Raw genomic sequence first — 144,179 nt, forward strand, 5'->3', positions numbered from 1 at the left:
CAAGTCACCACCCAATGACGGCCAGTTCTCAAAAGCTTTCTGCCCAAATTGATTTCAATTTGGGCGAAAGCTCGAGAGAATTGGCTGGAAAATCCCCGATGAACTCACTTCCTGTGGCACATATCTACAAGGCCACTGCCTGGGCCTGGCTCAGGGACCCAATTGGTCGTGGCCCGAATCCTGGGAGATTGCTCTTGATGAGTCACACTCGTGCAAGGACAAGGCCTCTTGCTTCTCACCCTCTAGGGTTCCCACACCAGTGCTGGCAGTTGGGCCATGCTATGCCCCTAGGCACTGAAACTAACCCTCGGATATATTTTCATTGTTCCTTCCCCAGGGGCCTGTCCCTCCAGCCATCCAATTGGGGAACCATGAGTCACAACCCATGAGTCCACCTGCCACCGATGAGGAAACGGTGCGTTTTAGAGCTGCGGAAAACCCTCAGAACCTTCATGCCCCCACTGAGTCCTTCCCCAACCTTCGGCACCACACCAGGTCAAAAAGCCAGATTCTGACGCCCAGCCACAACCCCTCCCTCAACTCTGCTCTGGGAAAACTCCACTGTGGAGGGGCCCTTGGGTGGGCAGCATGGTCTCTGTGTGTTTTCCGGATGGCCACAACATGCACCGAGCGAGAAATCACTCTAGGCCATGGGGCAAGGGCGGTCTGAATGGCCGCCCAACGCTGGCCTATTCTCACGAGCTTTCTTCCCAAATTGATATTGATTTGGGCATACATATACATATGTATGTGTATATATATATACACATATATACACACACATATACCACATCTTCTTTATTACATATTCATATAATAAATGTTATATAAATATGTATAATAAATGTATTATATATCATACAATGTTAGATACTATGATAACTATATATTATATGCTATATAATGTATAATATATTAAATATTATATACATATATGTATATACATTTATAACACATCTTTATTATATATTCATATTATATTCATATTATATATTCATTATTAATATATATGATATATATCATATATATCATACATATATATCATATATATATCATATATATGATATATCATATATCATATATATATATCATATATATATACATCTTTATTCATTTATCTTTTGATAGACACCTAGACTCTTTCCATAGTTTGGCTATTGTGGACTTTGCTGCTATAAACATTCGGGTACATGTGTCCCTTTGGATCACTACATTTGTAACTCTAGGGTAAATACCTAGTAGTGCAATTGCTGGGTCATAGGGTAGCACTATTTTCAAAATTTTGAGGAACCTACATACTGTTTTCCAGAGTGGCTGCCCCAGTTTGAATTCCCACCAAGAGTGTCAGAGGGTGCCCCTTTTTCTGCATCCTCCCAAACACCTGTCATTTCCTGACTTGTTAATTTTAGCCATTCTGACGGGTGTGAGATGGTATCTGACTGTGGTTTTGATTTGTGTTTCCCTGAAGTTGAGTGACGTGGAGCACTTTTTAATGTGTCTGTTGGCCATTTGCATGTCTTTGCAGAAATGTCTGCTCATGTCTTCTGCCCATTTCTTTTTTTTTCTATTTTTTATTATTTTTTAATTTTTTTAATAAATATATAATGTATTTTTATCCCCAGGGCTACAGATCTGTGAATCGCCAGGTTTACATTTTTCACCATAGCACATACCTTCCACAATGTCCATATCCCCACCACCCTCTTCCCCATATCCCCACCACCCTCTTCCTCCACCCTCCTCCCACTTCTGCCCATTTCTTGATTGAATTATTTGTTCTTTGGGTGCTGAGTTTGATAAGTTTCTTTTTTATAGATTTTGGATATTAAACCTTTATCTGATATGTCATTTGCAAATATCTTCTCCCATTCTGTCAGTCGTCCTTTGGTTTTGTTGACTGTTTTCTTTGCTGTGCAAAAGTTTTTATCTTGATGAAGTCACAATAGTTCATTTTTTATCTTGCTTCCCTTGCCTTTGGCGATGTTTCTAAGAAGAAGTTGCTGTGACTGAGGTCAAAGAGGTTGTTGCCTGTGTTCTCCTCAAGGATTTTGATGGTTTTCTGTCTCATATTGAAGTCTTTCATCCATTTTGAGTCTATTTTTGTATATGATGTAAGGAAATGGTCTGGTTTCATTCTTCTGCATGAGGTGTTCAATTTTCCCAACACCATTAGTTGAAGAGATTGTCTTTTTTCCATTGGATATTCTTTCCTGTTTTGTGGAAGATGAGTTGACCATAGAGTTGAGGGCCTATTTCAGGGCCCTCTATTCTGTTCCATTGATCTATGTGTCTGTTTCTGTGGCAGTATCATACTGTCTTGATGATTATAGTTTTACAATAGAGCTTGAAGTCTGGAATTGTGACACCACCAACTTTGGCTTTCTTTTTCAACATTCCTCTGGCTATTCAGTGTCTTTTCTGGTTCCATATAATTTTTAGGATTATTTGTTCCATTTCTTTGAAAAAGGTTGGTGGTATTTTGATAGGGATTGCATTAAATGTGTAGATTGCTCTAAGTAGCATAGGCATTTTCACAATATTTGTTCTTCAATCCATGAGCATGGAATGTTTTTCCATTTCTTTGTGTCTTCCTCAATTTCTTTCATGATTGTTCGTGATTGCTTCATAGTTTTCTGAGTACAAATTATTTGCCTTTTTAGTTAGGTTTATTCCTAGGTATCTTACTGTTTTGGGTGCAGTTGTAAATGGGACTGAGTCCTTAATTCCTCTTTCTTCTGTCTTGTTGTTGGTGGATAGAAATGCAACTGATTTCCATGCATTCATTTTACATCCTGATACTTTATTGAATTCCTGTATGAGTTCTAGCAGTTTTGGAGTGGAGTTTTTCAGGTTTCCACATAAATTATCATATCACCTGCAAAGCGTGAGAGTTTGACTTCTTTGCTGTTTAGGATGCCTTTAATTTCATTTTGTTGTCTGAATGATGAGGCTATGACTTCTAGTACTATGTTGAACAGCTGTGGTAATAGTTCACAGTGCTGCCATTTTCCTGATCTTAGGGGGAAAGCTCTGTTTTTCTCCATTGAGAATGATATTTGCTGTGGGTTTTTCATAGATGGCTTGATGATATTGAGGTATGTTCCTTCTATCCCTACACTGTGAAGAGTTGTTTTTTTTTATTATTATTTCTTTTCAGCATAACAGTATTCATTGTTTTTGCACCACACCCAGTGCTCCATGCAATACGTGCCTTCCCTATTACCCACCACCTGGTGAAGAGTTTTGATCAAGACAGGATGCTGTACTTTGTCAAATACTTTTTCAGCATCTATTCAAAGTATAATATTGATCTTATTCTTTTTTTTTATTAATGTATTGTATCTCATTGATTTGTGGATGTTGAACAAAAAAACTGATATCTTGACATTTTCAACAAGATGGGTGGAGCTAGAGGGTATTATGCTAAGCAAAATAACTCAATCAAAGAAAGACAATTATCATATGATCCCACTCATGGGAGGAATTTGGGAGGTAAGATAGGGGGTCATAGGAGAAGGGACGGTAAAATGAAATAAAATGGGACTGGGGAGGGAGACAAACCATAAGAGACTCTTAATCTCAGGAAACAAACTGAGGGTTGCTGGAGGGGAGATGGGTAGGAGGGAAGGGGTGGCTGGGTGATGGACCCTGGGGAGTGTATGTGCTATGGTGAGTGCTGTGAATTGTGTAAGATGGATGATCAACAGACCTGTACTCCTGAAACAAATAATACATTGTATGTTAATATAAAGCCTGAGAGGTACAAAAATATAGAAAATAAAAACAAATTTATTTTAATATGATTCCAAGTTTTTTGGAAGTCTTCAGGAAAATGAAGATCAAACTATTTCTCTTTTTTGGTGATGATTACAAAACTTACTAAATCCATATCCAGTCAAGCCTAAGGTTCTATAAAGATCCTGTAGTAATTCATTAAGTAAAGAACTAAAAGCTCCCCTTACTTGGCTTTAAGGAATCACCTAAAATATCTATCTATGCTTATAGACTTCTGGGACCATCTGTTTCGTAATTGAGTTGAATTTATACTGTCTAAATTACATGTATTTTAGGGGGTTAGCTATATAGAAGTAAACTCTGAGAGCAGGCACCAATGACTACAAGGTTTACTCTTGTATCTTTCCCCAGGGTCTCTGGAGGAAAAAAAAAAAAGGCATTTAGTCCTTTTCCCTAATCTAATATCTTGAATTCTGCCTTTGATTTTATTTTTTTCTTCTTCTTGAAGGGATTCTTCTTCTATAATGATTCCCATTTCATGATGTTTACCACAGAGTACACTTAGCGTGATGGGTGTGGAGGAATGTATAGAATTATTAAATTATTTTATTATACACCTGAAACTAATACGATGCTGTATGTTAACTGTACTGGAATTAAAATAAAAAACATAATTTTTGAAAATATTGCCAATGGTGCATGGGTGGCTCTGTTGGTTAAGCACTTTAATTTGGCTCAGGTCACGATTGCGGGATCCTGGGATTGAGTCCCATATTGGACTCCCTGCTTAGTGGGGAGCCTGCTTCTCACTTTCCCTCTGCCTGCTACTACCCATGTTTGTGCTTTCTCTCTCTGTCAAATAAATACATAAAATCTTTTTTAAAAAATCATTGCCAAGGGGCATTGTGTGGCTCAGTCAGTTAAGCATCCAACTCTTGATTTTGACTCAGGTCATGATCTCAGAGTCTTGAGATCAAGCCCCTCATTGATCCCCTCCTCATCTGGCTCTGCGCCCTGCTGTCAGGCTCTGTGCTCAGTGCAGAGAGTCTGCTTCTTCCTCTCCCTCCCCCCACTTATGCTCTCTCTCAAATATATATATATATAGAGAGAGAGAGTGTATATATGTGTATATATATACACACACACACAAATATATATATGTATATATATACACATGTACATATATGTACATATACATATATAATATATAATATATGATATAATTTTTGAATATATATATATATATCTCCCCAAGACCAATGTCAAGGAAATTACTTCCTGTGTCTTTTTCTTTTTCTTTTCTTTTTTAAAGATTTTTATTTATTTATTCGACAGACTGAGATCACAAGTAGGCAGAGAGATAAGCAGGGACTGGGGGGGGGGAGCAGGGTCCCCACTGAGCAGAGAGCCAGATGTGGGGCTTGACCCAGGACCCTGAGATCATGATCTTAGCCTAAAGCAGAGGCTTAACCCGCTGAGCCACCAAGGCGCCTCTATTTTTTTTTAATAAAATATGCACCTGAATAATTTTAGTTGAGAAGGCTTAATTTTTTTCAAGATTTTATTTACATCTCAGGTAGTTAACATAAAGTGTAATATTGGTTTTAGGTTATAGTGATTAAACGCTTCCATACAAAACCTAGTGTTCATCACAGTAAGTGCACTCGTTAATTTCTATCACCTATTTTATCCATCCTCCCCACCGACCTTTCTTCAGGTAACCATCAGTTCACTATGGAGAAAAAGGGACCCTCTTGCACTGTTTGTGGGAATGAAAAATAATGATGTCACTGTGGAAAACAGTATGGATGTTCTTCAAAAATTTAAATGTAGAACCACCCTATGACCAACAATTGAACTACCATGTTTTCTTCTAGGAATTCTATGGTTCAGATCTTATGTTCAAGTCTTAATTCAATTTTGAAGTTGTTTTTTTTTTCTTTGTTTTTTGTTTTTTGGTATGGTGGAATATAGTTCTCCAATTTTGTTCTTTTGCACATGGCTGTCCAGTTTTCTTAACAATACTTAGTGAAGAGATTGACATTTCCCAATTATATATTCTTGGCTCCTTTGTGATAAATTAATTGACCATATAAGCATAGTCTTTTTTTATTTTTCTGGGTACTATTTTATTTTATTTTTGTTAAAGATTGTATTGATTTATTTGACAGAGAGAGAGAAATCACGTAGGCAGAGAGGAGGCAAAGAGAGAGGGGGAAGCAGGCTCCCTGCTGAGCAGTGAGCCCATTGTGGGGCTTGATCCCAGGACCGTGAGATCATGACCTGAGCTGAAGGCAGAGGCTTAACCCTCTGAGCCATGCAGGCACCCTGGGTACTTTATTTTATTCCCCTGACTTATGTGTCTTTTTTATGCCAATACTATACTGTTTTTATTACTTTGATTACTATAGCTTTGTAATAGAGTTTGAAATCAGGCAGTGTAATGCCTCCAGCTTTTTTCTTAAGATTGCTTTGATTTTTTTTTTTTGTGGTCTCATACAAATTTTAAGATTGTTTTATTTATTTGAAAAATGCCATTGGAGTTTTGATAGATATTATGTTAAATCTATAGATTGCTTTGGGTAGCACGGACATTTTAACAATACTAACTCTTCTGATCCATGAACACAATGTATTTTTTTTTATTTATTTATGTCTTAATTTCTTTCATCAATGTCTTACAGTTTTCTGTATATAGGTCTATCACTTCCTTGGTTAAATTTATTTCTGAGTATTCTATTATTTCATGCAATTAAAAATGGGATTGTTTTCCTAGTTTTTCTCACTGATAGTTTATTATTAGTGTATAGAAACTCAACAGATTTTTGCATATTGATTTCATACCCTGCAAATTTACTGAATTCATTTGTTAGTCCAACATTTTTTTTTTTTTTGGTGGAGTCTTTAGAATTTTCTCTGTATAATATTATGTCACCTACAAATAGTGACAGTTTTGGCTCTTCCTTTCCAATTTGTTTGTCTTATATTTCTTGTCCTTGCCTAGTTGTTCTGGCTAGGACTGCCAATACGATTTTGAATAAAGTGGTGAGAGTGGGCATCCTTTTCTTGTTCCTGATCTTAGAGGACAAGTTTTCAACTTTTACTGTTGATCATGATATTAAAATAGAAAATTTATTTTAATTTCAAAAAGAAAAATGATTTTTTTAAATTTTATTTACTTATTTGACAGACAGAGATCACAAGTAGGCAGAAAGGCAGGCAGAGAGAGAGTGGGAAACAGGTTCCCTGTGGAGCAGAGAGCCCAGTGTGGGGCTCGATTCCAGGACCCCGGGACCATGATCCAAGTCGAAGGCAGAGGCTTAAACCACTGAGCCACCCAGGCGCCCCAAGAAAAATGATTTTTTTAAGATTATTTATTTATTTATTTGACAGAGAGAGAGAGAATTCACAAGTAGGCAGGGAGGCAGGCGGCTGGTGGGGTAGGGGGTGAGCAGGCTCCCTGATGAGCAAACAGCCCAATGCGGGGCTCAATCCCAGGACCCTGAGATCATGACCTGAGCCGAAGGCAGAGGCTTAACCTGCTGAGCCACCCAAGTGCCCCAAGAAAAATGATTTTTAAGAGAAAAATGATGCATGCAAATAAGTTTAAAAAATATCTTCAAATGTTAATAGTCATTCTCTTTGGATGATAGATTGTGGTTTTTTTCCTGTTATTTTTTATGTTTTTCAAATTATCTGGTATAAGTATGTGTTACTAGGTAACAAAAGAAACATAACTAAACCTAATGTAAAAGAAAAAAATCTTTTATTCCAAATACCCCACATATTTAGAATATTCCAAAATAGTCTTTTGGAGAGACCTCTGGAATAAGTCAAATGTGTAGATATCTAGACTCCTGGAAAGTACTGGGAAAGGTTCCAAATCTATTTTACGAAGTGCATTCAGTGTGATTGGAAAGTTATTTCTCTTACCTAACCCAGTATTTTCTTGCTGTTGTTAAATGGCCTCTCTTTCCCATCCTCTCACTGTTTTTTGTTTGTTTTAATTATCATTTCCCCATAGCTGTTCATTGGGGGATAATATTTTCTTGGGAAGACTGGTGTTTTATGTTAAACTGAATGTCCTTATTTCTAACAGGTATTATATTAGGAATGATCATTTTTTTAAAGATTTTATTTTTTATTTATTTGACAGATAGAGATCACAAGTAGGGAGAGAGGCAGGCAGAGAGAGAGAGAGGAGGAAGCAGGCTCCCTGCCAAGCAGAGAGCCCGATGCGGGGCTCGATCCCAGGACCCTGGGATCATGACCTGAGCGAAAGGCAGAGGCTTTAACCCACTGAGCCACCCAGGCGCCCCGGAATGATCATTTTTGTGAGAGGTTTCCAAAAGTATAAGAAATCTCTATGTGTTTGGTTCTTAGTTGAAGCTTTACAAATTTCACTTACTTGTGAAACACAGGAGTTGTATGATGTCCCTTTGGGTGCCTGAGGAATTAAAAGAAAAACAGCATGAGGAATTCAAAGAAAAAAGGCTGGGATTTTTTTTTTTCTTTTCTTTTTTTTGGGGGGGGTGATGGAGGCAAATCTACCAATGTGGTAAGAGTTCATGTTCTTAACTCTGGAAAAGTCAAACATAATAAGCCTAAAATGGGATATAATTGGAGTGCAAACCATGCCATTGGCCTAGAAATGAGAGAGACTGATGATGGTTTCCTGCATTTTAGGTTGAGGTAGTAGAAGAAAGAATTATACAGATGATTGTATTTCCCATGATGATACAGATATTATTTCAACCCTAGATTCAGACTCTAGAAATGTCTTTATGTGGCCAGTAGAGAAACAGGCTGAGTGAAATGGATTTTACTTTGCAGTCATGGCAGTGGGCAGGAGCCAAAGATATGAAGGACCTTGTAGGTCATGTTATGAAGCTATAAAAAATACTAGTGGCTAGACAGCTTTCAGGGAAGGAAGTTATTTTGTCAGAATACTGTCTGTGAGTGTATCTCTTATGGTTCTGTGAACAAAGGATTGGAAGCAGAGAACAATCCAAGCAGGAGATAATAACTTGAATTTTGGCAAACAGAAAGAGATAGATGTACAAGTGTGATTATCAGTGGTTGAATCAATAGATCTTTGGGAGTGTGATGTGTTTGGATGAGTGTAAGTAAAGGAATAAGAAAGTCAAATAAGCTAGTTAAGAAATGGGTAGAAGACATAAATAAAAATTTTTCCAAAGAAGACATCCAGATGGCTAATGGACACATGAAAAGATGTTCAATATCACTCATCATCAAGGAAATACCAATCAAGACCACAATGAGATACCACCACACACCTGTCAGAATGGCTAAAATTAGCAACAAAGGAGACAACAGGCATTGTCAAGGATGCAGGGAAAGAGGAGTCCTTTTACAATGTTGGTGGGAATGCAAACTGGTGCCGTCACACTGTAGAACAGGATGGTAGTTCCTCAAAAAGCTAAAAATAGAACTACCCTCATGATTCAGTAATTGCACTATAACTATATACCTAAATGATACAAAAGTACACATTTGAAGGAGTACATCCTCTCCAATGTTTATAGCAGCATTATCAACAATAGGCAAACTATGGAAAGATCCCAAATGCCCATTGACTGATGAATGAATAAAGAAGATGTGTACATATATATATACCACATATAATGTGCATATGATGGAATACTCTTCAGCCATCAAAAGATGAAATCTTGGGGCGCCTGGGTGGCTCAGTGGATTAAGCCGCTGCCTTCGGCTCAGGTCATGATCTCAGGGTCCTGGGATCGAGCCCCGCATCGGGCTCTCTGCTCCGCAGGGAGCCTGCTTCCTCCTCTCTCTCTGCCTGCCTCTCTACCTACTTGTGATCTCTCTCTATGTCAAATAAATAAATAAAATCTTTAAAAAAAAAAAAAAGATGAAATCTTGCTATTTGCAATGATGTTGAGGAAGCTAGTGTGTATTACATTAAGTGAAAAAAGTCAATCAGAGAAAGACAAATACCATAAGATTTCACTCATATGTGGAATTCAAGAAACAAAATGGATGAACATACAGGAGACAGAATAAAGAGAGAGAAAGGGAAACAAACTGTAATAAACTCTTTTTTTTAAAGATTTTATTTGTTTGAGAAGAAGTGAGAGAGAGAACAGGCAGGGGAAGGTCTGAGGGAGAAGAAGACTCCCCACTGAGCAGGGAGCCTGACACAGGACTTGATCCTGAGACTCCAGGATCATGACCTGAGCTGAAGGCAGTCACTCAACTGACTGAGCCACCGAGGCACCCAACTATAAGAGACTCTTAATGATAGATAACAGACTGAGGGTTGATGGAGGAATGTGGGAATGGGCTTGATGGATAGTGGGTATTAAGGAGGGCACTTGTGATGAGCACTGGGTGTTTTATGTAAGTGATGAATCACTGAATTCTACTCCTGAAACTAATATTGTATTGTATGTTAACTAACTATAATTTAAATAATTAAAAAAACTAATCAGTACTACAAAACCAAAGAGAGAGAGAGAATGTGTTTAAGACAGCTTGGATTTCTCCATTGATTCTCCATTCATGGTTATAAGTGATTAAAAGTAGATCTGGGGAAAGACAAATTATTTGGCTTTACATATCTTGATTTTGAAATCGATAGAAAAGGATATTGCCAATATCCACATAATCGATGTAAAATAATACTATGTGTCCAGGTTAAGCACAGAGATTTTTCAAAGAAAATAAAATATTTGACTAAAGGATACAGTGAATGAATATTAATTTCTTAATTTCTGAAAGTAGACTTACTCAACCTTAGGAAACCTGTGATACCCAGTACATGCAAATCACATATAAGATGGGAAAAATGCAGGGCGCCTGGGTGGCTCAGTGGGCTAAAGCCTCTGCCTTCAGCTCAGGTCATTATCCCCAGGTCCTGGGATCAAGCCCTGCATCGGGCTCTCCGCTCAGGAGGAGCCTGCTTCCTTCTTTCTCTCTGCCTGCCTCTCTGCGTACTTGTGATCTCTCTCTTTGTCAAATTAATTAATTATTTTTTTTTTTGGAAAAAAGATGGGAGAAATGCTTCTAGGAAATGTTTCCACTATACATCTTACTCTACAGGCATTATAAAAGCTTGATTTCAGAGTCCATAGTCTCTTATGGTTCGCTGAGGGTTTTGAAGGGTCAGGGGTGGGAGGTTGGGGCAACCTGAGGGTTTTGAAGGGTCAGGGGTGGGAGGTTGGGGGAACAGGTGGTGGGTAATGGAGAAGGCACGTTTTGCATGGAGCACTGGGTGTTGTGCAAAAAGAATGAATACTGTTACGCTGAAAAAATAAATAAAATGAGAAATAAAAAATGAAAAAAAAAATAAAAAAAATAAAAGCTTGATAATTTCTCACAAAGACAAGTGTTAAATGCAGGTGAAAACTAGCAATTGTGTCTTGTGAAAAGAAACACACTTGAAGGGCTGAAAATAATGAAGTGGCAGAAAATGAATCAAGATCCAGTGGCCAAGTGAACAAAATACAATCAGCAGGGAAAATGATTGAGGTGAAATGAACCTACTTATCAATTCATCTTCTTCTATATTCAGATTTGGCCCTGTCCAATTGTTTATTACCTGCCTACCGCAAATTACAGTACTGAATTTACTCTCACTAATGATCTCAGAAACATAGCCCCAGAACTCTCATCATGATTCCTTCTTGCCATGAAAACCTTAAAAAAACTATTCCCATTCTCCCCATCATTTCATTCGTGTAGCAAATAATTATCAGCCAACTCTTTCTGGGCCCCATCCTTAAACTTAGTTCCTTTATCAATAGAGAATCTTCTTTCTTGAAGTCCTACCTAAAATACTGTCAGTTTTTAGGCATTGAACATTAGTAGACTGGTTTGCTTAATCTACCAAAAATACTCACTAGCCACCCTTTCTCATAAGTTAGCTATGAATTGCACAAATGTTAAACTTTTCATATATCTCAAAAGATTATTCATTTCTTTTCTTGACTTAAGACTTCCAATGATATATCTACCAGTAGGTGAATAAAGTAGTATACAACAGGTGAAAATATTGTGAATGTGCATGCTCGGTTGGTCAGAAATAGATACAAAGACCTTATATGTGTGGTCAGTTTATCTTTAGCAGAAGAGGGTAAAGCCTTGATCCAATATCGCATCTATGTCAGGCTTGAGTGCATCAAGGTGACTGGGAAGGAGTCCAAATGAGAAACAGAAGATATTTGGTCGTGGAGGTCCTGGGTGACTTAGTTGATTAAGTGTCTGCCTTTGGCTCTTGTCATGCTCCCAGAGTCCTGGGATTGAGTGCCACACTAGATTCCCTGCACAGCAGTGAATCTGTTTCTTCCCCTCTCTCTGCCCATCTTCCTGCTTGTGCTCCTTCTCTCTCTCAAATTAATTAATTAAAAAATACTTGGTTGTGAAAGAGAAGTGCAGCATTGGTTGAATTGAGTGAATTTATAGAGTACAAAAAGTTACTGAAAGCCCATGGTGGTTAAATCCCAGCAGGATATTTTCTATTCTGATTTTCTTTCCCCAAGTGAGAAGTTCATATAAAGACCTTAAGTAGCATATTCAGTGTTGGAATCAGTATTCTCCAACTATTTCACCAAATAAATATGCTATCATGGCTTTGCATTTTTAATGATCTGTATTATGTAAAATACACCCAAAGAATTAAAATTATCAAGATACTAGAGGCTTATTATTTGTTATTTCTGTGACTCAAGTCAAATGATATGGCATACTGATAAAAACAAGCCTGCTCATGCTAGGTGTCTACATTTTAATGAAAATGAAAGATGGCTTTGAAAAGGAACTTACAATGTTAAAATGTATTTAATTTTATCTGAATTTGTTTTTTTTAAGATTTATTTATTTATTTGACAGGGAGACACAGTGAGAGAGAGAACACAGGCAGGGGGAGTGGGAGAAGTGGGAGAAGAAGAAGCAGGTTTCCTACCAAGGAGGAACCTGGGATCACACCTGAGTCTAAGGCAGACGCTTAACTACTGAGCCACCCAGGTGCTCAATTTTGTCTGAAATTATTGTTTTGTGTTAATGAGAAGTGTAGTATTAATGTTACAGACAATGCAAGGGAAAAAAAAACAACTTTCATTTGAAAGCTTCATGATGAATCAGATAGAGAGAGAGCATTACTGCAACCATCACCAATTATTAGAAAGAATTTACAATGAGAGTGACTGGGTGATGCAGTTAGTTAAGTGTCAGACTCTGGATTTTGGCTCAGGCCCTGCACTGGGCTCCATGTTCAGTGCAGAATTTTCTTAAGACAGTCTCTCCTTCTGCCCCTCCCCCAGCTCTCCCTCTCTCTCCAACAAATAAATAAATAAATCTTTAAAAAATAATTTACAGTAATCATCCCAGCCCACTTTTCTCATTTAATTCTTCCTCAGATACATGCATGTTTTTGTTTTCATAGGGGTTCAACTAACCAATGTTAATTAACCATTTTTATATTAGTAATATAAAATGAAACCATCTTATTTAGTAATACCAAGGCTCAGAAAATGAAGCTTTAACAGTTATTCAAGTCATTAACAGAAAAATGACTAGAGCAAGTCATTACCAGAAAAAGTTTAATTGATATACTTAAAGTGTAATTTATTTTAAAACAATAATGAGAAGTATATACAATTTTAAAAGGTTAGTGTGACACAGGACAAATATAAAAGTGCTTATTATATAGAAATCTAGGGTTTGGCTTATTGTTACACTAAGTATTTGCCTGACTTTGTCTAAATATTAGAAACAGTCCAGGATCCCATGAATTGATACATACACAGAAGATTCTGTAGAAGAAGGTATATTGAGTACAGGCATTTAATCCTTCTTTCCTGGATTTCTTCCACACAACTTACTTAAATAATCAAATGAAAATAGTCTATTTGTGGGAATTGGTGGAGGAAGAGGGAGTTGAACAGAAGTTAGTACAGAAGGGCCATTTTGGTCAAGGTCTTATATTCACACATGGCATCCTCAAATTTAGATTTCTCATAATGTCTCCACATATTGCTATACATATAGCACATTATGTTTTAAATTAATTAATTTGTTTAATGTAAACATTTTAAAGCACTTTGCAACGCCTGTGAAGATTTGTAAAATAACAAAACTAGAGAGGATCTATCAAGTCAGGAGCTCTTAGACAGGTAATCACAACTAACTAATAATAAGCAACTAACAAGCCACAAACCTGCAAAAATTTTACTATGTGTAGAGCAAAGGAACAATGATGGTTAAAGACATGGAGGAACCATTTCATAATTGCTCTACATGAGATAGCAGAAGCCCCTAAATACCACTGGAGTGAGTAGCTACCACTTGTGTGGCTGCCAAGCATTTAAATATTCTAGTTATTTGGGGGAAATTCCTCACTATATACTATATACTATATGATATATATTATATACTATATTTTATATATTATATAATTATAATTAATTATAATACTATTTATAATAATAATAATAATAACTATAAAATTCCAGTCTCCCGTTGATTAGGTGGATATAACCTGATGTAGAAATCATAATAGGAAAATCCTTCCTTCTCTTAGCCCCTGGTAAACCAAGGAATATCTGGGAACAGGACCTAGGTGCATTTGGATGCACCCACCTGAGACTGAAGATTAAGAGAGTATTACAAAGAATCGGGAAGAATTTATAAACTATTAAAGGAAGAAGTGTTGGCAACAAATGCTTGCAAAAGCCATGTTTTTGGTGGTGGCAGTGATATGGTAACCCAACAAGACTATTCTTCTGGCATTATTTTGACTGCTAAACTTTGACTCCTGTTTATTTTTTAGCTTCTTTCTTCCATCTTTCCATCAGTTCTTTAAGCTATAAGCTACCTATTATTTCAACACGTATTTTTTACCCATAATTTAACCAGTCTTTGTTCTTGTTCATATGACCAGGAACCTGAGTGTTTTATTGAGTGAATGTTCAGCAGTGCAGGTGAGGCAAACTTGAAGGTCAAGAAAGACTTGGTGTCACTCTGCTGAGAATCAGAATCATTGAAAGTCAGCATTAGAACTCAATGGCACTAGAAATCCCAAGGGTAGGGACAACCACATAAACAATGCCTCAAGATAAGAGGGCGTCTCTCAGGAAAGGTGCAGGAAGAGTAGCAATCATAGTCATACCTGGAGTTACATGGATACTATGCCTAAAAGAATGTGGAATATTGGCTTGTGGTGCAACAACACAAAGATGTTTCATTGCAATGCTGTGGCATTGGAAATAATCACAATACCCCCCAAATATTGGGGTCCTTTAAATGCATTCTTAGGATAGGATACTAACCTGCCATTAAAACTCATGTTGAAATTTACCAATTAGGGTACCTGGGTGACTCAGTTGTTAAACATCTGCTTTGGCTCAGGTCATGATCCCAAAGTCCTTGGATCAAGACTCACATTGGGCTCCCTGCTTGGTGAAAGCCTGCTTCTCCCTCTTCTACTCCCCCTGCTTATGTTCCCTCCCTCTGTGTGTGTCTCTCTCTGTCAATTAAATAAATAAAAAATCTTAAAAAAAAAGAAATTTACCAATTAAAGGAAATACTTGTGATATAATTAAAGGGCAAAAACAGTCTATGAAGTAATAATACAGAGTATGATTCCATACAGACAAACTTGGCCAGGCAGACAGTCCTGGGTTGGTATCCATGATTTGCCTTTTACCATATGAATGTTAATAACTAATGTACTGTATGTGAACTTCACTTTTTTATAGACATAAGAATAGTACCTGCTTTTGATCATTAAATATATGAAAGCACTAGGTATGATCTTTATTTTTACTTCTACATATCCAAAAAAGTTAACATTTACCACATTTATTGGTATTTGGGATAACTTTTGCTCTTTTCCTTTTTATTCTTTGTTTTCCTCATTAAAAAGATATGGCTGTGTGATTAGATAAGTTATCAAAAAGATGTTATTATTTAAAAACATAGAAGCAATAAAAAAGAGCTTACAGATTTTAGAGAGACACATTGAAAATGACTAAAATGGTGGAATATGTAACTTGAGGATTTAGAAGGTACTATTTAAAAACAAAAACTGGAAAGTGAAAACAATAGGCATTGTATGGTATTTATTTATTTATTTTATTTTTTTTCATTGTATGGTATTTAGTAGAGAAGTACCTCTTTGTTCTCTATGTTAGTGTGATGAAAAGTGGAAATTGATATAATTATCCCTAACTAAAATGCTTCTTGCTATGGTGGAAGAAATTACAGAATAAAAATGTGTTAAGAATGCAAGCTCTGGAATCAGAACCATTGTGCAAATTTCAGTTTTGCCATTCACTAATAGTATGACCTTAATTAAAGACATCTAATTTCACTAAACCTTGATCTCATCTGTTAATTGCAGATGAGATAATATAAGATCTAACCATAGCTCTGGCACAAAATATGCTATCAATGAATGTTACCTTCAGTCCTGTGCATTGAATGAAAGATTTGAAGTCTGTAGACAAAGGTTTAATCTCAGCTTTGCCATATAAACACAGGACAAGCCACTTTCCTTCTCTGAGCTGAGTTTCATTATTTGCAGTGAAAAAAAATACATATTTTTCCTGTTTCCTTTGAGTGCTTGCATGTGGATCAAATGAGATAAACAATGCAAATATTCTTTGGAAAATGTTAGGCAGTTTAAAAATGTAAGTATTATTTGCACGAATTACTGACTCATATCATATCATTAAAGTACCACAGCTCTTGCTCCTACTCAAAATTGTTATCAAATAATATGGGAGTCTGTTCTTAGTAATGGGACACAGTTTCATTGAGTGGGGTGCTTGAATAATATGGTTCATCTTAAGAGGACTTCTTGGTACCTTGGAACTCTGTCAAATGTAAATGCATTTTCCTTTCATAAAACTCCCTAATGGTGACTCAGTCATCATAGAAATTTGTTCAGCATGGGTTATGAAAAGTGATGCCAGATAGGTGTTTGGTATGTGGAGTGATAAAGTGAAGACATTCACCTTTTTATTGTTTTCCCATTGACAAATGCTAGATTGACTTACGGTCTTTTAGAATCTGGTCTATGGTACTAAAAACTATTAAGCAATTAACTGATGCCCCTAAATAGCACAGACAGATAATTTAAATAATTCAGGTGATTTGGAGACCTTAAGCTATCCAAGCTAGTACTGGTTGTCTCCAATTCATCTAATATATGTTTGGGTCTCTATTTCACTTTGTCAGAAGGAACATTTATTGTAGTAATGAATTATTTCCTCAAATTGCATTTAGAAAATCATTTTTAAGTTATAAGACAACCGGAATAAAAATATTCTCCAGTATAATTTTCTGTTTATTATGAATAAGTAAGCAGGAAAAATCTTATTTTTTTAAAGATTTTGTTTATTTATTTGACAGACAGATCATAAGTATGCAGAGAGGCAGGCAGAGAGAGTTGGGGAAGCAGGCTTCCTGCTGAGCAGAGAGCCCAACGTGGAGCTCCATCCCAGGACTCTGGGATCATGACCTGAGCCAAGGGCACAGACTTTAACCCACTGAGCCACCCAGGCACCCCAGGAAAAATCTTATTATATGATTATCAAAATTTTTAGGAATATGGGTGAACAACAGGAACTGCCAGTTCTCAGTTAGGCCAGAAGCACCATAAGACCACAATAACACTCTTGGCATGAGCTTAGTCTCTAATCATTAAGGATTATACAAAAATGGAAACTTTCTATTATTTCAAGAAAACATCTTTGTCAGTTGAATAATGTAGAAAATAGTTAATAGTGAGCAACTATTGAAGCAAGATTCAATTATCTTATTTAATAAGTAAGAAAAATAAAATATCAAGTTTTTTTTTATTTCTTTTCAGTGTAACAGAATTCATTGTTTATGCACCACACCCAGTGCTCCATACAATACGTGCCCTCCGTAACAGCCACCACCTAGCTCCCCCAACCTCCCATCCCCACCCCTTCAAAACCCTCAGATTGTTTTTCAAAATATTGAGTTTAAGAAATAGATCACAAAAACAAAGTGAACTTTGAAGTATCTAGAATCTAATACAACTGTAAATTCAATTCATTTATGACTGGAATGAATGGTTTCCCACTCTACTGTCAAATCACAGTACATGTATAAATATATGAATCACTGAACACTATATCAAAAACTAATGGTGTACTATATGTGGGCTAATTAAATTTAAATTAAAAAAAAGAAATACCGGGATGGAAAGACTATGGCTTACTTCAGTGAAATTTCTGTCAGTGAGGGTCTCTATTCTCTGGATATTTAAAGATGAATGTTGTTATATTTGAATGTTTAATTATTACTTTTCACATTTTGATAAGCACTATAGAGTTTGGAGAGCAAGTCTATAACCTCAAAAGCTGAGTACTTCTGTTAAACATAGCAAAGATTTTGGGTATGGATTTTCAAAACAATTTTCTTTTCCTGTGTATTCTGTAACTGAATTCTTGCAAATACTTTTAGATTTCAGAATTCAATCCAGGATACCTATTGAATTTGTACTGGAGGTCTCTTCCTTAAACTTGGCTGCCATAGTCAGTTGTCTATGTTCCTCAGAGGAACTAGATGGCTTTTATCTGAATTACAGGCAGGAGATAAAAGCAGTGACTTTAGATACAAGGATTTGGGGGGTGGGGAGTAACTGCGTGGGGATAAACAAATTCAGGATATTTCAACACACACAGTGTTTTTTTTTTCTTTTTTTTTTTTTTTTTTACAGAGAGAGAGAGAGAGAGAGAGAGAGAGATTACAAGTAGGCAGAGCAGCAGCCAGAGAGGGGAGGAAGCAGGCTCCCTGCCAAGCAGAGAGCCCGATACGGGGCTCGATCCCAGGACCCTGAGATCATGACCTGAGCTGAAGGCAGAGGCTTAACCCACTGAGCCACCCAGGCGCCCCAACACACACAGTGTTTTGACAATGGTTCAAATTGCCAAGGCACATTGATTAGGCAACATTGCCAAGATTATATAATCTTTCAATAAATTCATGGTAGGACAGGCTTGTCAAATACTGATTAATAAGGATAGGTAAATTGCTTCAGGGCTTCTTTCTTTCTTTCTTTCTTTTTAAGGAATGGATGCTAATTATCATTTAATATCTCTTCCTCAGATTTTACAGTTTTATAGCCAAGGATAATAAACAGCAACCATTAGCCCATCAATCATGCTCACATGTTCAAAACATTTAGAAGCCACTACATACATCCTGGGGTTTCAGGACATGTAGTGTCACTGGTATTGCTACTACTAGACTACATAATACAAGAATTTATTTCTTGTGATCTGTCTAATAGTTTCTCTTGAATATTTAGCAGTCTGTTCACCTTCCAGGATAGATTGTTATTAATGACATCAATTAGTGTTGTAACTGATTTTCTTTGGTTTACAACAAAAGTTGACTCCATGATGCCTAGTATCCTATTTCCCTGGTTTACTATTTTGACTGGACAGCTAACATTCCAACAATATTGATAAGACTCAAAATGAAGGAGGGAAAATAATTTCAAAACCGGTGTTTGTTGAAGGTGCTCTCTTATCTGCATTTTCTTGAATTGCCACCTTCAACCATTTGAACGATGATTTTTGTTGCAAATAAGCTACCTTTCTTTTATAGAGTTTCTGCACAGTATCCACCAAAGAAGACACATTTAAAGATAGAAATGAGAGGGCACCTGGTGGCTCAGTCAGTTAAGTGTCTGACTTGGCTCAGGTCATGATCTCAGGGTCCTGGGATTGAGCCCTGCTTCAGACTCCATATTCAGCAGGGAGTCTGTTTGTCCCTCTCACTCTCCCTCTGCCCTGCCCCTGCTCATGCTCTCTCTCTCAAATATATAAAAATATTAAAAAAAATAAAGACAAATGAAGCTAAGATGCACTTTATATTACTGAAGCAATTTCAGTTTGAAATTGTGGTTACATCAAACAAAATATTTAGTTGGTGAAGTCTATACACCGATGCTTAGAAAACATACCTTTTTCTTTTCTTCCTTACATGGTGCTACACAACTGTGATCATTTTTATTAGCCATTATTTAAAATATCACTACTAAATTATTTCCCAATATTCCAGGCATGTCTGAATCTTAAACACTCTTTTGACTTTTGTGATTCATCAGAAGTAAATTTAAAGCTCTATTGTAGTTTATTTATGCAATTAATTATTTTTGATGAACTTTTCCCTCAAAACATGTGACCCTTTTGGAACATGTTTTAAGGCTGTTTTATTGCTACTATAGTAGTAATAATGCTATGTACATCCGAGCTAAGATAGTATCATAGTAACAGGCTGAGAAAATGTCTTAGAAACTGTCTACCTGACTGACAATTCAGTTAAACTTTCTTGATATAGTTGAGAAAAGTACCTAGCCTGGGACAAGCTACTCAAAGCAAATGCCGAAACTGAAGTCATCCAAATACCCTCACTATAATTGTCTAAAGTAAAACTGACTAACACATAAGTAAAAAAAGTTACTGTAAAGATCAAATGAAATAACACTTTGGTGGAAATAAAGCTAATAAATTATGTTTGTTTGTCTCCCTCTTTATTTTGTTTATCCTATACACTTCTAGAAAGACTGTCCCTCTTATTTTCTTGGGTTCTAAGGTATTGGGATTATGTGTGGAGAAGGAGACAAAAGAGTATGCATTTTATTTTATTTATTTTTAAAGATTTTATGTATTTATTTGAGAGAAAGAGAGAGATAGAGAGAAAGAGTGCAAGCAGGGGAGCAGCAGAGTGAAAGGGAGAACCTGGGATCATGATCTGAGCCAAATACAGATACTTAACCAACTGAGCTACCCAGCTGCCCCAAGAGTGTGCATTTAAAAAATAAGTTATTTTCTGTAATGTCACATATAGGTTAATACAAAATTGTCTCATGGAGATGCAACAAATTTAAGAAAAACAATAGATTGATGTTAGTTTAGAGCTGGCTAACCACTTTAGATGTATAACCACATTTTATTCTTACACAAACATTCTGAGATAAATATCATTACTATATCCATTGTGCAGAGATGAACATTGAGGCTTAACAATTATGTAATTTACACAGGTTACACAACCAAGAATTTGCACCCCATTATCTCCAATTTCACAGCAAACCTTCATAACCACCCCCCTAAATGGGTTCATTTGGTAAGAAAAATTAGGTTGTAATTCTACTAAAATTAATAGCTCTGATAAAGTAAAATTCCTCAAAGATTGATTTGCAGACCAAAACTGTAGTTATTTTATCCCTGAGAAGAGAAGATTTGTGCCCTTGAACTGATAAATGTCTTTAGATATGTGTTAGTCTGCTACAAACAAAAGAGAGAATTACTTTGGGTGTTTGTATCAGTTAGGTTCTTCCAGACCTACTAGAATCAAAGGATGGGAGTTAATAGTGAGGAAGATATTGGCTAAATGCAGGAGAACAAAGCAAAACATCTTCCAACTAGCAAAGCTGCCAAAGATGTCGAAGCTGAAGGAGAGACAAGGGGAGTGTATTAGAGATGTAAAAAAGCAATGTAGGTCACTTTCTTTTCCAAATAAAGAGACAAGGAAATTCCCTCCAATCTTTGGATTTTGTGGCATTCAGCATTATTGACAAAATATTGAACTTCATGCCATTGATTCCTTAGACAAAAAAAAAAGTCATCAATAAAATAATGTTATTCCTGTCTTTAAATGAAAGCATATTATAACAAGACAAACCTTCAAAATTTGGGAAATTATTTGTATCATTATTTTATAAGAGCTTATAAAAAGTACTGTTTGTGATATATTTTAACCCATGAAGGTGTCTTAAGAGTTTCCTTAGTCAGCAGGGCCTGGGTGGCTCAGTGGGTTAAAGTCTCGGTCTTCAGCTCAGCTCATGATCCCAGGGTCCTGGGATTGAGCCCCGCATCGGGCTTTCTACTCAGCAGGGAGCCTGCTCCCCCCTCTCTCTCTGCCTACTTGCGATCTCTGTCTGTCAGATAAATAAATAAATAAATAAATAAATAAATAAATAAATAAAAGAGTTTCCTTAGTTATAAGTTTCCTCCATAAAGTGGTTGTTATATTGTATATATCAGAGAGATATTTAATTTGAGATGCAACTTTTAGTGGAAAGAGAGATGATGTTTACAAACTTCTGTCTGGTATATTCTTTTTTTTTTTTTCTTTTTCATTCTTCTGTGACATGCGTTTGGTGCAGTAGGATAAATCTGGAGTTGTCTTCTGCCTAGAAGTCCCAACCTGCCACCTATCCTTAGCCTAACAGGATCAGGAATTAAATTTAAGGGAAAATAAGTTGGGAATAGGATCCTTGGGTCAGCTGGGCATATGGCTTAGGACTAGTGTACAATTTCTTATGCATGACTGAAGGGCAAGATATGATGTAAGGTGGGCAGTTCTGGATAGTTAAATAATTAAACATTGTATCTATCCCTTTTCCCTTAGGAGCAAAATTAACACTCAATACACCTTTTCTCTTTGGTTATGAAAAACACATGCACAAGTGTTTGTTCCCTGGGACCAATGTGGTTGAGGCAAAAGGAATAAGGGTGAAGAACAAAGTTTGGGATATACTTATTTTTACCTATACTTCCCAATAATACCAATATGTCCTGAATACTTAATATGATTGTCCTTATGCTGGTTCTGAAATAAATCAGAAATCTTAGAATTCTCTGAAAGCTCAAAGTGTTCATCAGCAACTTATACACTCTAGTTTTAGCTTTCAGTTATACTGGATATCTCAGCTGACTTTGAGCAATTTTGACTAAAAATAAAATAGGACAACTTTAGAAAAGTTACTGGAGTTGTTCATACTCATGTCTATAAAATGAGTTATTCTTATTATCACCATTTATGAATGCTTTTGGCTGTTTTTCTTCAAGTATATCAACATTATGATGAAAACAAAACATTCTGCCATTAGGCTTGTATGAGACTCAAATGCTAAATACTGTGTTGTGTGGTTTGTTTGTTTGTTTGTATGTTTTTTGGAAACAAGTCATCTATTCAGTCTAGAGATGTGTTCCACAAAGGAGGTCAAGAAGATCCCCAGGTTGCCAAAGTATTTTTAGGGATGATAGGCTACCTCTATCTCTCCAGAAAATGTATAACATTTCTCAGTTGTAATGGACTTCCAAACATGTTATTTTTTTCTTTTTTTATATTTACTTATTTAAGAGAAAGAGAGAGAGTGAGCCTGTGCACATGAAAGCAGTTAGGGGGAAGGCAGAGGGAAAGAAAGTCTTAAGCAAACTCACACTTATGGGGAGCTTGACTGGGGTGGGGGAAGGCCTCTATCTCACAACCCTGAGATCATGACCTGAGCTGAAACCATGAGTCAGATGCTTAACCAACTGTGCCACCCAGGTTGCCATGCTCCCAAACATGTTAAATTCAAATTTCGAAAAGAGCTTGAAATAGCTTGACTAAAGTGCAAAGAGAAGGGTCGGGAAGTGGAAGCTACTTTAGTAGCTAAAATCCAAAGGGAGCATTTTTTGTTGGCCAGGAGACAGACTTCAGAAGACTGTGTGATTAGGATATAAGATATATAGGTATATTTTCTTACATGGTTAGGACAGACTCTCAAACAGATGAAAATATTAGAGACTTGGTCTAACAACTATATACATATATATTTGTCTTTATTTTATGGGAAATGCCCTGATAGAATTCAGTTCACATGCGTCCTTAACAGTGTTCCATAACCAACCCTGTTTGTTGAGCATATAGGTAATTTTTTATGCTTCCACTTAAATGATTGATAAATCATTAATTAAATGTTTGTGGAATAAAGGGAGGGTGAACAGACATAGAAGCCACACTGCGCTGATACTGTAGATGGTTTGTATAGATGTAGAAAGAAAATAAAATTGAGAGTGCCAAATTCACCAGTAAAGCAAATGAATTTATAGACATTGTAAGGCTGGTTACAGAAGGGAGGGATGGAAATAGGATGCTCATAAAATTCTTATCTAAGCATATTATAGGATTTGCTAGAAAAGTACTTTACAAATGAAAGAAATAAAATGATTATTTACAAAGCTGGGCATTTGGACCATAGCAGAGACAAATAAGCAAAAAACACTCAACAAATTTTGATCTGGAAAGCAAATGTATCAAGATCTATAATGTAAATCTTTTCAGAGTCCACAGTCTCTCACAATTCGTGTCCCCCTCCAATTTCCCCCAAATCCCTTCTCCTCTCCACCTCTCCATGTCCTCTGTGTTATTCCTTATGTTCTGAAAAGCAATCTATGGGTTTTGGAGGGGCGGAGGTGGGAAGTTGGGTGAGCCTGGTGGTGGGTATTATGGAGGGCATGTATTGCATGGAGCACTGGGTATGGTACATAAACAATGAATTCTGGAACACTGAAAAGAAATTAAAAACTAAATAAAAATGTAAAATAATCTATAATGCAAATCTTATGTAAATTATAAAACCAGTGTTTACTCAGAGATGCTCTACCTGAGCAAATACTTAATCATCAAACCCTTTGACTAGGAAATTCTATTAACAGGTATCCATCCTACAGATATATTTGCACAAACACACACAAAAGATGCATGTGTAAGGATGATCATTGCCACATTGACTGTAAGAGCAAAAATACAGAATGCACTTAAATGTTCATTAACAAAATAAAATGTTTAGATATATTATAGATGCTATGGTCTGGATATTTGTGTTCCCCCATCCCCAAATTCATCTATTGAAATCCTAACCCCCAAGATGATGGTATTAGAAGGTGAAGCCTTTGGGAGATAATTAGATCTGAAATATAATTCTCATGATTAGAATTAGTACCTTTATACAAGACACCCCACTGAGCTAGCTTCGTCCTTCTACCTTGTGAGTATATAGTGAAAATACTGCCATCTATGAACCTGAAGCAGGCTCTCACCAGATAATGAATCTACCAGACATCTTGATCTTGATCTTGGACTTTCCAAACTCTGGAATTGTGAGAAATAAATTTTTGTTATTTATAGGCCATCCAGTTTATGGTATTTGGCAATAGCAGCCCAAATGAATTAAGAGAATAGAAAACTTAGGCCATTCAGGTTGAGAGTGATTATTGAGAGATGCATTTTTATTGACATTGTTAATAGACCTGTGAAGTCTTTGCTTCTATAGATTGTTTCCATAAATTTCTCTTCAATGATATCTTGTTTTTTTCCCCTCTTTTATAGAACCCCCCTTTAATATTTCTTGTTGTGCTGGCTTGGTGGTCACATACTCTTTTAAACCTTGTCCATCTTGGAAGCTCTTTATCTCTCCATCCATTTTGAATGTCAGTCTTGCTGGATAAAATATTCTTGGCTGCACGTTCTTCTCATTTAGTGCCTTGAATACATCTTGTCAGCCCTTTCCAGTTTGCCAGGTTTCTGTGGAAAGGTCTGATGTTATTCTGATGGGCTTTCCTCTGTACATAAGGAATTTCTTCCCTACTTACAGAGGAAAGCCCATCAGAATAACATCAGACATATCTCTCAATAATCATTCTCATCATGAATGGCCTAAATGTGCCCTAATGGCACAGGGTTGAAGATTGGATAAAATGACAGGACCCATCCATATGTTGTCTATAAGAGACCCATTTGGAACCTAAGAATACATCCAAACTGAAAGTGAAGGGATAGAGAAGCATCTTTCATGCCAATGGGCCTCAAAAGAAGGCCAGGGTAGTGATTCTCATATCAGATAAATTAGATTTTAAACTAAAGACTGTAGTCAGAGATACAGAAGGACAGGACACCATTCTTAAATACTCTATCCACCAAGAAGATCTAACAATTATAAATATGTATGCCCCGAATATAAGAGCAGCCAATTACATAAGAAAAGAGTTAAGCAAGATAAAGAGTCTTATTGATATGAATACATTAATAATAGGAGATCTTAACATGCCACTCTCAGTAATAGGCAGGTCATACAAGCAGAAAAACAATAAAGAAACAAGAGCATTGAATGGCACATTGGACCAGATGGACTTCATAGATATATACAGAACATTGCACTCTCAAACAACAGAATACTCATTCTTCTTGAGTGAACATGCAAATTTCTCCAAATTAGACCACATACTGGGTCACAAAGCAGGGCTCAACTGATACCAAAAGATTGAGATGATTCCCTGTATATTCTCAGATCACAATGCTTTGAAACCACAAGCTCAACCACAAGAAAAGGTTTGGAAGGAATTCAAACACCTGGAAGTTAAAGAACATCTTGCTTAAGAATGCTTGGATCAGGGGGCACCTGGGTGGCTCAGCGGTTTAAAGCCTCTGCCTTCAGCTCAGGTCATGATTCCAGGATCCTGGGATCGAGCCCCGCATCAGGCTCTCTGCTTAGCACGGAGCCTGCTTCCTCCTCCTCTCTCTCTCTCTGCCTGCCTCTCTGCCTACTTGTAATCTCTATCCGTCAAATAAATAAATCTTTAAAAAAAAAAAAAAGAATGCTTGGATCAACCAGGAAATCAAAGAAGAACTTAAACAGTTCATGAAAAACAATGAGAATGAAGACACTTAGGTCCAAAACCTAAGGGATACTGCAAAGGTGGTCCTAAGGGGGAAATACATAGCCATTCAAGCTTCCCGCAAAAAAAAAAAAAAAAAAAAAAAAAAAAAAAAAAAAAAAAATCCAGAATACTCCACCTGTCTTTACACCTTAAAGAACTGGAGAATAAACAACGAATTAAGCCAACTCCACACACAAGAAGGGAAATAATCAAGATCAGAGCAGAGATCAATGAGATAGAAACTAGAGATACAGCAGAACACATCAATGAAACTAGAAGCTGGTTTTTTGAAAGAATTAATAAGATCAATTAACCACTGGCCAAGATAATCCAAAAGAAATAAGAGAAGGCCCAAATTAATAAAATTATGAATGAGAAGGGAGAGATCATGACTAACACCAAGGAAATGGGAACAATCATCAGAAATTATTAATATCCTCTGCCCATTTCTTGATTGGATTGTTTGTTCTTTGGGTGTTGAGTTTGCTAAGTTCCTTATAGATTTTGGATACTAGCCCTTTATCTGATAGGTCGTTTGCAAATATCTTCTCCCATTCTGTCAGTTGTCTTTTGGTTTTGTTAACTGTTTCCTTTGCTGTGCAAAAGCTTTTGATCTTGATGAAATCCCAATAGTTCATTTTTGCCCTTGCTTCCCTTGCCTTTGCCGTTGTTCCTAGGAAGATGTTGCTACGGCTGAGGTCGAAGAGGTTGCTGCCTGCATTCTCCTCAAGGATTTTGATGGATTCCTTTCTCACATTGAGGTCCTTCATCCATTTGGAGTCTATTTTCGTGTGTGGTGTAAGGAAGTGGTCCAATTTCATGTTTCTGCATGTGGCTGTCCAATTTTCCCAGCACCATTTATTGAAGAGGCTGTCTTTTTCCATTGGACATTCTTTCCTGCTTTGTCGAAGATTAGTTGACCATAGAGTTGAGGGTCGATTTCTGGGCTCTCTATTCTGTTCCACTGATCTATGTGTCTGTTTTTGTGCCAGTACCATGCTGTCTTGATGATGACAGCTTTGTAATAGAGCTTGAAGTCCGGAATTGTGATGCCACCAACTTTGGCTTTGTTCTTCAATATTCCTTTGGCTATTCGAGGTCTTTTCTGGTTCCATATAAATTTTAGGATTATTTGTTCCATTTCTTTGAAAAAAATGGATGGTATTTTGATAGGGATTGCATTAAATGTGTAGATTGCTTTAGGTAGCATAGACATTTTCACAATATTTATTCTTCCAATACAGGAGCATGGAACATTTTTCCATTTTTTTGTGTCTTCCTCAATTTCTTTCATGAGTACTTTATAATTTTCTGTGTATAGATTCTTAGTCTCTTTGGTTAGGTTTATTCCTAGGTATCTTATAGTTTTGGGTACAATTGTAAATGGGATTGACTCCTTAATTTCTCTTTCTTCAGTCTTGTTGTTGGTGTACAGAAATGCAACTGATTTCTGTGCATTGATTTTATATCCTGACACTTTACTGAATTCCTGTACAAGTTCTAGCAGTTTTGGAGTGGAGTCTTTTGGGTTTTCCACATATAGTATCATATCATCTGCAAAGAGTGATAGTTTGACTTCTTCTTTACCAATTTGGATGCCTTTAATTTCTTTTTGTTGTCTGATTGCTGAGGCTAGGACTTCTAGTACTATGTTGAATAGCAGTGGTGATAATGGACAACCCTGCCGTGTTCCTGACCTTAACGGAAAAGCTTTCAGTTTTTCTCCATTGAGAATGATATTTGCGGTGGGTTTTTCATAGATGGCTTTGATAATATTGAGGTATGTGCCCTCTATCCCTACACTTTGAAGAGTTTTGATCAGGAAGGGATGCTGTACTTTGTCAAATGCTTTTTCAGCATCTATTGAGAGTATCATATGGTTCTTGTTCTTTCTTTTATTAATGTGTTGTATCACATTGATTGATTTGCGGATGTTGAACCAACCCTGCAGCCCTGGAATAAATCCCACTTGATCGTGGTGAATAATCCTTTTAATGTACTGTTGAATCCTATCAAGAAATGGGCAGAGGACATGAACAGACATTTCTGCAAAGAAGACATCCAGATGGCCAACAGACACATGAAAAAGTGCTCCACGTCACTCGGCATCAGGGAAATACAAATCAAAACCACAATGAGATATCACCTCACACCAGTCAGAATGGCTAAAATTAACAAGTCAGGAAATGACAGATGCTGGCGAGGATGTGGAGAAAGGGGAACCCTCCTACACTGTTGGTGGGAATGCAAGCTGGTGCAACCACTCTGGAAGACAGCATGGAGGTTCCTCAAAATGTTGAAAATAGAACTACCCTATGACCCAGCAATTGCACTACTGGGTATTTACCCTAAAGATACAAACATAGTGATCCGAAGGGGCACGTGTACCCGAATGTTTATAGCAGCAATGTCTACAATAGCCAGACTATGGAAAGAACCTAGATGTCCATCAACAGATGAATGGATAAAGAAGATGTGGTATATATACACAATGGAATACTATGCAGCCATCAAAAGAAATGAAATCTTGCCATTTGCGACGACGTGGATGGAACTAGAGCATATCATGCTTAGTGAAATAAGTCAATCGGAGAAAGACAACTATCATATGATCTCCCTGATATGAGGACATGGAGAAGCAACATGGGGGGGTAGGGGGATAGGAGAAGAATAAATGAAACAAGATGGGATTGGGAGGGAGATAAACCATAAATGACTCTTAATCTCACAAAACAAACTGGGGGTTGCTGGGGGGAGGTGGGATTGGGAGAGGGGGAGCGGGCTATGGACATTGGGGAGGCGAGGCGAACCATAAGAGACTATGGACTCTGAAAAACAACCTGAGGGTTTTGAAGGGTCAGGGGTGGGAGGTTGGGGGAACAGGTGGTGGGTAATGGGGAGGGCACGTTTTGCATGGAGCACTGGGTGTTGTGCAAAAAGAATGAATACTGTTACACTGAAAAAATAAATAAAATGGAAAAAAAAGAAATTATTAATAGTTATATGCCAATAAGTTAAGCAACCTAGATGAGATGGATGCATTCCTGGAAAACCATAAACTTCTAAAACTGAATCAGAACGAAGTTGACAACCTTAATAGACCAATATCTAGTAGCGATATTAAAGCAGTGATCAAAAACCTCTGAAAAAACAAGAACCCAGGACCTGACAGATTCCCTGGGGAATTCTACCAAACTTTCAAAGAAGAAATAACCCCTATTCTCCTGAAGCTGTTTCAAAAAATAGAAGCAGAAGGACAACTGCCATACTTTTTTAATGAAGCTAGCATTACCCTGATCCCCAAACAAGGCAAAGACCTCACCAAAAAGGAGAATTTCAGACATATCCCTGATGAATATGGATGCTAAGATTCTCAACAAGATTCTAGCTAATAGGATACAACAGTACATTAAAGAGATTATCCACCATGACTTTGTGGGATTTATCCCTGGGTTGTAAGTGTGGTTTAACATTCACCAATCAATTAACGTGAAAGAACAAATCAATAAGAGGAGAGAAGAACCACATGGTCCTCTCGATTGGTGCAGAAAAAGCATTTGACAAAATCCAGCATCTGTTCCTGATTAAAACCCTTCAAAGTATAAGGATAGAGGGAACATTCCTCAACATCATAAAATCTATCTATGAAAAACGCACAGAGGGGTGCCTGGATGGCTCGGTGGGTTAAATCCTCTGCCTTCGGCTCGGGTCATGATCCCAGGGTCCTGGGATCGAGCCCCTCATTGGGTTCTCTGCTCAGCTGGGAGCCAGCTTCCTCCTCTCTCTCTCTCTCTGCCTGCCTCTATGCCTAATTGAAATCTCTGTCTGTCAAATAAATAAATAAAATCTTAAAAAAAAACACAGAAAATATCATCCTCAGTTGGAAAAAGCTGACAGCCTTCCCTTTGATATCAGGAACACAAGGATACCCACTCTCACCACTCTTTTTCAACATAGTATTAGAAGTCCTAGCAATAGCAATAAAACAACAATGAGAAATAAAATGTATTCTAATTGGCAATGAAGAATTCAAATTCTCTCTCTTCGCAGATGACATCATACCCCACAATCAAACTACTAGAACTCATTCAGCAATTCAGTAATGTGGCAGGATACAAAATCAATGCACAGAAACCAGTTGCTTTCTTTTTTTTTTTTTTTTTTTTTTTTTTTTTTTTTTTTTTTCTCATTTTATTTATTTTTTCAGCGTAACAGTATTCATTCTTTTTGCACAACACCCAGTGCTCCATGCAAAACGTGCCCTCTCCATTACCCACCACCTGTTCCCCCAACCTCCCACCCCTGACCCTTCAAAACCCTCAGGTTGCCCCAACCTCCCACCCCTGACCCTTCAAAACCCTCAGGTTGTTTTTCAGAGTCCATAGTCTCTTATGGTTCGCTTCCCCTCCCCAATGTCCATAGCCCGAGGGGGAGCGGGCTATGGACATTGGCTTTCTTACAAACTAACAATGAAAATACAGAAAGGGAAATTAGAGAATTGATTCCATTTACTACAGCACCAAGAACCATGAGATACCTGGGGATAAACCTAACCAAAGTGGTAAAGGATCTGTACTCGAGGAACTATAGATCACTCATGAAAGAAATTGAAGAAAACACAAAAAGATGGGAGACCATTCCATGTTGATGGATCAGAAAAGTAAACATTGCTAAAATGTCTATACTGCCTAGAGCAGTCTATACTTACAATGATATCCCAATCAAAATTCCACTGACATTTTTCAAAAAGCTGGAGCAAAGAATCCTAAATTTGCATGGAATCAGAAGATAACCCAAATTGCTAAGGAAATGTTGAAAAAGAAAAACAAAACCAGGGACATCACGTTGCCTGATTTCAAGCTTTACTACAAAGCTGTGATCACCAAGACAGCATGGTACTGGCATAAAAACAGACACATAGACCAGTGGAACAGCACAAAAGCTGAGATATGGACCCTCAACTCATGGTCAACTAATCTTTGACAAAGCAGGAAAAAATATACAGTGGGAAAAAGACAGTCTCTTCAGTAAATGGTGCTGGGAAAACTGGACAGCTATATGTAGAAGAATGAAACTTGACAATTCTCTAACACCATTCACAAAGATAAACTCGAAATGGATAAAAGATCTCGACATGAGGCAGGAATCCATCAGAATCCCAGATGAGAACATAGGCAGTAACCTCTTTGACATTGGCCACAGCAACTTCCTTCAAGAAATGTCTCCAAAGGCCAAGGAAACAAAAGCAAAAATGAACTTTTGGGACTTCATCAAGATCAAAAGCTTCTGCAAAGCAAAGGAAACAGTCAACAAAACAAAGAGGCAACCTACGAAATACGAGAAGGTATTCACAAATGACAGTACAGACAAAGGGCTGATATCCAGGATCTATAAAGAACTCCCCAAACTCAACACACACAAAACAGATAATCATGTCAAAAATGGGCAGAAGACATGAACAGATGCTTCTCCAAAGAAGACATACAAATGGCTAATAGACACATGAAAAAAATGTTCATCATCCCTAGCCACCAGGAAGATTCAAATCAAAAGCACATTGAGATACCACCTTACACCAGTTAGAATTGCTAAAATTAACAGGACAGTAAACAACATGTGTTGAAGAGGATGTGGAGAAAGGGGAACCTTCTTACACTGTTGGTGGGAATGCAAGTCGGTGCAGCCACTTTGGAAAATAGTGTGGAGATTCCTGAAGAAATTAAAAATAGAGCTTCCCTATGATCCTGTAATTGCACTATTGGGTATTTACCCCAAAGATACAGATATAGTGAAAAGAAAGGCCATCTGTACTCCAATGTTCATAGCAGCAAGGGCCACGGTTGCCAAACTGTAGAAAGAACCAAGATGCCCCTCAATGGATGAATGGATAAGGAAGATGTGGTCCATATATACTATGGAGTATTATGCTTCCATCAGAAATGATGAATCCCCAACTTTTGTATCAACATGGATGGGACTGGAAGATATTACGCTGAGTGAAATAAGTTAAGCAGAGAGAGTCAATTATCTTATGGTCTTGCTTATTTGTCGAGCATAAGAAATAACATGGAGGACATGGGGAGAGGGAGAGGAGAAGGGAGTTGGGGGAAATTGGGGGAGATGATCCATGAGAGACTATGGACTCTGAAAAACAATCTGAGGGTTTTGGAGGGGCAGAGGTTGGGAAGGTGGGTGAAGCTGCTTGTGGGTATTATGGAGGGCACGTATTGCATGGAGCACTGGATGTGGTACATAAAAAAATGAATTCTGGAACACTGAAAAGAAATTTAAAAATAAATAAAAATTTAAAAAGAGAGAATAGACAATTATGCTATAATATATACCGTAGCTATATTTTTATTTTATTATGTTATGTTAGTCACTATAGAGTACATTATTAGTTTTTGATTTCGTGTTCCAAGACTCGTTGTTTATGTATAATACCCAGTGCTGCATGCAATACGTGTCCTCTTTAATATCCATCACAGGTTAACACATTTCCCCCCAACCCCACCACCCTCTAAAACCCTCAGGTTTTTTCTCAGAGTCCACAGTCTCTCATGGTTCATCTCACCCTCTGATTTCTCCCATTCCTTTTCCCCTTCCTTTTCCTAATGTCTTCCATGTTGTTCCTGAGCTGTTTTTTTTTTTTTTAAATAAGGTACCAACATGGAAAGATTGCTAATATGTTATATAACAATAAAAACAGTTGACAGTACAATATATTTAGTATCTTGTCATTTAAGTAATAAAACACACTGTAGTATGTATTTGTATATGTATGTAATATTGAGTAACATCTAGAATTTTGAGGGCAAGACCATCATATAAAATAATAGTTAAGAATGTAAACCCTGTAGAAGAGTGGTTACCAGGAGCAGAAAAGTGAGCATAATGGGAGACATTAGTCAAAGAGTAAGAATTTGCAGTTATGGGCACCTGGGTGGCTCAGTGAGTTAAGCCTCTCCCTTCAGCTCAGTTCATGATCTCAGGGTCCTGGGATTGAGCCCCACATCAGGCTCTCTGCTCAGTGGGGAGCCTACTTCTCCCTCCCTCTCCGCGTGCCTCTCTGCCTACTTGTGATCTCTTTCTCTCTCTCTGTGTCAAATAAATAAATAAAATATTAAAAGAAGAAATTGCAGTTATATAGGATGAATAAATCTACAGATCTAATGTATTACATTATGATTATAGTTAATAGTATTGTATTGAGTACTGGAATTTACCAAGAGAGTATATTTCAAGTGCTTTCATCACAAAAGAAAAACAAATTATACATAAATATATATATATATATATATGGTGTGTGAGTATTCATATATATATATGCACATATATATGTGAGAGAAGATATGTTAGCTTGACTGTAGTAATCATTTCACTATTGTGTTGTATAATTTAAATATATATATACATTTTCATTAAAAAAGAGAAGGTGAACTTTGAAGCCAGACTGCTTGGGCTTCATAAGCGAATCAGTCCTTCCATTTATTATTGGTGTGACTGTGGACAAGTTACTTAACTTCTTTCTTTACCTTAAATAAAATAAAATAAATAAATAAATAAAAAATAAAAAATGGAGGCAATAATTGTGATGGTTAAATAGATTAATGCATGAAAGTGCTTGACATATAATAAGTGTTAAATAAATATTAGCTTTTGTTGTTTTATGGACTACACACTGTTAGCTGCCTTACATATGCTATTTTTACAGCTACAGCATTAAATAAATACCAGTATTATTTTCATTTTTCAGTGAAGACACTGAAAGAGAAAGATAAACCAAGTTGCTTAAGGCCACAAAGTTGGTAATCCTTGGAGATTATATTTGAATTCAACTGATTCCAACAGTTGTGCTTTTTAGCTGTTACTCTATGTTACTTCTCTTTACACATGCACACAGACACACACACACACACACACACACACACACACACACATCTAGAAAAATATCTGGTAGTTGTTAACAGTGGAGTAGCATTGAAAATATACTATTGCTTTCTACTCAATATACTCCCCTAGTTTTGGGAGAGATTCTCCTGTTTTACATATGTCCTTTAAATAATAAAGCATCAAAACATTAGAGTCAATAAATATAATGTGTTCAATGTAGTTGACAGGATACAAAATTAACAACTTCTGCTAATCAAAAGACACCATCAAAAGGTAAAATGTCAAGGCATAGACGGTGATACCTGCAGTACAAAAAGACTGACAAAGACTAGTATCCAGGAAATATAAAGAATTACAAACCAGTGAGAATGAGATAAAAAAAATAAGAAAATCAACAAAATATTTAAGATGGAGTTTTACAGAGAAGAAATACAAATGACTAATAAGCATATGGAAATGGTTTTGAACTCATTAATATTCATGGTGTAAGTTAAAAATACAATGAGGGGGCGCCTGGGTGGTTCAGTGGGTTAGGGCCTCTACCTTCGGCTCAGGTCATGATCCCAGTGTCCTGGGATCGAGCCCTGCATCGGGCTCTCTGCTCAGTGGGGAGCCTGCTTCCTCCTCTCTCTCTTTGCCTACTGTGATCTCTTTCTCTCAAATAAATAAATAAATAAAATCTTCAAAAAAAAGCACAATGAGATACACATTAAGAACATCAGTGGCTGAAGTTTTTTGTTTATTTTCTAGAACATTTTTATTAACAGGTACAAAAATTAAAGTCTTTCGAAATTGTTTTTCAGAAAGCAAAGTGAGAGTGCTTTAATACTGAGGATGCAAATAGCTGCTCTGTAGGACACTGAGTCTACCCCTTTGATGAGTTTACACCAATAATCTGGGGTATTTAAACCTACTTAACTGAAGAAGGAGTCCATGTGTTGTCCCCAAATTAAGGCAACTGATATTTGTTTATTTAATAAGTTTATTCCATTGCCACAGATTCAGTTAAAACTTTCATTCATGTGCCATAAGTTTTGATCAAGTACTGTAAAATTGTACTGAATGACATTTTTTTATGTGAGCACCAGTGCATAATAATTCAGGCAAATGTACACAGAATTGTTCATAATTTCTTGGATAAAAAGATCACTACTCCACAGTAATAATTTATACTCCCATTAAAGGATACAAGCTACAGACTGTTTTGGTCAGCTTGTGACTTCTGTTTGGCCATTAAATTGCACTTCAAATTTTCCTCTTTCCCATTGACAAAATGTGTGAGAAGAGTCTTCCTTCACATTTGCATAACCTTTGCCATCAAAACAGTTTACCAGCTTTTATTTCATCACTCACTATTTCTTTTTTTTTAAAGATTTTGTCCATTTATTTGACAGAGAGAGAGATCACAAGTAGGCAGAGAGGCAGGCAGAGAGACAGGAGGAAGTAGGTTCCCGGCTGAGCAGAGAGCCCCATGCGGGGCTTGATCCCAGGACCCTGAGACCACGACCTGAGCCGAAGGCAGAGGCTTGACCCACTGAGCCACCCAGGTGCCCCATCACTCACTATTTCTAATGTTTGCTGTCTTACTCTGTAGTGAGAGCATAGCTTATTACTAATGTCCCTGAAATCCCATGAGTATGGAGTACCTGATAATAACAAGGAAATTCTGATATTTCACAACTCCTTGACACAATCACTACCAGACAGCCAAAGCTGGAAGAAATGATGAGTGTTAAGACCCACTCAGACTGACAGTTTTAGTGCAAAAAGCTGCAAGTGAATATCAGAAGACATGAATTCCATGATCAGCTCCCACCCTTTCTAGAGTGACATCTTGGACAGGTTACTAAAATTATCCGATCTATTTCTTTTTTTTTAATTCATTTTTTTGAAATTTTTTCTGGTCTATTTCTTAATAAAATAGAAATAATATCAAATGACTTGATGCTGACCTAGATACTCCTATATAAGAAATCACAGATTAGACTGAATTCAACTAGAAATCATAGGAAGGAAGAGATATGTTTAAAATTAGCTTTGAAATTTAATGTTAGTTAAAGTTTGTTGAAATAAATACTTTTGCTAGCTGAGAAGGGAAGTACTGCATTGTAAAAAAATCTGAAAAAAAAAGGATGATTTCAGAGCTTTATGAGGAGAAACAGGCATTCTGCTTATACAATGAAGTAATAATTGGATTCTCTGTAATCTCAATTCTGCCTATGCAACTAGGAAACCTTCTGGTCTTGGGCACATTACTCAGCTTCTAGAGAAAACATCATTCTACAGTAGTCCCCACTTGTTCATGGTTTTGCTTTCCAAGGTTTCAGTTACCTGCAGTCAACCTACAAATAGATAATAATACTTCTGATGTCAGAAGGTGAACAGTAGCATAACACTAGTCACTCCATATGCCATTTATCTCACTTCCTCTCATTTAGATATTCTATAGTCTCACATCATCACAAGAAGAAGGGTGAATGTGGTACAATAAAATATTTTGAAAGAAGAGGGAGACCACATTCACATATTTTTATTACAATATATGGTTATAATTGTTCTATTTGATTATTAATTATTGTTAGTTTCTTACTTTAATTTAAACATCATGAAATTTATGAATAGAAAAAAATTGCATATATAGGGCTCAGTACTGTCTATGGTTTTAGGCATTCATTAGGTATAATGAAACATATTCCTTATGGTTAAGGAAGGGGCTACTGCAGATTACTGTTAAGCTCCCTTTCAGAGTAACCCAAAATTTTGAATATTATCATTTAAAAGTTATTGCTTCCAATTGATACCGTGTCTCTTTGATAACCTCACTTAGATTTTTTTAAGGAGATAGTCTAGTAATAGTTATAGCTTAAAATCTGTATGAAATTCACATATCCATTAGGACTCAATAGCAAAGAACCGATTGTGGTTGGAACCACAGTATTATTTAGGAAGCATTGTTCAGAAAAAAAAAACAGCTTTAAATGTGAAAACACATGTTATAGTAAGGAAATATTTAGAAGATTAGTACAAAGAAGGTTTGATTGGATACTTTATTTGAAATCAGTAACCCCATAGGTGAAGTGAAGGCCTGAGAGATTGAGAATGGGAAAGCTTTCTTTTTCTTTTCTTTTGGGCATGAGCTACCAGCTTGAATGAAGGCAAGAGATATTAACATCTGTTAGCTACTTTGTGGCCTATGAACAATGGGTTAACAGTCTGATTCCAAACCCAGATGAATGAAATTCATCTTACAAAAAATGTCAGTACGGTTGCACAAAATGATACCCTTTTTGACAGAAGAAATCTTAAGTATTAAGAGTACACATATTCAACTTTTTGGGTTTCTTTCTGTAAGACATTCCCATAGACCCAGGGAAAATACCACAAATATACCTAACCCAATATTACTCATGTTTAGGTAACACAATGAAATGCTCCATTGTATTTTTAGAAGTGTTCATCAGCAATACTTTTTTCTGACTTAAACAGTTTTTAAGGAATGTTCCAAGTAAATGAAGTAGAAGTCAAGAAAAATGGCAATGACATGAAAAGTCTGACAACAGTAGAAGGATTTAATCAGCTGATCAGATCCAACTTGTATCTTGATTATTGCAAAGAGTTTATACCTTACTATAAGCAACAAAAATATTCCTTAAATTCTGCAAAAGACTAAATTTCTGCTAAATTATATTTTAAATGATGAGATAAGTTGACTGTTTCAACTAAAATTTAGATTGATTCCTTTTGTAAAGGTAATAACTTTGAAAGGTGAGTGCTAACCATGAGTATTCCCCACTGCACCATCCTGTGGCCAATTTGGTGGGAGGGCTAGAACTGGTGTGGCCTTGGTACTTAAGGCTCACTGAGACAGCACACTTGTTAGGGCACCCAGACTATGCACTGGTCTATGCTTTCAGTGGAGGGGAAGCATAGACTGTCCTTCAGTCCCTTCCACCTGGGGAGAGTTCCAGCAGCTCCTCCTCCCTGCTCACCATTAAGCAGAGTTCTAGGGCTGGCTCTTTAATTTGCTAATTGCTCTTTTATACTGCTACTTTTTTTTTTCTGTGTCCCCATGCTACTGGAGCTGATGTGGGTTAGGGGACCATTTAACAGGGGTTGTTAAATGGCAAGCTGGCTATGGCATCCAGATCCTGCTTTGGTCTGTGCTTTGCAGGTGAAAGAGAGTGTGTAATCCATGTGGCTTTCCAGTTCCTCTGATCCAGACAGAGTTCTGGCAGCTCTTCTGCGCAGGACTGGTAGAGTTCTAGGGCTGGGTCTTTAATAGGCTAGTTGCTTCTTAAACCATGACTTTTCTTTCTGTACCCAAGGACAGACACATCTGTTCAAGGTCCCACAGTATTATCCCTCCCCACTGCAGTTTGGAGTCAGAAGTTCTCCCTTCTTTACTGTGTTTGTCTCTCTCTTGCTGTTTTGTTTTAACCTTTTCTCTATCTTTTGTTGAGCAGAAGCTGTTCCATTGGTTCTCAATTCTTCTTCAGGATGAGTACACTATAAATAGGTATAATTTGGTGTGTTCCATGGAGGAAGTGAGTTCAGGGTCTTCCTACATTGCCATCTTAGACTAGAGCCATTATTCACATCATGCAAGATCCATTTTGGGGTGCCTGGGTGGCTCAGTCAGTTAAGCATCTGACTTGGGCTCAGGCCATGATTTCAGAGTCCTGGGATTGAGCCCTGGGTCTGTCTCCCTGCTCATCAGGGAGTCTGCTTCTCCTCCTCCCTCTACCCCTCCCTCACTTGTGCTTGCACTCTTTTTCTCTCAAATAAATAAATTTTTTTAAAAATCCATTTTGACTATTTTAAAACACACAATTCAATGGCTTTGAGTATGTTCACACTACTGTACAAACATCAGTACTATCTTATTCCATAACATTTTCTCACCCCAAAAGAAATGCCATACTACTCAACTCCCCCCGCCACCATCCCTGATGACCACTAAACTACTTTCTGTCTCTATGGGTTTGCTTATTCTGAACATTTCATATAATATGGAATCCTATATTATGAGACATTTTGTGTCTGGCTTCTTTTACTTAGGATAATGTTTTCAAGGTTTATCTATGGGTGGCCTGTTCTACCAATTCATTCCGTTTATGGCTGATAATATTTCATTGTATGGCTATAGAACATTTAGTTTAACCATTCATTAGTTGATGGAGGTTTGAGTTGTTTCCACATTTTATTTCAAATAATGCATCTATGAATATTTGTGTACGTGTGTGTGTGTGTGTGTGTGTGTGTGTGTGTGTGTGTGTTACTATGGTTTCAGTTCTCATATATATATGGAATTGCTGGATCATACAGTAACACTATTTTTAATTTTCTGATGAGCCACAAAAGTTTTCTACAATGGTTGTCTCATTTCACATACCCACTCGTAATAAATTAAGGTTCCAACATCACATAGTTGCCAATAATGCTGGTTTTTTTTTTCATTGTTTTAGTCATCCTAGTGGATATGAAGTGGTATCATGTGGTTTTGATTCACATTTCCCTAATGATCAATGATGTTAATCATCTTTTAATGTTCTTACTGAATATCTGAAAACCTTCTTTGGAAATAAATCCTTTGCTCTTTTTAAAAATTGGATTGTTGAGGTGCCTGGGTGGCTCAGTGGGTTGAGCCTCTGCCTTTGGCTCAGTCATGATCTCAGGGTCCTGGGATTGTCAGGCTCTCTCCTCAGCAGGGAGTCTCCTTCCCCTTTTCTCTCTGCTTGCCTCTCTGCCTACTTGTGATCTCTCCTCTCTGTCAAAATAAATGAATAAATAAATAAACAAATAAGATCTTAAAAATTGGATTGTTTGTGTTTATATTGTTGAGTTGTATTATTTATATATTCTTGTTATAAGTCCATTATCAGAAATGTGACTTGTGAATATTTTCTCCCAATCTGTTGGTTGTTTTTTTCATTTTCTTGATGGTATCCTTTAATGCATGAAAGTTTTTAGTTTTGATAAAGTCCAGCTTATCTATTTTTTTTCCTTCATTTCTTCTGTTTTTTGTTACAGTACCTAAGAAACCACTGACTGATCTAAGGCAACAGACTTACCCCTAAATTTTCTTCAGAGTCTTATAATTTTAGCTCTTAGATTTAGGTCTTTGTTTTGTTTGTCTCAATTTTTTCATTAAATTCTTGTTATCCATCTACATCATTACAATTGACAAGACTTCACTCTTTTGATCGCTGAGTAATATTGCATTGTATATATACATCAGCTCTTTTTTTTTCTTTTTTTTAAGATTTTATTTATTTATTTGACAGACAGAGATCACAAGTAGGCAGAGAGGCAGGCAGAGAGAGAGAGGAGGAATCAGGTGCCCCGCCAAGCAGAGAGCCCGATGTGGGACTCCATCCCAGGACCCTGAGATCATGACCTGAGCCAAAGGTAGAGGCCTAACACACTGAGCCACCCAGGCGCCCCTTCATCAGCTCTTTTATATCCATTCATCAGTTCATTGACTTTTTGGGTTCTTTCCATAATTTTGCAATTGTTGACAATCCTGCAATAAACATCAGGGTGCATGTGCCCCTTCAGATCAGTATTTTTGTACCCTTACAGTAAAATTGCTGGTTTAGAGGTTAGTTCAATTTTTAATTTTTGAGGAACTTCCATATGGTTTTCCAGAGTGGGTGCACCAGTCTGCATTCCCAGCAACATTGTAAGAGGGTTCCCTCTTATCCACAACCTTGTCAACAGCTGCTGTTCTCCTGAGTTGTTAATTTTAGCCATTCTAACTGGTGTAAGATGATATCTCATTGTGGTTTTGATTTTATTTCTCTGATGATGAGTGATGTTGAGCATCTTTTCATGTGTCTGTTGGCCATCTGGATGTCTTATTTGAAGAAAATGTCTATTTATGTCTTCTGCCCATTTCTTAACTGAATTGTTTGTTTTTTTTAGTATTGGATTTGATAAGTTATTTATAGATTTTGGTGATACTAACATATTATCACATATGTCATATGCAAATATCTTCTACTCTGTAGGTTCACTTTTGGTTATGTTAATTGTTTCCTTCACTGTACATAAGTTTTTATCTTGCTGAGGTCCCAATAGTTCATTTTTTTCTTTTGTTTCCCTTGCTTCTGAAGACACATCTAATAAGAAGTTGCTATGACCAAGATCTAAGAGGTTGCTGCCTGTGATGTTCTCTGGGAGTTTGATGGTTTCCTGTCTCCCATTCAGGTATTTCATCCATTTTGAATTTATGTTTGTGTATGGTGTAAGAAAGTGGTTCCATTTCATTTTTTTGCATGTTGTTGGCCAGTTTTCTCAACACCATTTGTTAAAGGGACTGTCTTTTTTTCCATTGGATATTCTTTCCTGCTTTGTTAAAGATTAGTTGACCACATAGTTGTAAGTCCATTTCTGGGTTCCTTATTCTGTTGCATTGATCTATGTGTCTGTTTTTGTGCCAGTACCCTACTGTCTTGGCAACTACACCTTTATAATATAGCTTGAAGTCTGGAATTGTGATGCGTTCAGTTTTGGTTTTCTGTTTCAAGGTTGTTTTGACTATTCAAGGCCTATTGTCATTCCATATAAATTTTAGGATGGTTTGTTCTAGTTCTGTGAATAATGCTGGTATTATTTTGATAGGGATACATTAAACATGTAGATTACCTTGTAGTGCAGATATTTTAATAGTATTTGTTAAAAAAATGGATTTGTTCCAATCCATGAGCACAACATGATTTTTCATTTTTTTTAAGGATATTATTTATTTATTTGACAGAAAGAGAGAGCACAGCAGAGGGATCATCAGGCAGAGGGAGAGGGAGAAGCAGACTTGCTGAGTGGGGAGCCCAACATGGGACTTGATTTCTGGACCCTGGGATCATGACCTGAGCTGAAAGCAGACACCACCCAGGGGCCCCCGTTATTTTCCCATTTCCTTGTGTCCTCTTCAGTTTCTTTCATATATATTTTAGAGTTGTCAGGGTACATAAATTTTACCTCTTGGCTTAGGTTTACTCCTAGGTATCTTATGGTTTTTAGAGCAATTATAAACAGGATCTATTCCTTGATTTCTCTTCCTGCTGCCTCATTGTTACTATACAGAAATGTAACCGATTTCTGTACATTGATTTTGTGTCATGAGGCTTTGCTGAATTAGTTTATTAGTTCTATTTTTTTTTTTTTTTTTGGTGGAGTCTTTTGGGTTTCCTACATAGACTGTCATGTCATCTGTGAATAGTGAAAGTTTGACTTCTTCCTTGCCAATTTGGATTCATCTTATTTGTTTTTGTTTTCTGATGGCTGAGGCTTAGGACTTCAAGTAGTATGTTAAATAAGAATGGTGAGAGTGGACGTCCTTGCCTTGTTCTAGACAATGGAGGAAAACTTTATTTTTTTCCATTGAGGATGATACTAGCTGTGGGCCTTTCATATATTGACTTTATGATGCTAAGTTATGGTCCCTCTATACCTATGTTGTTGAGGATTTGTATCAAGAAAGGAGGCTGTACCTTGTCAAATGCTCTTTCTGCATCTACTGAGAGGATCACATAGTCCTTATTCTATCTTTTATTAATGTGGTGTATCACATCGATTTATTTTCAAATTTTGAATCACCCCTGTAGCCCAGGAATAAATCACACTCAATCGTGGGGAATAATTCTTTTTTTTTGCATTTATATATTTTTTTAATTTATTTATTTTCAATGTAACAGAATTCATTGTTTATGCACCACACCCAGTACTCCGTGCAATGCATGCCCTTCATAATACCCACCACCTGGTTCCCCAACCTCCCACCCCCCACCACTTCAAAACCCACAGATTTTTTTTTCAGAGTCCATAGTCTCTCATGGTTCATATACCCTTCCAATTTCACTCAACACCCTTCTCCTCTCCACCTCCCCATGTCCTCCATGTTATTTGTTATGATCCAGACATAAGTGAAACCATATGATACTTGACTCTCTCTGCTTGACTTATTTCACTCATCATAATCTCTTCCAGTCCCATCCATGTTGCTATAAAAGTTGGGTATTCATCCTTTCTGATGGAGGCATAATACTCCATTGTGTATATGGACCACATCTTCCTTATCCATTCATCCGTTGAAGGGCATCTTGGTTCTTTCCACAGTTTGGCGACCGTAGCCATTGCTGCAATAAACATTGGGGTACATATGGCCCTTCTTTTCACTACATCTGTATCTGTGAGGAAAATACCCAGTAGTGCAATTGCAGGGTCCTAGAGAATCTTTATTTTTAATTTCTTCAGGAATCTCCACACTGTTTTCCAAAGTGGCAGCAGCAATTTTGCATTCCCACCAACAGTGGAAGAGTGTTCCCCTTTGTACACATCCTCTCCAACACATGTCATTTCCTGTCTTTCTAATTTTGTCCATTCTAACTGGTGTAAGGTGGTATCTCAATGTGGATTTAATTAAAAATCCCTTATAGCTAGGGATGATGAGCATTTTTTCATGTGTCTATTAGCCATTTGTATGTCTTCATTGGAGAAGTATCTGTTCATGTCTTCTTCCCATTTTTTGACATGATTATCTGTTTTGTGTGTGTTGAGTTTAAGTTCTTTATAGATCCTGGATATCAAACTTTTGTATGTACTGTCATTTGCAAATATCTTCTCCCATTCCCTGGGTTGACTCTTTGTTTTGTTGACTTTTTCCATTGCTGTGCAGAAGCTTTTGATCTTGATGAAGTCACAAAAGTTCATTTTGCTTTTGTTTCCATTGCCTTTGGACACATATCTTGAAAGGAGCTCCTGTGGTGGATATCAAAGAGATTACTGCCTATGTCCTCCTCTAGGATTCTGATGGATTCCTGTCTCACGTTGAGGTCTTTTATCCATTTTGAGTTTATCTTTGTGTACGGTGTAAGAGAATGGTTGAGTTTCATTCTTCCACATATAGCTGTCCAATTTTCCCAGCACCATTTATTGAAGAGACGGCCTTTTGCCCACTGTTTATTTTTTTCCTGCTTGATCTAAGATTAATTGACCATAGAGTTGAGGAACCATATCTGGGCTCTCTACACTGTTCCACTGGTCTATGTGTCTGTTTTTATGCCGGTAGGTGCTGTCTTGGTGATGACAGCTTTGTAGTAAAGGTCGAAATCAGGTAACATGAGGCTCCCCAGATTTGCCTTTCTTTTTCAATATGTCCTTAGCAATTCTGGGTCTCTTCTGATTCCATACAAATTTTAAGATTATTTGCTCCAGCTATGGGAAAAATACCGGTGGAATTTTGATCAGAATGGCATTAAAAGAATAGATTGCTCTAGGCAGTATAGACATTTTAAAAATGTTTATTCTTCTGATCCAAGAGCATGGAACAGTCTTCCATCTTTTTGTGTCTTCTTCAATTTCTTTCATAAGTGTTCCATAGTTCCTCGAGTACAGATCCTTTACCTCTTTGGTTAGGTTTATTCCCAGGTATCTGATGGTCTTGGTGCTATAGGAAATGGAATCAATTCTCTAATTTCACTTTCTCTATTTTCATTGCTAGTGTATAAGAAAGCCACTGATTTCTGTACATTGACTTTCTATCCTGCCACGTTACTGAATTGCTCTATGAGTTCTAGTACTTTGGGGGTGGAGTCTTTGGAGTTTTCCATATAACTGCAAAGAGAGAGAGTTTGACTTTTTCATTGCCAATTTGGATACATTTTATTTCTCTTTGTTGTCTGACTGTTGTTGCTAGGACTTCTAATATTATGTTAAACAAGAGTGGTGAGAGTGGGCATCCTTGTCGTGCTCCTGATCTCAACAGGAAGGCTGTGAGCTTTTTGCCATTGAGGATGATATTTGCTATGGGTTTTTCATAGGTGGATTTAATGAAGTTCAGGAATTTTTCCTCTATCCCTATACTTTGAAGTGTTTTAAACAGGAATGGATGCTGGATTTTTGTCAAACGCTTTTTCTGCATCAATTGAGAGGACCATGTGGTTCTTCTCTCTTCTCTTATTGATTTGTTCTATCACATTGATTGATTTGTGAATGTTGAACCATCCTTGTCACCCAGGGATGAATCCCACCTGGTCATGGTGGATAATCTTTTTAATGTGCTGCTGAGTCCTGTTTGCTAGGATCTTGTTGAGAATCTTAGCATCCATATCCATCAGTGATATTGGTCTGAATTTCTCCTTTCTGGTAGGGTCTTTGCCTGGTTTGGGGATCAGGGTAATGCTGCCTTCATAAAAAGAGTCTGGAAGTTTTCTTTCTGCTTCAAATTTTTGAAACAGTTTCAGGAGAATTGGAGTTATTTCTTCTTGGAAAGTTTGGTAGAATTACCAAGGGAATCCATCAGGTCCTGGGCTCTTCTTGTTTTTTGGGAGGTTTTTGATCACTGCTTCAATCTCATTACTAGATATTGGTCTATTCAGGTTGTCAATTTCTTCCTGGTTCAGTTTTGGGAGTTTATAGTTTTCCAGGAATGCATCTAGGTTGCTTAGCTTATTGGCATATAACTGTTGGTAATAACTTCTGATGATTGTTTCTATTTCCTTGGTGTTAGTTGTGATCTCTCCCTTTTCATACATAATTTTATTAATTGGGCTTTCTCTCTTTTCTTTTGGATTAGTGTGGCCAATGGTTTATCCATCTTATTGGTTCTTTCAAAAAACCAGCTTCTAGTTTCATTGATACGTTCTACTGTATCTCTGGTTTCTACCTCATTGATCTCTGCTCTAATCCTGATTATTTCCCTTCTTGCATGTGGAGTTCATTTGATTTGTTGTTGATTCTCCAGTTCTTTAAGGTGTAGAGACATCTGGTGTATTCTGGATTTTTCAATTTTTTTGAGGGAGGCTTGGATGGCTATGTATTTCCCCCTTAGGAACAGCTTTTCTGTATCCTTTTAGTTTTGGACTGAAGTGTCTTCATTCTTACTGGTTTCCATGAATTGTTGAAGTTCATCTTTGATCTCCTGGTCGATCCAAGCATTCTTAAGCAAGGTGGTCTTTAGCCTCCAGGTGTTTTAGTTCCTTCCGAACTTTTCCTTGTGATTGAGCTCCAGTTTCAAGGCATTGTGATCTGAGAATATGCAGGGAATAATGTCAGTCTTTTGGTATCGGTTGAGTCCCGATTTGTTACCCAGCATTTGGTTAATTCTGGAGAAGGTTCTATGTGCACTTGAGAAGAATGAGTATTCTGTTGTTTTAGGGTGGAATGTTCTGTATATACCTATGAGGTCCATCTGCTCCAATATGTCATTAAATACGCTTGTTTCTGTATTGATTTTCTGCTTGGATGATCTGTCTATTACTGAGAGACACGTTTTTTGCTCCCCTACTATTAATGTATTCATATCAATATGACTCTTTATCTTGACTAGTAGTTTTCTTATGTAATTGGCTGCTCCCATATTGGGGGCATAGATATTTACAATTGTTGAATCACCTTGGTGGATAGTCCCTTTAAGAATGATGTAGTGTCGGGGCGCCTGGGTGGCTCAGTGGGTTAAAGCCTCTGCCTTCGGCTCAGGTCATGATCTCAGGGTCCTGGGATCGAGTCCCACATCAGGCTCTCTGCTCGGCGGGGAGCCTGCTTCCTCCTCTCTCTCTGCCTGCCTCTCCGCCTGCTTGTGATCTCTGTCTGTCAAATAAATAATTTAAAAATTAAAAAAAAAGAATGATGTAGTGTCCTTCTGTATCTCTGACTGCAGTCTTTAGTATAAAATCGAATTTATCTGATATAAGAATCACTACCCTGGCCTTCTTTTGAGACCCATTGGCATGAAAGATGCTTCTCAATCCCTTCACTTTCAGTCTGCGTGTTTCCTTAGGTTCAAAATGGGTCTCTTGTAGACAACATATGGATGGGTCCTGTCGTTTTATCCAATCTGCAACCCTGTGTCAATTTATGGGTGCATTTAGGCCATTCACATTGAGAGTGATTATTGATAGATACGTTTTTATTGACATCATGTTACCTTTGAAGTCTCTCTTTCTGTATATTGTCTCCATATTTCTTTTCAATGATATTCTTAGGATTTTTCCTCTCTTATAGAACCCCCCTTAATATTTCCTGCAGTGTCGGCTTGGTGGTTGCACACTCTTTTAAGCCTTGCCAGTCTTGGAAACTCTTTATCTCTCCATCCATTTTGAATGTCAGTCTTGCTGGATAAAGTATTCTTGGCTGCATTTTCTTCTCATTTAGTGCCCTGAATATATCTTGCCAGCCCTTTCTGGCTTGCCAGGTTTCTGTGGACAGGTCTGACGTTATTCTGATGGGCTTTCCTCTGTATGTAAGGATCCCCTTTGTCTTAGCTGCTTTGAGGAGATTGTCCACAATTATGATTTATCAATTTTGCTATCAGGTGCCTTGACTTTTTTTTTAGATTCTATAATCTTAGGGGGAGACCGTTCTGCCTCTATTACATGAACACTAGTTCCATTCACAAGATTGGGAAGAATTTCATGGAGAATTTGTTCTACTATATCTTTTAGACTTCTTTATTTCTCCTCCCCTTCAGGGATTCCAATAATTCTGACGTTGGAATGTTTTATAGCGTCATTTTCCCCCCTAATCTGTTTTTGTGGTTTCTAAGCTTTTTGTTCCAGTCTTCCTCCCCATCCTTTCTCTCTATCAGTTTGTCCTCCTGATCACTAATTCTATCTTCTGTCTCAGTTACGCTAGCTTAGAGAATTTAAATTAAAGAATTTAGATTAGATTAGAACTCATTGAGAATATTGTGAACATCATCTCTGGTGGCTTTCAGTTCTGTCCTAATCAATTCCATTTTGTCATCCATGGCTTTCTCCAATGTAGCAATTGCCTGGATACTTGTTAGCCTGAATTGCCTTTCCGCCATATTGTCTATGTTGATAGGTATCAGCTCTGTTGAAGAAGGCTTAGCCTCTGAATTTTTCTTCTGTTTGGCATTCTTCTTCCTTGTCATTTTGGTGAGAAATGGCTGAATGAATGTAGATGGATGTATCGACCATGGTGCTGTTGAGGTGTACCCTGGAACGCTTCTGAGCCATCAAAAGTCCCCACCAAAATGAAAGAAAAAAGAAAGAGAGAAAAAAAGAAAAAAAGAGAAAGAGGAGAGAAAGACAGGGGAAAAAAAAGATAAAATAAAAGAGAAGATCCAGCCCAAATGGGCCTCAAGGTAAGATTTATGAGGTATAGAAACAAAAACAGAAAAACAAAAACAGAAAAACAAAAAGACTGACAAAAGTAGATGACTATATATATATATATATATATATATGACTATATATATGACTATATATATATATATATATATATGACTATATATATATATATATATATATATATATATATATAAGAGCGAAACAAAAAAGAACCTAGTCAAAAAGAACCTCAAGTATAAGATTTATATGCTACCAGGACAAACACAAATACAGGGGCACCTGGGTGGCTCAGTGGGTTAAAGCCTCTGCCTTCAGCTCAGGTCATGATCCCAGGGTCCTGGGATCAAGTCCTGCATCAGGCTCTCTGCTCAGCAGGGAGCCTGCTTCCTCCTCTCTCTCTGCCTGCCTCTCTGCCTACTTGTGTTCTCTGTGAAGTAAACAAATAAAAATCTTTAAATAAAAATTAAAAAAAACACAAATACACAGAAGCACTGGCAGAAGAAAAAGATGGGAGATTGGTTATAAATTCTCAGTGTGGGGAAGGAAGGTTATTTTCATTCTTCCTGGATGTATCTTGATATCTTTGTTAAGGGGCTCAACTTCCTAAGATAAAGGGGGATTAAAAATTGGTTTACCTACAGGGGTAGAATTGATTGGGGAACAGGGACTCCCTTGAAGTTTAACTCTATATGAATATTAAAAAATTAAAATAAAGAATAAACTAAACTAAAATAATATAAAATTTAAAAAATGAAAAAATAGAAAAGCAAAAGAAAAACACAGGTATATGTATCAAAAAGTTCAGGTTAGAAGGTTATTATGGAATTTGATGTACTGGACATCTCACTGTGATGGTAAATAGGTTAAAAAATTATCTATAAAAAATGAACCAGAATAGTGGGAACAAATTAAAAATAAAAGTTGTATCTGTGAAGTAGTGGTGGTTTTTCTCTTGTCTCCCGCCCCCCCCCCACCACTGGCTTTCTGGTCGAGGGACCTGCCAGGTGGGTGGGTTTTCAGGCAGTGTTTCTTGAGTTAAGACCTCCCACTCCCCTCAAGGGGTTGGTCTCTGAGGAAACTGGTTTTTCAGGCTTTTGTTCTCTGGAGGTTTTTATGTTTGTTTGTTCGTTTGTTTTGAAAGCTTTTGATGGTTTTTAGAGGAAAGCAAACTGCACCCAGAACTCCCTCTCAGAGAAAAGCCTCAGTCTGTTCCCCTCTGGGTGCTCCAGAGCACATAAATTCCCCCTTGGCCACTGGCAAAGCACCTTCCCAGTCACGGTCCCTGTGGACGCAGGAACTCCTGTTTATATGCCAAACCATGACAGCAGTGGCTGTCTGTGCATCTCCAGACCACCAGAGAGGTTCCAAGTAGCGATCACACACTGAGATTTTCCAGCTGGACAGGCTGGGAGTGCTCAGACTTTTCCGGTCTCAGAGAGCCAGGCTGGGGCCTGCACTCACCTCTCTTAGGGGAGCGTGTGGGGTGTGTCTCAGACTCTGGTAGTGCGGTGCAGTGTGTGCATGGGGAGTGCAAAAAGGCTGTGGTTCTGCTGGCTGGGAAGGCTCCCAGCCTCTCATGGGAGAACCCTAGTGGCTCAGGGACCAAGACCTGATTTCTTCGCTGCACTCTCTGGCTCAGTGCCAGGGGTGGCTGTCCTCGGTCGGGGGACTTAAAGCCCCTGTCCCTAACTGCCCCAAGTCCCACAATTTCCCCCATGATCCTTTGCTCTTTTTGAGGGCTTTCAACCAGACTCCAAGTTAATGCTGGTCCCCAGTCGCAGGGCACTCTCGTATTGAGGTATTTCTTTCCAATGGGTCACTTCTGGTGGCTCCCTCCCCCTTTTGTTTATCTTTCGATATCAGTCTGACCTTCCCACTTCACTTTACCTGCCCACTGGTGTCTTCTGCCCCCATAGAGATCCAGACATGTATAATTCTAATCTCAGGCTGATTTCATGGGTGATCGGAGTTCTTTGGTAGGTAATTAGCTCACTTTAGGGTACAGGCTGAAATGGTGCCTCATCTTATCTCCCCCCAGGAATAATTCTTTTAAGATAATGCTGTATTTGCAGAAATGTCTGTTCATGTCCTCTGTCCATTTCTTGATTGGATTGTTTGTTCTTTGGGTGTTGAGTTTGCTAAGTTCCTTATAGATTTTGGATACTAGCCCTTTATCTGATATGTCGTTTGCAAATATCTTCTCCCATTCTGTCAGTTGTCTTTTGGTTTTGTGAACTGTTTCCAGATGGCCAACAGACACATGAAAAAGTGCTCCACGTCACTCGGCATCAGGGAAATACAAATCAAAACCACAATGAGATATCACCTCACACCAGTCAGAATGGCTAAAATTAACAAGTCAGGAAATGACAGATGCTGGCGAGGATGTGGAGAAAGGGGAACCCTCCTCCACTGTTGGTGGGAATGCAAGCTGGTGCAACCACTCTGGAAAACAGCATGGAGGTTCCTCAAAATGTTGAAAATAGAACTACCCTATGACCCAGCAATTGCACTACTGGGTATTTACCCTAAAGATACAAACATAGTGATCCGAAGGGGCACGTGTACCCGAATGTTTATAGCAGCAATGTCTACAATAGCCAAACTATGGAAAGAACCTAGATGTCCATCAACAGATGAATGGATAAAGAAGATGTGGTATATATACACAATGGAATACTATGCAGCCATCAAAAGAAATGAAATCATGCCATTTGTGACGACGTGGATGGAACTAGAGCGCATCATGCTTAGTGAAATAAGTCAATCGGAGAAAGACAACTATAATATGATCTCCCTGATATGAGGACATGGAGAAGCAACACGGGGGGGTAGGGGGATAGGAGAAGAGTAAATGAAACAAGATGGGATTGGGAGGGAGACAAACCATAAATGACTCTTAATCTCACAAATCAAACTGGGGGTTGGTGGGGGGAGGTGGGATTGGGAGAGGGGGAGCGGGCTATGGACATTGGGGAGGGGAGGCGAACCATAAGAGACTATGGACTCTGAAAAACAACCTGAGGGTTTTGAAGGGTCAGGGGTGGGAGGTTGGGGCAACCTGAGGGTTTTGAAGGGTCAGGGGTGGGAGGTTGGGGGAACAGGTGGTGGGTAATGGGGAGGGCACGTTTTGCATGGAGCACTGGGTGTTGTGCAAAAAGAATGAATACTGTTACACTGAAAAAATAAATAAAATGAAAAAAAAAAGATAATGCTGTATTTGATTTGCTAGTAGCTTGTCGAGATTTTTGTATCATTGTTCATCATGGAAATCAGCCTGTAAGTCTCCTTTTTAGTGAGATCTCTGTCTGTTTTTGCAATCAAGGTGCTCCTGGTGTCATAGAATGAGTTTGGACATTTTCCTTACATTTTTGTATTTTAGAACAGTTTAGGAAGATTAGATATTAACTCTTCTTTAAAGATCTGCTGGAATAACCCTGGAAAACCATCTGGTCTAGGACTCTCATTTTTGGTAATTTCTGTTTATTGATTCAATTTCTTTGGTGGTTAAAGGTCGATTAAAATTTTCTATTTCTTGCAGTTTCAGTTTTTCTGGTTTGCATGTTTCTAGGAATCTGTCTATTTCTTCTAGATTGTTCAATTTATTGGCATATAATTTTTTCATAATATTTTCTTATAATTGTATTTCTGTGGTGTTAGTTGTTATTTCTCCTCTCTAATGTGTGACTATTTATTTTTATCCTTTCTTTTTTTCCCCCCTTTTTGACAAGTCTGGCTAAGGGTTTATAGATTTTATTAATTTTATTAATTCTTTTGAAGAACCCTCTCTCAGTGGGTGTTTTTGTATTTATATTATTTATTTCTGCTCTAATCTTTATTATTTCACTTATTCTGCTGGCTTTATGATTTATTTGCTGTGCCTTCTCTAGCTCATTTAAGTGTAAAGTTATATTGTGTATATGAGGCTTTTCTTGCTTCTTGACGTAGACCTATAATGCTATGTACTAGCTGCCTTCCAAGATTTTGATTATCATATTTTCATTTTCCTTTGCTTCCATTATTTTTTTCAAATTTCTTCTTTAATTTCCTGGTTAGCCCATTCGTTCTTCAGTAGGATGTTTTTAACTTCCACGTATTTTTGTTTTTTTCCCAGTTGTTCCTTGTGGTTGACTTCAAGTTTCATAGCATTGTGGTCAGAAAACACACATGGTATGATTTCTATTTTTTTTGTACTTGTTGAGGGCTGATTTGTGATCTAGTATGTGGTCTATTCTGGAGAATGTCACATGTGCACTTGAAAAGAATGTGCATTCTACTGCTTTAGGATGAAATATTCTGAATACATACATGAAGTCCACCTGGTTCAGTGTGTTCAGTGTGTCATTCAAAGCCACTGTTTCTTTGTTTTTCTGCTTAGATGATCTGTCCAGTGCTTTAATGGTGTGTGTGTGTGTGTGTGTGTGTGTGTGTTAAAGTCCCCTACTATTCTTGTATTATTATCAAGGTGTTTCTTTATGTTTGTTATTATTTGCTTTATATATTCGCATGCTCCCACATTGGGAGAATATATATTTACAATTGTTTGATTTTATTGGATAGACCCCTTTATTAGGAGATAGTTCCTTTCTTCACCTATTGTTACAGTCTTTGTTTTAAAGTCTGGTTTGTCTGATATAAGTATGCCTACTCTGGCTTTCTTTTGGCATCCATTAGTGTACAGGATGGTTCTCCATTCCCTCGCTTTCAACCTGCTAGTGTCTTTAGATCTAAGGTGAGTCTCTTGTAGGCAGAATATATATATATATATATATATATATATATAAATCCATTCTGATACCCTATGTCTTTTGATGGGAGCATTTAGTCCATTTACATTCAGAGTAATTATTGATAGATATGAATATGTACCATTGTATTACATGTAAAGTCATTGTTTCTGGAGTTTTTCTCTATTCCTTCCTAGTCTTTGTCGCCTTTGTTCTTTCTTTCCCATTCAAAGAACTCTCTTTGGTATTTCTTATAGCACTGGGTTAGTGTTCACAAACTCCTTTAGTTTTTGTTTGTCTAGGAAATTCTCTCTCTCTTTCTATTCTGAATGATAGTCCTGCTGAAAAAAAGTATTCTTGGTTTCATTTTTTTTTCCTTTCCACTTGTTGAATATATCATGCCATTCATATCTGACTTGCCAGGTTTCTATGGAGAGATCTGCTGCTAACCTGATTTGACTTCCCTTGTAGGTTAGGGATTTATTTTCTTTTCTGCCCACCCTCAGTTTTTATGTAAATTCCGGCTAGTTAAAATAGAGAGTAATATTAGTTTCAGGTGTAGAATTTAGTGATTCATCACTCCCATACAATACCCAGTGCCAAGACAATGGATTTGAATAATATAGTTAAGAAACTTGACCTAATATTTTGACCACTACATAGAATTATATGCTCTAATGCAAAAGAATACACATTCATATCTTGTGCATGAACAATTAACAAAAATTGATCCTGTTCTTTGCGACACACACACACACACACGTTAAGAACTTCCCAAGAGGAGAGCTGATAGCTCATATTATCTAATGAGAATGTTACAAAGATAGAAGTCAACAGTAAGGGGAGTCAAGATGGTGAGGAAGTCGGAGGAGGAACCGTTTCAACCTGTACCCTAAAGTGAGCTGATTACCTACCAAAGAACTCCGATCACCCATGAAATCAGACTGATCTCAGAATTATACACGTCTGGATCTCTATAGGAGCAGAAGATGCCAGTGGGCAGGTAAAGCAGAGTGGGAATGTCGGACTAATATTGGAAGATAAACAAAAGGGAGAGGGAGCCACCAGAGGTGAATGATTGGAAAGTAAACCCAATATCAGACTGCCCTGTATCTGGGGACCAGCATTAGCTTGGAGTCTTGTTGAAAACACTCAAAAAAAAAAAAAAAGAGCAAAGGATTTCTGGGAGAAATTGTGGGAATCAGGGTGGTTAGGGACAGGGGCTTAAGTCCCCGGATCCAGTACAGCCTCCCCTGGCGCTGAGCCAGAGAGAGTGTGGCAGAGAAACCAGGTATGATCTCTGAGCCACCACCACACCTGAACCACCAGTCTGCCCAAGAACGCGTGGGGTCTGGCTCCCAGGAGGGGCTGGGAGCCTCACCAGATGGCATTCCTGAAATGCGTGTGCCCCACACCCTCCCTGAGAGAGGTGTGGGCAGACATTAGCCTGGCGCTCTTAGACCCCTGCAGAGGGATCAGTGCCTGAGGTGCCCCTGCCCCACCCTCTCCCCTGGGAGAGGTACGCACAGGCACTAGCAAGGAGCTCTGGGACACAGAAAAACCAGGCACTCCCAGACTGCGCCAGCGAGAAAATCTCAGTGTGCGATCACTGCTTGGAACCTCTCTGGCAGTCTGGAGCTGCCAAGACAGCCGCCGCTGCCGTGGCTTTGGGTACAAGGAGGAGATCCTGCATCCTCAGGGACCGTGACTCAGAACCTACTCTGCCAGCAGCTCTGCAGAGCATTCTGAGGCTTCTCTCTGAGAGGGAGGTCTGGGTGCAGTTTGCTCTCCTCTAAACCTCTAAAAACCATCAAAAGCTGTCAAGGTGAGAGAAAACAGATGAACAAACATAAAAACCTCCAGAGAACAAAAGCCTGAAAAAAAACCAAAAAACAAAATGGTTACCTCAGAGACCACCACCTCGAGGGGGGCAGAAGGACCCAACCCAGGACCATCATTGACTAAAAACCCACGTGGCAGGCCCCTCCCCCAGAAAACCAACCAAGAAGGAAGGAAAAAAAAAAGACAACAAGAGAACAACCACCACTACTTCATAAATAAAACTTTTATTTTTAACTCTTTATCACTATTCTGCTTCATTTTTTTACACATATAGATAATTTTTTAACCTATTTACCATCACAGTAAGATTTCCAGTACATCAAATTCCTTAATAGCCTTCTAACCTGAACTTTTTGATACATACACCCGTGTTTCTCTTTTGCTTTTCCATTTTTTAATTTTTTAAATCTTAATTTAGTTTAGTCTAGTTTATTCTTTTTTAATTTTTATTTTCTAATATTCATATAGAGTTAAACTTCAAGATAATCCCCTTTCCCGAATCAATGCTACCCCTATAGGCAAACCAATTCTTTTATTTATTTATTTATTTATTTTTGGCAAACCAATTCTTAATCCCCTTTTATCTTAGGAAATTTGAGTCCCTTAACAAAGACATCAAGATACATCAAGGAAGAATCAAAATAAACTTCCTCGCCACACAGAATTTATAACCACTCTCCAATCTTTTCCTTCTGCCAGTCTTTCTCTGTATTTGTGTTTGTGCTGATAGTATATAAATTTTATACTTGGCGTTCTTTTTGAGGAGGTTCTTCCTTTTTTGGCTTTTATATATACATATTTTTTTCTCTTGCCATATACTTTTATCAGTCTTTTTGTTTGTCTGTTTTTGTTTGTATACTTCATAAATCTTACCTTGGAGCCCATTTGGGCTGAGCCTTCTCTTTTATCTTCCCTTTTGTTCCTGTCTCTCTCTCTCTCTCTCTCTCTCTCTTTTTTCTTTTTTTCTTTTCTTTTCTTCTATCATTTGGATGGGGAATCCTGATTGCACAGAAGCGTTCCAGTGTGCACCTTGATGGCACCACAGTCACTACATCCAGCTGCATCCATTCAGTCATCTCTTACCAAAATGACTAGGAGGAGGAATGCCCAACAAAAGAAAAATACAGAGGATGGACCTTCTGCAACAAAGCTAATGGCTATCAACATAGACAATATGTGGGAAAAGGAATTCAGGCTAACAATTATCCAGACCATAGCTAGGTTGGAGAAAGCCATAGATGAACAAAAGGAATTGATTACAGCAGAACTGAAAGCCACCAGGGATGATGTTCAAAATGCTCTCAGTGAAATCCAATCTAATCTAAATTCTCTAAAAGCTAGGGTAGCTGAGACAGAAGATAGAATTAGTAATCTAGAGGACAAACAGAGAGAAAGGAGCAGGAGGAAGACTGGAACAAACAGCTCAGAAGCCATGAAAACAGAGTCAGGGAAATAATTGATGCCATAAAAAGTCCCAATGTCAGAATTATTGGAATCGCTGACGGGGAGGAAAAAGAAAGAAGTCTAGAAGATACAGTGGAACAAGATGTCTATGAAAATTTTCAGAATCTCATAAATGGAAACAACGTTCATGTAATAGAGGCAGAGCGGTTAACCCCCAAGATTTTAGATTATTGAAAGTCCTCACGACACCTGATAGTTAGAATGAGGAATTACAATTCTAGACAGACCCTTTTGAAAACATCTAGGACAAAGAAGCTCCTTACATACAGAGGAAAACCCATTAGAATAATGTCAGACCTGTCCACAGAGACCTGGCAAGCCAGCAAGGGCTGGCAAAATATATTCAGAGTACGAAATGAGTAGAACATGGAGCCAAGAATACTTTATCCAGCAAGACTGACATTCAAAATGGATGGAGAAATAAAGAATGTCCAAGACCGGCAAGGCTTAAAAGATTATGCAACCACCAAACCGACACTGCAGGAAACATTAAGGGGGGTCCTATAAATGAGAAAAAAATCCTAAGAATATCATTGAACAGAAATATAGAAACAAACTACAGACAGAAAGACTTCAAAGGTAACACGATGTCAATTAAAACGTATCTATCAATAATCACTTTCATTGTGAACGTCCTAAATGCACCCACAAAGTGACACAGGGTTGCAGATAGGATAAAACGACAGGACCCATCCATATGTTGTCTACAAGAGACCCATTTTGAACCTAAGGATACACCCAGACTGAAAGTGAAGGGATGGAGAAGCATCTTTCATGCCAATGGGCCTCAAAAGGCGGCCAGGGTAGCAATTCTCATATCATATAAATTAGATTTTAAACTAAAGACTCTAGTCAGAGATACAGAAGGGCACTACATCATTCTTAAAGGGACTATCCACCAAGATGATCTAACAATTGTAAATATCTATGCCCCCAATATGGGAGCAGCCAATTATATAAGAAAAACTATTAATCAAGATAAAGAGTCATATTGATATGAATACATTAATAGTAGGAGATCCTAACACTCCTCTCTTAGTAATAGACAGATCATCGAAGCAGAAAATCAATAAAGAAATAAGAGCATTGAATGAAACATTGGACCAGATAGACCTCATAGATATATACAGAACATTCCACCCTAAAACAACAGAATACTCATTCTTCTCAAGTGCACATGGAACCTTCTCCAGAATAGACCACATACTGGGTCACAAAGCAGGACTCAACCAATACCAAAAGACTGACATTATTTCCTGCATATTCTCGGATCACAATGCCTTGAAACTGGAACTCAATCACAAGGAAAAGTTCAGAAGGAATTCAAACACTGGGAAGCTAAAGACCACCTTGCTTGAGAATGCTTGGATCAACCAGGAGATCAAAGAAGAACTTCAACAATTCATGGAAACCAATGAGAATGAAAACAATTCGGTCCAAAACCTATGGGATACAGCAAAGGCGGTTCTAAGGGGGAAATACATAGCCAACCAAGCCTCCCTCAAAAAAATTGGCAAAATCCAGAATACACCAGCTCTCTCTACACCTAAAAGAACTGGAGAATCAACAACAAATCAAACCAACTTACACGCAAGAAGGGAAATAATCAAGATTAGAGTAGAGATCAATGAGGTAGAAACCAGAGATACAGTACAACGTATCAATGAAACTAGAAGCTGGCTTTTTGAAAGAACCAATAAGATGGATAAACCATTGGCCACACTAATCTAAAAGAAAAGAGAGAAAGCCCAATTAATAAAATTATGCATGAAAAGGGAGAGATCACAACTAACACCAAGGAAATAGAAACAATCATCAGAAGTTATTACCAACAGTTACATGCCAATAAGCTAAGCAACCTAGATGAAATGGATGCATTCCTGGAAGACTATAAACTCCCAAAACTGAACCAGGAAGAAATTGACAACCTGAACAGACCAATATCTAGTAACGAGATTGAAGCAATGATCAAAAACCTCCCAAAAAACAAGAGCCCAGGACCTGATGGATTTGTTTGTGAATTATACCAAACTTACCAAGAAGAAATAACACCAATTCTCCTGAAGCTGTTTCAAAAAATTGAAGCAGAAAGAAAACTTCCAGACTCTTTTTATGAAGGCAGCATTACCCTGATCCCCAAACCAGGCAAAGACCCTACCAAAAAGGAGAAATTCAGACCAATATCACTGATGAATATGGATGCTAAGATTCTCAACAAGATCCTAGCAAACAGGACCCAGCAGCACATTAAAAAGATTATCCACCATGACCAGGTGGGATTCATCCCTGGGTGACAAGGATGGTTCAACATTCACAAATCAATCAATGTGATAGAGCAAATCAATAAAAGAAGAGAGAAGAACCACATGGTTCTTTCAATGGATGCAGAAAAAGCATTTGACAAAATCCAGCATCCGTTCCTGATCACAATGCTTCAAAGTATAGGGATAGAGGGAACATTCCTGAACTTCATAAAATCTATCTGTGAAAGACACACAGTAAATATCATCCCCAGTGGGAAAAAGCTCACAGTCTTCCTGTTGAGTTCAGGAGCACAAGGATACCCACTCTCATCACTCTTGTTCAACATAGTATTAGAAGTCCTAGCAACAGGGGCACCTGGGTGGCTCAGTGGGTTAAGCCGCTGCCTGCGGCTCAGGTCATGATCTCAGGGTCCTGGTATCGAGTCCCGCATTGGGCTCTCTGCTCAGCAGGGAGCCTGCTTCCCTCTCTCTCTGCCTGCCTCTCTGCCTGCTTGTGATCTCTCTCTGTCAAATAAATAAAATCTTTAAAAAAAAAAAAAAGAAGTCCTAGCAACAGCAATCAGACAACAATGAGAAATAAAGGGTATCCAAATTGGCGATGAAGAAGTCAAACTCTCTCTCTTCGCAGATGACATGATTCATTATATGGAAAACCCCAAAGACTCCACCCCCAAACTACTAGAACTCATACAGCAATTCAGTAAGGTGGCAGGATACAAAGTCAATGTACAGAAATCGGTGGCCTTCTTTAACACTAACAATGAAAATACAGAAAGGGAAATTAGAGAATCGATTCCATTTACTATAACACCAAGACCATCAGATACCTGGGAATAAACCTAACCAAAGAGGTAAAGGATCTGTACTCGAGGTACTACAGAACACTCATGAAAGAAATTGAAGAAGACACAAAAAGATGGAAGACCATTCCATGCTCTTGGTTCAGAAGAATAAACATTGTTAAGAAGTCTATGCTGCCTAGAGCAATCTATACTTTTAATGCCACTCCCATCAAAATTCCACTGGTATTTTTCCAAGAGCTGGAGCAAATAATCCTAAAATTTGTATGGAATCAGAAGAGACCCTGATTTGCTAAGGAAATGTTGAAAAACAAAAGCAAAACTGGTGGCATCACGTTACCTGATATCAAGCTTTACTACAAAGCTGTGATCACCAAGACAGCATGGTCCTGGCATCAAAACAGACACATAGACCAGTGGAACAGAGTAGGGAGCCCAGATATGGACTCTCAACTCTATGGTCAAATCATCTTCGACAAAACAGGTAAAAATATACAGTGGAAAAAAAAGACAGTCTCATCAATAAATGGTGCTGGGAAAACTGGACAGCTGTACGTAGAAGAATGAAACTCAACCATTCTCTTACACCGTACACAAAGATAAACTTGAAATGGATAAAAGACCTCAACGTGAGACAGGAATCCATCAGAATCCTAGAGGAGAACATAGGCAGTAACCTCTTTGACATCAGCCACAGCAACTTCTTTCAAGATATGTCTCCAAAGCCCAAGGAAACAAAAGTGAAAGTGAACTTTTGGGACTTCATCAAGATCAAAAGCTTCTGCACAGCAAAGGAAACACTCAACAAAACAAAAAGGCAACCCACGGAATGGGAGAAGATATTTGCAAATGGCAGTACAAACAAAAGATTCATATCCAGGATCTACAAAGAACACCTCAAACTCAACACACACAAAACAGATAATCATATCAAAAAATGGGCAGAAGATACGAACAGACACTTCTCCAATGAAGACATACAAATGGCTATCAGACACATGAATAATTGCTCATCATCACTAGGCATCAGGGAGTTTCAAATTAAATCCACATTCAGATATCACCTCACTCCAGTTAGAATGGCCAAAATTAGCAATACAGGAAACAACGTGTGTTGGAGAGGATGTGGAGAAAGGGGAACCCTCTTACACTGTTGGTGGGAATGCAAGTTAGTGCAGCCACTTTAGAGAGCAGTGTGGAGATTCCTCAAGAAATTACAAATAGAACTTCCCTATGTCCCTGCAATTGCACTACTGGGTATTTACCCCAAGGATATAGATGTAGTGAAAAGAAGAGCCATCTGTCCCCCAAAGTTTATAGCAGTAATGGCCATGGTCGCCAAACTGTGGAAAGAACCAAGATGCCCTGTCCACGGACAGATGGATAAGGAAGATGTGGTCCATATGCATGATGGAGTATTATGCCTCCATCAGAAAGGAGGAATACCCAACTTTTGTAGCAACATGGATGGGACTGGATGAGATTATGCTGAATGAAATAAGTCAAGTAGAGAGAGTCAAGTATCATATGGTTTCACTTCTTTGTGGAGCATAACAAAGAACATGGAGGATATGGGGAGGTGGAGAGTTGAAGGGTGTTGGGGAAATTGGAAGGGGAGCTGAACCATGAGAGACTATGGACTCTGAAAATCAACCTGAGGGTTTTGAAGGGGCGGGGGGTGGGAGTTTGGAGAAACCAGGTGGTGGGTAATAGAGAGGGCACATATTGCATGGAGCACTGGGTGTTGTGCAAAAACAATGAATACTGTTACGCTGAAAATTTTTAAAAAAATTTTAAAAAAGGAAAGAAAAAAGAAAAAAGAAGTCAACTGTAAAAATACAACAAAAAATAAACAAAAAAGTGGGATTTCTTTTTCCATACTGCTTTTGGGAATCTTTATCTATATACTTTTCACATTTTACTATTTTATGTTTTGATATTGGCCAGTGTTTGTTGATTTTAATGGGAGTTCTCTGTGCCTCCTGGGTTTGGATGTCTATTTCTTTCCCCAGATGAAGTAAGTCTTCAACTAAAATTTCCTCAAATTAACCCTCTGTCTCCTTTTCGGTCTTTTTTTCTTCTGTGACTCTTATGATAGAATTGTTATTATACTTTATGGAATCACTAAGTTTTCTGAGTCTACACTTATGATCAAATATTTTTCTTTCCCTCTTCTTTTCAGGTTTATTATTTTCCATAATTTTATCTTCTATATTACTTACTTGTTCCTCTCCTTCTTCCATTCTTGTGGTCATTACATCCAGCCACTATTGTATCTTGGATATAGCTTTTTAAAAAATTTTTAGCCTGACAAGCTGTAGGTCTTTTATCTCTGCATTAAGGGTTACTCTGGTTTCTTCAGTGTTTTTCTTAAGCTCAGGTAGTATTCTTATGATTGTTGTTTAAACTTCTGGTTCAGGCATATTACTTATATCTATTTTGATTAGATCAATGTCTGTGACCTCTTCTTGTTCTTTCTTGTGGGATGAATTTCTTCATCTTGCCATTTTTTTTTAGGTCTCTGTCTTTTGTGTGCTAGGAAAGCCTGTGCCAGATCCAATTACCACTAGGGCTGAAGCTTTGTGGCATTCTATGATCAGTAGAAACTTGGTGTGTGCAGGGGTTTTGGGTAGTTTTCTAGGGGAGAGAGCTGCTGCTCCTCTGGCTCTCAATCACACTTGCCATACTGAAAAAGTCAACAGCAGAGTGTAGGGGAAGAGGTGGTGTAAGTGGCTCAAGCCTCCAGTATGTTCAATGAGGCACTCACTAAAGTACAACTGCCCTGATGGGAAGGGTGAATAACTTCAGCCCACTTTCTTCCCCAAAGAGGGATGTTCTTGGATGCCACTGTTCTTGGAAGTCTTCACAGAAAAGCAAACAATCTCCTCTCTTGTAACCCAAGCCTCAGTCAAATCCTTCCCTCCACCCTCTCTGAGCCATCTGCAGGCCCAGTGGTGCAGTGACCCTGTGCTCTATCTTAGGTGAAAGCTGGGCTTTAAAATTCCAAATTTTAAGCATCTTTCTTGGTGCAGACCCGCACTGATCCTTCAGGGGGTGTCTCACCAAACTGTGGCTAGTATTGATTTGTCCCAGAAAAGCAGTTGCATGATTATGCAGGGGCTTTGAGCTTATGGTAAAGGGTAGCATCCAAGTTAGCTGTCATGAGCAGGCATCTCTCTACGTTAATGAAAGGCAGCTCAGTGGCACTCACCAGATTTTTGTCATCTCAGAGGCAGTGTAGCCTCTGTGAACAGTCTCAACACAAACGAGGGGATCCTCAGAGTACTCTGCTTCTGGGCCTCTGCCATCCTTCTCCACAGAAGCACTGCTACACCTGTCAGGCTTGACCCTGGAGATGATGCAGAATTCTAAAACTTCAGACTTCCATCTCTGCTGCTTGAAAAATCCTGAAATAATCAGCTGTGCTCAATTTCCCAGTCAGTGGTTTGGGAAAGTGTTTTTCTTGTGAAACTACCTGTGTGCTGCTTTATCACAGCCTCTCTCCATGATCAGGGCTCTCTCACCTTTGTAGCACCATGTTTTCTATTTTCTTCCCAAATAATATACTACATTTCTTCTCTTCTATGATGTGACCTCTTTTCTCACTCTATTATTCAGTTTGTTCTCTCAATCCTCAGACTGATTTCCTGTATGCTCAGAATGATTTGATAATTATCTAGCTGTGTTCAAGAGATTGTGTAGACATAAGGACCTCCTACTACTCTTCCATTTTCTTCTATTTATTTACTTATTTTTTAAATTTATTTATTTTCAACATAACAATATTTATTGTTTTTGCACAACACTCAGTGCTCCATGCAATACGTGCCCTCCCTATTACCCACCAACTGGTTGCCCAACCTCCCACCCCCTGCCCCTTCAAAACCCTCAGGTTGATTTTCAGAGTCCATAGTCTCTCATGGTTCATCTCCCCTTCCAATTTCCCTCAACTCCCTTCTCCTCTAGATCTCCCCATGTCCTCCATGTTCTTTGTTATGCTCCACAAAGAAGTGAAACCATATGATACTTGACTCTCTCTACTTGACTTAATTCACTCAGCATAATCTCTTCCAGTCCCATCCATGTTGCTACAAAAGTTGCGTCTTCATCCTTTCTGATGGAGGCATAATACTCCATCGTGCATATGGACCACATCTTCCTTATCCATCTGTCCGTGGAAGGGCATCTTGGTTATTTCCACAGTTTGGCGATTGGGGCCACTGCCACTATAAACATTGGGGAACAGATGGCTCTTCTTTTCACTACATCTGTATCTTTGGGGTAAATACCCAGTAGTGCAATTGCAGGGACATAGGGAAGTTCTATTTGTAATTTCTTGAGGAATCTCCACACTGCTCTCCAAAGTGGCTGCACCAACTTGCATTCCCACCAACAGTGTAAGAGGGTTCCCCTTTCTCCACATCCTCTCCAACACACGTTGTTTCCTGTATTGCTAATTTTGGCCATTCTAACTGGTGTCAGGTGATATCTGAATGTGGATTTAATTTGAAACTCCCTGATGCCTAGTGATGATGAGCAATTATTCATGTGTCTGATAGCCATTTGTATGTCTTCATTGGAGAAGTGTCTGTTCGTATCTTCTGCCCATTTTTTGATATGATTATCTGTTTTGTGTGGTTGAGTTTGAGGTGTTCTTTGTAGATCCTGGATATGAATCTTTTGTTTGTACTGCCATTTGCAAATATCTTCTCCCATTCCGTGGGTTGCCTTTTTGTTTTGTTGAGTGTTTCCTTTGCTGTGCAGAAGCTTTTGATCTTGATGAAGTCCCAAAAGTTCACTTTCACTTTTGTTTCCTTGGGCTTTGGAGACATATCTTGAAAGAAGTTGCTGTGGCTGATGTCAAAGAGGTTACTGCCTATGTTCTCCTCTAGGATTCTGATGGATTCCTGTCTCACGTTGAGGTCTTTTATCCATTTCAAGTTTATCTTTGTGTACGGTGTAAGAGAATGGTTGAGTTTCATTCTTCTACGTACAGCTGTCCAGTTTTCCCAGCACCATTTATTGATGAGACTGTCTTTTTTTTCCACTGTATATTTTTACCTGTTTTGTCGAAGATGATTTGACCATAGAGTTGAGAGTCCATATCTGGGCTCCCTACTCTGTTCCACTGGTCTATGTGTCTGTTTTGATGCCAGGACCATGCTGTCTTGGTGATCACAGCTTTGTAGTAAAGCTTGATATCAGGTAACGTGATGCCACCAGTTTTGCTTTTGTTTTTCAACATTTCCTTAGCAAATCAGGGTCTCTTCTGATTCCATACAAATTTTAGGATTATTTGCTCCAGCTCTTGGAAAAATACCAGTGGAATTTTGATGGGAGTGGCATTAAAAGTATAGATTGCTCTAGGCAGCATAGACTTCTTAACAATGTTTATTCTTCTGAACCAAGAGCATGGAATGGTCTTCCATCTTTTTGTGTCTTCTTCAATATCTTTCATGAGTGTTCTGTAGTACCTCGAGTACAGATCTTTTACCTCTTTGGTTAGGTTTATTCCCAGGTATCTGATGGTCTTGGTGCTATAGTAAATGGAATCGATTCTCTAATTTCCCTTTCTGTATTTTCATTGTTAGTGTATAAGAAAGCCACTGATATCTGTACACTGACTTTGTATCCTGCCACCTAACTGAATTGCTATATGAGTTTTGGTAGTTTGGGGGTGGAGTCTTCGGGATTTTCTATATAAAGAATCATGTCATCTGCGAAGAGAGAGAGTTTGACTTCTTCATCGCCAATTTGGATACCCTTTATTTCTCATTGTTGTCTGATTGCCGTTGCTAGGACTTCTAATAGTATGTTGAACAAGAGTGGTGAGAGTGGGCATCCTTGTCGTGCTCCTGAACTCAACGGGAAGGCTGTGAGCTTTTTCCCACTGAGAATGATATTTACTGTGGGTCTTTCATAGATAGATTTTTTTTTTAAGATTTTTCATTTATTTATTAGTTAGAGAGAGATCACAAGTAGGCAGAGAGGCAGGCAGAGAGAGGAGGAAGCAAGATTCTCGCTGAGCAGAGAGCCCGATATGGGGCTCGATCCTAAGACCCCGGGATCATGACCTGAGCTGAAGGCAGAGGCTTAACACACTGAGCCACCCAGGCGCCCCTCATAGATAGATTTTATGAAGTTCAAGAATGTTCCCTCTATCCCTATACTTGGAAGCATTTTGATCAGGAACTGATGCTGTATTTTTTCAAATGCTTTTTCTGCATCCATTGAGAGAACCATGTGTTTCTTCTCTCTTCTCTAATTAATTTGTTCTATCACATTGATTGATTTGTGTGTTGAACCATCCTTGTCACCCAGGGATGAATCCCAGCTGGTCATGGTGGATAATCTTTTTAATGTGCTGTTGGGTCCTGTTTGCTAGGATCTTGTTGAGAATCTTAGCATCCATATTCATCAGTGATATTGGTCTGAATTTCTCCTTTTTGGTAGGGTCTTTGCCTGGTTTGGGGATCAGGGTAATGCTGCCTTCATAAAAAGAGTCTGGAAGTTTTCTTTCTGCTTTAATTTTTTGAAACAGCTTCAGGAGAATTGGTGTTATTTCTTCTTGGAAAGTTTGGTAGAATTCCCCAGGGAATCCATCAGGTCCAGGGCTCTTGTTATTTGGGAGGTTTTTGATCACTGCTTCAATCTCGTTACTAGATATTGGTCTATTCAGGTTGTCAATTTCTTCCTGGTTCAGTTTTGGGAGTTTATAGTCTTCCAGGAATGGATCCATTTCATCTAGGTTGCTTAGCTTATTGGCATATAACTGTTGGTAATAACTTCTGATGATTGTTTCTATTTCCTTGGTGTTAGTTGTGATCTCTCCCTTTTCATTCATAATTTTATTAATTTGGGCTTTCTCTCTTGTCTTTTGGATTAGTGTGGCCAATGGTTTATCCATCTTATTGGTTCTTTCAAAATACCAGCTTCTAGTTTCATTGATACGTTGTACTGTATCTCTGGTTTCTACCTCATTGATCTCTGCTCTAATCTTGATTATTTCCCTTCTTGCGTGTAAAGTTGGTTTGATTTGTTGTTGATTCTCCAGTTCTTTAAGGTGTAGAGAGAGCTGGTGTATTCTGGATTTTGCCATTTTTTTTGAGGGAGGCTTGGATGGCTATGTATTTCCCCCTTAGGACCGCCTTTGCTGTATCCCATTGATTTTGGACCAAAATGTCTTCATTCTCATTGGTTTCCATGAATTGTTGAAGTTCTTCTTTGATCTCCTGGTTGATCCAAGCATTCTCAAGCAAGGTGGTCTTTAGCTTCCCAGTGTTTGAATTCGTTCTGAACTTTTCCTTGTGATTGAGCTCCAGTTTCAAAGCATTGTGATCTGAGAATACGCAGGGAATAATGTCAGTCTTTTGGTATCGGTTGAGTCCTGCTTTGTGACCCAGTATGTGGTCTATTCTGGAGAAGGTTCTATGTGCACTTGAGAAGAATGAGTATTCTGTTGTTTTAGGGTGGAATGTTCTGTATATGTCTATGAGGTCCATCTGGTCCAATGTTTCATTCAATGCTTCTATTTCTTTAATGATTTTCTGCTTTGATGATCTGTCTATTACTAAGAGAGGCATGTTAAGATCTCCTACTATTAATGTATTCATATCAATATGACTCTTTATCTTGATTAATAGTTTTTCTTATATAATTGGCTGCTCCCATATTGGGGGCATAGATATTTACAATTGTTAGATCATCTTGGTGGATAGTCCCTTTAAGAATGATGTAGTGCCCTTCTGTATCTCTGACTAGAGTCTTTAGTTTAAAATCTAATTTATATGATATGAGAATCGCTGCCCTGGCCGCCTTTTGAGCCCATTGGCATGAAAGATGCTTCTCCATCCCTTCACTTTCAGTCTGGGTGTATCCTTAGGTTCAAAATGGGTCTCTTGTAGACAACATATGGGTGGGTCCTGTCGTTTTATCCAATCTGCAACCCTGTGTCATTTTATGGGCGCATTTAGGACATTCACATTGAAAGTGATTATTGATAGATACGTTTTTATTGACATCGTGTTTACCTTTGAAGTCTTTCTGTCTGTAGTTTGTTTCTATATTTCTGTTCAATGATATTCTTAGGATTTTTTTCTCATTTATAGGACCCCCCGCTTAATGTTTCCTGCAGTGTCGGTTTGGTGGTTGCATAATCTTTTAAGCCTTGCCGGTCTTGGACACTCTTTATCTCTCCATCCATTTTGAATGTCAGTCTTGCTGGATAAAGTATTCTTGGCTGCATGTTCTACTCATTTAGTACTCTGAATATATTTTGCCAGCCCTTCCTGGCTTGCCAGGTCTCTGTGGACAGGTCTGACATTATTCTAATGGGTTTTCCTCTGTATGTAAGGAGCTTCTTTGTCCTAGATGTTTTCAAAAGGGTCTGTCTAGAATTGTAATTCCTCATTCTAACTATCAGGTGTCATGAGGCCTTTCAAGAATCTAAAATCTTGGGGGGAAACCGCTCTGCCTCTATTACATGAATGCTGATTCCATTCGTGAGATTGGGAAAATTTTCATAGACAACTTGTTCCACTGTATCTTCTAGACTTCTTTATTTTTCCTCCCCTTCAGGGATTCCAATAATTCTGACGTTGGAACCTTTCATGGCATCATTTATTTCCCTGATTCTGTTTTCGTGGCTTCTGAGCTGTTTGTTCCAGGCTTCCTCCTGATCCTTTCTCTCTATCTGTTTGTCCTCTAGGTCACTAATTCTACCTTTTTTTCAGCTACCCTTGCTTTTAGAGAATTTAGATTAGATTGGAATTTCATTGAGAGCATTTTGAACATCATCACTGGTGGGTTTTCGTTCTGCCCTAATCAATTCTGTTTGGTCATCCATGGCTTTCTCCAACCTAGCTATTGCTGGGATAATTGTTAGTCTGAATTCCTTTTCTGACATATTGTCTATGTCGATAGCCATTAGCTCTGTTGCAGAGGGTCCATCCTCTGTATTTTTCTTCTTTGGGTATTCCTCCTCCTAGTCATTTTGGTGAGCGATTACTTAACAGATGCGACTGAATGTATCGACTGTGGTGCAGTCAATGTGCACCCTGGAACACTTCTGTGCAATCAGGATCCCCCACCCAAATGAGAGAAAAAGAAAAGAAAAGGGAATAGAGGAAAAAAAGAAAAAGAGAGAGAGAGACAGGAAAAAAAGTGACAATAAAAGAGAAGGCTCAGCCCAAATGGGTCCCAAGGTAAGATTTATGAAGTATACAAACAAAAACAGACAAACAAAAAGACTGATTAAAGTATATGACAAGAGAAAAAAAAATGTATAAAAAAGCAAAAATAGGAAAAACGTCGTCAAAAGAACGCCAAGTATAATATTTATATACTATCAGGACAAACACAAATACACAGAAACACTGGCAGAAGGAAAAGATGGTAGAGTGGTTATAAATTTCCAGTGTGGGTGAGGAAGGTTATTTTGATTCTTCCTTGATCTATCTTGATGTCTTTGCTAAGGGACTCAACTTTCCTAAGATAAAGGGGGATTAAAAATTGGTTTGCCTAAAGGGGTAGCATTGATTGGGGAAAGGGGATTACCTTGAAGTTTAACTCTATATATATATTAGAAAATAAAAATTAAAAAAGAATAAACTAGACTAAACTAAATTAAAATTTAAGAAAAATTTTAAAAATAGAAAAGCAAAAGAAAAACATGGGTGTATGTATCAAAAAGTTCAGGTTAGAAGTTTATTAAGGAATTTGGAATCTCACTGTGATGATAAATAGGTTAAAAATTATCTATATGTACAAAAAAATTAACCAGAATAGTGGTAAAGAGTTAAAAATAAAAGCTTTATTTATGAAGTAGTGGTGGTTGTTCTCTTGTTGTCTTCTTTTTTTTTTTTTTCCTTCCTTCATGGTTGGTTTTCTGGGGAAGGGGCCTGCCACGTGGGTTTTCAGTCAATGATGGTCCCTGATTTAGGTACTCCTGCCCTCCTTCAAGGTGGTGGGCTCTGAAGAAACCGTTTTTTTTTTTTTTTTTCAGGCTTTTGTTCTCTGGAGGTTTTTATGTTTGTTCATCTGTTTTCTTTCACCTTGACAGCTTTTGATGGTTTTTGGAGGTTTAGAGGAGAGCAAACTGCACCCAGACCTCCCTTTCAGAGAGAAGCCTCAGAATGCTCTGCAGAGCTGCTGGCAGAGTAGGTTCTGAGTCAAGGTCCCTGGGGATGCAGGATCTCCTCCTTGTACCCAAAGCCACGGCAGCGGTGGCTGTCTTGGCAGCTCCAGACTGCCAGAGAGGTTCCAAGCTGCGATTGCACACTGAGATTTTCCCACTGGCGCAGTCTGGGAGTGCCTGGTTTTTCGCGGTGCCAGAACCCGGCTAGTGCCTGTGAGCACCTCTCCCAGTGGAGGTTGTGGGATGCACGCCCCTCAGGCTCTGATCCCTCTGTGGGGGTCTAAGAGCATCAGGCTAATGCCTGCCTGCACCTCTCTCAGGGAGGGTGTGGAGCATGCACGTTTCAGGAATGCCATTTGGCGAGGCTCCCAGCCCCTCTTGGGAGTGGGACGCCACGTGTTCTCTGGCGGGCTGGTGGTTCAGGCATGCTGGCTGCTCAGGGACCAAGACCTGGTTTCTCAGTTGCACTCTCTCTGGCTCAGTGCCAGGGGAGGCTGTCCTGGGTCCAGGGACTTGTGCAGCTGTCCCTAACTGCCCCTAACTTCCCCTATTTCCACAATTTCCCCCTGTGATCCTTTGCTCTTTTTTTGAGTGCTTTCAACCAGACTCCAATCTAATGCTGGTCCCCAGATGCAGGGCACTCTCATATTGGGGTGTTACTTTCCAATTTGTTGCCTCTGGTGGCTCCCTCCCCCTTTTGTTTATCTTCTGATATCAGTCCGATGTTCTTACTCTGCTTTACTTGCCCACTGGCATCTTCTGCTCCTGTAGAGATCCAGAAGTGTATAATTCTGATCTCAGGCTGATTTCATAGGTGATCAGAGTTCTTTGGTAGGTAATCAGCTCATTTTAGGGTACAGGTTGAAACGGCGCCTCCTCCTACTTCCCCGCCATCTTGACTCCCCACTCTTCCATTTTCACTCCTCCTAGCTACCAGATTTATGTCTTTGAGCCACTTTTAAGTTTTTAAGTTTTTGCATATGGTGTGAGGCAAGAGTACACCTTTATTTTGCATGTGGATACCCAGTTGGTTCCACACCATTTTTGTAAGCATTATTGTTTTCCCATTGAGTGTTCTTGATGCCTGTATTGAAAACTGTTTTGCCACAGATACATGGGTTTGTTTCTGGACTTTAAATTTTATTCTTGGTCTATGCATTTGTTCTTATGTTAGTGCCACACTATATTGATTAATGTAGTTTTTCATTAACTTTTGAAACTGGGAAATGTGAGTCCTCCAACTTATCTTTATTTTGTTTTTCAAGATTATTCTGGTTCTTCTGGGTTCCTTGCATTTCTAACAATGTTATTCAACATTTAACCTATAAAAAATAAAATAACAAAAATAGAAATGATAATTCTGTGGGGGAAAATGAGTAATCAATGTAAACCTTTTATATAAGATATTGAAATTATTATATAACTACCATATTTTATGTAATATCATACTAGTTCTAGAGCAAATCAGAATGTATGAAAGCAAATCTATACATATGTATATTTAATAGGTAATAAAGGTAGCATTTCTTATTAATGAAAAAATGAGTTATTTTATTATTGGAAAATTTATAAGCCATCTAAATTCTTAAAGCTCAATGTATGCCTCATTCCTTAAATTAAAAAAAAAACTCATATGAATTAAAGAGTAAATACAAACATTGAAATATATAAGTACAAGAAGAAAATATTTATAATTTTGAATTAGTAAAGGTTTTCTTAGACAAGAGACAAAATGCAGAATTAATAAATACAAATAATTATTTGAATGCATTATAATTTAAGTCTTTATATTTAAAATTAGCAAATATAAAATAAAATCACAAACATGAAAAAGTAGTGCCAACATCTAAGATACACTATTGATGGCATAAATATATAAACAAATTTTATAAACCAATAATAAAATAGAATACCTCAATAATATATTAAATATATAACCAGACAATTCACAAAATCAGAAACACAAATATTCAGCAAGCATTTTCAAAATATTTAGCTCTACTAATACTCAAATAAACATATAATAATCTAAAAACATGGAATTATTTTTGACCAAACATTTCGGTAAAGGCAAAAAAATAATAAATTATAATGATACATTGTTAGTTAAAGTGTAAAATTAATGTAAGCCATTATACAAGATGATTTTTAATAGGTATTAATACTTTAAAATTACATGACTCTAGTAAGTTATCATATTATATTGTAATAAAAGTCTTCTATACAAATAAAAACTACTACAATCCTAAGGGGACAAGATGTTTAAAATTTCTTGTATTCATACAATGTTGTACAAGCCTCATAATGGCAGAGTGAAAAGAAGGTTTTTAATCCAGTCAGCGGTAAATTAGAATATTGTTATAAGTAATGTGGTCCTGTCAAATCATTCTGAACTTTAATTTCTTTAGCTTTAAGAAAAATATACTAATACCCACTTTGCAGAATTAACAGAATTGGGTGAAGTAATGGTTTCAGCATTCTCTACTGGTTTGAATAGTGTCTCCTTAAATTAAAAATTCATGTCCACTTGGAATCTGAGTGTGACCTTCTTTGGAATTAGTACGTTTGCTGGTATAATAAGTTAAAGTGAGGACATACTGGATTAGGTTTGTCACTAAATCCAATATGGTGGGTGCTTTTATTAAAAGAGGGAAATTTGGGAACACCTGGGTTGCTCAGTTGGTTAAGCAGCTGCCTTCAGATCAGGTCATGATCCCAAGGTCCTGGGAAAAGAGTCCAGCCTCAGGCTTCCTGCTTGATGGGGACAATTTCTCCCTCTGCCTGCCATTCTCCCTCCTTCTGCTCACAACACACATGCTCTCTCTGACAAATAAACAAATAAACTCTTTAAAAACGGAGGAAAATTTGGGCAGTCTCAAACAGAGAGTGGAGAAGGCCTTGGGAAGACAAGTAGAGATTAGAGTGATGCACCTGCAAGACAAGGAATGCCAAAGATTGTAAATAACAACCAGAAGGTAGAAGAGTCAAAGAATCCCCCCGCCCCCCCAGAAACTTCAAAGTGAACATGTCCTTGCCAGCACCTTGATTTTGGACTTCTGGTCTCCAGAATTGTATAAAGAAATTTTTATTGTTTTAAGCAATCAAGTTTGAAGTACTTTGTTATGGCAGACCTAAGACTCTAAGATATATATGTAGCACAGTACTTGCAAAGTTAAGAGCTCATTAAAGGAAAATTTTTTTTTTATTTTTGGTGATAAGATTTTTTCTTATACACATATGGTTTATGCTTCTTGTGATGTAGGTGTTTTTATTATTTCCAGTTTTCAAAAAAGTATCAGAATTAGAGGTTACATATTTTGTCTCAGCTCACAAAATTAATAAGTAACTGACATTTGCTTCATATTTACTTGACAAAAAATACTTATTTTTTAAAGCATCACTTCACATTCTTGCTTTAAATTTCACCTTGAGTGCTGACAAATAATTAGGCAAGCTTGTCTACAATGAGATTTGAGCTACATATTGAGTAATTCTAGAATCATCACATGCCTTTAGGTCTTTGTGTAATGCATAAAGAAAAGAGGAAATTCCAGATATTTACAGAATTTTCATTGATCAGGACTAAAGTATCTGATAGACAAGGTTATTAAATGACAACAGTTCAAGCTATTAGACTCAAGATCAAAACTACAAGATAATATGACCAATCATGCTTTCATTGATGTGTTTTATGTGAGGAAATTTTTTCATTAGAGGAAAATAAGCTAAGCTAAGAGGTCAAATTCATATCACTACTTTACATAATAATGAGAACATATGCAGCAATAGTTTTTAAAATTATTGTCATTGTTTTAATTCCCTAAGAAATTTCATCTTGAAATGACACAAAAGAGGAAATTTGAACCAAGAATTCAAAGTTCATAAAAGCTCTCCTTAAAATTCAAAAATTTCTTCCAATATATGAATCATGTTATATAACCAGTAAACACATTGCTAATCTTCACAACTCACTCTCCAATAACCACATATTTCCACAACTAATAAAAAATCATTAAATCCCAAGTTCTTAGCAGCATTTTTTTCTAAAGTTGCATTGAAGGCCATGTTAAGTAAAGCAAGAATTCAACCTCTAGAACGTGACCTCAGCTCCTTTCCTATCTATATCTTCATTCTAACTGACAAACGGAAAGGGGAATAGTACTTTCCATTTAATCAAAACCCAATTCAGAGTGACCTTAATTCCATGAATCACTATTGAGCTTGTGTTCAATGCACCTTCTTTCCTAACATCATTGTATACTTACCATATGCCAGATATTTTGAAAGACACATAATACACAGTATCATTTATTGCTCACAAAAAGCTGTGAGGCAGGTATTTGGAGGGATGCTATGCCTAATGATAAAAATCCAAATCATGTCAGATTTTACCCTGTTCCAGGGACCCTATCTCTATATATCTCTATATCTCTAGGGACCCTAAGCACCATGACTATTGTCCAGAAACTCAAACAAATAAGCATCATCTCTTTAAGGGCTTCTCAAAGGCAAAAAGTAATTGCACTTTTAATAATTTCCACAGCATATTTTATAGTTCTAGGCCCCAAATATGTACACTACAAATACTTGTTGAATGATGGATACTAAATACAGAAAGAGGCATGCTACAGTGGAAAGAATATTCTACTGAAATTCAAGAGCAATAAGTCACACAGCTGTAATCTTGAAGAAATAATCTCAATGAGCTTCATTTATTTTTTATAATATGAATGTTTCAGATTATATCTCTGACATTCTTTCTCACTCCGACACTACACTGTAGTCCAAAATGGCAAAGATTTACCTACAACAATCAAAATAAGCTGGGGATTTTTTTTTAGGATTTATTTAATAATTTGGTGGGGGAGGGGCAAAGGTAGAGGGAGACAACCAATATGGGGCTCCATCTCATGACCCTGAGATCATGACCTTGATATCATGACCTGAGCTGAAACCAAGAGTCAGATGTTGAACTGACTGTACCAGCCAGGTGCCCAAAGCTGGGGAAATATTTTAAGAGCATTTAAAATAATTACATGTATATATATATATATATATATGTATATACATGTATATATATATATACATATATATGTATATATATATAATTTTTGATGGCTGGATAGTTAGAAGTGATAGAGATAGATATCTATATATAGATAAATATATCTCACATATATATATATCACAGATTGATAGATAGATATAGATATAGATATGTATCTATTTCACATCTTCTTTGTCCTTTCATCTGTTGATGGGCATCTGTGTTCTTTCCAAACTTTGTCTATGGTAGATATTGTTGCTATAAACATTGGGGTGCATATGTCCCTTCAAATCTCTATGTTTACATCCTTTGGATACATACTTAGTAGTATAATTGCTGGGTAGTAAGGTCGCTCTATTTCAAACTTTTTGTGGAACCTCCATACTGTTTTCCAAAGTGTCTGTACAAATTTGCATTCCCACCAGCAGTGTAAGAGGGTTCCCCTTTCCCCACAACTTTGCCAACATTTATTGATTCCTGACTTGTTAATTTTAACCATTCTCACCAGTGTGAGACAGTATCTCATTGTGGTTTTGGTTTGTATTCCCCTGATGTCTAGTGATGTTGAATATTTTTGTTATGTGTCTGTTGGCCATTTCTGTCTTCCTTGGAAAAATGTTCACATATTCTACCCATTTATTGATGATTTGTTGTTGGTTTTATTTTTTAAGTGTTTAGTTTGGTAAATTTTTTATAGATTTTGGATATTAGCCCTTTATCTGATAAGACATGTGCAAATATATTCTCCCACTGAGGAGGTTGTCCTTTAGTTTTGTTGACTGCTTCCTTTGATGTGCAAAAGCTTTTTTTCTTGATGAAATTCCAAAAGTTCATTTTTGCTTTTGTTTCCCTTACCTTTAATGTATGTGTCTAACAATACAGCCGAAGTGAAGAGGTTGCTGCCTGTGTTCTGTAGGATTTTGAAGGATTCCTGCCTCACATTTAGTTCTTTCATCCATTTTAAAATTTATTTTTGTGTATGGTGTAAGAAAATTGCCCATTTTCAATCTTCTGCACATGGCTGTCCAATTTTCCAAACACCATTTGTTGAAAAGAATGCCTTTTTTTCCATTGGATATTCTTTCCTGCTTTGTTGAAGATTGGTTGAACATAGAGTTAAGGATCCATGTCTGGGTTATCTATCCTGTTCCATTGATCTATGTGTTGTGTGTGTGTGTGTGTGTGTGTGTGTGTGTGTGTGTGTGTATGAGTTCTATACTGTCTTGATGATCACAACTTTGTAACACAGCTTGAAGTTGGAATTGTGATGTCACCAGTATTGGTTTCCTTTTTCAACAAGCATCTGGATACTCTGGGTCTTTTCTGGTTCCATACAAAATTTAGGATTCTTTGTTCCAGCTCGTGAAAAATGTTGATAGTATTTTTGTAGGGATTGCATTGAATGTGTAGACTCCTTTGGGTAGCATAGACATTTTAACAATATTTCTTCTTCCAATCCATGAGCATGGGATATGTTTCCATTATATGATGTCTTTCTCAATATCTTTAACTAAAGTTTTAAAGTTTTGTGGAGTACATATCCTTTACCCCCTTGGTTAGGTTTATGCTTAGGTATCTAATATGTTTTGGTGCAATTGCAAGTGGGATTGATTCCTTGATTTTCCTTGCTTCTGCCTTACTGCTAAGTATATACAAATGCAACTGACTTACGTGAATTGATTTATATCTTGTAACTTTGCTGAATTCCTGTATCGTTTCTAGCTATTTTGATGTGGAATCTTTTGGAATTTTCAAATAAAGTATCATGTCATCTGCAAAGAGTAGACATTTGAATTCTTTGATTATTTGAATGTCTTTTGTTTCTTTTTGTTGTCTGATTGCTGAAGCTATACTTCCAGGACTATGTTGAACAACAGTGGTGAGAGTGGACATCCCTGCGGTGTTCCTGACTTAGGGGAAAAGCTCTCAATATTTCGCCATTGAGGGTAATATTTGCTGTGGGATTTTTGTGTATGGCTTTTATGATATGGTTATATTTCCTCTATCACTACACTATGGAGAGCTGTAATCAAGAAAGGGTGCTATACGCTGCCTTCGGCTCAGGTCATGATCTCAGGGTCCTGGGATCGAGTCCCGCATCGGGCTCTCTGCTCAGCAGGGAGCCTGCTTCCCTCTCTCTCTCTCTGCCTGCCTCTCTATCTACTTGTGATCTCTCTCTGTCAAATAAATAAATAAAATCTTAAAAAAAAGAAAGGGTGCTATAATTTGTTGAATGCTTTTGCTACATCTATTTAAAGAATCATGCAGTTCTTTTCCTTTCTTTTATTAAAGTGGTGTATCACATTGATTGATATGCATATGTTGAACTACCCCTGCAACCAAGGAATACATCTCATTTCATTGTAATGAATAATTCTCTTAATATACTGTTGGATCCTATTAGTATCTTGGTGAGAAATTTTGTATCCATGTTCATCAGGGATATTAGTCTGTAATTCTCCCTTTTGGTGGGGTCTGTGTCTGGTTTTGGGATCAAGGTAATGCTGTCCTCATAGAATGAGTTTGGAAGTTTCCCTCCCATTTCTATTTTTTGAAACAGCTTCAGAATAATAGGTATTGATTCTTTAAATATTTGGTGGAATTAAGCTGGAAGACCTTCTGGCCCTGGACTCTTGGTTTTGGGAGATTTTTATTACTGCTTCCATTTCTCTGCTGGTTTGGATCTGGTCAAGTTTTCTATTTCTTTCTGTCTTTATTTTGGTTGTTTATATATTTCTGGGAATTTATCTGTTTCTTCCAGATTGCCCAATTTGTTGGCATATGATTGTTCAAATATTCTCTTGTAATTGTTTTTCTTTGGTGGTAGTGATTTCTCCTCTTTCACTTATGATTTTATTTACTTGGGTCCTTTCTTTTTTTTTTTTTTTTCTTTTTGATAAGTCTGGGTAAGGGTTTAACAATCTTATTAATTCTTTCAAAGTACCAGATCTCATCTACTGTTTTTTTTTATTACTATCTCATTGATTTCTGCTCTAATTTTTATTATTTCTCTTCCCTTGCTGGATTTAGGCTTTATTTGCTGTTCTTTTTCTAGATCCTTTAGTTGTAAGGTTAGGTTTTGCGTTTGAGACTTTTCTTATTTCTTGAGAAAGGCTTGTATTGCTATATACTTCTCTCTTAGGACCACCTCTGCTGCATTCCAAAGGTTCTGTACTGTCATGTTTCCATTTTCATTTTTTCCATATATTTTTTTAATTCTCCTTTAATTTCCTGGTTGACCCATTCATTCCTTTAGTAGGATATTCTTTAACCTTCATGTATTTGTGTCCCTTTTAAATATTCTCTAGTGATCGAGGTCAAGTTTTAAAGCATTGTTGTCTGAAAATATGCATGGTATAATCGCAGTCTTTTGGTATTGGTTGAGAACTGATTTGTGACCCAGTATGTGATCTATTCTGGAGCATGTTCCATGAACACTCAAGAAGAATGTGTATTCTGTTGCTTTAGGATGAAATGCTCTGAGTACATCTGTTAAGTCCATCTGATGCAGTGTGTCATTCAAAACCCTTGTTTCCTTGGTGATCTTCTGCTTAGATGATATGTCCATTGTAGTGAGGGGGGACATTAAAATCCCGTGCTATTATGGTATTATTGTTGATGTGTTTCTATGATTTTGTTATCAATTGGCTAATATAATTAGCTGCCCCCATGTTAGGGGCATAGATATTTAAAACTGTTAGATCTTTTTGTTTCATAAACCCTTTAAGAATAATATAGTGTCCTTCCTCATCTCTTATAATTTTTGGTTTAAAATTTAATTTGTCTGACATAAGGACTGCCACCCCAGCTTACTTTTGATGTCCATTAGCATGATAAATGGTTCTTCACCCCCTCACTTTTAATCTGGAATAGTCACTGTGTCTAAAATGAGTCTGTTGTAGATAGCATTATTGATTAGTCTTGTCTTTTTATCCAATTGTTATCCTGTGTCTTTTGAAAGGAGCATTTATTCCATTTACATTCAGAGTAATTATTGGAAGATATGAATTTAGTGTCATTGTATTACCTGTAAAGCCAAAGTTTCTGCAGGTTTCTCTGTTCCTTTCTGGGTTTTGTTACTTTTGGGCTATCTCTTTACTCATAGGCTCCCCTTTAATACTTTTTTATGGGGCTGGTTTAGTGTCATAAATTCCTTTAGTTTTGTTTTCTCTGTAAACTCTGCTATTCTGAATGAGAGACTTGCTGAATAAAGTATTCTTGCTTGCATATTTTTCTCCTTTAGCACATTGAATATATCATGCCAGTCCTTCTGGCCTGACAGGTCTCTTTGGACAGGTCTGTTGTCAGTTTTGTGTGTCTACTCTTGGATGTTAAGGACAGATTTTCCCACACTGCTTTCAGTATTTTCTTTATATCCCTGAAATTTGCAAGCTTCACCATTATATTTTGAGGTGTTGACCTATTTTTATTGATTTTGAGGGGTGTTATCTGTACTTCCTGGCCTTGATGGCTGTTTCCCAATTAGGGATGGTCTCAGCTATAAGTTGTTCAAATAAACCTTCTGCCTCCCTCTCTCCTCCTCTTTTGGGATTGCTGTTACTTGAACATTATTTTGCTTTATGTTATTGCTAGTTTCTCCAATTCTCCCTTCATGATCCAGTAGTTATTTTTCTCTCTTTTTCTCAGCTTTCTTATTCTCTCACTTTGTCTTCTATATCTCTAACTCTCTCCTCTGTCTCATTTATACTAGCAGTTAGACCCTCTATTTTAGCTGCATCTCAGTAATAACATTTTTAATTTTGGCCTGATTAGATTTTCCTTCTTTTATTTCTACACTAAGGGATTCTCTACTGTCTTACATGATTTTTTCCAGTCCAGCTAGTGTCTTTATAATCACTGTTTTGAATTCTAGTTCCAAAATCTTATCTCCATGTTGATTAAATACCTGGCAGTGAGTACTGCCTTCTGTTCTTTTTTGGGGGGTGAGTTTCTCCAACTCATCATTATGTACAGAAAAAAAGAGGTGAAAGAGAGAGAAAGACAAAAATAACAATAACACAATAGAAAAATGCAAATAAAAAAAACAGAAGAACACAGAAACAAAACCAAATGAGAAACAATCAAATGAGAAGTAAAATAGAACAATACAGGGGGGAGTCAAGATGGCGGGGAAGTAGGAGGAGGCACCATTTCAACCTGTACCCTAAAGTGAGCTGATTACCTACCAAAGAACTCTGACCACCCATGAAATCAGCCTGAGATCAGAATTATACACCTCTGGATCTCTACAGGAGCAGAAGACGCCAGTGGCAGGTAAAGCAGACTGGGAGCGTTGGACTGATATCGGAAGATAAACAAAAGGGGGAGGGAGCCACCAGAGGTGACCAATTGGAAAGTAATACCCCAACACGAGAGTGCTCTGCGTCTGGGGACCAGCATTAACTTGGAGTCTGGTTGAAAGCACTCAAAAAACAAAAAGCAAAGGATCGCGGGGGGTAATAGTGGGAACCTGGGCGGTTAAGGTCAGGGACCTAAGTCCCCGGACCCAGGACAGCCTCCCCTGGCGCTGAGCCAGAGAGAGTGCGGCAGAGAAATCAGGTCTCCATCCCTGAGCCGCCAGTGTGCCTGAACACCAGCACGCCTGAGAACGAGTGGGGTCTGGCTCCCGTGAGGAGCTGGGAGCCTGGCCAGACGGCAATCCTGAAAAACGCGAGTCCCACACATTCCCTTGGGATACATGCTCATAGGCACTAGCCTGGAGCTCTGGCATCCGGAAAAACCAGACATTCCCAGCCCGGTACAGCGGGAAAATCTCAGTGTGTGATCTCTGCTCGGAACCTCTCTGGCGGTCTGGAGCTGCCCAGACAGCCACTGCTGCCATGGTTTTGGGTACAACGAGGAGCTCCTGCATCCCCAGGGACAGTGACTCAGAACTGACTCTGCCAGCAGCTTTTGCAAAACATTCTGAGGCTTCTCTCTGAGAGGGAGGTCGGGGTGCAGTTTGCTCTCCTCTAAACCTCCAAAAACCATCAAAAGCTGTCAAGATAAAAGAAAGCAGATGAAAGAACATAAAAACGCCCAGAGAACAAAAGCCTGAAAAAAACAGTTTCCTCAGAGCCCACCCCCTTGAGGGAAGCAGAAAGACCTAACTCAGGGAACATCATTGTCTGAAAACCCACGTGGCAGGCCCCTCCCCCAGAAAACCAACCAGGAAGGAAGGAAAAAAAAATGACTCAAGGGAAAAACCACCACTACGTCATAAATACAACTTTTATTTTTAACTCTTTACCAATATTCTGGTTCTTTTTTTTTATACATACAGATAATTTTTTAACCTATTTACCACCACACTGAGATGTCCAGTACATCAAATTTTTTAATAACCATCTAACCTGAACTTTTTGATACATACACTCGTGTTTTTCTTTTGCTTTTCTATTTTTTTTAATTCTTTTTTAATTTTAACATAGTTTAGTTTATTCTTTTTTAATTTTTATCTTCTACTATACATACAGAGTTAAACTTCAAGGTAATCCCCTTTCCCCAATCAATGCTACCCCTATAGGGAAACCAGATTCTAATCCCCCTGTAACTTAGGAAAGTTGAGTCCCTTAACAAAAACATCAAGATACCTTCAGGAAGAATCAAAATAACCTTCCTCACCCACAATGAGAATTTATAACCACTCTCCCAATTTTTTCCTTCTGTCAGTGTTTCTGTGAATTTGTGTTTGTCCTCATAATATATAAATCTTATACTTGGGGTTCTTTCTGATGAGTCTCTTCCCTTTTTTTGCTTATATATATATATTTTTTCTCTTGTCATATACTTTTATCAGTCTTTTTGTTTGTCTGTTTTTGTTTGTATACTTCATAAATCTTACCTTGTGGCCCATTTGGGCTGAGCCTTCTCTGTTATCTTCCCTTTTATTCCTATCTCTCTATCTCTCTCTTTTTTTCCTTTTTTCTTTCCCCTTTTTTTTCTTTCTTCTTCTCTATTTCTTTTTCTTTTCTTTTTTCTCTCATTTGGGTGGGGAATCCTGATTGCACAGAAGCGTTCCAGGGTGCACATTGACTGCACCACAATCGATAAGTCCAGCTGCATCTGTTCAGTCATCTCTTTCCAAAATGACTAGGAGGAGGAATACCCAATGGAAGAAAAATACAGAGGATGGGTCTTCTGCAACAGAGGTAATGGCTATCGACATAGACAATATGTCAGAAAAGGAATTCAGACTAACAATTATCCAGGCAATAGCTAGGTTGGAGAAAGCCATGGATGACCAAACCAAATTGATTAGGGCAGAACTGAAAGCCACCAGGGATGATGTTCACAATGTTAGGGCAGAACTGAAAGCCACCAGGGATGATGTTCAAAATGCTCTCAATGAGTTCCAATCCAATCTAAACTCTCTAAAAGCTAGGGTAACTGAGACAGAAGATAGAATTAGTGATTTGGAGGACAAACAGATAGAGAGAAAGGATCAGGAGGAAGCCTGGAACAAACAGCTCAGAAGCCATGAAAACAGAATCAGGGAAATAAACGATGCCATGAAACGTTCCAACGTCAGAATTATTGGAATCCCTGAAAGGGAGGAAAAAGAAAGAAGTCTAGAAGATATAGTGGAAGAAGTTGTCTATGAAAATTTTCCCAATCTCACGAATGGAAACAACGTTCATGTACTAGAGGCAGAGAGAATTCCTCCCAAGATTTTAAATTCTCGAAAGTCCTCACAACACCTTATAGTTAGAATGAGGAATTATGTTTCAAGAGAGACCCTCTTAAAAGCAACTAGGACAAAGAGGCTCCTTACATACAGAGGAAAGCCCATTAGAATAACGTCAGACCTTTCCATAGAGACCTGGAAGCCAGGAAGGGCTGGCAAAATATATTCAGAGTACTAAATGAGAAGAACATGCAACCAAGAATACTCTATCCAGCAAGACTGACATTTAAAATGGATGGAGAGATAAAGAGTTTCCAAGACCAGCAAGGCTTAAAAGACTATGCAACCACCAAGCCGACACTACAGGAAATATTAAGGGGGATCCTATAAAAGAGAAAAAAATCCTAAGAATATAATTGAACAGAAATATAGAAACAATGTACAGACAGAAAGACTTCAAAGGCAACACGATGTCAATAAAAACCTATGTCTCAATAATCATTCTCAATGTGAATGGCCTAAATGCGCCCATAAAAAGACACAGGGTTGCAGATTGGATAAAACGACAGGACCCATCCATATGTTGTCTACAAGAGACCCATTTTGAACCTAAGTTTACACCCAGACTGAAAGTGAAGGGATGGAGAAGCATCTTTCATGCCAATGGGCCTCAAAAGAAGGCCGGAGTAGCGATTCTCATATCATATAAATTAGATTTTAAACTAAAGACTGTAGTCAGAGATACAAAAGGACACTACATAATTCTTAAAGGGACTATCGACCAAGATGATCTAACAATTGTGAATATCTATGCCCCCAATATGGGAGCACCCAATTACATAAGAAAACTATTAATCAAGATAAAGAGTCATATTGATATGAATAAAATAATAGTAGGAGATCTTAATACGCCTCTCTCAGAAATAGACAGATCATCGAAGCAGAAAATTAATAAAGAAATAAGAGCATTGAATGAAACATTGGACCAGATGGACCTCATAGACATATACAGAACATTCCACCCTAAAACAACAGAATACTCATTCTTCTCAAGTGCACATGGAACCTTCTCCAGAATAGACCACATACTGGGTCACAAAGCAGGACTCAACCGATACCAAAAGACGGACATTATTCCCAGCATATTCTCAGATCACAATGCTTTGAAACTGGAACTCAATCACAAGGGAAAGTTCAGAAGGAACTCAAACACCTGGAAGCTAAAGACCACCTTGCTTAAGAATGCTTGGATCAACCAGGAGATCAAAGGTGAACTTCAACAATTCATGGAAACCAATGAGAATGAAGGCACTTCCATCCAAAACCTATGGGATAGAGCAAAGGAGGTTCTAAGGGGGAAATACATAGCCATCCAAGCCTCCCTCAAAAAATTTGAAAACTCCAGAATACACCATGTGTCTCTACACCTTAAAGAACTGGAGAATCAACAACAAATCAAACCAACTCCACATGCAAGAAGGGAAATAATCAAGATTAGAGCAGAGATCAAGGAGGTAGAAACCAGAGATACAGTAGAACGTATCAATGAAACTAGAAGCTGGTTTTTTGAAAGAATCAATAAGATCGATAAATCATTGGCCACACTAATCCAAAAGAAAAGAGAGAAAGCCCAAATTAATAAAATTATGAATGGAAAGGGAGAGATCACAACTAACACCAAGGAAATAGAAACAATCATCAGAAATTATTACCAACAGTTATATGCCAATAAGCTAAGCAACCTAGATGAAATGGATACATTCCTGGAAAACTACAAACTCCCAAAATTGAACCAGGAAGAAATTGACAACCTGAATAGACCGGTATCTAGTAATGAGATTGAAGCAGTGATCAAAAACCTCCCAAATAACAAGAGCTCAGGACCTGATGGATTCCCTGGGGAACTCTACCAAACTTTCAAAGAAGAAATAACACCAATTCTCCTGAAGCTGTTCCAAAAAATTGAAGATGAAGGACAACTTCCAGACTCTTTTTATGAAGCCAGCATTACTCTGATCCCCAAACCAGGCAAAGACCCTACCAAAATGGAGAATTTCAGACCAATACCACTGATGAATATGGATTCAAAGATTCTCAACAAGATCCTAGCAAACAGGACCCAGCAGCACATTAAAAAGTTTATCTACCATGACCAGGTGGGATTCATCCCTGGGTTGCAAGATTGGTTCAACATTCGCAAATCAATCAATGTGATAGAACAAATCAATAAGAGAAGAGAGAAGAACCACATAGTCCTCTCAATTGATGCAGAAAAAGCATTTGACAAAATCCAGCATCCGTTCCTGAGGAAAACGCTTCAAAGTATAGGGATAGAGGGAACATTCCTGAACTTCATAAAATCTATCTATGAAAGACCCACAGCAAATATCATCCTCAATGGGAAAAAGCTTGCAGCCTTCCCGTTGAGATCAGGAACACGACAAGGATGCCCACTCTCACCACTCTTGTTCAACATAGTATTAGAAGTTCTAGCAACGGCAATCAGACAACAAAGAGAAATCAAAGGTATCCAAATTGGCAAGGAAGAAGTCAAACTCTCTCTCTTCGCTAATGACATGATTCTTTATATGGAAAACCCAAAAGACTCCACTCCCAAACTACTAGAACTCATACAGCAATTCAGTAACGTGGCAGGATACAAAGTCAATGTACAGAAATCAGTGGCTTTCTTATACACTAACAATGAAAATACAGAAAGGGAAATTAGAGAATCGATTCCATTTACTATAGCACCAAGAACCATAAGATACCTGGGAATAAACCTAACCAAGAGGTAAAGGACCTGTCCCCGAGGAACTACAGAACACTCATGAAAGAAATTGAAGAAGACACAAAAAGATGGAAGACTGTTCCATGCTCTTGGATTGGAAGAATAAACATTGTTAAAATGTCTATGCTGCCTAGAGCAATCTATACTTTTAATGCCATTCTGATCAAAATTCCACCAGTATTTTTCAAAGAGCTGGAGCAAATAATCCTAAAATTTGTATGGAATCAGAAGAGACCCTGAATTGCTAAGGAAATGTTGAAAAATAAAAACAAAACTGGCGGCATCACGTTACCCGATTTCAAGCTTTACTACAAAGCTGTGATCACCAAGACAGCATGGTACTGGCATAAAAACAGACACATAGACCAGTGGAATAGAGTGGAGAGCCCAGATATGGACCCTCAACTCTATGGTCAAATAATCTTCGACAAAACAGGAAAAAATATTCAATGGAAAAAAGACAGTCTCTTCAATAAATGGTGCTGGGAAAACTGGGCAGCGATATGTAGAAGAATGAAACTCGATCATTCTCTTACACCGTACACAAAGATAAACTCGAAATGGATAAAAGACCTCAACGTGAGACAGGAATCTATCAGAATCCTAGAGGAGAACATAGGCAGTAACCTCTTCGATATCAGCTGCAGCAACTTCTTTCAAGTTATGTCTCCAAAGGCCAAGGAAACAAAAGCAAAAATGAACTTTTGGGACTTCATCAAGATCAAAAGCTTCTGCACAGCAAAGGAAACAGTCAACAGAACAAAAAGGCAACCCACGGAATGGGAGAAGATATTTGCAAATGACGGTACAGACAAAAGGTTGATATCCAGGATCTATAAAGAACTTCTCAAACTCAACACACACAAAACAGATAATCATATCGGAAAATGGGCAGAAGTTATGAACAGACACTTCTCTAACGAAGACATACAAATGGCTATCAGACACATGAAAAAATGTTCATCATCACTAGCCATCAGGGAGATTCAAATGAAAACAACATTGAGATACCACCTGACACCAGTTAGAATGGCCAAAATTAGCAAGACAGGAAACAACATGTGTTGGAGAGGATGTGGAGAAAGGGGAACCCTCTTACACTCTTGGTGGGAATGCAAGTTAGTGCAGCCACTTTGGAGAACAGTGTGGACACTCCTGAGGAAATTAAGAATAGAGCTTCCCTATGACCCTGCAATTGCACTGCTGGGTATTTACCCCAAAGATACAGATGTAGTGAGAATAAGGGCCATCTGTACCCCAATGTTTATTGCAGCAATGGCTACGGTCGCCAAACTGTGGAAAGTACCAAGATGCCCTTCAACAGATGAATGGATAAGGAAGATGTGGTCCATATACACAATGGAGTATTATGCCTCCATCAGAAAGGATGAATACCCAACTTTTGTAGGAACATGGACGGGACTGGAAGAAATTATGCTGAGCGAAATAAGTCAAGCAGAGAGAGTCAAGTATCATATGGTCTCACTTATTTGTGGAGCATAACAAATAACATGGAGGACATGGGGAGAATGAGAGGAGAGGTAGTTGAGGGAAACTGGAAAGGGAGATGAACCATGAGAGACTATGGACTCTGAAAAACAACCAGAGTGTTTTTAAAGGAGGTTGAGGAACCAGCTGGTGGGTAATAGGGAGGGCACGTACTGCATGGAGCACTGGGTGTGATGCCAAAATAATGAACACTGTTATGCTGTAAATAAACAAATAAACGAATTAAAAAAAAACAGAACAATACAATAAAGTAGATCTTGAGGGTATTTTGGTCTGTTTGCTAAAAGAAACTGGTCCCAAAATAGGAAAGAAAGAAAAACTTAAACATATAAAAAATACAGTATAATGAAAGGGAGCCAAAAGTAATATACATATAACATATAAAACTAAAAATTTTAAAAAGAATTAAAGAATTGATAAAATAAGAAAATAGCTGAAAAAAGTAAAACTGAAAGACTAAAGAATAATAATAAGAATAATAATAAAACGTGAATTTATATCCTATTTTCCCCAAGAGCTGACATTTTGCCATTCTCTATGATCTGTGAACTTGTTAGCTGGTTTTTCCTGCTGGTCTTCTTGGGGGAGGACATGTTTCAGAAATATTCAGGTGTCTTTGCACAGATGGAATTGGGACCCTCTTTGCTAGGGGGATAGGATCAGTGTAATTGGCTCTCAATTACACAGTGTGGCACTGTTTTGCTCCCCAAAGGCTTCTATCACTCAAGGTGAGGAATATAAGCGGCAATGCCCCATTGTATAAAACTGGAGCTGAACGTTCACACACCCACTCTTCAGTGAATCCTCACAAAAAAAGTAGTCAATCAATCTTGTCTCCCTGGTTTCCATCCTGACTCTGTGTTCACCCAGCCTGTGACTGAGCATTTTTACCTCAGGCACATGACCCAGTTTCCAGTCCCCAAACTTTTTATGAACTTCTGCAGTGTAGACTGATTCTATTCTTCCCAGGGGATGGAAATGTGTCTTTCTCTGGGCCCCTACCTAGGGAGAAGTTGCCTGACTGTGCAACAGTTTTCAGTTTATGGCAACATCAAGCAGAAAATCACTGCCTAGACTCACTGTTTTCAGTCAGCTTCCATCTTCCATTGCTTGGGAACTCTGCTGCTCTCAGGCACCCCTGTTCTTTTGTGACCCTAGGGATCCTGAGACCATGCTTTCCCACCTGGGATTCCACCTCACTTCACCACCTGAGCAACTTTAAGCCAGGGAAATCCACAACTGTATCTGACTGCTAAAATTTTTGATTTTCCACTCTGCTGCTTATACTTTCTGGTAGCCTCCTTAAGTAAACTTGTCCCCCTCCATGGTTTATCTTCTAGTATATCACCCTGGATTCCTGTCTTTGCACTTCCTACTTTGCAAAAAATGGTCACTTGTGTATTTTTAGAATTGCAACAATTCTTTTCTCAGATCTCCAATTGATTTTACAGGTGTTCAGAATGATTTGATAACTATCTAGCTGAATTCCAGACACCAGATGAAAGTATGTTCCCCTACTCCTCCACCATCTTAACTCCTCCCTCAGATTCAATTTTTCTAAAGGTATTGCTGAAATATACTCCTGATAAATTCTCCTGTCTTGCTTCCAGTCTTTGCCCCACAATATAGCCAGAGTGGTCTTTCTATAGTTACAAACAAATCGCTTATCAGCCTGGTAAACTCTTCAATGGTTTTTAGGTGCTCCTCAGAAAAACATAAAATCCTTAAAATTATCTCTTTGGCCTCCCTGGATCTGATACCTACCTAAAACTTTAACCTCAAGTTTCACTACTCTGTGCTTCAAAATCATTATTCTGGGCTTCCAGCAATACTTGACTTTTTTTCAGACACCCAAAAGGGCCACATGTATACTCCTTTCTGGGTTTTTGGACAGACTCATCAATTAAAAATGCTATGGATATATCATGTGTGAAAAAGCAATTGAATGTTCTTAGCAGTATTATTTGCAATAACCAGAGAGTGAAAAAACAAAAACAAATATTCATCATCTAATGGAAAGATAAACAAAAATTTTACTATCAATACACTGTATTTGTCATACAATGAAATATTATTCAGCCATAAAACTGAATTTATATGAAATGCCCAGAAGAGGCAAATCCATAAAGATAAAAAGTGGACTGGTTTTTCCCAGGTTCTGGTGTGAGGGATAGTGGGGAGTGACTAATAATGGGAATGATATTTCTTTTGGGGGTGATGAAAATATTCTAATTTTATATTTTAGTGATGGTTGCACAACTCTGAATACTACCAAGCATTAAATTGCATCCTTTAGATGGATGAAATACATAGTATTTGAAATATATTTCAACAAAACTAAAAAATGCAATTGAGTATGCTTTGAATGCTATTATAGAAGTGGCAGAGAAGCAGGGTTGTCTAGTCCAAGAAAAAGTAAAAATAATAATAACTGAATTTAGGTTGGAGTTTTGGCATCTCAGCTTGCTGGCTGTGTGAGCTTGGATAAATCATTTCTCAGTCTTTAATTGTAAAATGTATAAAAATACAATGAATGTTAGCTTGTGCGAGGAATAAATGGGATAGTGTAGATGAAAATGCTGTGAACTGCAAAATAATATTCAAATGTAATATCTAGTAAGATAATACATAATTACTTTGTGTGATTTTTATTACAATATATAGTAGATTTGTGAAGTTCAGTATTTGATACTTGTATTTTACCTCTTAGTCCCCAAAGCTCCATTAATACTGATAAAAATAACTTTAGATAAAGAAAAAAAATCTTAACTATCCCCTTTTAATTTTAGAAAATGAAAAAGTACTTTATTATATTCCATTCATACTTAAACAAGAGAGTTTTGTTCATGAGTCTCTAAATACAAAATTTTCATCCAATTCTGATACTCTTCAGAAGGCAATTTTTTTCATTAAATCCAAACAGGATAACTCTATGGAAAAGATTTGAAAGCCAATCTTTATAAATGACATTTAGGAGGTAAGAAAGAAAAATAGGAGGAATGATGCATATTTTTTATAAGTTTTTGCTGCAAACATCTGTAGTGTTTCTTTTCTTTCTTTTTTTTTTTTCTCCTTAAATCTAAAGGACAGCTGAAAAGCAATCTGTTGTTTGTATAGAAAGAAATGCTAGTAAAAGAGGAAGAAAGCACACTTGGGGAAACATCTGCTGTGAGAAACCACTTGAAAAGTAAGCATGGGGAAACATTCGTACAATATACACCATATTCTGTGCTGCAGAAATGAAAAGAGAATAACACAAGAAAAATCTGCATGTATAAATATATGTAGCATAGGGAAACAAGAATACCATATATTGACTATTTTCCTCTTCATAAGTAGTTATAAAATATACTTTAAGGCTAGGCTATATGGGTCATGATCGATAAAACATAGTAACTATGAATGGCATCTATTGCTCTAGCATAAGTCAACCCTCCACCTTCCTTATGATATGCTCATTGTTGTAAGCATAGTCAAAAGAAGGGATGTTTTCCCTGCTTTTGACAAACTATTGGTTGACTTAAGGAGACAGAGTCATTGTCTAAAGAGGTCATATTTACATATACAATACCATAGAAATAAATATAAATATGAGGTCAAGAACATACACAAAAATAACTATAAATAATACATACATACATACATGCATACATACATACACACATACATACATACACATCTATATCATACAAATTAATAAATATTATACATAATATATTATATGTATATACATATATACATATATGTTATAAATGATTATATATGATACTAATATGTTAATATTACATATGTATCTATGTATGTATTTATAGTAACCAGGACTGAGTGGAGCTAGTCAAAAAAGATCAGAGATCTCTCACTAGCTGTCCTTGAACCAAATCCAACCAAATTTTCTGTTTGTCTTGATTTGGCTTGTGCACGTACTCGGACACACACACACACTCACATCATATTAAATATTTAACACTTGGGAGACTTCCCATAAGAATTCAGACATCTGGTTTCCTCTGAAAAACCAGATAATAAAAAAAAAATAATAAATGGGGAGAAAACAAGATGGTGGATGAGTAGGAGAACAAAATAGTGTCAGGTCCCAGAAGTTCAGCTAGATAGTTAACAAACCATTCTGAACAGCTACAAACTCAACAGGAGATAGAAGGGGAGAGCAACAATTCTAGGAACAGAAAATCAAACACTTTCCAGAAGGTAGGACGTGTGCAGAAGTGAATCTGAAGTGAAGATAGACCACGTGGAGGAGGGATCAGATCCCGGCAAATGAGAGAGTAGTGGAGCACAAAATCAGAACTTTAAGAAGTCTATGCCACTGAGGGACATTGCTCCAGTGGCTAAGTGGTGGGTGGGCCCCTGGCGGGGACTGTGTGGTCCCAGGAGCCAAAGGGTCACAGAAAGACTGGGGGTGCCTGAGTGTGGCAGAGATCCCAGGTATCAGAGCAGGGAAGCCAACTACAGAGATGGAGCCAAGGAGTGGGTGCTCATCTCAGGGTTACCTTAAACCATGATCCAAGGCAGAGGTGGGCCACTACTCTTCAAACAGGGAGCACACATGTGGCAGATCCAGAGAGAAACCTTTCTTCCTTCTCCAGGAGAAGCAGCACAGGAGTGTGCAGCAGGAATCTGCTGGTTTGAGAGACTCCAAATGGACCTGTGCACCAGAGATAGAAATGCTTGGTCACAGGGCGGGTATGCAAGGAATGCGGATGGAGACCAGGGAGATGGGAAGGATTGACAGCTTTTCTCTGAGGGCATACTGGGGAGTGGAGTCCCAAGCTCTCAGCTCCTATGGGCCAGATTGGGAGGTTGCCATCCTCATTCCCATCCTCCAAAGTTTTACAGAAAGTGTTCAGGGAACAAAAGCTACCAAGAGCAAACACGGGCAGATTACTTAGCCTCGCCCCTGGCAGAGCAGTACAATTCAGCCTCGGGCAAAGACATTTCAGAACCACTGCAACAGGCCCCTCCCCCAGAAGATCAGAAAGAACATCCAGCCAAGATGAAGTTCACCAATTAATAAGAACAGCAGAACACCAGAGTGAGGCAAAAGCAACATATAGAACTCATGACTTTTTCCCCAAGATCCTTTAGTCTTTCAAAGTTAATTTTTTTAATTTTATTTTTTTCTTATTCTACTTTTTAACTTTTCCTCTTTCTCATTTTAACATTTTAAACTATTTTATCTTATAGATTTTTAAAAAATCTACTTAAAGTTTCATTGTTAGAGTCATATTTTATCCCTCCATTGTATTTAACCTTATTTTTTTGTATACATATAGATATTTTTCTTTAAAATTTTGGGATACAATTTATTTTAATAGATCAAAGTATACCCTAAATCTAGTGCATGGCTTAGTTCTAGTCTTCAGCCTGATCAAATTCTCCCTCCTTTTTTTTTTTTTAATTTTTCCAACCAACTTATGTTATCAATTCCTTTTTTAGAATAATTTTTAATTTTCATCTTTGCAGCCATATTCCATCCCTTCATTATGTTTACCCTTTTCTAGTGTACATGGAGCATTCCCCAGAATAGATCACATCCTGGGTCACAAATCAGGTCTCAACTGGTACCAAAAGATTGGGATCATTCCCTGCATATTTTCAGACCACAATGCTCTGAAACTAGAACTCAATCACAAAAGTAAAGTTGGAAAGAAATAAAATACATGGAGGCTAAAAAGCGTCCTGCTAAGGAATGAAGGGATCAACCAGGAAATTAAAGAAGAATTTAAAAAATCATTGAAACAAATGAAAATGAAAATATAACTTTTCAAAATCAAAAATGAACTGTTGGGACTTCATCAAGATAAAAAGCTTTTGCACAGCAAAGGAAACAGTCAACAAAACCAAAAGACAACTGACAGAATGGGAGAAGATATTAGCAAATGACATATGAGATAAAGGCTTTTATCCAAAATCTATAAAGAACTTATCGAACTCTACACCCAAAGAACAGATAATCCAATCAAGAAATGTGCAGAGGACATGAACAGATATTTCTGTGAAGATGACATCCAAATGGCCAACAGACACATGAAAAAGTGCTCCACATCACTCAGCATCAGGGAAACACAAATCAAAACCATAATGAGATACCACCTCACACCAATCAGAATGGCTAAAATTAGGAAGTCAAGAAATAACAAGTATTGGTGAGGATATGGAGAAAAGGGGACTGTCCTACACTGTTGGTGGGAATGCAAGATGGGTCAACCACTCTGAAAAACAGTATGTAGGTTCCTCAAAAAGTTGAAGATAGAGTTACCATATGACCCAGCAATTGTATTACTGGGTATTTACTCTGAAGATACAAATGTAGAGATCTGAAAGGGTACATACACCTGAATGTTTATAGCAGCAATGTCCACAATAGTCAAACTCTGGAAAGTATCTAGATATCTATCAACAGATGAATGGATAAAGAAGATGTAATATGCATATATGTATATAAAAATATAAATAAATGGAATATTATGCAGCCATCAAAAATGAAATCTTGCCATTTGTAATGATGACAGAACTAGAGGGTAATACGTCAATCAGAGAATGACAATTATCATATGATCTCTCTGATGTGACGAATTTGAGAGGCAGGACTTGGGATTGTGAGGGGGTAGGGAAGGAAAAAATAAAACAACATGAGATTGGGAAGGAGACCAACATTTAAAGACTCAATCTCATGAAACAAATTGAGGGTTGGTGGGGGGTGGGAGGGTAGGGATAAGGTGGTTGGGTTATGGACATTGGGGAGGGTATGTGCTACGGTGAGTGCTATGTAATGTGTAAGCCTGATGATTCACAGACCTGTACCCCTGGGACAAATAATACATTATATATTAATGAAATTAAAAAAAAAAAACAGGTTTAACTTTCTTGCATGGCAATACTTGGTTTGACCTGAGTCATAGCTGCCTGCTTTGGAGACAGCATATATAGTTCTGCCTACCATAATTCTCCCACTCAAATTACATCATTAGTGCATTGGTTAAGAAAGTTGGCATGGGGCACCTGGGTGGCTCAGTTGGTTAAGTTGCTGCCTTCAGCTCAGGTCATGATTCCAGGGTCCTGGGATCAAGCCCTGCATTGGGCTCCCTGCTCGTTATACAGCCTGCTTCTCTCTCTCCCTCTATCTGCCGCTCTGCTTACTTTAGCTCTCTCTCTATCTCTCTGTCAAATACATAAATAAAAGAAAGTTGGCATAAACACAAATCAAAGCAGTACCTCTGAAATACTATATATGTAAGGAACATTTGCTGGTATGAAACCTTTGAGTATGTATATATGTATGTCTATGCATGCATGAAACACCTGGCCTCAGTGTACATTTTGTAGGAAGTATTTGAGGTGCTGATTATAAATACTATTTCATGGAATGTATGCCAGAACTAGAATCTCTGAGGCCAGGTGACCAGAATATGCATTTTTATGCTAGCATCATAAGTATTTACACGTAAGTTTGAGAAATACTGTTCTTATCCATCCCAACTCAAATTCACTTTACTCACTGGTGGAAGATTAACCTTAATACAATTCTACCATATTGCTTTCTGCTAAAACAATTATTAATGATTTCCCATTATCTACTGAATGATGTTCAAACTAATCAGTCTGACATAAAAAACCTGTCATAATCTATTCCAAGGCACTTCTTCCTTATTTTTCCAGCTACATAAACATTAAATTATTTTCAAATTGAATTATTCCTTCCTTGCAAATGCCTCATATCTCTCTAACCTCTAGACTTTGGGAGAATTTTCTCCTTAAATGTGGAAATGTCTTTTTTCTATCTGCAAATTAATTGATACTAGATAGATATCTGATTTAAATGGGGTCAATCAATTTTTCCTCAGCTGTTTTTCTTTAGGGGGTTGTAAAACCTGAGAACTTATTCTATTGTGTTCAAATATGTAGAACAGAAAAACAGTGAAAAGGCTGGAATGGGCCTCAGGCATCTCCCTTTTTATAAGTATAAAGGGCATGCTATCAGAGCTAATGGTATAGGAAATAAATACTGATCTGGAATTAGAAGATCCACTTTTAAAATGGAGTCTACCATTAACTTATTGGGTGGCTTGGCATAATTTGGTCAAGATTTCTGAGCTTCAGATTTCTCCATCTGTAAAATTTAGGAGTGGTATAATGGACACAATTTACAAATGTAAGGATGGGGCGCCTGGGTGACTCAGTGGGTTAAAGCATCTTCCTTCAGCTCAGGTCATGATCTCAGGGTCCTGGGATCAAGCCCTGCATTGGGCTCTCTGCTCAGCAGGGAGCCTGCTTCCCTCCTCTTTCTGCCTATCTCTCTGCCTACTTGTGATCTCTGTCTGTCAAGTAAGTAAATAAAATCTTTTAAAAAAAATGGAAGGAGTAGGAATACATACTTTTCTTGTTGAATTTTGGGTTGTAATTTTTTTTTTGCAATACTCTGTTCCTAACTTGTACTGTGTGATGTGAATTTATCCAAAACATCGTTCCATGATGTTTGATGACCACAAGGAAACATACACTGTAGAATTAGAGTTGAACCAGATGATTTAGTTTTCCTTCCTCATTGACTTCAGAGAAGGAGCTATGGGGTAAACAAGAAGAAAAAGTAAAAAAAATAGAGATGCCAAGTGTAAGCTGAAAGTGAGCTCACTGGGAACTGCCAATGAAACTGAAGCTGAAGTCAGAGGTGAGCCAAGGGAATTAATTACAGTATAATGTAAAAGCATCTGTAGCAGGATCTGATTTAAACCTTCGGTTGTTACAATTTTATTATGAACTTTATGTCTAAAAGAAGTAACAGTACAATAAATAAAATCATATTTATGTCTGATATTAACATTAGCTTAGTATTCCATTGTTACAATATTTCCGAACATCTAACATGGTCTTTGGAAGACTGACCCTGGATATTAATTTTGTATTCTAGAAAATGGACTTCTTGACTCACTTGTTCATTAGGAAACTCTAAAAATACTTGTACACAGGGTGCCTGGGTGGCTCATAGGGTTAAGCCTCACTCTTTGGCTTGGGTCATGATCTGAGGGTCCTGGGATCGAGCCCCACATGGGCCTCTCTGCTTCCTCCTCACTCTCACCTGCTTCTCTGCCTACATGGGATCTGTCTCTCTCTGTGCCAACCAAATAAATAAATAATCTCTTGTGGAGAAAGGGGAACCCTCTTACACTGTTGGTGGGAATGCTATTTGGTGCAGCCACTTTGGAGAACAGTGTGGAGATTCCTCAAGAAATTAAGAATAGAGCTTCCCTATGACCCTGCAGTTGCACTGCTGGGTATTTACCCCAAAGATACAGATGTAGTGAAAAGAAGGGCCATCTGTACCCCAATGTTTATTGCAGCAATGGCTACAGTCGCCAAACCGTGGAAAGAACCAAGATGCCTTTCCATGGATGAATGGATAAGGAAGATGTGGTCCATATACACAACGGAGTATTATGCCTCCATCAGAAAGGATGAATACCCAACTTTTGTAGCAACATGGACGGGACTGGAAGAGATTATGCTGAGCGAAATAAGTCAAGCAGAGAGAGTCAAGTATCATATGGTCTCACTTATTTGTTGAGCATAGCAAAGAACATGGAGGACATGGGGAGATGGAGAGGAGAGGGAGTTGAGGGAAACTGGAAGGGGAGATGAACCATGAGAGACTATGGACTCTGGAAAACAACCAGAGGGTTTTGAAGGGGCGGGGGGGGTGGGAGGTTGAGAAACCAGGTGGTGAGTAATAGGGAGGGCACGTACTGCATGGAGCACTGGGTGTGATGCCAAAACAATGAACACTGTTATGCTGTAAATAAACAAATAAAAAAAAAATGCCTGTATACAAAACTGTTTAATTTGGGTCAGTATCCTATTCAAGCCTATGGTAAGTATTAAGGATACTGTGGTCCATTTATTAAACTAACAAAAGATCCCAAAATAATTCCTTGAGTTCCCAAAATTTATATATGCACATATTAATGTAGAAATACATATTATACATGTAGTTAAATATATTGATATAATATTCAATGCTATATATTTCATATAATAAAATACTATATGTACTATATTATATACTATATGTACATATTATTATATAAACTAAAATAGTACATATACTATTATATATGTGTGTATGTATGTATATCTATATACAAACAATGAGATAATCCTGACAATTCGATGAGGAGGAAAAATCAGTCATACTTGCTTTGAATACATTGTAAAACAAATAATTTACTTGCCACCAATTTATTTGTGGCAGTTTATAGATTCTCATAGTTTTCCATTTAGAAATGGATAATATATCAGCTTTGCATAGCATTCCATTATGGCCTGAAGAAGATTCTGAGTACGTTGTGTACTGAAAGTTGGGTGAAAATGAATGGGTGTCATTTCTCAAAAGGAATATTAAGTTTCCTGTAAAACTCAGGTATTTTCAAAAGATTCTCTCCCTCTGTCACTTTTTCTAATTCATATGCAAGTTTTGCAATATGTCAGGTCGAATGTTGGAATAAATTTGTTAGATACCTTCAAGTAGAGAATGAACTATTTGAAATCTTACATAATGTGAAGAAACATGAAAATAACCAGAAAATAAACATCTTAGATATTACTTTTTGCTCCTTATTTCTCTTTCTCATTTCTCTTTTGTAGACTTCATAATAATTTTGAAAACATACAAAAAGATAGAAAACACAGACATCAAGAGTGAGAACCTGAGCAACCTAAGCTAATCATACACAAGATGCATAAAAAGACTTTTCTAGCATAAATTTGCAGTGACAAGTAATTAACTGAAGGATAGGAGGAGCCAAAAGTAAGGTTCCATGTCTGGCATTTCAAGATGCCAAAACAAGTTGCATCCTGTTATTTGAAAAGAAAAGTGCCAAAAAACAGTGATTGACTTGAAACATCAATTAAGAGCTAATTGTTTTGATCTGTTTTGCTTTTAAATAGAAAAGGAGTAGTTTTATTCCAGCCCAAGTTAGGACAGCTGCCTATGACACACAATCTTCACAAAGAAAGTGAAGAGCTGATTTCTTTAAGCCAATACATTTGAAGTCTCTCCAGTGTAGTTGGATTAATTTTGGAAACAAAATTGGCATAGCTGAAAGGTTGTAAATTCTTTAAATAAATATGTCATTATTTTTCAAAATTGTTCTTTTCAACATTTTTGTTTTGATCTATGCAATCTGATTCTTTCATTTTGAACTTTAAAAAATCATTTATTTATTTACTTATTTAAGAAAATGAGCAAGAGAGAAAACATGAGGGAAGTGCAGAGGGAGAGGGAGAAACAGATTACCCATTGAGTAGGGAGCCTGATGCAGGGCTCCATTCAAGGACCCTAGGATCTGAAAACAGATGCTTCACTGTCTGAGCCACCCAGGTACCTCCTTATTTTGAGCTTTTAAACATATATCCCATTATGTAAAAACATAAAAATGCAAAATTGAATAGCTTTATCATGAAAGTAAATACTTTAGATTTATTAGTTAAACCTGTTATTAGTATATTTGTAATTCTTTTCTCATAGTAACCTAAACATAACATAATGCCCCTTTTGGGAAGGAGGGGGTTCTGGACACATTAAACTTCTCAGTGTTTACAGCAAATTAGCCTTTATCATTCAGCTTCTACTAGTTGAAGTAATTATATACCATGGTATTAATGAATGCTAGTTAAAATTCAACCCAGAGGGACGGCTGGGTGGCTCAGTGGGTTAAGCCGCTGCCTTCGGCTCAGTTCATGATCCCAGGATCCTGGGATTGAGTCCCACATGGCCTCCTTGCTCAGCAGGGAGCCTGCTTCTCTCTCCACCTCTGCCTGCCTCTCTGCTTGCCTGTGTGCTCTCTCTCTCTCTCTTTCTTTCTGACAACTAAATAAATATTTTTTTAAAAATTCAACCCAGAATTCCTTGAGATACTGAAATTAATAAAATTATCATATTATAACCTGCCCCACAGGCTATAGTTTTCCCACAACTGATGTGATTCTTTTATTTTAAGTATGGGATAAGTCACACAAATAGCATATACATACAAAATACATTTCTTCATGAGGATATAAAGACTAAACTAGTATTTAGAGTATTTAAAATTTCATTATAAAATTTTATAAAAGCTAATCTTACAGAATATACATTAGTGTCATAATTTGAACTTTTTGTTGTTAAAAACTTTATTGAAATATACTTAACATACAATTCACCCATTTAAAGAGGCTAGGGGTGGGATGAAAGGGAAAAATAAAGTGTACAATTCAATTGTTTTTAGCATGTTTGGAGTTGTAAATCCACAACCACAATCAATTATACAATACATCCATCGCCCCCCCCCAAAAAACTGTACACAGTCATTAATACTCAATCCTTCCTTCCCTTCTGTTTTAGACAACTATTAGTATATATTTTATCTCAGATATGCTTTTATAAAAATTCAATATAAATGGAATCATACACAATGTGGTCTTTTGTGATTGGTGCTTGTCATCTACCATATTTTCAAGGCTCATCCATGTTGTAGCATGTATCAGAACTTCATTGCTTCTTTTAACTAAATAATATTCTGTTGTGAGGATATACCACATTTTGTTGTAAAAATATACCACAATTTGATGCACATTTGATGCAAATGTACATTTGATGCATTCATCAGTTGATGGATATTTGGGTTACTTCCATTTTTGGGGTATTATAAATAATATTGTTATAAATATCTATGTAGAAGTATGTGTATAGCCATATCATTTCAATTCCTTTGGTATATATCTAGGAGTGGAATTGTTGGGTCATATGGAAACTTTGTTTAATTTTGAGGGAAGAATGAGGGAATATTCTAATTGTAAGAGACATAAGATATTTCACATATTGTATCACATATCACATATTTTGAAAATTGGCAAGACTAAACTGTAATTTTTAAGGATACAAACTTGGGTGATAAAACCATGAAGAAAAGCAAAGAAATAACTATAGAAGTCAAAATGATGGTATTTTTTTAAGAAAGAGTAGGGACTGTGATAAAAATAAAGCACAGGGTGGGAACTCTTGGATAACTAAACAAATGTTATTTCCTGATATATTCCTATATGATATAGGAAAGATGTTAGGTATCAAAGCCAACAGCCAAGAAAGAATTCTTGAGAAATCTTTGGTGTATAAAGGTGATTCTATTAAAGCATGGGGACGCAGATAGAGCCGCAATGGTGTCATGAGGAGTGGCCCATTTTATACTTTCAAGTTGGGAGGGCATTAGGGATAGTGTAAGTCTCTAAGGAATTTTGGAAACAAGGTTTCCAGGACCTTGAGGGGGCCAGCTATTGTTGGAAAAGTGTCATTTATGACTGTCTCGTAAAACCTAAGTCACGAGACTTACAGGATCATGGTGGTGGGGGTAGGTTAGGACTTAGGATGGCCTTTTGCCCTTAGAAAAGTGTCAAGAGCAAGACAGTTGAGTCTATAGAGGACTGTCTCTCTGCTTGTTTCAAGGATCTGTCAATGTAGGTAGTAAGGAAATTTAATAATTTTCTTCTGTTTTTGTTTCCTACATCACTATGTATTTGTTTAATGTGATTTTCTTTATTTCATTGTACTTTAAAATAAAAAGAAAAAATAATTTAAAAATACAAATAATAAAAATAAAGGTGCAATAAGTTCATTTTTAGAAATAAAAAGGGATTTTTCACCAGCAATTCCACACTAAAATAATTAAAGGTAGGTTTTTGAAAGAAGGAAAATGATCTCAAATGGCAGTTGAAAATGCAGAAGGCAATGTTTAACACCATGAAGGGCAAATATATGAATAAATATAAATGAATATTGACTCTTGCACTAACAACTGTAATGTTATAACGAATTTAATATATATGTATGAAATAGGCTAACAAGGGGGTAGATGTAAAATGACTTAAATATTTTTATATTTCTGTAAGTGTAAAGGAAGTGGTTAGAAATGCCAAATTTTTATTGCATTATGACAAGTGAGGCATAAGTGTTGTAGTCTTTAGGGTAATTATTATAATAGTAAAATAAGATGCAACTATAAAGCTAAAAAAATTAAAAAAATATATCAGGCATAAAGAAGGAAAAAGGAAGGTAAAGTAAAGATTAAGATAGAAATCAATGAATTAAAAAGCAAGCATAAAATAGCAAAAAATCAGTAAATCTAAATATTGTTTTTTTTAAAATACGTTAATAGGAATGATAAATCTCTAGAAAGAATGATCAAGAAAATAAAAGGGAGAACATGGACTTCATTACAGACTCTACAGATACATCAAAATAATGAGAGGTCATTAGAGTGAATTTATGTAGATTCTTTACGTAGATTCTTTCAACAGTTTGCATAAAATGGAATAGTCTTCAAAAAGCACAAACTATCCAAACTGAGAGACTATTAAAAATCTTTATAATCTGACTTCTATTGAAAAAATTCTGTTAAATTCTTTCATATGCACATGCACATAAAAACACAAGCATACACAAACACAAACACAGTTTCACATGCCTTTACTAATAAATGACCCCTGGACCCGTGAATAAATCCCACTTGACTCTGGTGAATAATTCTTTTAATGTACTGTTGAATTTGATTTACTAGTATTTTATTGAGAATTTTTACATCCACATTCAAACAATCCTAAAATTTGCATGAAACCACAAAAGATCTCAAATAGCCAAAGCAGTTTTGAAACAGAAGACCAAAGCTGGAGGCATCTCAATTCTGGGCTTCAAATTATATTACAAAGCTGTAGTGATAAAAATATTTTGGTGCTGGCACAAAGATAGACACATACATCAATAGAACAAAATTTTAAAAAAAATGAAATCACAACCATATAGTCAGTTAATCTCTGACAAAGCAAGAAAGATTAGCAAATGGGAAAAAAAAATACTGTCTCTTCAACAAGTGGTGTTTGGAAAGGTGGACAGCAACGTGTAGAAGAACTGAACTAGATTGCTTTTCTATATCATACAGAAAAATAAACTCAAAATGGATAACGACCTAAATGTGAGGTAGGAAACCATTAAAATTCTGGAGGGGAATATAGGCAGTAACCCCTTCGACATCAGCCATAATAACTTCTTAATATACATATGTTTCCTGAGGCAAGGGAAACAAAAGCAGTAATAAACTACTGGACTTCATCAAGATAAAAAAACTTCTGCACAGGAGGTGGGGGAGAAGATGGCGAAGAAGTAGCAGGCTGAGACGACATCAGGTAGTAGGAGATCAGCTAGATAGCTTATCTAACCATTGCAAACACCTACAAATCCAATGGGAAATTGAAGAGAAGAGCAACAATTCTAGAAACAGAAAATTGATCACTTTCTGAAAGGTAGGACCTGTGGAGAAGTGAATCCAAAGTGATGGGAAGATAGACTACAGGGGGAGGGGCTGGCTCCTGGCAAGTGGTAGAGCAACAGAGCACAAAATCAGGACTTTAAAAAGTCTGCTCCACTGAAGGACATCGCTCCAGAGGCTAAACTGGGGTGAAGCCCATGCGGGGTCAGCGTAACCCCAGGTCCCGCGGGGTCACAGAAGGACTGAGGGTGTCTGAGTATCACAGAGCTTGCAGGAATTAGAGCAGGGAAGCCAGCTATAGCGACAAAGCCAAGGAGTGAGCTCTCACTCGGGGTTACCTTGAACTGGGCACAGCCTGGCTGAGCTCGGAGTGTGGCCAGAGGCCAGGGAGATGGAGTGACTGAACGCTTTTCTCCAAGTGCGTGGCTGGAGGCCAGGGAGATGGAAGCGACCAAGCACTTTTCTCCAAAGGCAAGCGATTGAGCGCTTTTCTCCAAGCATGACCAGAGGCCATGGAGAGGGAAGCGACTGAGTGCTTTTCTCCAAGTGTGACCAGAGGCCAGGGAGATGAGAGTGATTGGGCACTTTTCTCTGAGGGTGCACTGAGGAGTGGGACCCCAAGCTCTTGGCTCCTCCAGGCCAGAGATTGGGAGGCCGCCATTTTCATTCCCATCCTCCGGAACTCTATGGAAAATGTTCAGGGGACAAAAGTTCCCAAAAGCGAACCCAAGCGGATTACTTAGCCTGGCTCCTGATAAGGGCGGGGCAATTCCGCCTCTGGCAAGACACTTGAGAATCACTACAACAGGCCCCTCCCCCTGAAGATCAACAAGAAACCCAGCCAAGACCAACTTCACTTACCAAGGAGAACAGCAGAATTCCAGAGGAGGAGAAAGCAAAGCAAGGAATTCATGACTTTCTCCCCATGATACTTTAGTCTTGCAGTTAATATATTTTTTCTTTTTTCTTCTGCTAATTTTTTTTAACTTTTACCCTTTCCTCTTTTAACTTTTTTTAACTAGTTTATCTTAACAATACCTTACAAAAAATAATATTTTTTGAACCTTCATTAGTATATTCATATTTTATAATCCATTGTATCTAACTATATTTTCTGTATACACATAGGGTTTTTTCTTCTAAAAAAATTGAGGTACAACTTCTCCTAATAGACCAAAAGATACCCTAAATCTAGCTCCGGGCTTGTTCAAGTCTCCAGCCCAAGCAAATTCTCTCCACTTTCTTTTTCTTTATTCTCCCAAACAACTTGCTTTATCAACTCATTTTTAAGAAATTAAAAAAAAATTCTCATCTTTGTAGGCTTATTCCATCCCTTCATTGTGCCTTCCCTTATGTATGTTTTTTATCCTTTAAAATTTTGGGAGGTAGCTCCTACTAAGAGACCAAAATACTCCCAAAATTAAGAGAGTGACCTTGTTCTAGTCACCAGTCTAATATATATACATATATTTTCTTTTTAAATATTTTTTCTTTATTTGTTTTCTTTTTTTTTATTGTTTATCCCCTTTCTCACTCCCACAATTTGGGGTCTCTTCTGATTTGGTTAAAGCACATTTTCCTGGGGATGTTAACACCCTTTTAACATTTTATTTGTACCTTCATATATTCTTATCTGGACAAAATGACAAGGCAGAAAAACTCACCACAAAAAAAAAAAGAACAAAAGACAATACGAAAGGCTAGGGATTTAATCAATATGGGCATTAGTAATAGGACAGATCTAGAGTTCAGAATGACAATTATCAAGGTTCTAGCCGGACTCAAAAAAGGCATGGAAGATATTAGAGAAACCCTCTCCAGAGAGATAAAAGCCCTTTCTGGAGAAATAAAAGAACTAAAATTTAACCAAGTTGAAATAAAAAAAAGCTATCAATGAGGTGTAATAAAAAATGGAGGCTCTTGGGGTGCCTGGGTGGCTCAGTGGGTTAAAGCCTCTGCCTTCGGCTCAAGTCATGATCTCAGGGTCCTGGGATCGAGCCCCACATCAGGCTCTCCACTCAGTGGGGAGCCTGCTTCCTCCTCTCTCTGCCTGCCTCTCTGCCTACTTGTGATCTCCGTCAAATAAATAAAATCTTAAAAAAAATGAAGGCTCTTACTGCTAGGATAATTGAGGCAGAAGAAAGAATTAGTGACATAGGAGACCAAATGACAGAGACTAAAAAAGCTGAGCAAAAGAGAGACAAACAAATACTGGACCATGAGGAGAGAATTTGAGACATAAGTGACACCATAAGATGATAAAACATCAGAATAATTGGGATTCCAGAAGAAGAAGAGAGAGGGGAGCAGAAGGTATATTGGAGAGAATTATAGTAGAGAATTTCCCTAATATGGCAAAGGGAACAAGCATCAAAATCCAGGAGGTGCAGAGAGCCCCCCTCAAAATTAATAAGATTAGGTCCACACCCCATCACCTAATAGTAAAATGCACAAGTCTTAGCGACAAAGAAAATTCTGAAAGCAGCCTGGGAAAAGATGTCTGTAACATACAAGGGTAAAAATATGAGATTGGCAGCAGACTTATCCACAGAGACATGGCAGGCCAGAAAGAACTGGCATGAGGGAGAGATCACAACTAACACCAAGGAAATAGAAACAATCATCAGAAATTATTATCAACAGTTATATGCCAATAAGCTAAGCAACCTAGATGAAATGGATGAATTCCTAGAAAACTACAAATTCCGAAAATTGAACCAGGAAGAAATTGACAACCTGAATAGACTGATATCTAGTAACGAGATTGAAGCAGTGATCAAAAACCTCCCAATAAACAAGAGCCCAGGACCTGACGGATTCCCTGGGGAATTCTACCAAACTTTCAAAGAAGAAATAACACCAATTCTCCTGAAGCTGTTCCAAAAAATTGAAGCAGAAGGACAACTTCCAGACTCTTTTTATGAAGCCAGCATTACCCTGATCCCCAAACCAGGCAAAGACCTTACCAAAAAGGAGAATGTCAGACCAATATCACTAATGAATATGGATGCAAAGATTCTCAACAAGATCCTAGCAAACAGGATCCAGCAGCACATTAAACAGATTATCCACCATGACCAGGTGGGATTCATCCCTGGGTTGCAAGGTTGGTTCAACATTCGCAAATCAATCAATGTGATAGAACAAATCAATAAGAGAAGAGAGAAGAACCACATGGTCCTCTCAATGGATGCAGAAAAAGCATTTGACAAAATCCAGCATCCGTTCCTGAGGAAAACGTTTCAAAGTATAGGGATAGAGGGAACATTCCTGAACTTCATAAAATCTATCTATGAAAGACCCACAGCAATTATCATCCTCAATGGGAAAAAGCTTGCAGCCTTCCCGTTGAGATCAGGAACACGACAAGGATGCCCACTCTCACCACTCTTGTTCAAAATAGTATTAGACTTTCTAGCAACGGCAATCAAACAACAAAGAGAAATAAAAGGTATCCAAATTGGCAAGGAAGAAGTCAAACTCTCTCTCTTTGGAGATGACATGATTCTTTATATGGAAAACCCAAAAGACTCCACCCCCAAACTACTAGAACTCATACAGTAATTCAGTAACGTGGCAGGATACAAAGTCAATATACAGAAATCAGTGGCTTTCTTATACACTAACAATGAAAATACAGAAAGGGAAATTAGAGAATCGATTCCATTTACTATAGCACCAAGAACCATAAGATACCTGGGAATAAACCTAACCAAAGAGGTAAAGGACCTGTACTCGAGGAACTACAGAACACTCATGAAAGAAATTGAAGAAGACAAAAAGATGGAAGACTGTTCCATGCTCTTGGATTGGAAGAATAAACATTGTTATAATGTCTATACTGCCTAGAGCAATCTACACTTTTAATGCCATTCCGATCAAAATTCCACCGATATTTTTCCAAGAGCTGGAGCAAATAATCCTAAAATTTGTATGGAATCAGAAGAGACCCCGAATTGCTAAGGAAATGTTGAAAAACAAAAACAAAACTGGCGGCATCATGTTACCCGATTTCAAGCTTTACTACAAAGCTGTGATCACCAAGACAGCATGGTACTGACATAAAAATAGACACATAGATCAGTGGAATAGAGTGGAGAGCCCAGATATGGATGCTCAACTCTATGGTGAAATAATGTTCAACAAAACAGGAAGAAATGTTCAATGGAAAAAAGACAGTCTCTTCAATAAATGGTGCTGGGAAAACTGGACAGCGATATGTAGAAGAATGAAACTCGACCATTCTCTTACACTATACACAAAGATAAACTCGAAATGGATAAAAGACCTCAACGTGAGACAGGAATCTATCAGCATCCTAGAGGAGAACATAGGCAGTAACCTCTTCGATATCAGCCACAGCAACTTCTTTCAAGATATGTCTCCAAAGGCCAAGGAAACAAAAGCAAAAATGAACTTTTGGGACTTCATCAAGATCAAAACCGTCTGCACAGCAAAGGAAACAGTCAACAAAACAAAAAGGCAACCCACGGAATGGGAGAAGATATTTGCAAATGACAGTACAGACAAAAGGTTGATATCCAGGATCTATAAAGAACTTCTCAAACTCAACACACACAAAACAGATAATCATATCAAAAAATGGGCAGAAGATATGAACAGACACTTCTCCAATGAAGACTTACAAATGGCTATCAGACACATGAAAAAATGTTCATCATCACTAGCCATCAGGGAGATTCAAATGAAAACCACATTGAGATACCACCTCACACCAGTTAGAATGGCCAAAATTAGCAAGACAGGAAACAACGTGTGTTGGAGAGGATGTGGAGAAAGGGGAACCCTCTTACACTGTTGGTGGGAATGCAAGTTAGTGCAGCCACTTTGGAGAACAGTGTGGAGACTCCTGAATAAATTAAGAATAGAGCTTTCCTATGACCCTGCAATTGCACTGCTGGGTATTTACCCCAAAGATACAGATGTAGTGAAAAGAAGGGCCATCTGTACCCCAATGTTTATTGCAGCAATGTCTACGGTCGCCAAACTGTGGAAAGAACCAAGATACCCTTCAACGGATGGATGGATAAGGAAAATGTGGTCCATATACACAATGGAGTATTATGCCTCCATCAGAAAGGATGAATACACAACTTTTGTAGCAACATGGACGGGACTGGAAGAAATTATGCTGAGCAAAATAAGTCAAGCAGAGAGAGTCAAGTATCATATAGTCTCACTTATTTTTTGAGCATAACAAAGAACATGGAGTACATGGGGAGATGGAGAGGAGAGGGAGTTGAGGGAAACTGGAAGGGGAGATGAACCATGAGAGACTATGGACTCTGAAAAACAACCAGAGGGTTTTGAAGGGGCTGGGGGGGTAGGAGGTTGAGGAACCAGGTGGTGGGTAATAGGGAGGGCATGTCATTCAGGGAGCACTGGGTGTGGTGCCAAAACAATGAACACTGTTATGCTGCAAATAAACAAATAAACAACAACAACAACAAAAAAGAAAGAACTGGCATGATATATTCAGAGCACTAAACGAGAAAAACATGCAGCCAAGAATACTATATCCAGCTAGGCTATCACTGAAAATAGAAGGAGAGATAAACACTTCCAGGACAAACAAAAAGTGATGGATTTTGCAAGTGCCAAACCAGCTCTACAGGAAATATTGAAAGGGGTCCTCTAAGCAAAGAGAGACCCTAAAAGTAGTATATCAGAACAGAAAAGACAATATATAGTAACAGTCACCTTACAGGCAGTACAATGGCACTAAATTCATATGTCTCTATAGTTACCCTGAATGTTAATGGGCTAAATGTCCCAATCAAAAGACACAGGGTATCAGAATGGATAAAAAAAACAAAACCCATCAATATGCTGTCTACAAGAAACTCATTTTAGACCCAAAGACACCTCCAGTTTTAAAGTGAGGGGGTGGAAAACAATGTACCATGCTAATGGACATCAGAAGAAAGCTGGGGTGGTAATCCTTATATCAGATCAATTTGACTTTAAGCCAAAGACTGTAATAAGAGATTAGGAAGGACACTATATCACACTCAAAGAACAGTACAACAAGAAGACCTAACAATTTTAAATATCTATGCCCCCAACACGGGAACAGCCAACTATATAAACCAATTAATAACAAAATCAAAGAAACACACTGACAATAATACAATAATAGTTGGGGACTTTAACACTCCCCTCATTGAAATGGACAGATCAGGGGCGCCTGGGTGGCTCAGTGGGTTAAAGCCTCTGCCTTTGGCTCAGGTCATGATCCCAGGGTCTTGGGATCGAGCCCCGCATTGGGCTCTCTGCTCAATGGGGAGCCTGCTTCCTCCTCTCTTTCTCTCTCTGCCTGCCTGTCTCTGCCTGCAGGTCAGCCTGTAGCAAGTTCACTAACACAACTTCCGTGACTGTGCATCTGCCTCTATCTGTCAAATAAATAAATAAAATCTTAAAAAAAAAAGAAATGGACAGATCATCCAAACAAAAGATCCACAAGGAAATAAAGGCCTTAAATGACACACTGAACCAGATGGACATCACAGATATATTCAGAACATTCCATCCCAAAATTACAGTATACACATTCTTCTCTAGTGCACATGGAACATTCTCTAGAATAAACCACATCCTGGGTCACAAATCAGGTCTCAACGGGTATCAAAAGTTTGGGATCATTCCCTGCATATTTTCAGACCACAATGTTCTGAAGCTAGAACTCAATTACAAGAGGAAATTTGGAAAGAACCCAAATACATGGAGACTAAACAGTATCCTTCTAAAAAATGAATGGGTCAACCAAGAAATTAAAGAAGAATTGAAAAAAAATCATGGAAAAAAATGATAATGAAAACGCAATGGTTCAAAATCTGTGGGACACAGCAAATGCAGTCCTGAGAGGAAAATTTATAGTGATACAAGTCTTTCTCAAGAAACAAGAAGGTCTCAAATACACAACCTAACCCTACACCTAAAGGAGCTGGAGAAAGAACAACAAAGAAAGCCTAAACCCAGCAGGAGAAGAGAAATCATAAAAATCAGAGCAGAAATCAATGAAATAGAAACTAAAAAAAAAAAAATAGAAAAAATCAACAAAACTAGGAGCTGGTTCTTTGAAAGAATTAATAAGATTGAAAAACCCCTGGCCAGACTTACTAAAAAACTTCTTCACTGCAAAGGAAAGAATCAACAAAACTAAAAGAGAACCTACAGAATGGGAGAAGATATTTTCAAATGACATATCTGATAATGGGTTAGTATCTAAAATATATAAATAACTTATCAAGATCAACATATGAAAAATAATCCAGTTAAGAAATGGGCAGAAGACATGAAGAGATACTTTTCCAAAGAAGACAGCCAGATGGCCAAAAAACAATGCTTTAATTCCTATTGTTTTATCATACATCTTGATATCTAATAGTTTACATTCCCAAGCTCTTTTTTCTTCTTCTGAGTACCTTTGGCTACTCTTGGTTCTGTGCATTTCCATTTGAGTTTTAGAGTCACCTTAGTAATTTCCTCAAAAATGGTAATATTTTCATTTGATTATATTGAATTTATAGAATACTTTGGAAGAACTGGCACCTTTATACTATGGGATTTTCTATTCCAGTATGATGTATTCCTCCACAAATATTCCTTGGCTTATGATAAGATAATCCAATAAAACTCATTATAACTTAAAAATATTGTAAGTTGAAAAAGCATTTAATGCACTTAGCCTACTAACCTTCTTGGTGTAGCCTAGCCTATCTTAAACATGCTCGAAACACTCACATTAGCATATAGTTGGGCAAAATCATGTAACACAAAGCCTGTTATATAAAATGTTGAATATCTCATAATTTATTGAATGCTGTGCTGAATGGGAAAAACAGAATGGTTGCATAGCTACAGAATGGTTGTAAATATATCAGTTGTTTACCAGCTGCCTGGGAGCTGTAGATTGCTGCCACCAGCCAGCATTATTAGAGTATTGTACTGCATAACACTAGCTCCAGGAAAAGATCAAAATTCAAAATTTGAAATATAGATTCTATTGAATGTATATTACTTTCACACCGTTGTAAAGTCAAAATATTATATTGAACTATTGTAAGTTGGGGGCCATCTGTAGATATTTGTTAGTTTCTCCCATAATGCCATTTTTTTAGTTTGTTTTTAATGTAGAGGTCTTATACATCTGTTATTTGATGCAATCATATATATATATGTATTGTATGTATATATGTATATACATATGTATATACATATGTATATATGTATATAAATTATATATATATGTATATATATATATATAAAATTTGGGGGATAATATTTTTTAAAGATTTATTTATTTGGGGGAGCAGAGGGAAAGAATCCCATACAGACTCCCCCTAAGCACAGAACCTGGAGCAGGCTTAATCTGAATATCCTAAGATCTGAGCTGAAATCAAGAATTGGATTCTCAGCTGACTGAGCCACCCAGGCACCTCTTGTTTTGGGATAATATTTTATTAGTTTTAACTCTTCTGTTATGGTAAAATATACATAACATAATGTTTACCAACTTAATACTTTTTAAGTGTAGAGTTCAGTAGTGTTATATATATTCACATTGTTGTGCAACCTATCTCTAGAACTCTTTCATCTGTCAAAACTGTGCCCTTTAAATAACCTCTCATGAGCTCCTCTCCCCAGTCCCTGGTAATCACTGTTCTGTTTTCTATCTCAATGAACTTGAGTATTCTAGATAAGTCATATAAGTATACTCATTCAATATTTGTCCTTTTGTGTCTGGCTTATTTTATTTAGCATATTTTTGCAGGTCATCCATGTGGTAGCATATATCACAATTTCATTCCTTTTTACGAATGAATAATACACACACACACACACATACACCAGTTTTGTGTATCCATTTATCTACTAATCTACCGATAGATTCAGCTTGTTTCTACACTTTGGCTATTGTGAATCTGCTGCTATGAATACCACTGTATAAGTAATCTGAGTCCCTGCTTTCAGTTCTGTTTGGTATATACCTAGAAGTAAAATTACTGAATCATAAGGCAATTCTATATTTAACTTTCTGAGGAATGTTCAAAGTGCTTTCCAAAGTGACTTCACCATTTTACATTTACACAAGCAATGTTGGATGCAACTTTTTTTTTAAATTCAAGAAAAAAAATTAATTTCACTTTTATTTCAATGTAGGCAATATATACACTGTTGTATTAGGTTCAGGTATACAAGAGTGATTCAGTAACTCCACATATGATGCAGTATTCACAAAGGTAAGAGTACTCTTAATCCCATCACCTATTTCAACCATCCCCTATCCACTTCCCTTCTTGTTCTCTGTGGTCAAGAGTATATTTCCTGGTTTCTCTCTCTTTGTTCCCCTTTATTCATTTCAATTACATCTTAGATTCCACATACAAGTGCAATCATATGGTATTTGTCTTTCTGTAACTGGCTTATTTCACTTAGCATTGTACTTATTAGATCCATCCATGTTGTTGTAAATAGCAAGATTTCACTCTTTTTTTGTGGGGGCCAATTTGAGATTCGTGGTCATCAATTTAGAGTCCTACCAAAATCCTTGTCATATTGTTTCCCCTGGCAGTGATCATTTGCCTGCATGTAGGTGTAGAGATAGTGGGTATTTGGTTTTATCTAGGGTTGGGAATTTTGCTGGGTAGTTAGGAACAGAAGATAAAGGAGAATGATGTTTTCTGGTTTGGCAGTAGATATATTCAAATGATAGGCAATGGCATGTAAACTGGATATAAACGCAAGTTAAAATTATATTGTCAAGAAAGTTAGTAAAGGAGACGCATGTGGTCAGTCAGGTGGAGCACCTGCCTTCAGCTCAAGTCATGGTCCCAGGATCCTGGAATTGAGCCCTGCATCAGGCTCCCTGCTCAGGGGCAAGCCTGCTTCTTCCTCCCCCACTCCCCCTGCTGTGTACCCTCTCTTGCCATCCCTCTCTGTTGAATAAATAAATAAAATCCTAACAAAAAAAATAGTAAAGAAAAATGCACATGTTCTTACCCCTATTTTTTAAGTCTATGTTTCCCTGGCAAGTCTTTAGCCATATGTATGTACATTGTACATCATTTAAGCATACTGAACCTTCACTTTTGTGCTATCTCTTTACTTAGCAATTTTTTTTCATTTGCTACAATGTTGTTTAACATTTTCAGTAGATGCTTTGCACATTTGATATAGTATAATCTACTTAATCCTTCTTCTCTGAGGAACCATTAATGTTGTCTCCAATTTTCTGATATAAACCTATACATATTTGTATATAGGGACTTTTTAAAAATATATATCTTAGAGTAAGTTTTGGAATGAGATTATCAAAAGAAAGAGTATGAGCAATTTTATGTCTCTTGATATGTTGATTAAATTTCAAATTGCTAGCCAGAATAACCATCCTAATTTACCTCTCTGTCAGAAAGGAGTGATATGCCAGTTTTCCTATCTGTTCTCCCATTACCAGGCTTTTCAAAACTACTTACTTTTTTGGGGGGACTTCATCAAGATGAAAAGCTTCAGAAGACCAAAGGAAACAGTCAACAAAACAAAGAGACAACCCATGGAAAGGGAGAAGATATTTGCATATGACACCACAGACAAAGGGCTGATATCCAAGACCAATAAAGACCCTCTCAAACTCAACACCCAAGTAACAACTAAGCCACAAAAATGGACAGAGGACATGAACAGACATTTCTCCAAAAGAAAAGTCTGCACAGATGCATCTACAGATTTTAAGCCTAAATAAAGTAAGTGAACTGAAAACCAAGACACTAATACAGGGTATTTTTCAAAGCATGTTTCCTTCGTATTTGTATTGCTCTAGCACTAAACAGAATTTAAGAGACTTTATAATGATCCAAACCTTGAGCTACTCTTCTTTAGGGCTATGTTGGATACATCTAGGAATCATTTTTCCCCCTTAAGATGTAGTAATCATTTCTAGGAAAAGGGAATATATAATATTTAAAGTAGTGGGTTGGAAATCACACATATAAAAGAGACCAAAATGCACTGAAGAGGAAAATAGCATATCATAAGGAATGCAACTGCTTGAACTAAATCCTGATGCATATTCCAAAATTATAATGTTCATTTAAAATAAAAGTCAGAAGCTGTTTTTGTTAAGATGTACCACAATCTCTTATTTTTCATTTACCATAACATTTCTTTGCATCCACTCTTCTGGTTTTGTATGTGATTCATTGCAAAATATAGTCTCCAATTTTAAACAACTTTGCATTCTAAGTAGCTTATAATTTGAAAACAGAAAATGTACAGGAGAGACAAGATGGTATAGGGGACCTCATTTCATCTGGTCCCTTAAATTTAGCTAGATAACTATCAAAGCATTCTGAAAACCGATGAATTCAACCTGAGATGTAAGAAAAGAATTGCTGGAACTCTACAAGTATAAAAGTAACCACTGTTTATGAGGTAGGAGGTGCTGAGAAGTGAATCTAAGGGGAGATATAAGAAGATAAACAGCAGGGGGTAGGAAGTGTCCATAAACTGGCTACAGGAAAGTTATACAGTCCCAGAACACAAAATTGGAACCCTAGTAATCTGTTTCAGTGAGACACATCCCTGCCTGAAAGCTGATCACTTGGTGAAGCAGGGAAGAATCTTAGGTGGGACAGTGTGGTCTCAGGATCCCTGGAATCACAGAAGGAACTGAGATGCTTGAGCTGGTAAAGTTCCCAAGCAGAGGAGCAAGAAACCTGTTTAGGATCAGTGAGCTTGGCAGAGGGCTCTCAGTTTGGTTCACCACAAACTGAGCTGTCACCCAGTCAGGCAATAGCTCTCTGTGCTAAGGACCCTACAAGGTACAGAAATGCAGGACTCTCTGCCTTCTGCTGGGAGGATTGGTATTGGCATACAGCACAGGAGTTTTCAGAGTTTGGCACACACAAAAGTAAATACTGCTTATCCCTGAGGGTTCACTGAGCAGGGCATACTGTGTTCTTTTGGTTCTGGGTCTGGAGAGTGGGAACAACCATCTTAATTTTGATCCTCTAAAGAGGCATGGAAAGACTTTAGGGAACAAAATCCACACAGAGCAAACAAAAACAGCTTCACTGAGCCTAGCCTCATGGCAAGGGGTAGTACAACTCCACTCAGGCAGATACCTGAGAATCAGCACAGAAGACCCCACCCCCAAAAGACCAACTGGAAGAATAAATGAATAGCAAGTTTACAGACAAGACTGCAAAACTCCAGCACTATAGGAAAATAGTATGCAGAATTAAGGTATTTTCTCACTATTTGTTAATCTTAGAGATTAAAATTTTCTATTTATTTTTTTCTTTTTTCCCTTTTCAACTTGTCTCTTATTTTATCAACTCTTTAAGACTTTTTTGAACTTTCATTTTTTACATTTACATTTATAGAGATATTCTTCATTTGGGGATTCCCTTCATTCTATTTAATTTTATTTTTGTAGATACATAAGTTTTGCTTCTTTTACAATTTTGGGATTTAGTGTCTTCTAACACAAAGACCAAAATACACCCAGGACCAAGTGAATCACACTGTTTTGTCCACCCTATGAGATTAAATTCTCCCCTTCTTTTTTTCTTTCCCTTTATTTTTTCTTTGTCATTTTCTTTTACTTTTTCTCTTTGGATTTGTGTAGTGTGTATTTCACTTTGGTCATGGTTGATATTTTTCTTATTTGTTCACTCATGCATCCATTCTTCTCTAGGCAAAATGACTAGAAGGAGTAATCCACCACAAAGTAAAGAACCGGAGGTAATACTCTCTGCCAAAGATATGATCAATATGTTTATAAGTAAAATGTGGGAGCTGGAATTTAGGATAATGATTATAAAGTTACTAACGGGGGTTGAAAAAAGCATAGAAGACACTAGAGAATCTCATAATGCAGAAATGAAATTGAATCAGGCTGAAATTAAAAATGCTCTAACTGAAAAGCAGTCTAAAATGGATGCTCTAACAGCTAGGGTAAATGAGGCAGAATACAAAGTGACACAGAATACAAGTTGATGGAAAAGAAGGAATCTGAGGAAAAGGGAGAAAAAGAACTAATGGACCATGAAGGGAAGCATTGAGAAATCAGTGATGCCACACAAAGAAATATATATATATATATATATATATATATATATATTTCTTTATATATAAAGATTATATTATATATTATATTAGATATTAGATATGTTATATATATAATATTATTTATTAGTATAATAATATTAATTATTATTAATTAATTATTAATATTAATAATTAATTAATTATTGTATTATTATATATCGTTATATTACTATTAATTATTATATTATTAATTATAATTACTATTATAATTATATTATAAATAAAATAATTATAATATTATATTATTAATTATTAATTATTAATAATATAATATTATTATAATATTATTATATATAATTATATATATATATTAGAATTTTTGGGATCCCTGAGGGAGAAGAAAAAGAGGGCCAGAAGGTATATTTTAGAAAATCATACCTGAGAATTTCTCTAATCTGGGGAAGAAAGCAGGCATTCAAATCCAAGACATAGAGAGGAACCCTCCCAAATTCAATAAAAATCGATCAACCCTCCAACCTATAATAAGTAGGCTTGCAAATTTCATAGATAAAGAGAAAATCTTGAAATCAGCTTGAGACAAGAGCTTCTTAACTTACAAAGGTAGGAACATTAGTCTGGCATCACTCCTATCCACAGAGAACCTGCAGGCCAGAAAGGGCTGACATAATATATTCAGGGTAGTAAATGAGAAAAATATGCAGCCAAGAATACTGTATCCAGCAAGACTGTCATCCAGAATGGAAGGAGAGATAAAAAGATTCTAGGACAGAAAACTTACAGAATATGTGACCACTATACCAGCCCGGCAAGAAATATTAAGGGGGAATCCCATAAGCAAAGAGAGAGCCCAAGACTAACATAAACAAGAAATAAACAGGGACAAGCTACAGAAACAGAGACTTTACAGGTAATGCAATGGCACTAAATTCATAACTTTCAATAGTTACTCTGAATGTAAAGGGGCTAAATCAAAAGAAACAGGGTATCAGACTGGATTTAAAAAAATCCATATGCTGTCTAAAAGAGACTCAATTTAGACCTTAAATCACCTCCAGATTGAAAATGAGAGTGCATGGAGAATTATTTATCACTTTAATGGATATCAAAAGAAAGCTGGAGTAGCAATACTCATATAAGACAAATTAGATTTTAAGTGAAATATTGCAGTAAGGGATGAAGAGGGAGACTATATCATACATAAAGGGTCTATCTAAAAAGAAGATCTAACAGTTATAAATATTTATGCCCCTAACTTGGGAGAAGGCGATTATATCAACCAATTAATAGCCAAATTAAAAAAACACATTGATAATAATACCATAATAGTAGGGGTCTTCAACACCCCACTCACAGCAATGCACAGATCATCTAAGAAGACCAATAAGGAAACAAGGGCTTTGAATGACACACTGGACCAGATGGACTTCACAGATATATACAGAGCATTCCATCATAAAGCAACAGAACATGCATTCTTCTTGAGTGCACATGAAACATTATCCAGAATACATCACATACTGGTTCACAAATCAGTTCTCAACCAGTACCAAAAGACTGGGATAATTCTTTGAATATTTTCAGACTGCAATCTGAAACTTGAAACTTAAAAGCTTTGAAATTTGAAATCAATCACAAGAGGAAATTTTGAAGGGATTCAAAGGCTTGGAGGTTAGAGAGCATCCTACTAAAGAATGAATGGGTCAACCAAGATTTTAAAGAATTTTTTAAAAAATCATAGAAACAAATGAAAATAAAAACACAACTGTTCAAATCTTTTGTAATACAGCAAAGGTTGTCTTAAGAGGGAAGCTCATTGCAATACAAACCTTTCTCAAAAATTATAAACATCTAAAATACACAGGCTAATATTACCCATAAAGATCTGGAGAAAGAACAGCCAAAAAAAGCCTAAACCAAGCAGGAGAGGAGAAATAATAAAGATTAGAGCACAAATTGATGAAATGGAAACCAGAACAGTAGAACAGATCAATGAAACTAGAAACTCGTTCTTTGAAGGAGCAAATAAGATCAATAAATTTCTAGATAGACTTATCCAAAAGAGAAAGGACCCAAATTAATAAAACCATGAACAAAAGAGGAAAGATCACAACCAACACCAAGAAAATACAAACAATTTTAAAACATATTAAGAACAACAATATGCCAACCCAAATTAGGCAATCTGGAAAAAAAAAATGGATGTCTTCCTGGAAACTTCTAAACAACTAAAACTAAAACAGGAATAAATAGAAAACCTGAGCAGACCAATAACCTTCAAGGAAATTGAAGCCATAATCAACCACCCGCCCCAAATAAGAACCTAGGGCCAGATGACTTCCCAATGGAATTCTACCAAATATTTAAAGAAGAAATCATACCTATTCTACGGATGCAGAAAAAGCATTTGACAAAATGCAGCATCCTTTCTTGATTAAAACTCTCCACAGTATAACGATAGAGGGAACATACCTCAATATCATAAAAGCCATCTACAAAAAACACACAGTGAGTATAATTCTCAATGGGGATAAGCTGAGAATTTTTCTCCTAAGATCAGGGAACACGACAGGGATGCCCACTCTCAGCACTGCTATTCAACATAGTGTTAGAATCCCTAGCTTCAGAAATCAGACAACAAAAATAAATAAAAATAATTCAAATTGGCAAAGACCAAGTCAAATCTTCACTCTTTGTATATGACATACTTTATGTGGAAAGCTCAAAAGACTCCACCTCAAAGCTACTAGAACTCGCACAGCAATTCAGTAATATGGCAGGATATAAAATCAATGCACAGAAGTCAGTTGCATTTCTGTACACTAACAATGAGACAGAAGAAAGAGAAACTAAAGATTTGATCCTATTTGCAATTGTAACAAAAATCACAAGATACCAGGATTAAACCTAAGCAAAGAAATAAATGATCAGTTCTCTGAAAACTATAAAAAAGTCATGAAAGATATTGAGGAAGACACAAAGAAATGGAAAAAGATCCCATGCTCACAGATTAAAAGAACAAATATTGTTAAAATGTCAATGCTACCCAGAGCAATCTACACAGTCAAAGCAATCCCTATGAAAGTACCATTGACATTTTTCACAGAACTAGAACAAATAATTTGTAACAATAAAAGATCTTAAATAGCAATGGGAACACTGAAAAAGAAAACAAAAGCTGGTGGAATCACAATGCCAGATATCAAGCTATATTACAGCTTGATGAGCTGTACTCATCAAGACAGTATGATGCTGACATAAAAACAGGCACATAGATCAATGGAACAGGATAGAAAACACAGAAGTGGACCCTCAACTCTATGGTCAACTAATCTCTGACAAATTGGGTAAGAATATCCAATTCAAAAAAGACAGTCTCTTCAATAACTGGTCCTGGGAAAATTGAACAGTCACATGTAGAAGAGTGAAACCAATTTTCTTACACCGTATACACAGATAAACTCAAAATGGATGAAAGACCACAATGTGAGACAGGAATCCATCAAAATACTGGAGGAGAACACAGACAGTAACCTCTTCACCTTGGCTTCAGCAACTTCTTTCAAGACACATCTCCAAAGGCAAGGGAAACAAAGGTAAAAATGAACTGTTAGGACTTCATCAAGACAAAAGCTTCTGCACAGCAAAGGAAATAATCAAAACACTAAAAGACAACCTGTGGAATGGGAGAAGATATTTTTAAATAACATATCAGATAAAGGGCTGGTACTGAAGATCTATAAAGAACTTATGAAACTCAACACGCCCCCCCCCCCAAAAAAAACAAGTAGTCTACTCAAGAAATGTGCAGAAGACATGAACTGACCTTTCTTGAAAGAAGACATACAAATCACCAATAAACACATGAAAAAATCCTCCACATCCCTTAGGATCAGGGAAATACAAATCAAAATCACAATGAGATATGACATTATACCAGTCAGAATGGCTGAAATTAACAAGACAGGAAACAGCCAATGTTGGCGAGGATGTGGAGAAAGGGGAAACCTCTTACATTTTTGGTGGGAATGCGAGCTGGTGCAGCCACTCTGGAAAATAGTATGGAGTTTCCTCGAGAAGTTAAAAAAAGAGCTACCCTACAACTCAGAAATTGCACTACAAGTATTTACCCCAAAGATACAAATGTAGTGATCCATAAGGGCACCATCTCCACAATGTTCATAACAGCAATATCTACAATAATCAAAATGTAGAAGGAGTCAAGATGCCAATAGATAGATGAATGGATAAAGAAGATGTGGCTTACAACAAAAACAATGAAATATTACTCATCCATCAGAAAGGATAAATACATAACATTTACATCAACATGGATGGAAATGGATGGCATGATGCTGAGTTAAATCAACAAGAGAAAGACAATTACCATATGGTTTTACTCATGTAGAATATAAGAAATAGTACAGAGGATCATAGGGCAAGGGAGAGAAAACTGAAGAGCCAGTTGAGTGGGAGAAAAACATTGAGAGTCTTTCTTAAAGGAAATAAATTGAAGGTTGCTGGAGTGGAGGTAGGTAGGTGGATGGGGTACTTGAGTGATGGGCATTAAGGAGGGCACATGATGCAATGAGCCCTGGGAGTTAAATGAAACAGACAAAATATTGCATACTACATCTCAAACTTTATATATATATATATATATATATTTTTTGTTTTATTTCTTCTCAGTGTTCCAGAATTCATTGTTTATGCACCACACCCAGTGCTCCATGCAATACATGACCTCCGTAACACCCACCACCAGGCTCACACAACTTCCCACCCCTCTCCCCTCTAAAACCCTCATTTTGTGTCTCAGAGTCCACAGTCTCTCATGGTTCATCTCCCCCTCCAATTTTCCCTGACTAACTTCTCCTCTCCATCTACCCATGTCCTCCATGTTATTCCTTATGCCCCACAAATAAGTGAAACCATATGATAATTGACTTTCTTTGCTTCACTTTTTTCACTCAGCATAATCTCTTCCAGGCCCATACATATTGATACAAAAGTTGAGTATTCATCCTTTCGGACAGAAGAATAATACTCCATAGTATATATGGACCATATCTTTATGTATTCATTTGTTGAAGTGCATCTTGGTTCTTTACACAGTTTGGCAACTGTGGCCAATGCTGCTATGAACATTGGAATACAGATGACCATTCTTTTCACTACATCTGTATCTTTGCGGTAAATACCCAATAGTGTAATCGCAGGTTCATAAAGTAGCTCTATTATTAATTTATTTTTTTAATATTTTATTCATTTGACAGAGAGAAATCACAACTAGGCAGAGAGGCAGGCAGACAGAGAGGAGGAAGCAGGCTTCCTGCTGAGCAGAGAGCCCCATGTGGGGCTCGATCCCAGGATCCTGGGATCATGACCTGAGCTGAAGGCAGAGGTCTTAACCCACTGAGCCACCCAGGCACCCCTATTATTAATTTCTTAAGGAATCTATACACTGTTTTCCAAAGTGGCTTCACCAACTTGCATTCCCACCAACAGGGTAAGAGTTTTCCCCTTTCTCCAAATCCTCTCTTACACTTGTTGTTCACTGTCTTGTTAATTTGGGCCATTCTAACTGGTGTAAGGTGGTATCTCAATGTGGTTTCGATTTGAACCTCCCTGATGACTAGTAATGATGAACATTTTTCATGAGCCTGTAGCCATTTGTATGTCTTCTTTGGAGAAGTGTCTGTTCATGTCTTCTGCCCATTTTGGGACATGATTATCTGTCTTGTAGCTATTGAGTTTGAGGAGTTCTTTATATATCTTGGATATCAGCCTTTGTCTGTAGTGTCATTGGCAAATTATCTTCTCCCATTCCGTGGGTTGCCTCTTTGTTTTGTTGACTGTTTGCTTTGCTGTGCAGAAGCTTTTGATCTTGATGAAGTCCCAAAAGTTCACATTCACTTTTGTTTCCTTTGCCTTTGGAGACATATCTTGAAAGAAGTTGCTGTGGCTGATATCAAAGAGGTTAGTACCTATATTCTCCTCTAGGATTTTGATGGATTTCTGCCTCACGTTGAGGTCTTTTATTTATTTTGAGCTTAACCTTGTGTATGGTGTAAGAGAATGGTCGAGTTTCATTCTTTTACACATAGCTATCCATTTTTCCCACCACCATTTACTGAAGAGACTGTCCCCCCCCCCCACTGTATATTTTTCCTGTTTTGTTGAAGATTAGTTGACCATAAATTTGAGGGTCCATATCCGGGCTTTCTACTCTGTTCCACTAGTCTATGTGTCTGTTTTTGTGGAAGTATCATGCTGTCTTGGTGATCTCAGCTTTGTAGTAAAGCTTAAAATGTAGCAACATGATACCCCCACTTTTGTCTTTCTTTTTCAACATTTTCTTAGCAATTCAGGGTCTTTTCTGGTTCCATAAGAAAATTAGGACTCTTTGCTTCAGTTCTTTCAAAAATACCCATGGAGTTTTGATTGGAATGGCATTGAAAGTATAGATTGCTCTAGGCAGTATAGACATTTTAACAATGTTTATTCTTCTGATCCTTTGGTATGGAATGGTCTCCCATCTTTTTGTGTCTTCAATTTCTTTCATGAGTGTTCTGTAGTTCCTTGAGTACTGGTCCTTTACCTCTTTGGTTAGGCTTATACCTAGGTATCTTATAGGTCTTGGTGCTCTAGTAAATAGAATTGGTTCTCTAATTTCCACTTCTGTATTTTCATTGTTAGTTATAAAAAAGCAACTGATTTCTATACATTGATTTTGTATCCTGCCACATTACTGAATTGCTGTATGGGTTCTAGTAGTTTGGGGGTAGATTCATTTGGGTTTTCTATATAAAGTATCATGTCATCAGTGAAGAGAGAGAGTTTGACTTCTTTGCCAATTTGAATACATTTGATTTTGTTGTTGTTGTCTGATTGCTGTTGCTAGGACTTCTAGTACTATGTTGAAGAAGAGAGGTGAGAATGGGCATCCTTGTTGTGTTCCTGCTCTCAAAGGGAATGCTGTCAGGTTTTACCTATTGAGGATAATATTCACTACGGGATTTTCATAGATAGATTTTATGAAGTTGAGGAATGTTCCCTCTATCCCTATAATTTGAATTGTTTTAATCAGGAATGGATGATGTATCTTGTCAAATGCTTTTTCTTCATCAATTGAGAGGACCATGTAGTTTTTCTCTCTTCTGTTATTGATTTGTTCTATCACATTGATTGATTTGTAAATGTTGACCCACCCCTGGATCCCATGGATAAATCCCACCTGGTCATGGTGGATAATTTTTTCAATGTTCTGTCAGATCCTATTAGCTAGGATATTGTTGAGAATCTTAGCATCCATATTCATCAGGGACATTGGTCTGAAATTCTCCTTTTTGGTAAGATCTTTGCCTGGCTTTGGGGATCAGGGTAATGCTGGTTTCACAAAAAGAGTCTTGAAGTTTTCCTTCGGCTTCAAATTTTAGAAACATCATTAGGAGAATAGGTATTATTCTTCTTTGAATGTTTGGTAGAATTCCCCTGGGAATCCTTCAGGCCCTGGGTTCTTCTTTTTTGGGAAGTTTTTGATCACTGCTTGAATCTTGTTACTAGATATTGGTCTATTCAGATTGTTAATTTCTCCCTGATTCAGTTTTGGAAGTTTATAGTTTTCCAGGAATGCATCCATTTCATCTACATTGCTTAAGTTATGGGCATATAACTGTTAATCATAATTTCTGATGATTGTTTCTATTTCCTTAGTGTTAGTTGTGATCTCTTACTTTTCATTAATAATTTTGTTAATTTGAGCTTTCTCTCTTTTCTTTTGGATTAGTGTGGCCAATGGTTTTTTGATCTTATTGATTCTTTAAAAAAAAAACAGCTTCTAGTTTAGTTGATGTGTTCTAATGTATCTCTAGTTTCTATCTCACTGATCTCTGCTCTAATCTGGATTATTTCCGTTCTTGTGTGGGGAGTTGGCTTAATTTGTTGTTGATTCTGTAGTTTTTAAGGTGTACAGAAGCTGATATATTCTGGATTTTTATTTTATTTTTTCTTTCCTTTTTTTTTTTTTTTTTTGAATGAGTCTTGGATGACTATGTATTTCCCCCTTAGGACTAACATTGCTGTATTGCATAGGTTTTGGACCCAAGTGTCATCATTCTCCTCGGTTTCCATGTATTGCTTAAGTTCTTCTTTGATTTCCTGGTTGATCCAAGCATTCTTAAGCAAGGTGGTCTTTAGCTTCCAGGTGTTTGAATTCCTTTCAAACTTTTCCTTATGGTTGAGCTCTGGTATCAAAGCATTGTGATCTGAGAATATGCAGGGAATCATCTCAATCTTTTGATATTGGTTGAGCCCTGATTTGTGACCCAGTATGTGGTCTATTCTGGAGAAGGTTCCATGTGCACTCGAGAAGAATGATTATTCTGTTGTTTTAGGATGGAATGTTCTGTATATATCTATGAGGTCCATCTGGTCCAATGTGTGAATGCTCTTGTTTCTGTATTGATTTTCTGCTTGGATGATCTGTCTATTACTGAGAGTGGTGTGTTAAGATCCCCACTAGTAATGTATTCATATCAATGTGAGTCTTTATCTTGATCAACAGTTGTGTTATATAGTTGGCTGCTCTCATATTGGGGGCATAAATATTTACAATTGGTAGATCTTCTTGGTGGTTACACCCTTTAAGAATGATGTAGTGTCCTTCTTTATCTCTGACTACAGACTTTAGTTTAAAATCTAATTTATCTGAGAATCGCTACCCCAGCCTTCTTTTGAGGCCCATTGGCATGAAAGTAGCTTCTCCATCCCTTCACTTTCAGTTTGGATGTATAGTTAGGTTCAAAATGGGTCTCTTGTAGACAACATATGGATACGTCCTGTCATTTTATCCAATTTACAACACTGTGCCATTTTATGGGAATGTTCAGGCCATTCATGTTGAGAGTGATTATTGAGAGATACATTTTTTTTTGACATCATGTTGCCTGTGATGTCCTTGTTTCTATAGTGTCTCCATAATTTTCTATTCTACAACACTCTTGAGTTCTTTCTTCTTTTATACCACCCCTCCTTAATATTTCTTGTAGTGCAGTTTTTATGATCACATGCTCTTTTAAACCTTGTCCATCTTGGAAGATCTTTATCTCTCCATCCATTTTGAATGTCAGCCTTTCTGGATAAAGTATCTTGGCTGCATGTTCTTTTCATTTAGTGTCCTGAATATGTCTTCCCAGCCGTTTCTCACTCGCCAGGTTTCTGTGGATAGGTCTGATGTTATTCTGATGGACCTTCCTCTGTACATAAGGAATCTCTTCTCTCTAACTGCTTTCAAGAGCTCCTGTCTAAAATTATTATTAATCAGTTTCACAATCAGGTGTCTCGTGGTCTTTCTAGATTCTATGATCTTGGGGGGATGATTTTTCTGTCTCTAGTAAAGGAATGCTGGTTCCATTTGCCAGACTGGGAAAATTTTCATGGAGAATTTGTTTAACTATATCTCCTAGTCTTCTTTCTTTCTCCTCCCCCTCAGGGATTCCAATAATTCTAACGTTGGAACATTTCATCGCATCATTTATTTCCCTAATACTGTTTTCCTGGCTTCTAAGCTGTTTGTTCCAGACCTCCTCCTGATTCTTTTTCTTTTTCTTTAAGATTTTATTTATTTATTTGACAGAGAGAGATCACAAGTAGGCAGAGAGGCAGGCAGAGAGATAGGGAGAAGCAGGCTCCCTGCTGAGCAGAGAACCCTACATGGGACATGATCCCAGGACCCTGAGATCATGACCTGAGCTGAAGGCAGAGGCTTAACCCATTGAGCCACCCAGGTGCCCCACCTGATTCTTTTTCTTTTTCAGTTTGTCCTCTAGATCACTAATTCTATCTTCTGCCTCAGTTACCCTAGCTGTTAGAGAATTTAGATTAAACTGGAACTCATTGATAGCATTTTTAGCTTCTTCCCTGGTGACTTTCACTTCTGCCCTAATCAATTCCATGTTGTCATTAATGGTTTTCTCCAACCTCGTCATTGCCTGGAGAATTGTTACCCTGAATTCCCTATCTGACATACTGTTTATGTCCATATCCAATAGTTCTGATGGGCCCAGAACAGAGGGCATAGTCTCTGAATTTTTCTTCTATTGGTCATCCCTCCTCCTAGTCATTTTGGTGAGAGATGGCTGAGGGGATGTGTAGCTGAATGTATCAACCACGATCCAGTCAAAGTACACCCTGGAATGCTTTTGAGCAATCAGGAGTCCCCACAAAAAAGAAAGAAAAAGAAAAAGAGAGAGAGAGAAAGAGAGATTAAAAAAAAAGAAAGAAAGAAAGAAGAAAGAAAGAAAAGAGAAAACCCAGCCAGAATGGGCCCCAAAGGTAAGATTTATAAGGTATACAAAACAAAAACAAACAAACAAACAAAAAAAAAAACAGACAAAGAAAAAAACTTAAAAAAGTACATGACAATTAAAAAAAAAAAAAGAACCCAGCCAAAATGAAGGTCAAGTATAAGATTTATATGATACCAGAACAGAAACAAATATACAGAAACACTGACAGAAGAAAAAGATAAGAGGGTGGCTATAAATCCTCAGCATGGGCGGGGAAGGTTATTTTGATTCTTCTTGGGTGTATCCTTTTTTTTTTAAGATTTTACTTATTTATTTGACAGAGAGAAATCAAAAGTAGGCAGAGAGGCAGGCAGAGAGAGAGAGTGGGAAGCAGGCTCCCCGCCGAGCAGAGAGCCCAATGCGGGGCTCCATCCCAGGACCATGGGATCATGACCTGAGGCAAAGGCAGTGGCTTGACCCACTGAGCCACCTAGGTGCCCCTTGGGTGTATCTTGATATCATTGTTAAAGGACTCAACTTTCCAGAGATAAAGGAGGGTTAATCCTGGTTTATATATAGGGGTAGTATTGATTAGGGAAAGAGGATTACCTTGAAACTTTTCTCTCTATGAATATTTTTTTTTTAGATTTATTTATTTGACAGACAGAGATCACAAGTAGGCAGAGAGGCAGGCAGAGAGAGAGGAGGAAGCAGGCTCCCAGCTAAGCAGAGAGCCCGATGCGGGGCTCGATCCCAGAACCCTGGGATCATGACCTGAGCTGAAGGCAGAGGCTTTAACCAGCTGAGCCACCCAGGCGCCCCTCTATATGAATATTTTTAAAAAATCAAAAATCAAAAGAAAAATAAAGGTATATGTATCAAAAAATTTCAAGTTAAATGTTATTATGGGATTCGTTTTATTGAACCTCTCATTGTGATGGTAAATCACTTAAAATTTAAAAAAGAATAAAGAGAATGAGAATAGTGGGAACTAATTAAAAATAGAAGTTGTATCTATGAAAAATACAGGTTTTAGGGCAATACCGGTAGCTTAATATCTTCTTTTCCCTTGCTATTGGAGTTTTACAGTTTTATGGGGACCCCATGGTGGTTCTCCTCACGTTTTGGGGGCTGGTTTTCTTGGGGAAGAGACTGCCGCATTGTTTTTGAGGCAGTCTTGCTTGGGCTGAGTTCTCCTGCCCCCCTATCAAGGGGCTGGGCTCTGAGGAGATCAGTTTCTCAGTTTTTGTTCTCTGGAGGGTTTTTTTTTTCCCCCTTGGCAGTTTTTGGCAGTTCTTTGGAGGTTTAGAGGAAAGTAAATGCACCCAGACCTCCATCTCAGAGAGAAACCTCAGTCTGTTCCCCTCTGGATTGGACAGAGCATACAGACTTCCCCTCTGCCATCTCCCACCTGCAGAGCATGTCCCCAGCCACAATCTCAGGGATCGCAGGACCTCCCACTTGTCTCTGCACCCCAGTGCTACTAAAACCATAAGCAATATTGGTCCAGGGAGCTTGCTTCCAGTGCTGCTAGGGAGGTGAGAACAGATGCAATCTATCTCTGCATGCCTGCTAAAAAAAAAAAAAAAAAAAAAGTATATTTCCTTTACTAGTGCATGGATCAAAGCATATATGTATAATTCCATTATTAAATAGACCTTCAGATAGTTCATTCCACCAACCTTCCCAGTCTCAGCTAAATCAGGTAAGAGCAATAGACAGATTAGGGTTAGTGACAGGCATATTTCCCGTAGAGTTAAATGAAAATTTAACTTGCTTGCTAGGCATTTTTTAGGCCTTATGTCTTTTGTCCTTGCAACAACTCAAAGAGTATATTTATTTGGAATTTTTGGTTGTAAGTTACTGAAACAAACTAAGTAAATTAATAAGGAAATGGGATATTCATTGTTTAGAACAAGGGTGTATGACACACAAGGATGTGTATAGAAAAACCTCAGGAAAAAAATGGAATGAGAAAGTTGGAAGTTATCAGGAAACAAGGTGATACTTTCCTTTCATTTCTTGTCTCTGATTTTCTTTTCTGAGAACATGCTTTATCTTTATAACTCTTAGAATTATTCTTTTACTCAGTCTTCATTGGAGAAGATGGCAATTCACAGATCCCAAGTTCATAAACCTCACTTTCCATTACAAGGATGGGGTGGATAGGAAGAGAGACTGATTGATTCAATCTGGGCTGGATTGGGCCCAATCAGAAAGGACTGGAGAGGATTATCTAGTACAATCATATCCACTGGCAGTCCACATTTATGGACCAGGGTTTACATCAAGGGATTATAAACTTAACTATGGCATTATCTTTTATTTTATAGGTGAAAGAAAAATGAATCCCAATAGGGTAAGTAACCTCCAAAGTTACAATAAAAACAGAAATGAACTTTAAACCATGTCCTTATGCTCAGAAAGCAATCTTTTTCACCATTCATAACAACTTCCTAAAGGGAAAAAAAAGAAGCATTGTTTCACAAAATGGGACAGGAATCAAAATAGAATGCATTGAGATGACATAATTCTTCAGGATCAACACTGAATTAGTACAGCAGAATTTGTAAAGACTTATTGAAGAGAACTCAGAAACAGAGATATGGTTCTATTATATGCCAGTGCCCAAGTCAGAACCAAATATAACTACCAATAGGCTTTGTGGTTATTATGCCTAGTTCTTAAAGCAGTGACCATGGGACCTCAATTGTCCTGGTTTATTAAGACATTAATACAGGGGCACCTGGGTGGCTCAGTGGGTTAAGCCTCTGCCTTTGGCTCAGGTCATGATCTTAGGGTCCTGGGATCAAGCCCTTCATTGGGATCTCTGCTCAGTGGGGAGCCTGCTTCCTCCTCTCTCTCTGCCTGCCTCTCTGCCTACTTGTGATCTCTCTCTGTCAAATAAATAAATAAAATCTTCAAAAAAAAAGAGACATTAATTCAGTGAACACTGATTGAGCATCTACTCTATGAGACAGTACTATCTCTCTCTCTTTTAAAGATTTTATTCATTTACTTGAGGGAGAGAGAGCTCAAGCAGGGAGAGGGGCAGAGGGAGAGGGACAAACAGCCTCCACACTAACAGGCACCCTGATGTGGGGCTTGATCCCTGGACCTGGGAATCATGACCTTAGCTGAAGGCAGACACTAACCCTCTTGAGCCACCCAAGCACCCCTGCCAGACAGTGTTCCAAATACAAGGAATATAGAATGGACAAGATGGACAATGTTCCTGGACTCAAGGAACTTACTTCCCAGTTAGGGGATACAGGTAAAAAACAAACATTAATAGTGTGTCAGGGATTGAACTGTGTTAAAGTAGGATAAAGGTTCAGGGTGTGCATAGGTTCTACAATTTTAATTAGGATGAAGGTGGTGGTTGGAGAAGGCCTCTCTAAAGAGATAAAGTTTAAGGAGAAAGTAAACAATTGAAAACAGGAAGTCATGCAGATATCTGGGGGCAGATATGCTGTGGTCTTCCATTTGAAAGCCTGTTCCATTGGTGTTCAGAAGTTTTGTAAACTGAGGAATTTCAAATCTGATGACACTTGAATCTTTCATATCTTCTTTTATTAAAATATTCTTGTGCCAAATTGATTGCAAAAATGAACCAATTCTCCACTTATCTTGGTGTCTAGGCCCTTGGCAATGTGATTTTATAACACCTCTCATCAATAATTGAGAGGCTATTTTCCGGTCAAGATGGCAGGGAAGTAGGAGGAGGCGCCATTTCAACCTGTACCCTAAAGTGAGCTGATTACCTACCAAAGAACTCCGATCACCCATGAAATCAGCCTGAGATCAGAATTATACACGTCTAGATCTCTACAGGAGCAGAAGACGACAGTGGCAGGTAAAGCAGAGTGGGAACGTCAGACTGATATCAGAAGATAAACAAAAAGGGGGAGGGAGCCACCAGAGGCTACCGACTAGAAAGTAATACCCCAATACGAGAGTTCCCTGTGTCTGGGGACCAGCATTAGCTTGGAGTCTGGTTGAAAGCACTCAAAAAAAAAAAAAGAGCAAAGGATCATGGGTGTATATTGTGGGAATTGGGACAGTTAGGGAAAGGGACTTAAGTCCCCGGACCCAGGACAGGCTCCCCTGGTGCTGAGCCAAAGAGAGTGCAGCAGAGAAAGCAGGTCTTGGTCCCTGAGCTGTCAGCGCGCCTGAGCCACCAGCATGCCTGAGAACGCTTGGGGTCCGGCTCCTGAGAGGGGCTGGGAGCCTGGCCAGATGGCATTCAGGAAACGCGTGTGTCCCACACCCTCCCCTGGGAGAGGTGTGCACAGGTACTAGCCTGGAACTCTGGAATCCTGAAAAACCAGGCATTCCCAGCCTGGGCCAGCAGGAAAATCTCAGTGTGTGATCGCTGCTTGGAACCTCTCTGGCGGTCTGGAGCTACCAAGACAGCCAACAATGCCGTGGTATTGGGTACAAGGAGGAGATACTGCATCCCCAGGGACCATGACTGGGAACCTACCCTGCCAGCAGCTCTGCAGAGCATTCTGAGGCTTCTTTCTCTCTGAGAGGGAGGTCTGGGTGCAGTTTGCTCTCCTCTAAACCTCCAAAAACCAACAAAAGCTGTCAAGATGAGAGAAAACAGATGAAAGAACATAAAAACCTCCAGAAAACAAAAGCCTGAAAAAAAAACGGTTTCCTCAGAGCATACCCCCTTGACGGGGGCGGGAGGATCTAACTCAGGGACCATCATTGACTGAAAACCCATATGGCAGACCCCTCCCCCAGAAAACTAATCAGGAAGGAAGAAAAAAAAAAAAGACAAGAGAACAACCACGACTACTTCATAAATACAACTTTTATTTTTAACTCTTTAACACTATTCTGGTTATTTTTTTATACATATAGATAATTTTTTAACCTATTTACCATCACAGTGAGATGTCCAGTACATCAAATTCCTTAATAAACTTCTAACCTGAACTTTTTGTTACATACACCCGTATTTTTCTTTTGCTTTTTTATTTTTTAAATTTTTTTTTAATTTTAATTTAGTTTAGGCTAGTTTATTCTTTTTTTAACGTTTATTTTCTAATATACATATACAGTTAAACTTCAAGGTAATCCCCGTTCCCCAATAAATGCTAACGCTATAGGTAAACCAATTTTTAATCCCCCTTTATCTTAGGAAAGTTGAGTCCCTTAACAAAAACATCAAGATACATCCAGGAAGAATCAAAATAAACTTCCTCGCCCACACTTAGAATTTATAACCACTCTCCCATCTTTTTCTTCTGCCAGTGTTTCTGTGTATTTGTGTTTGTCCTGAGAGTATATAAATATTATACTTGGGGTTCTTTCTGATGAGGTTCTTCCTTTTTTTTTTTTGCTTTTATATATATATATTTTTCTCTTGTCATATACTTTTATCAGTCTTTTTGTTTGTCTGTTTTTGTTTCTTTACTTCATAAATCTTACCTTGGGGCCCATTTGGGTTGAACCTTCTCTTTTATCTTCCCTTTTTTTTTCTCTCTCTCTCTCTATCTATCTCTTTTTTTTCCTTCTTTTTCTTTTCTTTTCTTTTTTTTTTGTCTCTTTGTTCTCTATTTCTTTTTCTTTTCTTTTTCCTCTCATTTGGGTGGGGAATCCTGATTGCACAGAAGCGTTCCAGGGTGCACCTTAACAGCACCACAATCGATACATCCAGCTGCATCTGTTCAGTCATTTCTTACCAAAATGACTAGGAGGAGGAATGCCCAACAGAAGAAAAATACAGAGGATGGACCTTCTGCAACAGAGCTAATGGCTATCGACATAGACAAAATTTTGGAAAAGGAACTCAGGCTAACAATTATCCAGGCAATAGCTAGGTTGGAGAAAGCCATGGATGACCAAACAAAATTGATTAGGGCAGAAGTGAAGGCCACCAGGGATGATGTTCACAATGTTAGGGTAAAAATGAAAGCCACCAGGGATGATGTTCAAAATGCTCTCAATGAATTCCAATCTAATCTAAATTCTCTAAAAACTAGGGTAACTGAGACAGAAGATAGAATTAGTGATCTGGAGGACAAACAGATAGAGAGAAAGGATCAAGAGGAAGCCTGGAACAAACAGCTCAGAAGCCATGAAGACTAGGAAAATCAATGATGCCATGAAACGTTCCAACGTCAGAATTATTGGAATCCCTGAAGGGGAAGAAAAAGAAAGAATTCTAGAAGATACAGTGGAGCAAGTTTTCTATGAAAATTTTCCCAATCTCACGAATGGAAACAACATTCATGTACTAGAGGCAGAACGGTTTCCCCCCAAGATTTTAGGTTCTTGAAAGTCCTCACGACACCTCATAGTTAGAATGAAGAATTACGCTTCTCGACAGACCCTCTTAAAAACAGCTAGGACAAAGAGGATCCTTACATACGGTGGAAAGCCCATTAGAATAATGTCAGACCTGTCCACAGAGACCTGGCAAGCCAGGAAGGGCTGGCAAAATATATTCAGAGTACGAAATGAGAAGAACATGCAGCCAAGAATACTTTATTCAGCAAGACTGACATTCAAAATGGATGGAGAGATAAAGAGTTTCCAAGACCAGCAAGGCTTAAATGATTATGCAACCACCAACATGACACTGCAGGAAATATTAAGGGGGGTCCTATAAATGAGAAAACATCCTAAGAATATCATTGAGCAGAAATATAGAAACAAACAACAGACAGAAAGACTTCAAAGGTTACACGATGTCAATCACAATCACTCTCAATCAATAACCACTCTCAATGTGAACGGCCTAAATGCGCCCATAAAATGACACATGGTTGCAGATTGGATAAAATGACAGGACCCATCCATATATTGTCTACAAGAGACCCATTCTGAAACTAAGGATACCCACAGACTGAAAGTGAAAGGATGGAGAAGCATCTTTCATGCCAATGGGCCTCAGAAGAAGGCTGGGGTAGCAATTCTCATATCAGATAAATTAGATTTTAAACTAAAGACTGTAGTCAGAGATACAGAAGGACACTACATCATTCTTAAAGGGACTATCCACCAAGATGATCTAACAATTGTAAATATCTATGCCACCAATATTGGAGCAGCCAATTATATAAGAAAACTATTAATCAAGTTTAGGAGTCATATTGTTATGAATATATTAATAGTAGGAGATCTTAATATGCTTCTCTCAGTAACAGACAGATCATCGAAGCAGAAAATTAATAAATAAATAAGAGCATTGAATGAAACATTGGATCAGATGGACCTCATAAACATATACAGAATATTCCACCCTAAAACAAAAGAATACTCATTCTTCTCAAGTGCACATGGAACCTGCTCCAGAATAGACCACATACGCGGTCACAAATCAGGACTCAACCAATACCAAAAGACTGATATTATACCCTGCATATTCTCAGATCACAATGCTTTGAATCTGGAGCTCAATCACAAGGGAAAGTTCGGAAGGAATTCAAACACCTGGAAGCTAAAGACCACCTTGCTCAAGCATGCTTGGATCAACCAGGAGATCAAAGAAGAACTTCAACAATTCATAGAAACCAATGAGAATGAAAACACTTCGGTCCAAAACCTATGGGATACAGCAAAGGCGGTTCTAAGGGGGAAATACATAGACATCTGAGCCTCCCTCAAAAAAATTGAAAACTCCAGAATACACCATGTGTCTCTACACCTTAAAGAACTGGAGAATCAACAACAAATCAAACCAGCTCCACATGCAAGAAGGGTAAAATCAAGATTAGAGCAGAGATCAATGAGGTAGACACCAGAGATACATAAGAATGTATCAATGAAACTAGAAGCTGGTTTTTTGAACGAATCAATAAGATTGATAAACCATTGGCCACACTAATCCAAAAGAAAAGAGAGAAAGCCCAATTAATAAAATTATGAATGAAAAGGGAGAGATCACAACTAACACCAAGGAAATAGAAACAATCATCAGAAATTATTACCAACAGTTATATGCCAATAAGCTAAGCAACCTAGATGAAATGGATGCATTCCTGGAAGACGATAAACTCCCAAAATTGAACCAGGAAGAAATTGGCAACCTGAATAGACCAATATCTAGTAACAAGAATGAAGCAGTGATCAAAAACCTCCCAAAAAACAAGGGCCCAGGACCTGATGGATTCCCTCGGGAATTCTACCAAACTTTCTAAGAAGGAATAACACCAATTCTCCTGAAGCTGTTTCAAAAAATTAAAGCACAAGGAAAACTTCCAGACTCTTTTTATGAAGCCAGCATTACCCTGATCCCCAAACCAGGCAAAGACCCTACCAAAAAGGAGAATTTCAGACCAATATCACTGATGAATATGGATGCTAAGATTCTCAACAAGGTCCTAGCAAACAGGATCCAGCAGCACATTAAAAAGAATATCCACCATGACCAGGTGGGATTCATCCTGGGTTACAAGGTTGTTTCAACATTTGCAAACCAATCAATGTGATAGAACAAATCAATAAGAGAAGAGAGAAAAACCACATGGTCCTCTCAATTGATGCAGAAAATGCATTTGACAAAATCCAGCATCCGTTCCTGAGGAAAACGTTTCAAAGTATAGGGATAGAGGGAACATTCCTGAACTTCATAAGATCTGTCTATGAAAGACCCACAGTAAATATCATCCTCAATGGGAAAAAGCATGCAGCCTACCCGTTGACATCAGGAACACGACAAGGATGCCCACTCTCACCACTCTTGTTCAACATAGTATTAGAAGTCCTAGCAATGGCAATCAGACAACAAAGAGAAATAAAATGTATCCAAATTGACAAGGAAGAAGTCAAACTCTCTCTCTTCACAGATGACATGATTCTTTATATGGAAAACCCTGAAGATTCCACCCCCAAACTACTAGAACTCATACAGCAATTCAGAAACGTGGCAGGATACAAAGTCAATGTACAGAAATCAGTGGCTTTCTTTAACACTAACAATGAAAATACAGAAAGGGAAATTAGAGAATCGATTCCATTTACTATAGCACCAAGAACCATAAGATACCTGGGAATAAACCTAACCAAAGAGGTAAAGGATCTGTACTCAAGGAACTACAGAACACTCATGAAAGAAATTGAAGAAGACACAAAAAGATGGAAGACCGTTCCATGCTCTTGGATTGGAAGAGTAAACATTGTTAAAATGTCTATACTGCCTAGAGTAATCTATACTTTTAATGCCATTCCAATCAAAATTCCACCGGTATTTTTCCAAGAGCTGGAGCAAATAATCCTAAAATTTGTATGGAATCAGAAGAGACCCTGAATTGCTAAGTAAATGTTGAAAAACAAAAACAAAACTGGCAGCATCATGTTCCCTGAGTTCAGGCTTTACTACAAAGCTGTGATCATCAAGACAGCATGGTACTGGCATAAAAACAGACACATAGACCAGTGGAACAGAGTAGAGAGCCCAGATATGGACCCTCAACTCTATGGTCAAATAATCTTCGACCAAACTGGAATGTACAATAGAGAAAAGACAGTCTCTTCAATAAATGGTCCTGGGAAAACTGGACAGCTATATGTAGAAGAATGAAACTCTACCATTATCTTGCACCATACACAAAGAACAACTCGAAATGGATAAAAGACCTCAACATGAGACAGGAATCCATCAGAATCCTAGAGAAGAACATAGGCAGTAACCTCTTTGAAATCAGCCACAGCAACTTCTTTCAAGATATGTCTCCAAAGGCAAAGGAAACAAAAGTGAAAATGAACTTTTGGGACTTTGTGTAGATCAAAAGCTTCTGCACAGCAAAGGAAACAGTCAACAAAACAAAAAGGCAACCCACGGAATGGGAGAAGATATTTGCAAATGACAGTACAGACAAAATGTTGATATCCAGGATCTATAAAGAACTCCTCAATCTCAACACACACAAAACAGATAATCATATCAAAAAATGGGCAGAAGATATGAACAGACACTTCTCCAATGAGGACATACAAATGGCTATCAGACACATGAATAAATGCTCATCATGACTAGCCATTAGGGAGATTCAAATTAAAACCACATGATATATCACCTTACACCAGTTAGAAGGGCCAAAATTAGCAAGACAGGAAACAATGTGTGTTGGGAGGTTGTGGAGAAAGGGGAACCCTCTTACACTGTATGGGAATGCAAGTTAGTGTAGCCACTTTGGAGAACAGTGTGGAGATTCCTCACGAAATTAAAAATAGAGGTTCCCTATGACTCTGCAATTGCACTGCTGGGTATTTACCCCAAAGATACAGATGTAGTGAAAGAAGAGCCATCTGTACCCCAATGTTTATTGTAGCAATGGCTATGGTCGCCAAACTGTGGAAAGAACCAAGATGCCCTTCAACGGACAAATGTATAAGGAAGATGTGGTCCATATACACGATGGAGTATTATGCCTCCATCAGAAAGGATGAATATCCAACACTTGTAGCAACATGGACGGGACTGGAAGAGATTATGCTGAGCGAAATAAGTCAAGCAGAGAGAGTCAAGTGTCATATGGTTTCACTTATTTGTGGAGCATAACAAAGAACATGGAGGACATCGGGAGATAGAGAGGAGAATGGAGTAGTGGGAAATTGGAAGGGGAGATAAACTATGAGAGACTATGGACTCTTAAAAACAACCTGAGGGTTTTGAAGGGGCAGGGGGTGGGAGGTTGTGGAACCAGGTGGAGGGTAATAGAGAGGGCACGTATTGCGTGGAGCACTGGGTGTGGTGCAAAAACAATGAGCACTCTTACTCTGAAAATAAATAAATAAATTTAAAAAAAGAGGCTATTTTCCAACTCCTTAAATCTGAGCTAATCTTACCACTTTATTTGGCCAATAGAATGTAGTAGATGAGGGGTCTTTTCTGAATCTAGACCTCAAAGACTTCACCTACTTCTACTACTTTTTATAGGATCCTTGTCTCTTACATAAGAACAAATTTAGGCTGTCCTGTAGGAGGACATGAAACTATGTGAAGCAGAGACTTCTCAGTCCTATAGACCCAGACGAGGTCTCAGTTATAATAGAGAGACAAAATTAGTTAAATTGTCCAGCTGACCTGAAGATCTATGAATGAGCCTTGTCAAGCTAACCAATACAAGAAGAAAATTCCAATGAACACATTGACTTAATAAGAAATATTATATGGTTATTAATATAGGCGAATGAGACATATGAGCTACATAGCATTATTATGACAACATAACTCATGTCATATCTGCAGTTTTGATGGTGTGTGCATGTGTGTTCAAAGTGTGTGTGTCATCCAGTGAAGGGTAAAGAAGAGTTAGAGGCAATGTTGAGAAGACCAAGGTAATTTTACCATTTATGAGATATGCAAATTTGAAATAGCTCTTCTCATTACATGTACATACATGATGATGGTGTAAAACCAGTACATGTAAATTCATAACCAAAGGTTGGTGGAATGTGACAGGGATTTGGGGAGCATTCTTGTGTTATCTCATTTAGACTGTACCTTTGTTAATAATAGTGCCCCCACAATCAGGATTAAAGCCCATACATTCTTGTTTTAAACTATATTGCTAGAAACCAAATATCTTATGCTCTACAAAACACACTTGGAAGACGACAAGAGCTAGATTATGGTCTTTACTTTCACCCCGTCAATCTTCTCTACGTCTGTTGTATCTCACTTGTACAAAGCAATTCCAATTACATTTTATAAAAAGGTTAAAAATTTTCTAGGCTTGTAAACCCTTCTGTTTTTCTTCTTTGTATGTGTTTTTTTTTTCAGCAAGATTCCTATATTTCTGTTTATTCAAATAATATAACATAATGTTTTGTGTATAAATAAATGCTGCTGATCCGTCAGTAAGATGTATACTTTGAGCTGCATTTTTCAGTTGTAGGAATAGATTTATAATGATTATCATTGGGCACCTTTTCAGTGTCCAATTTTGCTGATGAAGACGGCTTACTATAGTCATGGAAATAGAAGAGAAGTGAATCCTGTCCATATTAGTACTGTGTCCTCAACAATCAAGTTCAGTTAAGTCCTGGCTTTATTTTCAATAGAACCTCTTAATGTAACTTCAGTATTGTTTATTGTTTTGTTTTGTTTTGTTTCCTAATTGTTATCACACTCTAAGTTATAGTTGGTATGTTAAGCCTCTTATTTTAAACTCCCCAAATAAAAATTACTGAAAGGATGTTTCATCAAGCACACATGAACATTTTCTTCAACAATAGTTGGTATTATCTTTAACTACTTCTTTTCTTTGTAAATGAGCATATTTTTATAAAAAAGACAAACATAATCGTTTTCAATGTTTTTAAGGATAATATTATATAAAAGGAAACAAATTACATTGTATGTAACTAATATCATCCATATTTTCAAACTGGCCTTTGAAAATGATCTTTGATAATTTTCCACCAAATTATACATTAACATAGCAATCCTGACATACACATTTCACTTATTACTTAAAGGTATTTATTTGCTTGTATACTGCTTTATTCCAAAACCAGGAGGTAAAGTTAGATAAGTCAAAGATAAATATGACAATATTTGAATAATAGTTTTTAAAATAAATGTTTGCCTCATGCGAGAAGTCAAGATGGTGGAGAAATAGCAGGATGATACTACATCAGGTAGCAGGAGATCAGCTAGATGGCTTATCAATCCATATTGCAAACACCTACAAATACAACAGGAGATTGAAGAGAAGAAGAGCAACAATTCTAGAAACAGAAAATCAACCACTTTCTGAAAGGTAGGATGGCAGAGAAGTGAATCCAAACCAACGGCAAGATAGACCTCGGGGGGGAGGGGCTGGCTCCTGGCAAATGGCAGAAAAATGGAGCACAAAATCAGGAATTTTAAAAGTCTGCTCCACTGAGGGATATCGCTTCAGAGGCTAAACCAGGGTGAAGCCCACTTGGGGTCACCATGGTCCCAGGTCCCACAGGGTCACAGAAGGATTGAGGGTGCCTGAGTGTCCCAGAGCTTGCAGGTATTAGGGTGGGCTACTGAGACAGAGCTGAGGAGTGAGCTCTCAGCTCAAGGTTACCTTGAACCGGGCACAGGCTGGGTGAGCTTGGAGTGCGGCCAGAGGCCAGGGAGGCCGGAGTGATTGAGCACTTTTCTCTGAGGGCGCACTGAGGAGTGGGGCCCTGAGCTCTCGGCTCCTCCAGGCTGGAGATTGGGAGGCTGCCATTTTCATTCCCATCCTCCAGAACTCTATGAAAAACACTCGGGGAACAAAAGCTCCCGAAAGCGAACCCGAGCAGATTATTAGCCTGGCTCCTGATACGGGCGAGGCAATTCTGCCTTAGGCAAAGACACTTGAGAATCACTACAACAGACCCCTCCCCCAGAAGATCAACAAGAAATTCAGCCAGGACCAAGTTCACTTACCAAGGAGAACAGCAGAATTCCAGAGGAGGAGAAAGCAAAGCATGGAATTCATAGCTTACTCCTCATGATTCTTTAGTCTTGCAGTTAATTTAATTTTTTTATTTTAATTTTTTCAAATTCTAAATTTTTTGAACTTTAACCCTTTCCTCCTTTAACTTTTTTAACTAGTTTATCTTAACAATACCTTTCATAAAAAACTAATCTTTTTTGATCCTTCATTAATATTGTCATATTTTATCCTCCATTGTATCTAACTTTATTTTTTGTATACACATAGGATTTTTTCTTCTAAAAAATTTGGGGTACAACTTCTAATAGATCAAAAGATACCCTAAATCTAGCTCTGGGCTTGTTTTAGTCTCTAGCCTGAGCAAAATCTCTCCACTTTCTCTTTCTTTATTCTCCCAACCAACCTACTTTATCAACTCATTTTTTAGAAAATAATTTTTTTTCATTTTTATAGTCATATTCCATCCCTTCATTGTGTTTACCCTTATATATGTTTTTCATTCTTTAATATTTTGGGAAGTAGTTTCTTCTAAGAGACCAATATACTCCAAAATTAAGTGGGTGACCCTGTTCTAGTCACCAGTCTTATATATATATATATTTCTTTTTTACATTTTTTAAAATTTGTTTTCTTTTTTAAAATTTTTTTTCTGAACTTTTTATCCCCTTTCTCCCCTCTCCCCCCCCCCCATGATTTGGGGGTCTCTTCTGATTTGGTGAAAGCACATTTTCCCAGGGTCTTTGCCACCCTTTTAGCATTTTCTTTGCTCATTCATATATTCTTACCTGGACAAAAAGACAACATGGGGGTGCCTGGGTGGCTCAGTGGTTTAAGCCTCTGCCTTTGGCTCAGGTCATGATCTCAGGGTCCTGGATTTGAGCCCTGCATCAGGATATCTGCTCAGTGGGGAGCCTGTTTCTCCCTCTCTCTGCCTGCCTCTCTGCCTACTCGTGACCTCTCTCTCTGTCAAATAAATAAATAAAATATTTTTTAAAAAGACAACACGGAAAAACTCACTACAAAAAAAAAAAAAAAGAATAAGAGTCAATACCTAAGGCGAGGTACCTAATCAATACAGATATTGGTAATATGTCAGATCTAGAGTTCAGAATGGCAATTCTCAAGGTTCTAGCTGGGCTTGACAAAGGCATGGAAGATGTTAGAGAAACCCTCTCCAGAGAGATAAAAGCCCTTTCTGGAGATATAAAAGAACTAAATTCTAAACACGTTGAAATAAAAAAAGCTATTAATGAGGTGCAATAAAAAATGGAGGCTCTTACTGCTAAGATAAATGAGGCAGAAGAAAGAATTGGTGATATAGAGGACCAAATGACAGGGAATAAAGAAGCTGAGCAAAAGAGAAACAAACAAATACTGGACCACGAGGAGAGAATTCGAGACATAAGTGACACCATAAGATGATACAACATCAGAATAATTGGGATTCCAGAAGAAGAAGAAAGAGAGAGGGGAACAGAAGGTATATTAGAGAGAATTATTGTAGAGAATTTCCCTAATATGGCAAAGGGAACAAGCATCAAAATCCAGGAGGTGCAGAGAGCCCCTCTCAAAATCAATAAGAATAGGTCCACACCCGGTCACCTAATAGTAAAATGCACAAGTAGTAGCGACAAAGAGAAAATCCAGAAAGCATCCCGGGACAAGAAGTCTGTAACATACAAGGGTAAAAGTATTAGATTGGCAGGGGTGCCTGGGTGGCTCAGTGGGTTAAAGCCTCTGCCTTTGGCTCAGGTCAAAATCTCAGGGTCCTGGGATTGAGCCCCGCATCGGGCTCTCTGCTCCGCAGGGAGACTGCTTTCTCCTCTCTCTCTGCCTGCCTCTCTGCCTACTTGTGATTTCTCTCTGTCAAATAAATAAAATATTTAAGAAAAAATATTAGATTGGCAGTGGGCTTATCCACAGAGACCTGGCAGGCTAGAAAGAACTGGCATGATATATTCAGAGCACTAAATGAGAAAAACATGCAGCTGAGAATACTCTATCCAGCTAGGCTATCATTGAAAATACAAGGAGAGATAAAAAGCTTCCAGGACAAACAAAAACTGAAAGAATTTGCAAACACCAAACCAACTCTACAGGAAATATTGAAAGGGGTCCTCTAAGCAAAGAGAGACTCTAAAAGTAGTAGATCAGAACGGAAAGGACAATATACAGTAACAGTCACCTTACAGGCAATACAATGGCACTAAACTCATATCTCTCAATAGTTACCCTGAAGGTTAATGGGCTAAATGTCCCAATCAAAAGACACAGGATATCAGAATGGATAAAAAACCAAAACCCATCAATATGCTGTCTACAAGAAACTCATTTTAGACCCAAAGACACCTCCAGTTTTAAAGTGAGGGGTGGAAAACAATGTACCATGCTAATGGACATCAGGAGAAACTGGGGTGTCAATCCTTATATCAGATCAATTAGACTTTAAGCCAAAGACTATAACAAGAGATGAGGAAGGATACTATATCATACTCAAAGGGTCTGTCCAACAAGAAGACCTAACAATTTTAAATATCTATGCCCCCAACATGGTAACAGCCAACTATATAAGTCAATTAATAACAAAATCAAAGAAACACATTGACAATAATAAAATAATAGTAGGGGACTTTAACACTCCCCTCATTGAAATGAACAGATCATCCAAGCAAAAGATCAACAAGGAAATAAAGGCCTTAAATGACACACTGGACCAGATGGACATTACAAAATAACAGTACACACATTCTTCTCTAGTGCCCATGGGACATTTTTCAGAAATGACCACATCCTGGGTCACAAATCAGGTCTCAATGGGTATCAAAAGATTGGGATCATTCCCTGCATATTTTCAGACCACAATGCTCTGAAGCTGGAACTTAATCACAAGAGGAAATTTGGAAAGAACCCAAATACATGGAGACTAAACAGCATCCTTCTAAAGAATGAATGGGTCAACAAGGAAATTAAAGGAGAATTGAAAAAATTCATGGAAACAAATGATAATGAAAGTACAAAATCTGTGGGACACAACAAAGGCAGTCCTAAGAGGAAAATATGTAGCCATACAAGCCTTTCTCAAGAAGCAAGAAAGATCTCAAATACACAATCTAACCCTACACCTAAACAAATTGGAGAAAGAACAACAAAGAAAGCCTAAACCCAGCAGGATAAGAGAAATTATAAAGATCAGAGCAGAAATCAATGAAAAAAAAAACAAAAACAAAAACAAAACAAAATAAAGCAAAACAAAACAAACAAAAAAAATAGAACATCAAAGAAACAAGGAGCTGGTTCTTTGAAAGAATTAATAAGGTTGATAAACCCCTAGCCAGACTTATCAAAAAGGAACGATAAAGAACCCAAATAAATAAAATCATGAATGAAAAAGGAGAGATCAGGGCGCCTGGGTGGCTCAGTGGGTTAAAGCCTCTGCCTTTCGCTCAGGTCGTGATCCCAAAATCCTGGGATCGAGCCCCGCATCGGGCTCTCTGCTTGGCAGGGAGCCTGCTTCTTCCTCTCTCTTTCTGCCTGCCTCTCTCCCTACTTGTGATCTCTCTCTATCAAATAAATAGATAAAATCTTTAAAAAAAAAGAGGAGAGATCACAACCAACACCAAAGAAATACAAGCAATTATAAGAACATACAATGAGCAAATTTATGCCAACAAATTTGACAATCTGGAAGAAATGGATGCATTCCTAGAGACATATAAATGACCACAACTGAAGGAGGAAGAAATAGAAAACCTGAACAGACCTATAACCAGTAAGGAGGTTGAAAGTCATCAAAAATCTCCAAATAAACAAAAGCCCAGGGCGAGACAGCTTCCCAGGGAAATTTTTCCAAACACTTAAAGAAGAATTAATACCTATTCTCCTGAAACTGTTCCAAAATATAAAAATGGAAGGAAAACTTCCAAACTCAATTTATGAGGCAAGCATCACCCTGATCCCAAAACCAGACAAGTATCCCATCAAAAAAGAGACTTACCGACCAATATCCTTGATGAACACAGATCCAAAAATTCTCACCAAAATACTAGCCAATAGGATCCAACAGTACATTGAAAGGATTATTCACCACGACCAAGTGGGATTGATTCCAGTGCTGCAAGTTTGGTTCAACATCTGCAAATCAATCAATGTGATACAATACATTAATAAAAGAAAGAAGGAGAACTATATGATACTCTCAATAGATGCTGAAAAAGCATTTGACAAAGTGCAGCATCCCTTCCTGATCAAAGCTCTTCTAAGTGTAGAGACAGAGGGCACATACCTCAATATTATCAAAGCCATCTATGAAAAACCCACTGCAAATATCATTCTCAATGGAGAAAAACTGAAAGCTTTTCCGCTAAGGTCAGGAACACGGCAGGGATGTCCATTATCACCACTACTATTCAACATAGTACTAGAAGTCCTAGCCTCAGCAGTCAGACAACAAAAAGAAATTAAAGGCATCCAAATTGGCAAAGAAGAAGTCAAACTATCACTCTTCGCAGATGATATGATACTATATGTGGAAAACCCAAATGACTCCACTCTAAAACTGCTAGAACTTGTACAGGAATTCAGTAAAGTGTCAGGATATAAAATCCATGCACAGAAATCAATTTCATTTCTCTACACCATCAATTAGACAGAAGAAAGAGAAATTAAGGATCCAATCCCATTTACCGTTGCACCTAAAACCATAAGATACCTAGGAATGAACCTAACCAAAGAGGCAAAGAATCCATACTCAGAAAACTCTAAAGTACTCATGAAAGAAATTGAGGAAGACACAAAGAAATGGAAAAATGTTCCATGCTCCTGGATTGGAAGAATAAATATTGTGAAATTATCTAGTCTACCTAAAGAAATCTACACATATAATGCAATCCCTATAAATATCCAATCCATTTTTTTTCAAAGAAATGGAACAAATAATCCTAATATTTATATAGAACCAGAAAAGACCTTGAATAGCCAAAGGAATATTGAAAAAGAAAGCCAAAGTTGGTGGCTTCACAATTCTGGACTTCAAGCTCTATTCCAAAGCTGTCATCATCAAGACAGTGTGTTACTGGCACAAAATCAGGCACATAGATCAATGGAACAGAATAGAGAGTCCAGAAATAGACCCTCAACTCTATGGTCAACTAATCCTTGACAAAACAGGAAACAATGTCCAATTGATAAAATACAGTCTGTTCAACAAATGGTGTTGGGAAAATTGGACAGCCACATGCAGAAAAATGAAATTGGACCACTTCCTTACACCACACATGAAAATAGACTCAAAATGGATGAAGGACCTCAATGTGAGAAAGGAATCCATCAAAATCCTTGAGGAGAACATAGGCAGCAACCTCTTCAACCTCAGCCGCAGCAACTTCTTGAACATTGCCAAAGGCGAGGGAAGCAAGGGCAAAAATGAACTATTGGGATTTCATCAAGATCAAAAGCTTTTGCACAGCAAAGGAAACAGTTAACAAAACCAAAAGACAACTGACAAGAATGGGAGAAGATATTTGCAAACGACATATCAGATAAAGGGCTAGTATCCAAAATCTATAAGGAACTTAGCAAACTCAACACCCAAAGAACAAACAATCCAATCAAGAAATGGGCAGAGGACATGAACAGACATTTCTGCAAAGAAGACATCCAGATGGCCAACAGACA

This window comes from Meles meles, chromosome X, assembly GCF_922984935.1.
Source record: "Meles meles chromosome X, mMelMel3.1 paternal haplotype, whole genome shotgun sequence".
Taxonomy (NCBI): domain Eukaryota; kingdom Metazoa; phylum Chordata; class Mammalia; order Carnivora; family Mustelidae; genus Meles; species Meles meles.